Source organism: Osmerus eperlanus, chromosome 10 (assembly GCF_963692335.1).
Source record: "Osmerus eperlanus chromosome 10, fOsmEpe2.1, whole genome shotgun sequence".
In the NCBI taxonomy this organism is placed as follows: Eukaryota; Metazoa; Chordata; class Actinopteri; order Osmeriformes; family Osmeridae; genus Osmerus; species Osmerus eperlanus.
Window position 1 is genome coordinate 13,559,822 of NC_085027.1, and position 144,179 is coordinate 13,704,000.

Consider the following 144,179-nt stretch of genomic DNA (forward strand, 5'->3'; position numbering starts at 1 on the left):
TCCGTCTGCCGGTGCTGCGCTTGCTTGACTCCCCTGGATATTGCTGAGGAACCTGCACACCTGCCCAGCCTGTCAGGCACCAGTAGGCTTTAGTGATTTGGTTTAAGGTAAATTTAGCACAGGACACTGGGGATTTTACATCCAATTCATTCATTTTTTTCGGTAACACAATAGACCTCAGAGACAGGGGGGAAAAGCTCCCAAAAAGTACTTGCAGTTGGGTCCCCAGTTACAGACTTTGTAAAATTAAATAGTTTGTGATTTCCAGGTTGTTCTTTCCTGTGTATTAAGTTTGTGGGTCTGTGGAGGGTGTTTCAAACAAAGGTTAAGGGTGATGATGTAGATTTTCACTCAGGTGGGACACAATTCCATTGCAATGAATGAAGTGCACATTTCAGCCCATAAAAATCACACAATGTTTGGTATGTAACTGCTTATTCTTGGACTGTGAACTGTAGACCAACATTAGTCTTAAAAGGCACACATCTACAAAATGTTGCATTATGTTTCTGCATGACCTTGCACTAAAGAAATAAGGTCAAAGAGTATGTGCTATGCTGAATGTGTTGTAATCCTCCAAACAACGTGGGGAACTGTAACGGTGCAGGGAGGACCCAGGCGCAAGGACACAAAAGGCTTTACAAGCAACCGTCTAGACAGCAGAGATACTCACAGGGACTAGGACACATCTATTGACCAAGACTGACCACAAAACAGGGACTTAAATACGGAACCAAACAAGACACAGGGGAAAGCAACAACACTACCGAGAACATTGACAGACATTCAACAAGACACAGGTGAACCTAATGAGACAGAACACAGGGACACTCTAGGACAGGCTGGGGCAAGGTCGTGACAAGAACCTGGGTTTGTCCATATCTGCATGTTTCCCTGATGTCATACTGATAACATCTCCATTGACCTCCACTGAGTCACCTCCTGATCATTTACACCCACCGTTATTTGCAGTTATTGTTTTTCTTGCTCAATGTCTTTTTGTGTTGCATCACCAGGCATTATTGCTGTTGTGTGTAAAGTAGGGGGGTTTGAGGTAGGGAGGGGTCAATACTCAAGTACCTCTTTCGGTATTCTATCTGCCTAGTACTATCCATTGGCTTGTCCAATCAGGCCCTAGAGAGAAGGGAGTAAACCAGTCCGTGCCAGAGGCACGTTCCCTTTCCCTCTCAAATGGGGCCTTAATGATTTATAGATGTTTGCTTTAAAAAGTCATTGACATTAATCCCATGGCTCATTAACTGTTTAATTAAAATTAAATTCTATGTTAGGAGTTAAGCAGATTTAGAGTATTTCGTCCTGGTGGGCGGCTGGTGAATCACCTCCTTTTAGGAAACGCTCCATGGAGAAACGGATGTGTAATAACACGACTAACACAGTGAATATAACACAATCGCAGAGAAATTAAATACCAATTGACCAGCACAGCTTCTTCAGTTTCCATGTTGGTAAACATGGTGGATTGCTCGATCTGGAGGAATTAATTTTTTCATTCACAAAAATGTAGAAGAAACAACCGAGCCAGGGGTTTTAGGAATAAAACATGTAACTATGTCTACAGACAGCATGAATTATTATTTTACTGATGTTTAATGGTCCCCCACATGTTAACATCAGAATGTGTTCAAGTTCCGCCTATTAAATTAGTAAGCTGGTATATGTCAATCGAGACTTTGAATTGACAGACCTATCTTTAGCTCTCTCATTGCACTGCAATACTGATAGTATGACTCCATTCAGGTACTGACTGGCACCATAGCCTTACTGTTTGAGAGCTTTACAATTCAACACTGATATGGGATAATTAAGAGACAATACCACCCCACCAGGCTCAATGGAGGCAGCGGAGTTCTTTAAATTGCTTTCTAAATGGGTCTGTGTTACCTAATATGTGGTTTTCTCTGCGTGTTACAACAAACTGAGACTATGATGAAGTATGGAGACATAGGAAAGGGAGGATTGATCGTGACGCTACTCACAGTAACACAACCCCAGTCCTGGTCCTCAGCAGGTTTTAATAGCATTTAAAATAGCAACGCGGTAATGGTGCACACAAGCACTTTGCAGGATAAGATGTGGTCTGAAAGTGCTGGGAAATGATGTAGGGTCAAAGAGATTAATTCAAGTCTCTAAAAATAGTCTTAAGAAGCAGTATTTGTTTGCCACTTACGTAAACCGAGACACATTTTGAATTGTCCATTTCTGAACAGGAATATGATCAGGTTCTTCAGATGTTAATACATTCAAGTTAGACATTTTCTACCGCTGTGTTTATGCTGAAGACTTAGTAGTGAAAACAACAGTTTCTAGACGGTCAATGCTATCAGTACCTAATGTTCACACTGCACCATTCATTTGAAAGGTTCCTTTTTATGTTCCAGTTAAGTCTCAGTACTAATGTAAGACGTTGAGCCTGCATGTAGTTATTTAGGGTTAGGTATGCAGTACACTTCTCTGGTTGAGTTACAGGTTAGTTAGGGTTAGGTATGCAGTACACTTCTCTGGTTGAGTTACAGGTTAGTTAGGGTTAGGTATGCAGTACACTTCTCTGGTTGAGTTACAGGTTAGTTAGGGTTAGGTATGCAGTACACTTCTCTGGTTGAGTTACAGGTTAGTTAGGGTTAGGTATGCAGTACACATCTCTGGTTGAGTTACAGGTTAGTTAGGGTTAGGTATGCAGTACACTTCTCTGGTTGAGTTACAGGTTAGTTAGGGTTAGGTATGCAGTACACTTCTCTGGTTGAGTTACAGGTTAGTTAGGGTTAGGTATGCAGTACACTTCTCTGGTTGAGTTACAGGTTAGTTAGGGTTAGGTATGCAGTACACTTCTCTGGTTGAGTTACAGGTTAGTTAGGGTTAGGTATGCAGTACACTTCTCTGGTTGAGTTACAGGTTAGTTAGAGTTAGGTATGCAGTGCACTTCTCTGGTTGAGTTACAGATTAGTTAGGGGTTGGGTATGCAGTACACTTCTCTGGTTGGGTTACAAAAGAGCTAGGATTAGGTTAGTCTAACAAATCAGGCTTCTGGATTAATCAAAATAACTAGAGAGTGAGAATAAGATTATTTCTAAGATTCAAGTTAAGGGTTAGGGTTGCTCTGGCAACAAGGCCCAAATCAGCAAAAGGATTTTGTAGTAGATCAATCTACTGTACATCTGGTTGCAGCTTAACACGGACATTATGATCTATATTTCTACAATTTGGGCGCATTCTGTTGAAGCACCATGGGTCATTATGGAAAGTGAAACATCACCAATATTAGATGAGGAGATACCTCAACTAAATGTTAACGGTGTCATAAAATGTGTAATAATAATACCTCAGTGATCTCCAGCATCTCCAGGGAAATCATGAAATCATGGTTTAAGATATCAATATTTTTATATTTCCAAAGACTGTATTGAACGTTGAAGTACAATTGGTAACAATCTCACTTCTTTTTGCCACAAACATAGTCAGATCCAATACAGTTTACGTAAGCGGTTGAGCATTTCAAGGGAAATTACATCCACCACATGTTCATCATGTAGACACTATAAGCATGCACATTCACATGACAGGTGGGGCTCCTGAATAATTCAGAGAGTTTCTTATTGGCCTAAGGAGATAGTCTACACATCTCTGTTATAGTTTCACTTAGTACAAGTTAGGTAACACATAATTGCTATGCTGCTCCATACTCATAAACAAACTGTGCTAGTACACTTCAAAACGGCTGTGTCTTTTGGTATACAATGACAAAGTGACTTGAGGGTTATGACTTCTTCTACTAATGTCTTTGCTAAGTCTGGCTCGCGGCCAGAGGAAGAGACATCTTGGCAGACGGCTCCACATCGATATCTAAACTAGCCACCAGGGTCTGCAGAAATGATCTGGGACTTTAAGGATAGCAGCTGGTAAGTTGATGTGGGCTTTTCACGATCTTCTGAGGGTATTATATTCATTTAAATGATGAGGATTACTTTTTAAGAGCGACAAACATTAATTGATGTTGAGAGTTGGAATATGCTTAGGAATAACATAGTGGTATGTTAATGGGACATTATAGATTATATGTTTGAAGAGACCGGACATTGTATTCGTCTTGTGAAATAGAACCAAAGTCGACCTCAGAGTGTTAGCTGGACCACACTGTACGGATCTGCAGCTTGATACTGATTCTAAAGATTAAATTATTACTTCAATCACATTCAGAATCTAATTCCCAAGTGCCTCCAGTAGATGTTTTGCATGTTGATCACTCAGGGCATATGTACTGTAACTCTCCTCCACAAGGTTTAGGTCATATTTGCATTATGCCAAATCTTTCCGTCCGTTTCTGGGAACGGTAAGCTCTGCAGGTCTGCCTGGGCTCCGGTTCAGAGCGGAACATTAGGACCATGTCCTCAGGCATGTAGAGTGCAAGCTAGCCCTACTCAACTAGTTCTGTGTGGCCCAGATTAGACAAAATGGCTCACATGGTGTCAGCACCAAATTCGGAGCCTCTCCACAATATGTTGATGTGCCAGTGAACAAGGAAAAAGGGTTGATAGTGGACGTAATTTGTATAATCTCAGATAAATAATTTCCACCTGTACTGGATGATTTACTTTGTGATATTGCTGTTGTGTACACAAAATTATATTAGTAAATAGTTTCTTCCTAATCACACAAATGCCTTCGCTGTAAATCTGTTTTGAGTCTTTTCTCCAGTTCCTCCTTCCTTCATAGTGGTGCCAAGAAGGTGTCTGGGTGGTGTAGAAAACTTGGCTCCCACTCAGAGGCCTCATGAGCTGCCATGCCAACCGAGGTCCTTGTCCCCTGTGAACCCACACTACTATAGCTGTAGCAACGCTGGCCCAGACCCAGTGATTTAGAGCCTTTGGCTAGGGCACTCTCCAAGGAAGGGCAGGCTGGCAGGGATGTCATTTGTTTAGAACACATTTGGCAATGGCAGATTTTTGGCTCTCTTTATATTCATGGTCCAGAGACAAAGTAAATGAAAGGTATCAAAGACGTGTCAACTGTGTGTTTTTCTTGAAGGAAGATAATGGACAAATGTAATTGTGCCCATGCTGCTCAATACCACACACAGTAAAAAAAAAAAACTGCCTTGTTTGTGATAGGCCAGTCACCCTGTCTATGATGACATGGTTGAGGTGTCGTAATCACCCAAAAAGAGATACTTCTGACAATCTCTCTTCTCACCACCATGTACTAACAGCCCAATGTTTTTCTATTTTTGCTCTGATCAGGCACACATCAAGAATACTGTGCTTCATCTGTCAAAAGCAAGTGTTAGTATGATGTTGTGTTCGAGAGTACACCGTTTTTTTTCTCTCTCCAAACTTTGTCTACTGGGCACTCTAAGACATCTCAAGCCTTTCTTAGCTGTCTGACTGTGACACAGGCTTCTAGGTGCACTTTCAATCTTGATACTTATAGACAGGGGAAAACGGAAAACTACACTTGAGTGGCAGTATTTTGTTTTGCATTTGTCTCCAAACAGATGCATAGCTGTCATTCTTGGTCCCATTGAATACTTCTATCAAATGCAATCTCTACAAAGCCTATTCCCATGGATGCATGTTTACTGACACAGCTTTTTCAGGTGTCTGTCAAAAATATGCTGCAGGAAGGCATTAAAATATCACTAAAATATTGGAATTGAAATAAAGTCAGGCCTGAAGAATTACAATTCTTGTCATGTTTTTCTCAACCAAAACAATACAGGACGGTGCTTTTGCCATTTCTCTGTTTGTTGATTTTCTATTGCTTAGTTTTTGTGCATTTGTTCAGCAAAATGCCCCTGAAAATCTATTTAATCTGACCCTGAGTTCCCCTTTTTAATATTTAGAATCAATCAGCTCATGGCTTAGTATGGATTTGCAATACTACACCTTCCTCCCTCTTAGGAGCAATCAAAACCTTTCAGTCAAAGCCTTCAGCCACCTCAGGCTAGAAACATGTTGGATGGGAAAGAGAGAGGCATCTGTCAGTTTCTCTTTAATGGGAATGATGTGAGATTTCCAATTGAATATAAATTGTGTGTATATCTTAACATGAAATAGCAACATTCATTCAACATTCATTTGAGCAACATAAGTCTCCATGTATAGTCTGTAGTATTTGGAAGATGCTGCACCCTACCCTCACATTTAAGCAGGGTCCACTGTTTGCAGAATGTGCAAATGCACATTCTGTATTTGACCAGCAAATTATGTTCCGGTCAGTGACAGTGTCTCAATGTACAATTTACGTCATCACTCCGTGTCATAATGTTGCAATCATGTGCAATCTGTACAGTCAAACAATATTTTCCTCTCCAAAAGTCAATATACTGTTAAGGGAAAATGTGTATACAACTGACTATTGGTCCAATGACCAACATAATCTTAGCATATTATAGTGCATAGTCCATGTTAACAACCATTGGGGAACATGTTTGGTGAAGCAACATTTATCTTATTTTACGATACAATTACTACCGTATAGATCCAAACGTAGTTTCCTTATCCAGTGCATTCTATCTGTTAGTATAAGTACATGCTATACAGTATATTTGTAGTATTTACTTTTTTGTATTAAAATCTTACTGGTCATGACAGTGTGGTGGCTGAAAATTGAATATTCTTTCTGAAAATTGTCTGTAAGATGCTAAAATGAATCATGTATAATATACTGTATACAGCCCGACTGCATTTTCTTTTTACTTAATGACATAAACACACTTCCAAAGAAGAACTGAAATACATGAATCATATTCGTTTTTTTAATACTAATTGTTTTCTGTAGAAATAGTTTATTGAGTTGTTCTTATTTGTTCTTTATGCTTGAAGAGAAGCGAACAGATGCGCATGCAGCAGCGTGCCTCCTCTCTCTCTAACCCTCATTCTCAAGTTTGGAAGTTTATGCTACCTTGACCATTTGAACTTCAGACAAGAGGGGTGTGGGATGGAGAACATTGGTTTGTCTGAGGTCAGCTATGATGGCACCATGAAAGAGAGAAGAGGGTGCCAGATCATTGTTATCCAGGCTGAGATGAAAGGCCATCTAGCTAATGAACATCTGCCAGGCCACATCACGACCCTGCTAGACACAGCAGCCTGGAACTGACCATCGAAGAGAGCAGCTGCTCTGATCACAAAGGTTTTAAGGATGATGCAAATACAAACTGATGAAGCACGGAAGCCTCACTTTAATAACCACAGACTTGGATTTAGGAGTGTGGATACAGAATTTCCTTTTATACGCGTCTAAAACGGCAACATTCATAAACTTGACCTATTTCAAACTAGCATTCCAATCAATCAGTAATTATGTAAATGTGTTACATTCACAGTGTGTATATTGGTATGTTATTTTTTTATAAAAGGTCTGACATTGTTTCTTTACAAAAGACTAGAAGCCTTTTCTCTGTTATATAGTGCAATCTTTCATTTATTGGTTAAAAGGGATGTTATTAAGATATCCCCCACAGTGAAGTCATTTACATAATGCAATAATTCAAACCCTAAAATGCAATTACATTGCTCACACCAAAATGCATCAGGAAATTATTCTCCTAACTGCAGTGTCAAACTGCACATAGGACAAATCAAAATCAGAAACAGAATATTGTGAAGACACTAGAAAATTAGCTTAGAAGTACTTTCCAACACAGTCTAGAGGGTCTCATTTCCCTTTTCAAGTCATCATTCCTCTTTTGGCTGTAAAATAAATGTAGTCCTATTTTTACATTATTAAGACACATTTACTAATAATCTTCACAATTTTCAGTTTCATTACAGAGTAAATCCAGCCCTGCCATAATAGACCATAACATGTTCAGCTTCATACTTTTCAATATACATTGTGGCCACCCAGGGGTGCAGCACCATGGACAGCGTCCCAGTAGACACCACAGGCAGCACCATGGACAGCGTCCCAGTAGACACCACAGGCAGCACCTTGGACAGCGTCCCAGTAGACACCACAGGCAGCACCATGGACAGCGTCCCAGTAGACACCACAGGCAGCACCTTGGGCAACGGCACCAGCAAGCCCGGGGTCAGGTGATCAGGGGCAGGTATGTCCGGGTGCCCCCTCGCTAGAAGTAGGAGCTGGAGTAGGAGTAGAAGAGTAGGAGCTGGACTCCAACACACATTTATGGCTGTAATCTAACCCTACTGTGTGTTTTTCCAGTGAGGAGTGGGGGGGTCGAGACAGCCCAGTCCAGACAGTTCCCTCGACCGAGGAAGAATCACATTTCTTTGTCGTTTACTTTAATAAACGCCTGCTGTTGCATATTACAAACTGTGCTTTTGAGTGGTGTTGTGCTGTTTGCTCCTGGCTACGCCCCTTGGTTGCAACAACATCTTACATTAGGTAAAAATAATAATTTACGAGGAATCAATGTCTGTCAAGATATATCAAAACTGCATGAATGAAACATCATTGTTGCATTTGTAGAAACATCAGATTAAAAGGTTTATGGTGTACTATATTGGCTTAAACATTGCTGTACTGTAATTACCCATCTTGAAACTCTATGAGTGGGGCAATATTATATTTGTAACTGTAACTTGCTCATGGTCAACATTTCACTAGAAAATAAAACCCATAATTCAATATACAACCTGAGGTCTGGTGGAACATCAACTAATCGGGGGTGGTCAACCTACATAAGCGTTTGCAGTTCCACGCGTGTATGTAAATAGAGGCTTACCCTGCAAGATAGGGAAGGACTTGAAGGTAATTGTTGAGGTCCTTTCATTCTGTTGCAGAGAAGGGCTCTGAGGGTTTGAGGAAGACTTGAGGGATTAGACACCTCAGACGGACAGGGTGACTGGGTCACAGTCTGCAGCTCCCAAGTGTTGTGTGTCTGGTGTCTGTGTGTGTGTGTGTGTGTCTGTGTGTGTGTGAATAGTGTCTGTGTCCTCGGCTGGAGGGGGTGATTGGCATTAGTTCTGAAGCACCATCTTTCAGACAGTGAGGTTATCACCTGGTGTTCCATGCTAATCTCCCCGAGTACCTGAGTATCTCTCTCTCTCCAGCTCCAACTACGATGGAGTCAGACCAGGGGAGGCCTTTGTAGGAGAAATCATGGATTTATCATGTGCTTCTCATAATAACAATCAGTAGATAAGGGATTGCCTTACTATATGTTCATGCAACCTGTACTGTGTACTAATGAAAGTCACAGGTCCATGATGTAGTATCCACCATAACAAAACATATCTTGGCTGTGTGTCGTATTTGTTTTTCCTTCTTTCTATCTTCTATCTTCCTTTCTACTATCTGTCTTCTGACCTTCATGGCTCAGAGATACTTTGCTAGGACCGCTGTGTGTCTAAACAAGTTGTTTTTATGTTGGGGTGTTTGATACTCTCTCTCTCTCTCTCTCTCTCTCTCTCTCTCTCTCTCTCTCTCTCTCTCTCTCTCTCTCTGCAATCAGATGGTTGTCTAAAATGTATAAACCCTGAACCTATGTAACCTGGCCGTTCCAGTGGAGGCAGGCATCCCTTTCTTCCTCACCCTTCTTCCTTTAACCGCAGCCTGGTCTAGTAAGCAGTTTACCAGCCTGGGGTAGAGCCAAAGCTCAGCACGTCTGTGTGTGAGGCTGGATGATTACACTGAAGAGAGGATTTAAAACAATATCTAGTTCTAATTCTGAAACTTTAACATGCCGTATGTGTTTTTGGGGTAATTAATTCATGTTCCTTTTGACCACAAAAGACCATGAAGTACCTTTGGCTGCTCTGTGTACCTGCTTGTTTATTCAATGCGTGTGTTTGATAATATGTATGTCAAATGTCAGTTGCTTTTAAACATTATGTCCATGCATGTATGTGTGTGTTTGCGTGAGTGTTTGTGTGTGTCTCTGTGTTTATCTGCTTGTGTGTGTGCTTGCTGATGTTATACATATATATATATATATCAGCAAGCACACACATGTGTGTGCCTGTGTGTGCCTGTGTGTGTGTGTGTGTCTGGGTGTGCCTGTGTGTGGTCTGTAACAAAAGGGGGGCTACATGGTGGGGATCCTCCAGGCGTGACAGACACTTTCAAACCATGGGAGGGAGAGAGGGGGTGAAGGGAGGGAAGGAAGGAGGGAGAGAGGGGATGAAGGGAGGGAAGGAGAGATGGGATGGAGGGAGGGAAGGAGGGAGGGAGGGAGAGAGGGGATGGAGGGAAGGAGGGAGGGATAAAGGGAATGGAGGGAGGGAAGGAGGGAGGGATAGAGGGGATGGAGGGAGGGAGGGATAGAGGGGATGGAGGGAGGGAGGGATAGAGGGGATGGAGGGAGGGAGGGATAGAGGGGATGAAGGGAAGGATGGAAGGAGAGAGAGAGGGGGAGAATGGCTGTTCACAGCCTGAGGTATTGAGCTCCAGCACAAGCGTGTAAGCACCTTTCAGCTCTAGCTCTCAGGCTTGGCCCCTTTCTACTCTCAGCCCAGGACACAATGGCTGGAACTGGGAGAGCAAGAGCAAACAAGGTGCTGTCGTAGGCTAAGTGAAGCAAGCTTTCATTTATTGATATCATATTAAAACCCAAATGTGTATAATTGTACATTGTCAATATAACAATGGGTAGGTTAAGATGAGGTAAAGGTAAATATGAATGTAAAGCACATAGGGTTTTTTTTGCTATGCATGTGGTACTAAAATTGAGATGATAGAAATCAGCCTTGGAGAATATGACAAACCAGTCTTTGTCTGCAGAAATCAGGGCTTGGGGCAGATTCGTGGCTGCAGCACACAGGGCTTGGGGCGGATCCGTGGCACCAGAGGTCTAGTGCTACAGTAGCACTGTGGTACACTGGCAGCATTGTGTGGAAGTGTAAAGGGAGAGGGCTGCAGCTCACAACAGCACCTCAAAGTGACTGGTGTGCCTGCTTACCTGCTTTGATCAGCAGCTGGGATGTCGTCACCTACAGCAGTACAGACCGACTGAGGGGCTCAGACCCAAATCCTATTGCATGACAACAAATTATGCCAATTTTCCTTTGCTGTCCTTCATGTTGAAGGGAGAGAGAGAGAGAGAGAAAGAAAGAAAGAAAGAGACAGAGATTTTATTACAGAGGGATGGTGATGGTGATTAAAATTGAAATGTTGCCCCTCTTATCATCATAAACTGTGAAGACTGGGATTCAATCACATCAGAATTTGGAATTATCATATTTTTCCATCACTATTATTTGAATAGACAATCATGCGTGTATACGCTGTTTACCATCAGAGGATACACATACTTCTGTACCTCTCGAAAGGTTATAATTGTGCCTATGAATGGAGCTGCAACTAATAAAGCTGGTCTGAAGAACTACTTAAACTCATAATAAGCCTTGTGCATTGTGGGTGCAGTGTTGCAACTCTAAATAAATCCATGTTCTTGTTACCTGGAGATCAGTCTTCTGTGTTTCAAAGCTAGTAACCAAACTCCAAATGAATTATTTTTGGTCTTTCTCTGCTTGATTAAAATAAAGGAAGAATTTTCTGCTGACGTATTCCCAAACCTTGTAAAACACTTCTCATTTGCACACCTATAGATTTTCATTGCAGTGGAAAAGGAAGTCTACACAGCACAAATCCTGCTTGTTACACACCCCAGAGACACTCACACTCTGAGGTGTTGTTGTGGGGCGTCCCACACTACACCAAGACACACTCGCACACACACACACACACACACACAGGTGCTTGGCTTCACATCAGCAGTTAGTCGGAGACTCCCTGTGTCTGACCAACTACTGAGCAACACGGGAGACAGAGGAGGTAGAGTAAGGAGAGGAAGGAGAAAGGAAGACTCTTCACACAGTCAGGGAGCCTTGATGGGGGGCGGATTATGCCACCCCCCTCCTCACCCTAAAAAGCCGATTCCTCAAAGCAAGTTACAGCATTCCTAGAGACTGGTTAGTCCATTGAGTGTGCAGAGAGGTTGTAGGAATTATGACATTCCATTGAATTATCCTTTTTTTTGGTCTGAAAGATATTCAAGACTATTTGTTATAATAAGTTTACAATTGCCTGAACTACCGCAAAATGTGATTCTATTGAGTATGATTATTTACTTTAAAAATGGATATCCATTATCTAAGTCATTAGTAAGCTGAACATATTTGTGTCTGAGAAATGATCCATTATAAAATGTATATATTGAATTTACATATACATAGAACCTTTCGTTATCTGTCATATATACTTGCAAAGAGGGGTTGTGTGCCAAGGTTGTCTGGGACTATGTTTAAATAACCAAAGTGACAGGAAAATTATTCAATTTCAGCCTCCATCTACCCTGGGCAGTGTCTATCTGTAACATCATAACTATCCTCTGCAAAACAAAATTATTTTCCAAGTTAGTAAATAACTCACACCCAATTTGATTTGATGCCATATCTTATGAAATATCATTGCACATTAATCACATATTACTTCAGCAACAATAACAGTTATGAGGGATATGTCTAGAGGACCTGAATTGACAATATTTTTTTTTTGTCAACTTATTTATTTAAATAATGTATTTAGATAGCAGTGTGAGCTCTCTGCCAATGCATTTGAAATAATGACGATGATAAATATGCGGTAACAAACACTATCTCACCAAAGCTGAGTCTATAGACTCATGAACCACTGCAACACACCACTGTGTTACAGGATTGGGAAACTGAGAGAAATACCATACCCTTAGGTACATTGTTGCTTTGTTGCTCATTAAACTTGCATTGTTTAAAGCGTTTAGCTTCTGTGCATTGACATTGTGATGTCGTGCGATGATGCATATGAGGCAAACAAGTTTCACTGCCAACTCCAAGCTGCCGTATTGGAGCAATAATGAGCCTGGTGGAAATTTAAAGCAGGGGAGATGAAAACGGAAATTGGCATGTCAGCGTGGAATGGCAAGTCCCTGATGCACAGAAGCCTCTCACTTCGAGACATTTTCTATGAAACGTTTTCTGTGGATTTGTGATCCATCAGGGTTTTGATGCATTTGATTTCTATGAAACACTGACTGAGAATTCAAAATCTGGTGGTTGAATAGAGAAAGAGGTGGGTGAGAAGGGATTTGGAGTGTGGTTGTGTATCCTATGGTTCCAACATTTAAGTGCACCGAACGGAGATGTCCAATTTAGCCCTAATCAACTATTACCCTTTGAAGCTTTATTAAATGTTCTACAGTAAATACTGTTACCTACAGTTCTATATTTTGTTGAAATTTCAGTTTGTTCGTTTTCTTGTTGTTGACTGTGACTGGAGTTTTCTCAGGAGAGCAGCCCAGAGAATTGATTTCTGACAATCTAAGATTCACCTTCTCACGTCCTCACTTTCTCTGGCGTTCCTACAAATCAACTTAAAGGTGGCGTCTGACAGCTCCTCACATGCTGCTTCGTATAAACAGACATTATTTCTTCAGAAAGCTCTTTTTGTCTTGCAGTGGGTTCAAAGCATGCACATCCCTCTAAAGATGATTTCCAGTTTAAAAGCGAACAGAGTGGAACTTTGGAGCAGGAGGAAGTGGGTGACAGGGGGAGATAGGGGGAGATAGGGGGAGATAGGGGGAGATAGGGGGAGATAGGGGGTGATAGGGGGAGATAGGGGGAGATAGGGGGTGATAGGGGGAGATAGGGGGAGATAGGGGGTGATAGGGGGAGATAGGGGGAGATAGGGGGTGATAGGGGGAGATAGGGGGAGATAGGGGGTGATAGGGGGAGATAGGGGGAGATAGGGGGTGATAGGGGGAGATAGGGGGAGATAGGGGGTGACAGGGGGTGATAGGGGGAGATAGGGAGTTGGAGTGGGAGGTGGTTTGTGTATAAGGGATTCATTTTAATAGCTTAGAATTTTGGAGACTGTTGTTCAGGGTTACCACTTAATGTGATGTTTGAAAGTCTTTTGTATCAATTCAGACAAATAGTACAGCAAATTGTATGAAACATCAAAGCATGAGTAACATTGATAAATGAAGGAATGGGGAGATGATGCACACTATATTTCAGTTCGATTTTTATAATAAAAACTGCGATTTTGAGAGCTTCTCTTTGTAAATGTTTACAGTACAATGCAGTACATGACTTTGCTATACCTACATTACCATATTCAGCAGACGCTCTTATCCAGAGCCTTACAGTAAGTACAGGGACATTCCCCCCGTGACAAGTAGGGTGAAGTGCCTTGCCCAAGGACACAACGTCATTTTGCACGGCTGGGAATTGAACTGGCAACCTTCAGATTACTAGCCCGACTCCCTCACCGCTCAGCCATCTGATTCCCACATTATTCTACAATGCTTCAACACACATATTACAATGGCAGTCTGACAGTCATATTTACAGGAATGGTGTGAACTGCAGATGGAATGACATAGACACGCTGACAAATAAATGGTACAAAAATGGCCACGACAAGTCAGTCTTCTAGATTTTTGACATTGCCATTCCACTCTGGAGTGTTTGAAAAATGAGCTCCACGGGGGCGAGTAGGGCTTGGTGAGATTGCACTTCATAAAGGGAACAACACACTGGGGTGAAATTCCACTGTAGGGTTATGGATTTTCCAGTACATCACTGATAGATTGCACTAATATAACCTCAATAAAGAAGTTGAGAACAACTTCATGGACATTTTCCTTCTTCTGACATCGTTTTTTATTTTTTTCTCCCTGTGCTTTGATAGGTGTATTTTCCTTGTGCTATCGTAGCTGTCAGATCCTTAGACGTAATCACCACATGTGTACATGCTATCTTGCTTATGAAGTTACACTGTATTAGTAACTAAGGGTGTGTAGTACATTATTATACAATGCATATAATATAATGATGACATAATTGCCTGTCCAAAACCCATTGCATTGCATTGTTACACTTGAGTGTCACCCAGTGCAATGAGGCCTTACATACATACTTAATTGCTGACATGTGGTACCTAACAGTATTAGTGTTTGGGTGAACAAGTAAACATGAAAAGGAATCAGAAGCCAAACAGAACAGCTCCTCACGATGCATATGTATGAAGGATGACATTAGGGTCCATCTTAGATGCTGCCTGCCAAGCCCTTGTAGGTGTTCCCCTCACCTCCCATCACTCGACAGTCTAGCAATTTCAGTCGACTCAGCAGGGCCCCATTGCTCCAACAGACTCCCAGAGAACCACACAGCATGTCCTCTGCTCCTCCCCCTCCTCTCTGTGAACCCCCTCCGACCGGACCCACGCCTATCGGTTCTCTGACTCTCAGACTCAGCTGCACTCATCCCGGCTCTAATGATAACTGGTGCCCATTAAGAAACCTAACACCTCTTTTTAAACTGAAAGGAGTATGTTTTAGTGTGTGTGTGTGTGTTCCAATCACCTGCAGGTTTCCCCTGATCCCTCTCTTTGGAGGCATTGGCCAATTTTCAGTTTGTTTATGCATGCACCTTGTGTGAGTCCAGGGGAGGCACACCATTTGCCAGGAAAAACATATGGTACTGCTGGGATATGGGCACCTGCTGTTGGGCCACTGAGGGCAATTTTGAAATCATTAGGAATTAAAGTAATTTAATGACTTCACAAACAATGCAGATTCATTTCCTGTGTGGATCCCTTTGCCCCTCTTTGGCAACCCTGTTTTATTCAGCATGATGAGGAGCGGAAACAGTGTGTGTGTGTCAGCTAATGAGTTCTCTAAGCGTTAGACCGGGGAACATGAGAAAATAACTTTCAGTTGACTAACTTCTTGAAGACAGAATTCACATCTATAAAACTAGAGGTAAAGAACGCAGTTAAGTACTGAGAATATTTCAGAAAAAGGATAGGCTTTGTCTGCAGGTAGGGCCCTAATCATCTGTTCTTTACAGGTGGCGGTGTCTGCGGGAGTGTGTGTGTGTGTGTACCAGCTGGTCAGGAGATTCCTTGGTAGGGGGGTTGCTTGGCCCCCTTTGCTCAGAGCTTCTGCTGATCAGATGCTGAATGTTCCGGAGAAGATGATTGGAAAACGCAGGGCTCCTGCGCCTTAGCATTCAGCTTCTGCTGCCACTGCTCAGAAATCCATCACCAACCACAAATATCAGGGGTCCTTTAATTTCCAGCCCAACAACCTCCCTCGCCTATGTCACAAGCTGTCAAAGATGGAGAGAATGGGAGGGAAAGGAGAGAGAGAGAGACAGCAAAATGAAAGTCTAAATAAATAGTGATATCTCCAGTTTGTCACATTACCTATCGTCTGTTGTTCCTCTTGTGTTCTTGAATCAGCTCTATGTGTCAGTATATATTTGAAAGACACACTTTTGTGTCTACAGTATATGCTGTAAATACTGTCATCATAATTATAAATGACTCAGACGTACTGTGCAGCAAACCAAAATCACTACGAGATGATACGCGATAATGCTCTAAACTCTTGTTTTTCCTCAATCACAAGATGTTATCTCTTCATGTATGCATCATGTTTATGCATGGGAAACAGAAAGGGTGGCACCAGATGTGCATGCTGACTTACACCTAACAGGCATATGGGTGAGTCACATGGTGACATTAATAATTCCAGCCATCCACAGCACATCCTCACCACATCTCCCTCCAGCTCCTGTTGTCTACACCCTTGGCTTTGTGATGTAAAGCACGAGAAGCAAGATGTGTATCTGTTTATCTGTGTGTGTGTGTGTTCACGTGTGTATGCATTGTAAAGTGTATCAATTAAAAACGGAATGACCATGCTGCATGTCAGCATGTGATCTTGAACAACAGAAAGCATTCTGCAGAGAGATTGAGTGCTCAAGCAAAATGGTTTCTGTTGATTTCAGGTTGCATCAAAATGATATGTTGACAGTGAACGCAATCACGTTTTTCAAAATAGTTTGATAACGACAAAATGACTGGGAGACTGAGCTCATTTATACAAAGTAATGATCTTTGGGTCGCTGTCGCTATTCCAGACCATAGCTCAAAAACACTTTTAGGGCTCTCAACTGTATCACCAGTGTTTAGTAGCAAAAGTCCTTATTACCAAACCTATAAATAGTGGAGCAGAACTTATTTAAACTTCACCAAGTATTCCGTATGGCTAGAGTGAAACACAATGATTGATGGAGCATGCCTCTCCTGTTAAGTGTTCTTTCTTGGAGTGCATTGAATTAGATCTTGATTTACAATTGTAATCAATTCAGCCACTATTTTCCTCAAGCTCCTCTTGTGAGCCAATAAGGGCCAGTGAATATCTCAGCAAATCCCTCGCATGCTTTCCAAATCACAGACCACGTATGAATCACATGAGGCCCTGCCGTGAATCCTGACAATCTGCAGAAGGAATAACAATCAGGGGATGTTGACAAGCTATGCTTCCTTTCATAAGAGTCAGGCAACACAGTTTAGTAAAGGTTAATGTAATATGCCTAGTTTTTGATATTAAAGGATTTTCAATGTCATTACCTTATTCAACTTTACCTTGACGGAAAGTAGGGTTCTATTTTGGGTTTGCCCATGAATCCAACTACAAACAATGTGGTTGGCTAATTATGCCCAGATTTAGGATGGTGTGCTAAAACATACACCTACAATCCTTTGCATCCTCAAATATTTGAGGATGATTGTGTTTGTTTGGTATGTGGCCATTGATTGGCTGTGCAAACACGTGTCTTGAGCTGGACCAAAATAGCACGTTCCACCTCACTTGCCGATCCACATTAAAGGAATGACTGAGACAAGATGTTGACAGGGCATAATGCAATATCTCAAAGAGTGTACAGCGTGCAGAATACTAAGTGCTGGGAAGTTAAATACAAATTTCTCTCAAAATCCCATTGAAAGGAACACAGGCAATTATTTCAACAACATTTAAAGTCCGACCACCAGTTCATCACTGTTAGCAAATGCTTTAAAAAATTAATGGCACATTTGCGGTAATTTCATCGTTTCACTCAGGGAATTAAGTCATTGAACTGATCCACCTTCTATCAATGAGAGGATATAATACAATGAGATGGCCACATATACAGTATCTTACTGTATATTGTTTTCTCATTTTATACTAGTCTATGATGAAAAAAAATATCAATCAACAAATGCTCTTATCACTCTTGACAGTGGAGGGTTATTTCCTCTCTGTCTCCTTTACTTTCATCTGGATGCAAATGTGGTCCATTTGACCGTAAATGTGGACAAATGTGAGTACATTTGCAGCTGAGGCCCGCTGACTCTGCTGATCTCCACTGTGCATACTAAGTGTGTCCTGGATGAAGACTCTGTCCCCCATCTCTCGCTTTCTGTCCCCCCCCCCTCCCCCTCCCGCCGCTTTCTCCCCCTCACTCCGTGCCCTTCTCCCCCCTCTTTTCTCTCTCTTTTCCTATCCCCTACTTTCCTCACACATCTCCCATTCTCTCTCTCTCCTTCCATCACGTTCTCTTTCCTTCTATCTTTCTCTTTCTTTCTTTCTGTCTTTCTCTCTCTCTCTCTCCTTCCCTCTCTCTATGCAAAAGCCATCACAGAGCCCTTTAAGATTTCACTCACATGTTTTGGAGGCATCACAAAGGGAGAAGGTGAAAATCATGTTAATAATAGCTGCATATGGGGACAGAGGCCAGTGTATATTTATTCATTTATTTTATAGCATAATAGAATGGGATTCAAGGACTTCCTACTGTCCCAGAAGGGAAACACGTTCACACTGCGATGCCCTTGGGGTTGATGTCACAATAAACATTAGGTGTGTTGCTGTATTGAATTTGACAAGACAACACATGAATTATAGGGATCTACAAATTTGAGGGGCCCAAACATATTACGCTAATAATAGGCCTCTGGCACTTTTCATAATAACATGTTTAATTGGGCTAACATGAGAAGATATATAGTTGCACCACACCATGTATACTGTATCAATATAAATCTTTACGGCACTAATAAAACAAGCATAACATTGTAGCACATTACTGAAACATTTTCAAAACATGTCAATATGTCACATAAACATAACAGTGGAGCGGTTTGGATTGGTAATGGTGGTGATACATTGGACTGCATTCAATTTTGGTTACTGAGTTACTGTTGTTATGTTATTGTGGTGAAAAGGCAATGTTAATTTGAATGATCCCTTCTAGAGGGTAGACCAGAAATTGCAAGCAACATTTCACAAACACATTCTGTTTATGGGCTTTTGTCAGAATAGGCAATGTAAATGTATACTGTTGGGAATGGTGTGTTTTGATTTAGGAGTTGTCATTACAGGCAAAATGCTAACAGGCATTATAATACTACATATTGAAATGGCAACATGTTGACAAAAACAGATATCTGAAACAACATAACATATCACAATAAACATAAAGAACAGATTGTAATAATAAAGCACAGACCGCAATAAGTTGGGATAAACGGTTATCATTGCACAGGCCCCTCCACATACAGTAGGCTCATGAAATAACACAACTACGAAACTATTAGGTATCGCTGCAACTATCAATAACAATAAACACCTAGCATCCCAGTGGCTTTGAAGCACTGAGATGATGGACCATCTCTCATCCACAGCCCACAGTGCCCTAATGCTGCAAAGCTCTCAGGACCACACACCCTCACAATATGATCAGCCATGTCCAATGCTGAACCTCTCCAGCAGTTCTACACCAGATCTGGGGCTCAGGTGCCACATAGGTTTGTAATTCAACAAGACAATTACTGCCTGGGCCAAACCCAGGCTCCCTGGGCCTGCAAACACATTTCCGCTATTATTTCACTCCTGGCCAAAACCTGTAATAACTCCCACTTCTTGGAACATATTACTTATACCTGTATACTTAACAGCATACAGGTACCACAATGTGAATTAATTAGTATGGCCTGAATCCAGTTTAAATGTTTTATCGTTATTTTTGTGTTCTTACTAGGTATTACATCTTCAATGTGATGTTTAAAAAAAGAAGAATCACAATGTCGTTACTGTTCTGTTAGGGAGATGGAGAAGATTGACAGGCCATGCGGGTTTTATCAAAGTAACACCATTGGAGAAAAGTGAACGGCAGGTTTTTCATGGAGTGGCAGTACAGCGTTGTGCTGGAATACAAACATAAAACTGAAAGCATCGGTGTGTGTCCACATACTATTCTAAACTCATGAAAAAAGGAAAAACTTAATTACAAGTGACCCTGTAAGAATCCTTAAACTTAACGATCTACAGAAGCTGGTTTTAACCATCAAACATACTGAAATCTTTTGAACGTACTGTATTCAGAGTAGTGGTGTCTACACTGCTGTCTTTACAAAAAAGGCTCTTTGCAGAGAGAAAGCATAATTTTATATTCAGTGTGTGTCCCCATGCCTGTGACCTTTTAAAATAGACACTATTTGGCTAAGGTGAAGTTCAGTCTTCCAGGGTCTGCATGGACCACAATCATTTTAGCCGATAGTTCAGAGTATACACAAGGACACAAAGATAGTTCAGAGAATACAAAAGGAAACAATGAAAGGCAAACCAAGAGACCGCTATTCAATTTCACATCACAAATACTGAGACACCATACAAAACAGCAAAAATACTCAGAAGATCCTGTTTGTGTAAAATAACAAAGGATATTGGCCACCTCTGAAAGCTCTCATCCTTTCAGAGCAATCCAGATGACGAACATTGTATCAGTATCAACAGTATATGTTGCAAACACAAAAGCACTAAGGTGCATTTAGGTGCAAAATAAAAACACAGACCTTTGTTCTATCTCCATTATTTCCCATCAATCAGAGTTTAGGAATTAATTAATCAATGTACTTGGAGCCCTGTGGCATGTCTCAGGGCTATGCACCAAATAGGATGCAAAGCTGTGATCCTCAAAGAATTTCCATGGCAGGAATAATACTGTCCCAGGGCACTGCTAAAAACGCTTGCCCCAAGCATAAGGCACAGATAATTTAAACACATAAGCAGGTTCTCATCACACCTTAATCAATGCCAATGGTGTCATTTAGTTGAGAGGTAAGGCAAGGTAATGAAGAGATAACACTGGTATAACCCGGGGACTTGCTGCAGAAGAAATATGTAGCGTTGCACCCCTGTGGGTAATGAGAAACAAAACTCCTGACAAAGACTTCTCCTCCTGGAGTTTCTTTACCGTCGCAAAGTCACATAATGAGCAAGATCCTATTACATTCCTTTCTCAAATTCATATATTGTAGCTCCTCAGTACCGTAGAGGCTTCAGCATCAGAAAATAAACAATAGATGGTATCTAAATGAGAACAGGACAGTCGTTGAGGGGGGAGGAGATGAAGAGGACTACTATATGGGGTTAGTCAGCCATGCTTTGCAATGAGTGTTGTATTCTTCTAATATTGTCTTGTTTCAACAATACCCAAGCACATGTATGGTTGACAGAACTGCTGTGGAATTTGACCAGAACGGTTATGAGGATGACAAGAGTGGGGCAGCGGTATCAAAACCATCTAAAAATAGAAAGTTGTAAAGTTACACTCTGCATCTTCAGCAGTGAATCAACAACCCAGCCTGTGTGGTACAAGCTGTGTGGTGAGTCCAGTTGGAATGGCGTGTCCCCACCTGAAATACTGCGGCACAGCGATTCCTATAACTAGGCATCAGCATCGACAGCTCTCCCAGCTCCCGTGAAACTGATATATGAAACCATTTCGCCAAACCAAACATGCCTCAAAACATTATTAGTGCCATTTCCTCCTCCTATGAAGGTAAGAAGTGCTGAAGGCAGATAGGAGAGGGCCTTTCCTCATGATGAAGTGCCGTCCTCTTCAGGTCTCTCTCACATCAAGGGGGAAATGTGAGAGATTTATCAGTGTTGGCCCTCTCAAGAGCATTCTCGCAGAGACAGAGACAGAGAGAGAAAGAGGGAGCAACACAGAGAGAGCGAGAGATAGAGAGAGACAGAGACAGACAGTCAAGAGAGAGAGAGAGAGAGAGAGAGAGAGAGAGAGAGAGAGAGAGAGAGAGAGAGAGAGAGAGAGAGAGAGAGAGAGAGAGAGAGAGAGAGAGAGAGAGGGGAATGCCTCGGCGTTCTGTAGTAGAGCGAGTAGAAGGTTTTTTGAACATATACGTTTGTTTTAAGAATTAATGCAAGCCCCTACTGTATATTAAAAGACTACATTGTTTGTGTATATACAGTATACAAAGTACATTCTATTGTATTATATTGCAGTCTAGAATTACTAGACTTCAAATGTTGCTGAAGAAATCTTGAATTTCGCTCTCATCCGTGTCCCTGAGGCCAGCCCCTATGACCCCTCAGGTTTTTTTTATATGTTTGCACTAGCATACAGATCTATGTTTAATTTCATATGTATTTTGAGCTTTTAATCTTAAAAAAATGCCTTGCAGTGCTTTTTTTTTTTTTGGGGGGGGGGGTGGTGACCTTTGTGGTTCCTTAGCAATAGTGCTGCCCTTGCATGTAGCAGACAGACTTGCACGTCAGCTCCTGCACTTTAATGATTACAGCGGGGTCACAGCCTTTGCCCACTCTAACAGTAATTAGGATAGAAGCTCCTTTCCGACAGGAAAAAACACACCTGTGGGGTGCAAATAGAAATAGGACTGCACCCACGACACCTTGGCAGTCACACTGAAGGCATGCAGGGCAGTGAGGGGGGCTTTGAGCAGATCTAGGTGGCAAAGCTCTGAAAGTTAACAATCAGAGTTGAAAATAACAAGTTCAGGTCACACTCCTCATGATTAGTCTGTGAAAATAATCTCTTGCTTGCTTTTCGTGTTGCTTTTGTTGGCATGTGGGGGAATTGTTACTTCTTAATAAGGTGGATCAAGTTGAAGCAGGGCTGGTGAACTACTGTAGCTGTTGTACCCTGTGTTCCCTTTGAGGACCTGGTATCAGGAATGTCACACTCACAAGACATACTTAGAATGTCCAGAGCTATAGTAATTCAGTAATCCTCCGACCGTGTTGTACAGCATACTGTTTATACTATACACACCATACTCCATTTCGACATGTCGCAGGCCACCAACACCATTAGATGCATGGGTAAGTCACTAGAAACAAGTCTAATCCATCCCAGACTGCTCTCAGATGTTTTAATAATTGACACATACTGAGGGTATACTTGATTTAAACCCTTTCAGAACAATACAAATATTGATAAATCCCAGAAGCCTATCGTGGATGTGGTCAAGTCCAGACAAGACCAACCACCACAAGTTTACCCAGAGTCTCGCTAAAGCTCCAGACACAAGCAGGGAAGCACGCGTCCCTAACTGAGTCTCTGCACAGCCCCGTGTCGTTGCCACCGCCATCGTTCCTCCTACCAGGAACCATTTAATTCATCCTTTCGACACAGTGACACTGCAATCTTTTCTCTGTAATTACACATTATTAATGTTATGTAATTTGTACCAGGGCAAAGAGAACCTTGCATCCTGCGACACAATTATTGACATTAGCTGGAGAAGCTTGTTCCTATGGCTTTGATGAAAAAAGGCTGTGCCTAATTATGGTTCAATTAGTGTCTTAATCTCAGAGTCAGTGTGCAGTACTATCCTCACCACTAGGCTTCCACTCACAGTTTTAACTGCACTGTTAGACAATTCAAAACAAACTAGTAGGTATTGGTTTCAAATTAAATTATAAACCAGCTTTAATTCATGACTTAACTTACTTTGAAAGGTACCATTATCCTTTTACTTAAGTAGAAGGTTTACAGACAGGAAGGAAAAGATGGAGACAACTGTCAATAGAGCCTGTGTGAGAGATACCCAGCTAGTCATTCTCTAAGCAGAAGATCATTGATGCACAATAATCGATCAATTATTTTAAAGTAATTGAGGTACTGTTGCTACCTTATTTATCCTATTCGAAAAATGAGAAAGCAAAATTGCCGACTATAGTGTGAATCTGTAGACTATTTTGGTGTAATTGAAAACTGCAAGAGATTCTTAAGGACTTTTATGTCTGCTGCTTTTCTTGACAAATCAAATCAAATTTCATTGCTTCTATTGACCATTTGTCCTGATAGTTTTTAGAAACCAAAAGAGCATTTCAACACGTTTTGCTATCGTCATACAATACATTTTATTGTTCATGATTTTGTAACTGTGAACATGAAGGACCTCTGCACAATCCATAATCATTCTTAAAAGATAATATATTGAAGAGCACAATAACTTAACGTGTATACAGTACTCACAAAGTGTGTGTGTGTGTGGTCATCTTCACAACAGAAGCAATGTTGCCATTTCAATCCCAAGTGAATTCTAAAGAAACTGAAAACACTTTAAAAGAGAGAGAGAGGAGAGATTGAACATTTAACCATACACCTACCTTCCAGGGCAGCATGAAATCTGCCACTCTATGTGTAAATGGACGTTAGTACACTTGGTGAAGGCCGGACAGCGCTGGGCTGTCTGTCTGGACCCCATGAAGCCCCTCTCTGGTTCTACTCGCTTGACTGGCACACTTATAAAGCTTTGTTTGAACAAGATTTTTCAATTTCACATCCTCGTACTACGTCCATGCCTCTCTCAATACAGAACACAGTAGTATTGTGACGCTCTGTGATGATTTGTTGTTGCGGTGTCTCCATAAGCAGATAACCACAAGCTGACCCATACTCCAAGACACTGCATCCACAGAATGTTTAGGACTATATACTTGCCCTTTTCGCATTTCTTTTAGTTTTTTGATTGTCTGTTCTTGAAACCGCAAACCCAACCCAATCTGTGGACTCAATATTGATGACTGTAATGTGAACACACATTCCTATACAGCATTTAATTGTGTGTCAACGAACATAACCCTGACCATTAGCTTATATAGGGCTCAAAACACCTACATCAATTGCTGTTCAGTTAAGCAATCCCCATTTTAACGCCTACCTATTTCCCTTCCTGAACGGAAACAAAGATGATGAAGATACATAGAAATTAGAGTTTTATATCAAATTGATATTGACAGGATAGAGGAATGTTAAAACATCTGGTGCCCATTCCGTACTTACCAAGTTGACATTGCCCAGGGCATCTTCACATTTTAAAATTTAAAACAGACAAGAATTTACTCTAAATTATATTGGACTGCTAAAGGTGTTGTGGGTGCCTTGTGTGTGACTTTGTATTATTGCTTTGGTACTTGTGTGTAAGCATAAATAATCATGAACAGAGATTGCAAATAGAGACAATATATTTTTTTGTCCAATTGGCCTTGCCGAGATTAAAGTCAGTCTATTTCATAATTCCAGGACTTATTTGTGTCATAGCAGTGTTCAAAGTGGTGCGTCCTCACCTTTCAAAGTTTCCCCTTGTAACCTAACAACCAGGTCCTCACTGCCAAAGTCTGTCAGTCATATGTTAAGCATGTCTTCACACTTGCACCGGAGGGGAGACTCATATCCCCATTGGCTTGACTTTGTAATTACAGAGCATATCCCAAGAAAATTTGAATAATTAAAAAAACTAAATGAGTACGTTTTTTTGCGCTCGGGGAAGGAATGGCTGCATTGAATATTCAGCACCTGTGCTTCAGGACTGAGACATAGGAAGTTGCACATACTGTACAGTATCTTTGCCACATTGCAACAATATGTTGATATCCAAATTCAATTAGAGTTAGGGTTAGTTAAAAGTGATGCAGCATGTTTAGAAGCTTCATGGAGCCCATGTTGGGCAACTGTATAATATCAGTACACCTGATGAAGGACAGCCCGACTGCATTGTTTATGTGAGTTTTTGTTTTACCCTAGTTATCCTCACCATGGAGTCAAAGATTCAAAAATATTCAAATCCAGAATACCTAGTCTGGATGTCAATAAAATTATTTGGAAAATGTGTTTACTTTGAAATGTGTTCGCTTAGAATGGATTTAAGTGTGAAAACATTAGTTGTATTCAATGATGAAATGACAGCATGGCTATGAAAGGTCCAGATCTCATTCCCTTAAAGTTTTAGAACAGTTATTTTTTTACCAGTGACAACATGTTAATATATTAAATCTTACAGTAAAAACGATTACAGTAAAAAACCTCCAGTATTAAATTTGTATTTTATTTTAAAAGGGTACATTATAAATAGTTCTGCAGTGCTGTGTTTCAACACTGAATTGTGCGAAATGTAATATGTTAGCAGGGACATGTTTGTGCGGGAACACTGAGACATTAAAAGGAGGAAATTGATACAAGCTGTATATTGCTATTGAATTTCCACCCCTCTTAAATGGCAAGAAAAACAGTCCATCACATTACAGCTTTGTGTGTGGTCTCTGATATTTGCTGTACATTGACCACGCAATCAATAGTGCATTGCTTTAGCAAAGGGTGTAATATTGCTCAATTTTCACAGTTAGGTCACATTAGTTCCATAAGAGCCTACAGATATTGATCCACCTGCACCAAGGTCCCAATACTGTACGTTCCCTATGACCGCTGAGTTCTACAGTAGAACTGGCAACACGGCACTGACACGGCACAGTAAAGCAGTTTTGTGCAGATTACGTTGGTGGGTAAGAAAGTATCTTGAAAATGCAGTATTTGCAGGGCCAACAGTTTTTTCCCCAGTATCCTTACTAACACTAAGCATGTAAGACTGTAAGTTGCTCCCCCTCTCTTTCAGTCTCTCTCGCTATCGCTCCCCTACACACACACCCACACACACATACACACACTTTCCCTTTCTAGAACATAAGATTCAATAAAAAAATAAAGTGCCTTGGTGAAATATTGACAGGAGAAAACACGCTGCTGAATGTAGACTGACATGCTCCAGGTGTAGAGGGTGTAATGTCTTTTAGGAGACTACTTTACTGACTGACAGATAGATTCAGCAGGCTGCTGTTTTACTGAAGTGAGTCGTCAGGCCCACATGGGAAAAGGTGCTGCATGCTTAGATGCTTAGGAACAAACATACCAATGCAGATAGCAGATTGACACATGAACCGTAACATTGAATTGAAGTGAATTTTGTGGAAGTTGCATTCAATGGAAACCATGTCATCATCCCCCTATCACTGATCAAAGCTTCATGATAAAGCTCTACAGCATCACACACTATGTTTTTAAAATGCTATTTAAGTTGAATATCCTAAATTAAATATAGAATGTTATTTATTGACAGCTTTCACACTATATATTGTTGATACATTTACCTTGACATTGCTGTTAAGTTATTGCAAGGATCCACAGACTGGTGAATAGATCTAAGAGCAGAATGTATTGGAACAAGGTAGCAAACAAGGCAACGGAAGGTTATTCAAGAGAATAGTTGGTCATACTGTATATCAGAGAAACCCTCGGTCTGTACTTAACACAATACTAGACTTTGTCAAGACCATGGAGAAATGAGTGGTGTGAGTACTAACACAGGTGGAGGGGCACAGTAATCAACCAAATGAGACACAGGTGCCACAGTCCAACATCCGGAGAGCCAGAGCGCTGCCATGTCTCCGGCTGCTGACCGTGAGGGGGTGTGATATTCTGGAAGATTCCTGTCATACACACTCTCACAATATTGGGACACTTGCATTGGTCACTTAGTCCATCATATAGCTCTTATGTGCACCCTAACTTTTACTTAATGTCAATGAATTGCCATATCCAAAAATCCCTTTTACTTTGACATTAACCAGGTACTGTTACCTCTTCATGTCCATACTTCATACATCTTCATACTTGCTTCAAAGATGGTCACAGTTTATCTTCTCCATCACGCATTCTAAAGCTCTGAAAAGCTTTGACCTCACGGTGTTCTCATTAATGTTATCTACAGTAGGTAGCCTACAGGACCGTACAGTATGTCCGAACATGCTGATTCAGTTTGACACAACTGTGTCAGGGCTGCACTGTATTGATTGTCCGCTATTATAGAATTGAATTACATTTGAAGAGCTGCTTCTAATTTCTGCAGAGTATCTTCAGATTACCTGAATAAAACAAGATCCCTCAACCCGAGACAAAAGTTAATGAATAGAAGCATGCTATAGTATTAGATACGAATGAAGTGTGTACATCAACAATACACACAACTCTGTACATTGTTGCACCAAGCTCCCAAAGGTCTAAGTGCCTTGGAGGTATCATTCTTATAAAATACATTACACAATGAATCAACAGCCATATATCTCAATAGTGCTGTTTTCTGCTGTTCTCCTGTGTATCATATCCTGTCTACCGCGGTTGACAGATGATGTCCTTGGCATGAAAGTAAACACAATATCAGGATAAGAAAAATGGTAATGACATGTAATGATCCCATACAATTGAGCTGCCTGGTTTCGTCCCTCAGTGGAACTTGCATTGTGATGATGTTCATTCAGGACCAATTACTCAAAGCCATTCAATAATCTCCCTGTAGTTATAAAATACAGTTTGCAGTTTCTTTGTGTGTTAACTGGATAAGTTAGTTACAGGGAGAATTCATATCCACCTAACACAGGGCTGTTTGTGGTACAATCATGGTAGTGTAATAGTGGTAGTGTGTGGTAGTGTAAGGGTTTTGTGGTAGAATTCAAAGAGAATACATATTCTAGCAACTCAGCAGCACATTTAGTGTGACGTGCGGATCTTTATCCTGAAAGCCAAGCACATACCAATTGTGCCCGGTTTTAGTTACAGGAGACCTTCAATGCAGCCTCACAACAGAGAGGCCTTGGCTACAAGACAGGATGTCCAACTGACCTCCACCTGTCTCTGGAAAAAAAACTCTATGAATGTGATTCCCTAGTTAACAAAGCAAATCATCATGCATAATTAAAACAGAGTACAGTTAACAACGTGTTCTTTTCTCTGGCATCATAGAGGAACACACCAGCCTTTAGCACTGGAAAAATGACAGTGCTGTCTGGTTTTATACAGACTCCAGGTTTCAACAGGGTAGCACCCCTGTTGAGGTACCTATTATCTCCAGCTTATCTGTTTATTTCACTCTCTCTCTCAACCCTGTTTTTTTGGTTTGCTCTGACAGAATCCTGCGCTGGAGTGTTGGTTGTCAGGGTGCATCAGGAGTTTATGTCTCATTACAGATAAAGGATGAAAGGCAACACACGGATCAAAACAAACTGTTAATTGCTTAAAAGGAGACAAACAAGGGTATTTATTAGAGGAAGAAGCAGGTATCAGTGCCCTGCTCAATCTACATCAAAAGCTAACTGTCAGACAGCATATGCAAATCATGGAATGTTACTGATGCCTTAAAATATTCTAGATTTATGTCGTTGATGTGTTTTAACTTTTTATGTATCAAAGAGATCTTCTGCATTTGGGTCATCATGACCGAATGGGTTTATTTATCTCACCCTCTCTATATTTATCTACAATTTCTTACCTTCTCATCTCTGTCATACCCTCTCTATATTATTCTTGGTTCTTTCATTGTAAGCCATGCATAGAAGTTCACACACAACAGTTTTAAAGAGAATGTGGTCTATTTGAACTTTGCTGGCAAATGCCGGACAGGTCATCTAACAAATACAAATGGACAAGGACTTGTTTTTGTTGTTAAGATTGTCAAACTGAATGAACCCATGGCAAATACACTGGTGATGCCAGGCACAGAATGTCTGAAACTATGACAACCAGGGTCAATCACAGCCCTTATTTTGTCTGACTCATTGGCAAGGGGTTATGATGCTGATGTATAGTAATGTAATGTGTGTATAAATATTAATAACTATGCGTGCAAAATAATTCTGTGTGTTTGGCTGTGCATCACACTGTGTTATTTTCTTCAGTCAGGACACTTGAAGCAAGGCCCAGGGTGTCACCAAAGGACACTCTCATTTCTTATGCATTCATTTTCACTTTGATCACACAGTGGAAAATTGCTCCCATATTAACTACCCAACAGGAAATGTGTGCATTCTTTAAAATGCATTTACTCTTAGACTAAATCGCAGGACAAAAATACAAGAAATGATGGTTAATTACTAAGTGGCTAATTGGATTTAGTCACAAATTGCAAATCATGAACACAGGAAGTGTTTACAAATGTGTGTACAGGTATAACATTTAATTTAAATAATAATAGACATTTAAACAAGTTAAATTAATTAAATAAATCACTTCAAAGCAGAGATAGTTTCAAAGTAAATACATGAGCATAACTCAAGTGTATTAAGTGTTTAACTTATAGTACAATGTCATATGAAACATGGGTAAAGTAGATCTCATCCTTACGTTGACAGAGAACATGTAAAAGATGACAGAAACAGGTCCCAGTCCAGAGCTGTATGGATCAGACTCCTCTCTGCTGGGCCAGCATCATGGGGCTATGCTTAGCCATAGCATTGGGGACAGCTGGGTCATTTAGCAGCCACACAGCCATGACTCAGCCTGTCCTTGGGGACACATGGAGGTGGATCATGTCTGTACAGCTCTCCGCTGTGGCCCTGGATCCCAACCTACTCCTGGCTGTGGCCTGGTTTCCTTGTCAGCACAGAGACCCCCCCCCCCTGACAGACGGATTGTACCACCACATCTCTCAGTGCATCTTCTGTGACCTCTACGCTCTATCTGATCAGATTCAAATCATGTCTTGTCCCTCCATCCTTCCATCCATCCCTCCATCCATCCATCCATCCATCCATCCATCCATCCAACCAACCATTCAAGCATATACAACATTATTGTCTGTGCACTTGTTCAAAAATTAGATCTGAGGGTAACAGATTAGGCCTTCATTCAACAATGCGATGATATTCTAAAATGGCACATTTGTCTCATTGAGTATTTTTTATTTGTTATCTTTCTTTCTTTCTTTTTCTTTTGATCTATCCTCCACTTAGACACATAGAAACACATATCCAAAGATAATAATAGTAAAAAAAAAAGACTCATGTCAAAACTTTGCAAACCCCATCAAATACTTGGATGTAGGAAATCAATGGACTGGTCACATTGATTCAGAATTTAAGGTAAATAAAGTACATCTAAATGTTCTTTTTTTATGTGCATCAGTGTAGTCATCTCAGGTCTAACACACACACACACACACTCTCATAGAGGCTACTTCCCAGCTGCGTCTTCCCTTTCATAAATGTCATTGGCGCTGTGCTCAGTATGACTAATCCCAAGTTTATTTATCATTTGCATAATAAACATGCCCATACAGAGGTTAACAAATGTGACATGTCTCCTAATCTGCTTTGGGGAAAAGGAGGCTAATATAGTTAGAGCAGACATATTCTGTCAGACCCCATTTTGGTTAAACTACAGATGGTCCTGTTAACCGCATCACTCGGAATACTGTCCTGGAAATGTCAAGGTCTCCTTATAAAGGTGTCTTTCATATAGTATATTAATCGCTTTCTATACACATGAGTGTGGTTCAGTGATTAGTTACAGTAGGTCTAAGATAACAAGCTGACTGTGCACAGGCTGACAGGAAACCCATACCATTCAGGGGAAACACATGTTTAGTAATAGCTGGCATCTTTAAGTGTATGAACTGCTTTACTCTATGACAATACCTCCACCAAAAGGGTCCCACAGAGATGTCATCCCACACCTCATACAATAGACAGTCCAAAGCCAACCAAGCACGGCATCAAAAACAAAGCCAATCCATAATGTCCCCCTTCTCTATTTTCTTAGTGAAGGATCTAATTACATGTACACTCCATCCCAAAAGCTTTGTTGTGAGTACAGGGGACACAGCTGTAGGACTGTTAGCTAAATCATGTACTAAATATGTCACCTAGAATTAGGCCCAGTGGGGTAGGCCCTTTCTTCACCCTCCAAGTGGCCGGGCTGTGGCTTCCCACACAGGCCCAGTGGACGGGCTGAGACCCCCATGGGGATCCACCGAGATGGGCAAGATGCAGTAAGCCGTGCATGGCCCCTTCTGTGTCTTAAAGTTCAATTCAAAGACAGTCAAATTGAACTCACCCATGAACAGGGAGACAGTTTGTCAGATTGTTGTCACAGACGTGTCCGTGTGTAGATGTTTGCTTTGGCGATTGTGTTCTTGAGCCAGTTTAGGACACATTTTGTCAAGATTTCAAACCTTTGAAAATCAAATGAGTCAGTTCTGGAGTAGACTGCAGGAAACAGACCATTTAAAAGCTATGTTCTTCTTTGTAAGTGGGTTAGCATATTCATTTGCTGGCGAAGTAGGTTATACCTAGAAGCGTCCTTTACACTGATTAGTATGTCATCAACATGCAGTTTGTACTTGCAGAGGCCTCTAGACAATTTACATGTAGCAATGTGTTAGAACACAGAGAAGAAAGAAGTAAAGTCATTTTATATAAAGACATCAACTTAATCGTCACACTCCCTTGTAAAGATAAAATATTTTTTCACAATTCAAACTCACAATTGAATGAAACAACGGTACCGTTTCTTCAAGGACATAGTTTAAGTTTAAATAAGAAAAACATAAATTGATGTTTATGTGAAGGAACACAGCGATAGGGTTTCTTTCTGTTGGACACTAAATTGAAACAAATTATCATCCATTAGCAGTGTATAATTTGTCTTTGCCACAGCATGTTAGTGTATCATCATTGTTTTATGAGAGCCAAGTTGCACAAGTATTACATTAACATTAGACAAATATGCTAAGCATGACTACACCAATCTCATGAGTATCAGTATTGAGGAGCATCAAATAAAGATTCACGCAAATTCAGAACAACCACAATGTTGTCGCTCTGTGTTTGAAACATACTGCATCATTCAGTTTGTACTCTACGTTCAAACAAAAGTCACAGTCTAAGCCACAGGACACATGGCACAAGTAAGAAAAAAGAATGTGGTCCAGTTGTATTTCCGATGGAAGGTCAGAGGTCACAGCTGAGCTATTCTTTTTCTGGCGCCCATGTCACTTTGTCCTTCAAGACCACACCACCAAGGTGCATGTGCCACCACTGAAACTCTCACGCAGTTTAATGAATATGGCGGCCAGGTATTTTAAGACTTATAGGTCAAAACAGGTGTTCTTCACTTTTAGTTTCTGCAGTTTTAACTGATACAGTGACATGGTGTTCTGATGACTGAAATACTTTTCACTTCAGACCTCTCCAATGCACTCTTTCCTTTCACTGTTAGTACTCAATCCAGTTATCCTCTGTAAAATATAGTTTTTATAGCTACAAAGGAGACTTTGTGCAAGAGAAGAAAATGTGTTTAAACAGATAGAGATGAAAGAATGGAATGGAAGGAATAAAAATAGCTGAAAAGAGTCAGAAACACACGAGGTCGCAACAACAAGGAGGTACAGAGAGACAGGTGGATACAATTCCACCTAGAAGATATCGTTATGGCAAGGGGGCTTTGTAGAACATTGTCTTTGATGTGGAACACTGAACACTGTAGAGACTGTGCTCTTTAAATGAAATGCACTCAATTAAATAAAAACAATTATGCACATTTGATGTAAAATGAAAAACATCAGCACTCCCTTGACCAAATGGGTTTGCCAGGTTTCAAAACGCAAAGATAGATTATTGTAATTAGACAGTTGATATTCAAGTTTAATAAGAAAGGTGTATGAAAGTAAAATTGTTTCAAATTCACAAGTGAATATTGTCATTGCCCTCTATGTCGCATGTTGAGCTTATTTGGTCAATGCACATTGTTTATAAAATCAGCACAGCAAAAGAGACTGTATTTTAGCAAATAAATCTATCTCAGTGATACTGTGCCAGAGTAAATTATCGTGTATGTTGTACCTTAATGTAGAGACTTGTTACAATGAACAAGAAACTATTTAACAATACTGTGTTATAGAGGAAATGGTTGTGGAATAGAGCTGTTATCGATTTTATTGGTATTGACGGCATTGTGTAGAAGTGTAAAAGTAATAGGAGAATTCAGTTACAGGTTATCAAACAAACAGTATTGGCAAAACAACCATTATAAGAATATGTTTGAAGCTGTATACGTTATTTATTATTTTAATTATTTCATGTACACTTTGTACTGACTAAAATAGTAAGATTACAGTAGCCTACTAAAACAGGTGTCAATGTTGTGTTCTGGAAATTAACTGAATGAGTAGAATTATGGGTTACATTTACATTTAGTCATTTAGCAGACGCTCTTATCCAGAGCGACTTACAGTAAGTACAGGGACATTCCCCCGAGGCAAGCAGGGTGAAGTGCCTTGCCCAAGGACACAACGTAATTTGGCACAGCCGGGAATCGAACTGGCAACCTTCTGATTACTAGCCCGATTCCCTAACCGCTCAGCCACCTGATTTACCCTGTGGTGAAATCCGGGTTGTGGTGATTAGTGAAATCATTTGAAAAACTCAAAATTGTCACGTAAAATAATATGCAATTTAAACACAATGCACCCAAATGGGTTTACTGGAAAGATCTGCTTGAAAAAAATTGCCCAACAGCTGGCAAGGTCAGCTCAATACACACTCCAGACAGACCTGCAAAGACAGCTGTTGCGCACGAGTTGTTGAGTGGCATATCTATGGTGCCACGGTGGGTCATCCATGGTTCAATCTGCAAAATAGATTTTATGGAGGGAAGAGTAAGATTGTATATTACAAAGTCACAAGCGATTGACTGGCCGCCATCCCAACATTGAGAGCAGAGAAAGAGAATCACTCCTCTTAGCTTCCATCATTCTGTCCACACTGCTCAGCAGTTAGCTATTCATACCATCACTCCCCCTTTTTATATTGATGTTTCCCTTCTCAGAGCAGTTGTGGGACACATTCATTGCCTTCCTAGAGAAAACACAATGATTACCAGAGGGCAACAGGCATCAACCAGTAGGAGACATCAGTCCAGTCAAGCATAGTGAGCTATCAGTAGTTTACTGGTGAAACCTCTAATGGAGGCTTTAGACTATAGCTACTTTATGTCCCTAGCAACCAGGTCAGATTAGAGAGTGGATTATTCAGCGGGTGTGTTTATCCCACCATTTTACATACTCTGTGGTCACTATCATGCAATTGTGTTGCAAATAAAAGTCATTGTCTGTGAAGGTATGACCACATCAAAGTCACAGACAACACACAAGGAAACACAATCTTGCTGAAAAAAAAAATATATATTTTCAGTGAGAACAAACTCCCTTATACGAATAGTTTTATGTTCTCCTATACCCTCCAAAAAGGCTTTTAAGGTTTAGATACACACATTGTGTTACTTAAGTAAATGCTAATGTAACCAATGCGTTACATTACACAGTGGCTACCATTGCATTTGCTCAGTTATGGGTGCAATAATTGTCAAATAAAAGCTATAAACTGGCTCAAGTAATGTACTGTTTTGTGTTTTCCCAAACCACCACTGTTACACACATACAATGGAAACACTCATTCTAAAAGCTGCATAATTTACCTCCTCTCACACAGTCATCATTAATATGATCTACAGAATGTCAGAGAGGCTTGTGGGAGTTCCACAGTCTGCTCCAAATCTCTCAGCCAATTAATTCCTAATTATATCCCTTGTTTATTTCAGCAAAGGGGTATATTCTTCAAAGAGCTAGCACGCTTGTGTTCCTCTCCACATTTGAGACATATATGTGTTCATGAGAAGAATATGTATGTCTGCGTGTTTTTTGTACAAGACAGTGTATCTTTGAATCATGTTGGGTCATTGTGTTTACGAACAGTTTTTACTTTTCACATAAATATTCATTAGTATTGTTGATTTAGTATGACATTCTGTATGTAATAATAAATACTGATAACAAATGTTGACCAAACCTGTGTGTTTATATCAACGGCGGTCAACTAATGTATGTCTAGGTTTGCCAAAGTTAGTTACTTTTTGTCTCAGCTTATTATAGTTTAGAGTACCTTACTACTTTAATTCACCAACTAAAACTGTTGCTATAGAACATACTATTGCTCTTATTATTTGGGCTATGCACTTTTGTCAAACTTCTACAGAGACAGAAGTGCTGTGTAATGTGGAAAGTTATTATAGCTATCACACACTTTAATGATCACCCCTAGCAGCACAGGTATAAGAACAATTATTCATCAGTGTGTGCTGGATTGCCGGGTTGAAATCCATTAAATATCTTTGGAGTGATATAGAGTTGTGAATCCATGGTGTCATGCTGTTCTTTAAACAGCCTCATGAATCATGTTCAACAATATTTTTATCTTTAAAGACGGAATATCAGACTTACAATTTAAGGTTGAAAGAAAATGACTAATATTGACATGTTTCAGGATTTAGAGTGCGTACATTAATGTGTAGCAGCAACAGCTGCAGTACAATAAGCTTGTCTCTCTCAATCCCTCGTTCATTTATGACTTCTCACCGCCACGTGGCTGGATGAACAAAATTCTCTTGCAGATTGACACGTCGTGTGTGGGGGAGTGATGTGTGGAGGCCCACCCTCCTCCCTGAGAGTTCTGGGGTGACAGGTCATAAATCCCTACAGACACAGGAGGGTTGGGGAGAGAGAAACACAAACCTGAAGGAGATTTCTCCTCATGCATAGAAATACGTTTCCCCCTCACCGACAATGTATCCCTGGGGGACTGACTGCCATCTTACTGCATGCAAAGCAGACTCTCTCTCTCTCTCTCTCTCTCTCTCTCTCTCTCTCTCTCTCTCTCTCTCTCTCTCTCTCTCTAAATGGGGAGTGGGCTGACTGAGGGAACTTTATGGCACAGGATAAAAGATGTAGGCCCGCCCAATGTCTCCATCGGAATCCACCACCCTCGCTATCACCCAGACGATCCTGAATGCCAATTACCCTCTGTTCTGTGGGGAGCGGCCTGTCACTCAGGATGGGGCTGGCGTGTGACGGGCACGGGGGGAGGCGAGGCGCCGCGCCCATGGTGCACAGCACCACAGTGTAAAGCTGCAATTTAATACACTGCTGGTGACTGACAATGGGACATTACAACCTGTAATGCAGTACACAACCCCACCGTAACAGCCTGAGACGGTATCTACGCAGCTTCGGATGGTTGGGCAACCTTTTTTGGTACAGTGTTGCCAACCTTATCTTGGAGATTGCAGTTAAACACTTATTTGACCTCAAATATAAATCATAATAATTACTTATGACCAACATAAATCATTGTTTGACACTAGTACTGTTTTGCATTAAAATACTAAGGCAGAGTATGTGTGCAACAACAATCCATGACATGCAGAATTTACAGAAATCAAGTCTGAGAGTCGTTCATTTGAAAGCCAATTCAAGCATTGCGCTGACATTTCGCACCATGGAACGACTTTGACAGGCAATATCTATTCCCCTCATCAGTTCATCCATTTTTTGATGATTCAAATTGCATTCTGCATCAGGCGTTCTTGTGCGCTGATGCTGTGGAGATTTGTCTACATATTGCCATCTTGTCCACATGGCCATTCGGCTTATCCAGCTTTGATGGAATTGTTAAAAAGGAGATACGAGCAGAATGCAGGAGCACCTGCCTTTGTTTGACACTGTTTCTCCAATCAGATGTGAGCATACTGATAAGAATCAGAGCTGTGCCTGCAGGTCGCGTCACTCCATACATAACAAGCCATGACTGTGTGCCTCGGAGAGAGGTACCGTGGGATTTTTTTTGCATGTTATTGAATGTTCTTATAGGTGGTGAAGGACATACACTGTTGGCTTATTGATCAAAAAGTTGAAATCATCATGGTCTTGTGAAATAGCACAATCATAGAGAATAGCACCATATTTGTCTCCAAATCAGAACAAAACACTTGTTGATATCAACAGTGGACAGCAAAAATAACATGGGAAACAGGAAATTAATGACAGTATTAGATCAGTTAACAAGAATGTCTATTCATGTTTATTATTAATGCTATTGTGTGACTGGAGATCATTCAATCTCAGAATGGCCAGATGATGGTGTTCCATTGCATTGATGGTGTTCCAACAGTCGCCCCTTTCTATTTTGAAAATGTCAGCAATACACAATTGGATTTGACCTTTGGTGCAAGTTGCAGTAGCCGTCTTCCTCTGTACTTGAAGGTAACTTCTCAGTAAAGACAATGAGAGTTGGCAGGCTGGACAGCGGGCAGTGGAGGAACTGACTGGACAGATGTATCAATACAGACAGGCTGGTGTAGAGGGCCATTGGTTTACACAGAACACGCGTATGTCAACTCCCAACCCCTGGACAGTCTCCAGTCAAATGCTTTACATGTCTGTGTGACACTAGGTGAGGAAACATCTAAATGAGGGCTGAGTGGCTGGGGGATGCTTCCTCGTTTAGACTGGGCCTGCAGGACAACCAGAGGCTGGCATGGCTGGGAAATGAAGACAAGATTGATTACTTTGACTTTGACACACCTCCAGGGGAAACTATGTCTCCCTCAGCAAGGAGGGCAGCCAACTGGTGCTCCCGCTATGTCACGACTGTTAGCAGCTGATTTACAGTGTAGGGAAGGAGGATTTAGACTCTACCACAGAGGAAGTGAAATGAGAGCATGTTATTGACAATGCCCTGGATGACTGTAGATTCTCATTGTGACGATACAGCGCGTGATGACCTTTGTTCAAACATGGTCTTTGATTTAACTGTGGGCTTCTGTTGTCCCTGTATGTTACCTCAAGGTCATCGTGGCACCGTTCCACTGCAGTCTGTCACAGGAAGACATGGGGCAATCCTGTAAGCTGCCCAGCCAATCGCTTGCCTGATGTTCAAACTCGTCGATATGTGGATGCAGACACAGAGGTCTTCTGCGGTGTGCATTTTGTTTAAACGTTTATTTCTCTCCTTCCTCATGTGCGGCCCTGTGTGCTACAAGGTGCGATGCTGCAGGCAAAGCAGGAAGGAGGGCGGGCGGACGGATTGGGGGCCCTGTGTGTTTCAAACATGGCAGTGCCACACACAGGTTAATATGATAGTCCCCTGCCTTATCTAATGTGACTAGGGGGCCTTTCTTGGCCGTGGCACAAAGCCGCTTTGAAGCATCTGTCAATGCCCTCCCCTGGATAAATGTCATGTGCGGAATATCTCAGGTGGCAGCTGGGCTAGTGCAATGGCAGAGTCAGGCAGCCAGAAAACAGCCGAGAGCATTCCACTCCTACAGAAGGAAGTGGAGGTGGGGGAGAGTTCTACATAGGGAAGCTGGAATCTGACGTGCTGATGCCACACATCAGCTGAAGAAATCCCCAAACTGATTTTCCACTTGAAATTAGAAACGCATAGGTGTTATTTTGCTCTCTCCATGCTTCCCTTTTGGCAGTCACCTGGACTTCACTCCTGCTTCTAAGTGCAGTCTGTCCATGGATCGGTGCTCCTTATGGAGTTTGAGTTCAGAAGCCATCAGAAGTGCTTTACTATTTTATTTGTGATGGATTTTTGGAGGGATGTAGCTGGATGGAATGGTTTTATCAGTTCTCTGTGCCTGCAGTAGTTTGAACTGATTTCCATTCACATTGAAGCTCATTGAGCCTCTGTGATCGCTGTCCCTTGTCACACACTGGTGGAGTAAAGCCCAGCTAAAATCCCCCAAAGATTGTAATCTGTCACTATTATTCTATTCCACCCAAATATAGTCTTATTTATAATCACAGTAAATTAAATCCCTTTTTCTTGTTTTTTCAGTTTTTACATTTACATGGTGTATTCAGGATTCTAAAAGATGACACAATGTTACTAAGTGTTACTAAGTTACTCAAAAAACATTACGGTTACATTATAGATGTAAACTCATGACAGAATAATAGTTGAAAAAGAAGAGTGTTCCACGCAAAATAAATACATATATTCTCAGTGTAGCAAAAACTGAATCTGATATTTCACCTAATTTATTGTGGATTTTTTGGCAGGTCCATTGAAACTACAGAAAATCCTGTTCTTTCTACTTCAGTAAAGAATGGATAATTGGAGTTTTATATTAAGATTGACAGTAGATGAAAGTCAGTTATTAACAAAGGGTGAAGTGTGGCAGATTGTTTATTAGGCTGCTGTCACTATTTACAACCAGGGACGGCACCACCTTGACATTGAGAGTTATTTTTATAGTGAGATATTGAATTTACTGTGAAGCATTCTTGTGCATTGCGCTCTAACCCTCAATCACAAAGTCCTCAACTTGAATGTCAGAAATGTTTTATTAAAAATGTCAATTGGGTGCTCTTTGTAGTCCGCATGACAAATCAGAAGGTATTGTTATATTGTAATTGGTCAGTTCCACCGACATCCTGGAATTCTGTTTCTATGAGTGATATTTGTTTATTTTTTTCACTGATTCCTACATTTTGTTTGTTCTACGTGTTAGTGTACATTATCCAAGGAGAAATGTGAGAGAGCACAATGCAGCATGATTCAATGTGTTCTTGAAGGCAGATAATCTGCCCTTTAAGAGAGTGGCAACATACCTTCAAGGTAAAAAGTCACAGATTTTAAGTCTACAGGTTTTTTTTTCCGTATTTATTTTCCTTCTTTGCTCTTTACTTTCATTCATCTATCAAGCTCTATAGTCTTAAGATGTTGTTGAATGTCAGAGAGAGACCGACAACAATAAGAGCAGGAGAGTGAAAGACAGAGATGGAGAGAGACGGAGAGAGAGTAAGCTTTGGAGATGGCCCCCATGGGGATATTGAATGATGTCTCGGTGAAAGAGTAGTCTCTGGTGCCTGAGTTGGTCGGGGTGGTCTGGGCCCTGGAGGTTGGTCAGACCATGCAGAGAGAGGCAGCTGCCAGCTACGGTCTCACTCAGAGGAGCATCCGCCTGGCTTCCTGTTGCATCTTCTTGCTTCTGCCACACTCCCACCCTGCTTCACTTCACACCACTGCCTCCCGGCCACTCTACCTCCCTGACTCTTCCTTCCTGCCTGCTTCTACTCTAGAGGACCAGTGGGTGTCTGACCACCACAATTCCTCCATAAAGCCAATGTGCATATATGGTCAGTTAACACAGATTTCACTTTGGAGTTCACACACTCTTTCACACACAGGCACCTACAGACATGCATATCGTAAACCATCCTCACACTGTGAACACGTGTTCATACCTTGGGGCCAACATACATAAGCTACACAACACTTCCAGTCTGCAACATATAAAACCGTCTAAATGTCTTAAGGCAAGCTAATTTATAGATGTTTGCAATTTGAACGTAAAATTGCCAAGGGCAGTTTACAACAATGCCCTTTGAACACTTTCTTCTATTTATTGATAGTTTGTAAGAAGTGCTATGCCCTACCTCTCTCCCTCAAACACACTCACTGCCCGCCCCCCCTCATTCACACACACACACTCACTGCCCGCCCCCATCATTCACACAAGCACACTCATTGCCCGCCCCCCACTCACACACACACACACACACCAGTCAGTGTCCTCCACTAGATTGGCGTGTAGTAATGGAAGCTCTATTAAATTATGCACAATGGGGATATCTATTTTCCTGTTTTCTTGCAAGATAACGGCTTGTTGTTCTATCCTTTGTTATCGGCGGTGTTTGCCCATGGGATGATTAGTATAACAAAGGATTGGAGAATGCAAACCTGCATGTAGTTCAAAACAAGTTCTCCATCCCTTTGAAGATACTCACTCACTCCAGGCAAAGTGGGCTCGGAAATGAAGATCGTGACATGCACAGACACAAACAGAAACAAACACACAGACAAACACACCACACCACAGCACAAGACGCCTGTTATGACCTGTGACCGTTTTGATCCGCAACATGTATCTGTGCGGCACACACGCAATTAAAGGACCCGCTTGGAAGAAGAAGAAACCATATCCTCAAGGTAAAGGTTATGGGAACACTGCTTAGCAAAGATATTTGATCCATTATACATTGTCGGTGTCTGTGCCAGCAACAATGAGCATGATAAATATTGTATTAGCCCAGGGTTCTGGTATCTCTGTGTCTGAGACAAGTTCATAACGTTCACAACAGGGGAGCTGAGGAGTTCCTGTGGCTTCCTCTCCTACACCTCTGCTCTTGTTTCAATTTCTCCTCGTCACAGAGATCATGCAGAGAAACCCCTCCTCCTAACAGGCGCCATATGCACTATGGTTAGGCTACCTCTGAATCTTTCATACCGCCAACCAGGAAAGAGGGAAACGATTTGAAGTTTGACTCCTCTAATGCAGCCGATTACTTTGTCACATCTCTGAATTCAGATTGTGCTTCCATTAGATATGGAGACAGAGGCACTTCTATGCTTGCAATGTTTAGCTTGAACTCCTACATTCCTGCATTCCAAGTTAACTAAATGCCAATAGGAATATTTGCCAACGTGTTTGCTCATAATTATCTATCGTTTTATGGACTTTCTGTATACTGGAACCCTATCATATTGTTTAAACTTATGTTCTCGGGTCAAATGTTGGTAAATAACCAATTAGTCCTAACTGATTTTCTTTATTTGTCACATGGCTGTTTATGACTTACTAAATGGCCCAGTATGGTCATGTTTCATTCTCAATATCCAAGAAGGAATCCAGAAACTTGGTATTTACCCAGGATCCTTGACTGCATAAGATAAGTCAAATGTAATTTTCCTGTGCAAATATGTGTGAAATTAAATCACAAAAATGACAGCTCTACAGGCCTGGAGTTTATCTTTACCATATTTACCTACTATATGATTGCATGTTCAGTTTGGGAGTGAGAAAAATATCGCAAATTGGTTTATGACATTCCATGTCTGGCTGGTTAACGCAGTTGTGTTCTGAAAGGGTCTCCTAGACAGACAGCCCATAAGTCCATAGGCAGTGGAAAACTGCTTTCAAATCGAGACTATCTGTGATTTCAGTTTCTTGTGATCAGTTGAAAGATGAAGATGGAGGGATACACTTGCCTGGATACTGGGAGTGGGTGGCAAGGCTGACTTAGGTGGTCTGCTGTTTATTTACTTTGTGTTGAGCCCTTACTTGATGGTGGTGCTTTCAATATATGTTTGACACAAGAATTAAGTGACCTCTTTACTCATGTATCACTCCATTTGTAATTGTGTGACAAATACGTCACTTTCAACACTTTTACTGTTTGCGTCATTTGCAGGGACAAGTCAAAGTCACACCCACAGCTGTGCCCTTGTTTGAGTTCATTTGTTTTGCCCCACCCTGGTGTTTCCGTATGTTCACTGTGACTCCTGGCACCTGTGTCTTTTGAGTGTCTGCTTTGATAGCTTGTCTGTGATCTGTTTCACCTGCGTCTAGTGTGGTCTGGTGTGTATGTATGTCTGCTCCTTATGTCAGTCTTTGTTGGGTCCTTGTGACTCCCCTATGTGTGAGTATAACCTGCAAGCTTTCTGAGACAAAAATACGTTTTGATCTCTGCAATCCTGCCTGTATGCCTCTCCCTGTGTTTTTTCATCAGTCCTTACTACTGTATTTGGTTCATGCTGCTGGTTTTTATGCTTCTAATTAGCAAAAAACTAAACAAAACCCCCGCAAAATATGGGGTGGCACAGTGGATAAAATCAATACATTCAGAAGTTTTCTGACAAGTCTTATATGTCATCTGATACTTCTTCTACTAGATGTTGTCCAGTCGGAGGTGGAGGACAAGCTTTTACAGAAGACTAATTATCTTTCCTCAGTAAAAGCTCCACTTGCCCATGAGATTGCAGGGGGACTCACCTAAAAGGGCAAGCACAGTTTGAGGGAAGGATGGAGAAAAAAGAGAAGGATAGCAACAGTCAAAGTAAAAATGAAACAAAGTGAAAGAGTGTGAGGAAATTCAGAAACAGAAGGACAAAGACAGATGCAAGGAAATGTTGTTATAAAGTGTTTTTATAATTGTTGCCAACCTCGATAATATACTATGTATATTTTGTTGCCTGCAAATGTATGCCAAATAATAAAATATATGGGTAGGCTCTTGATTATAAATGCACTGTGGTGCAATAGTCTTTAAATGACCAATGTCTTTTGGGACCTTTTCAGAAACTGTACTGTATACACATTTACTTGAATTAGCAGTCTAACCAAACAAATGTAAATACTTTACTACACTAAAAATAAATGCAACCACTGCTTGTCTTTTATTGTTTATACTCTAATACTCTACGTGTTGTGCTGGGAATTAACATTAAATATTCACACAAAGTCTTAAGTCCTGGACTACTTCAATATTCCATGATGCAATTATGGGTTACTGTGATGTATTGTTCACAATATGATCTAAATAAACTCGCAACAAACTAACCAGTATCTGTTAGACATCATCAGATCAGGCTATACAGGACCCATACATACATTATGTTTGCGTGAAAGGACAAAATTCGCACCGCACGTCCCTGGTGGTACTGTGAGGGTCAAGGGATGACCAGTCCAGCTGCATCTGGGCAGCGTTTTCAGTGTGTTTGTGTAGCAGGTGTGTATCGGTTTAAACTCACTCCTCAAGTATGTCAACAGGCCACCTGCGTCAACGAATAGCTAGCTTTTCGTTGGTGTAGCTGGTAGTGGTCGGGCTTGGCAAGTCAGTCAGTGAGGGTCGAACATCGGCCTGTATACCTCTGACGGAGCAAGACCACGTCTGTTACATTTGCACCTGTTTAATCAGAGGGTGAGTGAATCCTCACTCCCCTCAGGCTTCCAGTTATAGGCCAACACATGCATTCACACTTTCACATTTTCACACCCCCTCCCCCAACCTGCCACACACACACATACATGCACATCCACACACACACACACCTGCACACAGGTCCAGGGGCAGGGTGAGAATGGAAGTCCAGGGTAATAAAGATGATTTATTGAGTAAAGGTTATTCTGTCTTTAAAATGCTAATTGTTCCGTCAACAGTATTCATTTGCCATGGCTCCCAAAGGGCATGCATCTATTTTGTTTGTTTCTAGCGGGGTTAGATTTGTGGACTGTGTGTGTGTCTGTGTGTGCATCTATGTTTGCACACACACTGCAAGTGTGGTTTTTATTAAAAGAAACACGTTGTTTATTGTCAAAAGTGCCAACCAAATTTACAGTGCGGAAGGGCAGCATAAACAGCTCTCACACAGAACAATGGTGCAGTCCTTGCACCACAACAAAGCTGTCAGTTTGCAAAGGCTCGCTTTGTCTGCAGCGTGGCAGTAATGAGGCCTACCACCGCCACTGAGTCCTGCTCTGTACATTTTTAAGGTTAAATGACATGACAGCATTTAAGTCGTTCTGCCTGAAAGGTCAAATGAATATTTTATCTGTGACCAAGCCTTATTTATTGAAATGTTAATGTAAATACCAGCAGAGCCTGAGCTCCTGGACAGGATCAGTCAAGGGGGGGGGGGGGGGGGGGAAAGGTCACCCAGTTACCCACCCACCAGTTCTTCCTGTCTGTCCCATGGGCCCTTGAGTCTCTCAGCGCTGGTACGAGGGGAATCCAAGCACAGACGAATGTGAAGGCCCTAACAAGGCCTCCTTTTTAGACTTCTGAGCGTTGAGTTCTGGACTACCATATTCAAGATGTGTGCTTTTTTATTATGTTTCTACTTTCACAAATAACATAACAGCCTTTGGAGCAATATATCAGTGTTTATCCATAGCATCTATTCTACGCCCTATTGTGATATTGACGCTATACAGTATTTGATGCAACCTAAGCTGTTTCAGTTTAAATACCTTTGCCAACCACTAATGTTATTAGTGTTGTTATGGGAATAAACTTGCTATTGCTTTTTAGACTTCCAAAGATGTGCAAAGAGGAAATATTCAAGGGAAGTAAATGATCTTTGATTTGGCTTTGAGACAGCATTCAAAACCTAACAAAGGCTGCATCTATATATCTACCTTTCTACCACTAAACCCCCCATCCTACCCCTCCTTCTACATCCACCCCTCCCCCCAACTTCTGTCTCTTTTTCCTGTTTCCTTCCTCCCTCTCATTCTGACTGGGGTCAGCTCTCTTCCTCATGGATGCATTCCAGGCTGAGGCTCCACATATGCTAGGTGGAAGAAAGATGCTGACAGAGGGCTAAAAGCATGGAGCCCTGCAGACCACATCTGTGATTCCAGACCTCTCTGAGACCCACGCTACACTGCAGAATCTACCCACTCACAGACAGCCGGGACATTTCCCAACAAGTATGCCTTTTTTCCAGAACACTGGTCCTGAAATCATGTTACAATCGTGCCTGGACTTCAACTTTTCATGTTCTTCCCTGTAGAGACACAACAAGGCCAACGGTACAGTATTTGATATTTTAGGTTATGTAAAACTAAACAGCAGCAAATATCCATCGACTCAGACTTCAGCCATGCTGAGATGTTGGTGCAACTGACCCTGCATCTAGACTTGCTGAAAAAAGAGAGACACAACCATCTCTCCACCTGTCCTTCTTATGGATGCGTTGGCCACACATATTCAGATCAATAAGACAAATAGGGACGGTCTGACAACAAAGAGTGTGCTGCCCAAGAACTCTATGAGCCTATTTATAACCCTGGGTACGTCCATCGGAATAATGATCCTGCTGCAAGGCTGAGGCATTCCTCCAGGTCAGGATCTATGTGTCCACTAATACCAGCACCGCTGGAGTCAAGACTGGGACAAATAACTTCTAGGAATCATAGGAGCAGCATACGATTTACACATTATTCACTTGTGCATCTAGGGTGTCATTAATCTCAAAGTGGCCGGTTGTATGGTTTTTAGAAGTATTGGTCGGACAAATATTGTTTGTGTTTCATGTTTTCAGGGTACATGGTATCTGTTAAATGTCTCTTTGTCTGAATATTGCATTAGATGCCTCCTTCACATAGCCTATAAATACATGAACGATGTGTGTAGAGTACAGAATGTAATGGCAATGATAGCTGCATCTAAGCCCACAGTTATACACTGTACTGTTCACTGGCTTAGAGCAATCGTTGTTGGCATTCTGTATTAGAACAATTTGCTAAGAATTTCATTAGGAAGAAGGCAGGTAGCTGGGGGTGATGGAGGGCTTTAAAGAACTTTGCTTGTAACCAAAGGATCCTGAGTTAATTCTGGCAGTGTCACGGCGAGTGGTGGGGTAGGACCCAAATGCAGGAGAGTCGGCCAGCGTTGTCGAACAAAGGGTTTTATTTTTTTGAAACAGGAACACAGGGTAATGACAAGACAAAGTCTGGACACAAAACAGGAACCTAAATACACAGAACCAAACAAGACACAGGTGGACACAATGAAACTAACGAGACAAGCCACTGAACGAGACACAGGTGAAGACAATAGGGCAGGGAAAATCTGTTAGTGTAAACGTAAAGTCAATGGGTTGATGAAAAATAAAGCACAGACCATGGAAAGGTTTGTGCCAGTAAGAGATTTTTTTACTATACAAATGGATTTGTTAAAGCATCATGTTAAACCACAAATGTCATGCATGGTGACACTGTCCTGTAGGTTGGGGACAGCAGACATTTTAAAAGGGCATGGATTTTAATTCATGGGAAGCCTAATTACAAGCCTTATTGTTGTACCTTCGTGCTGTTATATAAATGTGGTATACTCCAGTAGTAGCTCCAGCCCTAACTCCAACCATTACCCTAACCATCACTTTCTGAGTTTAATCATTGCAGAATTTCACAAATGGAAAAATGTGCCTGTGTAAGGAAAACCTACTGATCAATGTGCATTAGCTTTGGAAACACTGATTGGAATGATATCTTAGATTTTACTTTGGAGTATCTTATTCATGCAAAATCACTGGAGTAAAACCTTTTCAGATGTAAGGTTTAATGCAATAATACATTTATGTGAACAGTAATTTGGTTTTCAGTGAAGACTTAGAACTTAGATATTAGAAAATGGAATATGTTATTTTTCTCCCACTCTACGACGAACTAAGTACAGACAATTAAATTACACATTGTAAGTTTTTGTCTTTATTTCAATAATATAGGGTTTTAATGGAATTGCTCAGCTAAGAGTAAGATTTATATTTACATCTTTCATTTGAATTCAGATGGGTGCGTTGGGAACTTGCTGACAACATTGAAACACATAAAAACTGCAACACAAGGCCGTTTCACCTCATTAAATTAGAAAGGGAGCAGACAGAGAGTAACATAGACATAAAGAGTTGGTTCACATAAAAAGAAAAACTGTCATGATTAGCTGTTTCTTTCCTTTAGAAAATTAAAACCGACAGACAGCTTTATCTCTATTATGTCATATCATCATTTAAGCTGGAGTAAACATTCCAGCTTAGTCACAACACTGCTGTTTCTAATCCATTCTCCTAAAACACTTGTATTGTTTGATCATCAAGCATGAAGGGGAAACAATCTTATTCTTGCTGTCCATGCTGTCGTATTTACAATGGCTGTGCACATGGACTGAACACTGTGGGAGTTTACATAGTGTGACATTATTCAGGTAATTAATCAAATAGCATTTGTCTGCTTTGCTAGACAGGTTTTTGGGAACTTGGCAGACTAGTTCCCCAAAATACAAATTCTAGAGCTTTTACAATGATTGTGTTGTTTAATAATGAGGCATCGGACATGCTGGGAATTTCTGACAAGTCACCAACCTCTAAATTAAATTGTGGGTGCTTGGGTTTGAATTATTTTCATCCGTTGAACCCTTTCTTTCCTTCCCCAAGACAAGTGGTCCTGCACTGAGAGGGCACTAAAGCACAGCACATGTCAGAGACAGACAAGCACTTTGCATACTTATCTAATCAGGGACGTGCACTTCAGTTCTGCTCCACTGCCTAGCGCTCCAATGTCAATTTATAGCACAGTCTAAATCCATCCAAGTAATCAGTTAGTATCCAGCTACACATGGAGCTACGCTATTTAAGAGTGAGCAATTTGAGGGCCACCAGGAATACAATTAAAAAGAGACAAAGCTCAGTCTATATGGGTTTTCTGGAACTGTGTCTGCAAACGCATGTTGTGAGAGAAGGTTTTACTCCTGTTTCAAGAGAATGATTTTAGGGGTGATTTCTGAGGTGAGATACACCAACCAGACCAAGGAGGTCTGACGGCTTTGGTTCACACTGGTACTGACAGTCAGCTCCTTGGAGGAGGGGTCTTCCGGTTTACGAAGCAAGCATGGACTCCCAAAAAGCTTCTTGATCTCTCTTTGTTGTCTTTCCTCTTTTCTCGTTCTCGACTCTGATTTGGCATGTTCTTTTTCTGTGTTTTATATCTACAGTCCACGGGATCAATCGCTCGAGTTTATCTATTTTTGTAAAGAAAATTATATAGGTATTACAATTCTGAACACTTTGTAAGTTAAGGGATGTGGTTAGGGTGAAATGTAGGTTTAGGGTGATTCTGTAGGTCAAATGCAAACAACTGCATAGAAAGCATGAATGAAATCCTTGTTAGGAATTTGTGCACAGGTTAGTCACCAAGCTTGAAAGCAAAAGCCTGTTATCTCTAATCATAAAATGTCAAATTGAGTTACATTTTAAAGGAACATGATGGAATGGAGGTGAGCTGCAGGCCAGGAGTGATTCTTCCTGAGCCTCAGTCCATCACCACAGCTGAACACAACATCATTAATTCCTTATCTACCTAGATCTGTAAAACTTTAATGTTGTTGGTAAACACTCTGACTCAGTAAGATAAAGTTTTAACCCGCCCCTTTCTTTAACCTTTTCATGTTCCTGTTAAATTTGCCTGAAAACGCCTAAACAGCATACCCAAAGTAAATTGGAAGCTGTTCTTGAACCATTTGGAGTACATGCATGTAAATGATCTCTTTTGAAAGCTGACACTCTGAAGTTATGTCCCCTGTTGTCAGGACCCCTGTCAGTCCTTCTAGTGTTGAGTAATAGAAGCTTGAACACAAGGAAAGTGAAAATTTCTATTTCCGCCTAGATTTTGTTTTGAAAACAGAGGCCTGAAGAGGCCTAGAGGTGGTAGGTATTATCTGGAAGACTAAATTGGACCACAGGTTGAAGCCTTACCCAATTCAAATCAAAAGTCAAACATAATACCACAATATATTCATATTTGACACATGTTTTTATAAGAGTACATCCAGGAATTTTCTAAAAGGGTCTTTTGGAGACTCCAAAATGACCCTTTGTAACCAAGGTCAAGGTCAAATAAAAAGGTATTATTTTTCATAATTGTTATCTCTGGCCCATCTCTGGTACTTAGAAATATCATATATAATAGCTAAATCCCTAATTAGTAATACTGAAACACAAAAACTGAAGCATGAACACATTGGAGTGCTTTATCTGATTCCAAGGATTGGCGCACAAAGAACACTGATTCTGTCAACCATATTGCGCAATCGACTGTTATTTTGAAGGCTCCACAGACGCATACAAATGAGGTATTGGCATTTTCAGCTAGCTGTCAGCTACAAGGCTAACGAGCTAATTTCAGAGCCAGTCGAAGCCAGTTCGAGAAATTTGTTTAGAACGAGTGTGGGGGGGGGGGGCGGGGGGGGGCAGGACGCACAGACCTAGTTGGCTTTAGAGGGCTGTCAACGGGGCATGGAAGCTCCTATTGGGTCGAACAAGGTGTCAATCAAAAGGGGAGGGTTCAACGGACATTTTGAGACCTTCATTTTGTAAATACTCCGTTGATAAATCGGAGAAAATAACACTTTTATGTGAACAAGTTGTTTCTTCCGTCGGCTAACTTGCATAATGAAACAAAGGATAATGGCTATTCATGAACGTAAAACATTGTATTTGGACGAATTACTTTACATGGTTAGATACTTTGAACCCTTGGGACTTACGCAGATCAAGTTTTGATGGCATGATTTGCACACCTGGACCTATTTGAACAACTTAGGGTGAGTACAACTTTTTTCTTTGGCATTGTTGAAGGAATGTTCACCGGAAAAAGACGTTGACTTTGCTTGCTATTGCGACTTGATCTTGAATTGGTTTATTTCAATGGAAGCACAAGAATCGTAGCTTTCCAACGATGTATAACATGTGTAGCGTCTAAAAAATATATTTTTTAGAATTTAGTGCGTCGTAACTGAGGAAGGGGGAGGCAGCATTTTTGTCTCGCGGGCGAAACAGGAGCGTAAACAGGTTAAAGAACACCTAACATCCAGGCAGACATTACCTTAACCCTTGTGTTATCTTCGGGTCATTCTGACCCATCAGTCATTGTGACCCACCGTCGTATTGCGACAAATTTACCGCATACAAAGACAAAGTGAAGCATTTTCTTTTAACAGCTAGGCTGTCTCAGACCCCCCACATTGCAAAGGTTAAAAGAAAATTATTTGTTTTTGTATTGGGTAAAATTGGGTAAACACAACGATGGTTCGTTATGAACCTTTGGGTCATGTGACCCGAAGGCAGCACGAGGGTTAAGGAAGGAACATCATCCAACCATCTCCACCTTTGCAAATAATCTCTACAGGATCTTCCCCCTTGCTGTTTTTTATAGAAAGACATATAAATAAGTGAGAAATTGAGAGGCTCCCTACCTTCTCAGCCATGGCATCAAAAGAATGAACTCTATATTATTCAAATTTAAGACTGAGGTGAAATCAAGCTGCTTTAACTTCCATCTGCACCTCAGAGATAGGCAAGGACTGATGCACAATCAAGGGAGAAAAGCATCAACGTAGTGGAAACTATCCCTCTCTTATTTCAGTTTTTCACACAGTCACACACACACACACACACTCAATCTCCCACTTATGCACACATATACACACACACTGCTAGATTGTGAATGAGAAAGTGAGAGCAGAGGAGAGGAGAGTGGAGGGAAGGAAGGAAAAAAGAGAAGAGAAGATGAGATCAGAGCATAGGAGAGGAGAGAAGAGAAGATTAGAGGAAAGGAGAGGATAGGAGAGGAGAGTTTGGGGTCCCATGGGACATAATTAGTTCTCAAAAGGCTAATGATCAGATGTAAAATACAACCTTTCTTCCTGTAATGCTATAATACCTCCCTCTCGCTGCAGGGGTACAAGGAGCCAATAATCATCTATCCTGTGTCGCACCAACTCAAAAGGGAGCACTAGGACATAGTGATTTGCAGACAAAATACACAAAGTCACGACGATTGTAGGACTTTGACGATTAGTGAAGTGATAATGTCACCGGGGTGTCCTTTCTATCAAAGCTCTAACACACTAACAAATATGTGACAAAACAGAGAGACAAATATAGAGAGGTAGAGATCTCTGTTTAAAGTGGTGCAGGAGGACCCTTTCACTGGTTTTAGCTGACTTGTGTGTGTGTGGGTGTGTTTGTCTGTGTGTGTGTGTGGGGGGGGTGAGTGGGGGTGAGTGTGGGTGTGTGTGGATGGGTGGTTGGGCGGTAGGGGTGGACTTGGTTTAGTCCTGCTGTCCCATATAATTTATATTTTAAGAGGATGTTATATATGGCGTTTGAGATATCCAATTGACTATGCACAATGTATATTGTCTAAAAAGCTTTAGGAGTGGTAGAGGATGGGATATAAACGAACAAATGTTTTTATTTATCCTGTCACCACCTAGAATTCCATTCGTGGAAAACACGAGAAACATCTTCAAATGTCACAATTCATTCTCAGATGCTGTTTTCCGTTCTTGTCTTTGAAAATGCAACATTTATCCCACACTGTTTGAGATCACTCGCCTGTTCATTGGCCTGGCTCTCTAGTGGATTTGTATAGGACCTCATTGACTTTACATTGATCATGAAATATTCATGACACTATCTGAATCCAGGGAGATAGATCAGCTAACCTCCAAACCTGGAGTTGGAGCAACTCATTAAATAATAAAGAACTCAACATGCAGCTATATAGCTCACACTGTGTTGTTGAAAGATAACACTGATTTTTAGGTTTCAGGTTTATTTGTTATTTTTGCAACAAATACCTGAACGTTCTATAATGATTGTATTGTGGTATGTATGTCATAGTACTGTGGTATGTATGTCATAGTACTGTGGTATGTGTGTCATAATATTGTAGTATGTATGTCATAGTATTATGTATGTCATAGTACTGTGGTTTGTATGTCATAGTATTGTGGTATGTGTGTCATAATATTGTAGTATGTATGTCATAGTATTATGTATGTCATAGTACTGTGGTATGTATGTCATAATATTGAACTGTACTGCTTACTTCATTGTATTTTCTGTAGTATTTACTTTTGCAAGAGAGTAGTTATTACATAGTATAGCTTTCAGTTATACACTTTACTGTAGATCAACTTTAATTCCACAAATATAAGGCACATCATGTCCTTCCAGTGAAGGTAATGTAGTGAGCATGATAACCTGGCGTCTCAACAACAGGAATGTCCTGTGGTTATTGGCCATGTTCCTACAGTACACTCAGGGTTTTACCAGGCCTGCAGACAGGGAGTAAGTGCTGCGGTATGAAGCACTCTGACCAGATATTATTGATTCCAACCAGGCCACCTTCAGGTTGAAGCTAAGACACTCCATCAGGATAACAAAGTACTATTTTAAAGACACCCTGTCAAAGTATCATCAGGAATCTGAGAAGACAAAAATAAATACAAATCTTGTGCTTTCTACACAGCAAGGGTTTTGTCACACACTGTAGTTTGGTGGGAGGACTGTTACCATTGCTTGTTATGTTTCTGTGATTCCACCATATTCATTGCGAAGTTGCCATAGTGATCCCAGAGGTATATCAGGAACTTCTTGCTGTATTTTACGTCAACAACAGTTGACAGGGATAATCAGGGACTGGGTAATGTGTCTAAACTGCTTATTATTGGTGGTAAGAAGTATACCCTTTCACAATACCTGGAGAAATTGGATTCTCTGACAATTTCCAATATCTTGCTTATCCTTGCCATTTTACAAAATGGCAGGTGAAAACTATTGAATAAATAGTATGATCAAACTGTCATCTCTACAGTTTACAATACATCTATTGTAAGTGCTTGAAGAGATCATAATTCAAATGTTTATTTCTGAACTCATAACACCAAACTTCCAACCCCTAGTAGAGTGGTGTATGGTTCAGAGATATACAGAATCATTTTTACAGTGACAGAAGTGAGTAGTCAGGGAGGTATAGTAGGTGCATAGGAAATGGTACATATGTTTTAAACTACAGTAGCGACTGTAGCTACAACATTGTGACAATATACAGTCAACATTGAGTCAGAACATCTGGGAGTTGCCATGGAAGTGACAACTTAAATGTACTTTTTTTCCATTTAATTTAACAGACTTTCATCCAAAGCGATGTAAAAATAATGCATTTAGTAAGTGCCACAACAAATCTAACACTATAAGTCAACAGTTAAGGCCAAGTGATGTTCTACACACTATCTGTACACTATTGTATAATTCAATAAAAGTGCAAATGAAGGCTAATTACAGGAGCAGGTCAATTAACACTCCCCAGTACATGGACCAGTACCACCATGTTAGTAAACTATTTATCACAACAAACAACCTCAACCTTCCATCACCTGAGAATGTAACATTGTAAAACACATAATTATGCAATGTCAAATGAAACAATGGGTCAGTTGTTTTGCTACTACTGAATGGTTGATTTGTTTCCACAGCAACCTCTTATTGTTTGATAGTCCAGTTACTCATTTACAAATGGTATACAAAATATTGTACAAATCAACACACATATCATATTTTTTCTATAGTACGTGCTTCAACTCTATTAATGTTTTCTCTATTGTTTGCCAAATCAAACGATCAAAGTAATCTAAAATAACTTCAATGCATTGTTTGATGGACTTTCATGAGACATCAATAGAATCACATTTTAAGTTTAATCATAACTGATGAACGATTTGATGAAACAAAGATAGCTTATCAGACAATGACAAAGTGTGGTGATTTGGAGTCAAACAGATGTTTTGGATGTTGTGATTTAATAAGGTGTGAAAAGTGTGTGGGCCCTTGGACATCATGTACAGTGGGAAACTTGAATATTACTTTATCACCCTGTTATTGTCTGGAGAGGGGATTACTATTAAATAGGATCAGATGCAAATACATCTGTGTGTTTGTGTGTGTTTGTGTGTTCATGCATATTTGTGAAGAAACTATAGATATTCACTCAACCGCAGTAAGTAATTGACAAGATCAAAAGCTTTTGTTATTTATTATGAAAGGACTGATGATAAGATTGAAGTAAAGTATAATCTTTCAATGGGATTAGCTGTCTCCAAGAAATAAATATATATTTTAAGAAGATTCATGAAAGAACAGAAAAACTGACATGCCTCTAATCCTCTCTTTTGTTTGGTAACACAATGAGGGGTAGATGATTCTTAGTGCATAACACACAAGCAGACAATGGATCCAAGTTTACTTTATGTAATCAAGTCCTTCCCCATGATAAACTTTTTTTTCCAAATCTCTAGAGATGTAATAAAACAATATGAAACACAAAGCACTGGCAAGGTTGTTATTTTCCACTTTTGATGAGACTTGAATGGTTACCAATTATTGATGTACAGAATTGTGTTGAACATTCCGCAATGTTTTAACCAATAGGAGACTGTAAGGAGACACAGGGTTTGGGAAAGGGTTTGGAATTTGCAGACCACAAGTAGACTAACGACACAGCATCAAAGGTTACCATTTCACAACTTCAATATTTTGATGACATCATTTGACTTGAAGGTGTATTTGTTCATTTTCAAACTATCCAATAATGAAACTGTTGTAGCCACTCAAACATTAAACCTACAGCTGAAATTCTTCTTAATCACTCTGTTTGTCAGTGCTTCTTACTGTGCAAAACTAATGCCTACGCTATATGTTATTTTGGCCATCTATACACCTGCTGTTCCTCTTACAGTAATGTGTATGCTGGTCATTTTTCATTCTGCATTTGTACAAATACTAAAGTATTCTGGACTACAACAAGCAGGGTTGTACAGTTACAGCTAAGCTTTATGGTTGTAGAAAGGATGTTTTTACATTTACTTAGAAGATATTCATGTATTGTATTGTCAAATAACTGTAACAAATAACTGAAGAGATCAAACCGAGTGAGTTTTCTCTTAAACGGTCTTAGACGTTAAAAACCTGTCTCGGTCAAACATGCACACCTGTGTGCATACCAGTATTTGTCGAAAATGTTTGAACTTAAGGAAAACAATATCCATTCAGCAATATTTATAAAAATATATTTCACAAAGTAGGAAACAATACAGGGTATCTTAGATTACAGTACAGGGAGTAAATAATTAAACATACACGTTTATAAGCATTAAAGCACAGTAGAAAATATGATCTGCATGTAAGACTATTTCATATATATTGTAAGTCTACTGAGAACTGCCATAATACTGTATCAGTACAAATTGAGTATGCACGCAGCTGTAGTGCCATTTTTGATTCTCATCATGTGCAAGAGCTAACGTGCATAGACAAAACCTACCACGTCAATGAAAGCTAAGGACGTCAGCAGTAACTCTATATACAGAACAAGTCATCTTTTATCTACTATCATACAGTGTAAGCACAATACACAAGTATCTGAATTTGTATCATCATTTTCATGGGCTAAAGAAATCAGGGTTTATTAAATAAATGCAACACTGAGAAGGGTCCAATATCCATAACGCTTAAATCATCCTAGCTATTGTGCTTAAATGGCCATTAGTAACTGTATACTGAATATAGATACATTATACAGTTTACACACTGTAGGTATGTATAACATTTTCCTCTCCCACAAAGCTATTATGATCTGTGTGTCAAGGTTAAATGTACAGTAATTAGTTCTCTTTAAATGCTGAAATCATTAAATACAATATCTGAAGATTTGTTTTGGCTGTATTCACGGCAGGAAGAACAGTTGCATGAAAGGATGGTTAAAAACACTCAAGAGGTTTAGCACAGGAGATAAATTATATCAGAACAGGTATACAAAGAAAAAATCATAGAACAATTATGAGAATCAACACGTTCATTGTCAAAAAACAGAGTACAACAGTATATAATGCTTGCTTCTGTAAAAAGAAGGCCTCAAAGTTTCTACATTATTCTTTTTTTGTCTTTGCTTCAGTCATTTTTAGGCTAACAACACTTGCGACCCACACCCGGAGCGTGTAAATACAAATAGTTGTAGAAAGCAAGCCTTTCGGCTCAGATAGTTTATAAACGCAGCCACCTGTTACCATATCAAATGATATCTAAACAAATTCTTAAAGCCAATATTTTTGTGGTTGTCTTTTTGCTTTCTCAAATCAGACATACATTCAACATTGTAACTTAGACCAAGTATTGCTTTTTTTTTCATTTCCTAATATTTTTTTCTTCGATTGACTGGGTATTGTGTAGAGATAAGAGACATGAGCCAATCACAAGTAGCTGTTGTTGCTCCAGTTGCCAATCAGAAGTAGTTGTTCTTGCTCAGAGATCAATCAGAATAAACTGTTGTTACTCCAGATGCCAATCAGAAGTAGCTGTTCTTGCTCTGAGACCAATCAGAAGAATCTGTTCTTGCTCAGAGACCAATTGGAAGTAGCTGTTCTCGTTCGGTGGCCTCAGTGGTCCATCTTCCAGTGTGTCCGATTGGCTGTCAAACATCTCTAAATTACCTTGCTCTACTTCTCTTTGTCACGTCTCATCAAACGACTACCAGAATTCCAGGATCTTTATGCCTCTGGCAGTCACAGCAAATGACAAAACACCCAAAAAACTGCAAGACACTCCACGACGGAATCTAAGTTACACTCCACAAGAATCATAGATCTTTTAATATAAACATTGTTAAGTTTGTCTCAACAATTACAATGCGCTTGATGTGGTAGATGACTGCTATTACTTCACCCTAAGAAGAATACAAAAAGGTGGCCCCCTTTTTTAAACAGCTGTTTCTATAAGCCGGCACATCTCCTAGCATTAATACACAAGTACGTGGACAAAAAATCAAAGGGGTCTCTTAAGATCGCAAGGTCAAGTCTCTCGGTCGCTTTCCCCTACGGAGTAGAGTTCCCCAAGTCTTCTGAAACGTGGACCCCATTCTCTGAGGTAGTCATAGTTCTGGTCCGAGTCAGACGAAGCCGTCTCCAAGGAGCTTAGCGACCCGGCGATGGAGCCCCTTCCCTCGTAGCCATAGATTTGGATGGAGTCATAAGGCGGGGCTGTGGGGTCATTGTCGGCCTCGTGAAGTCGAACGTTGATGAACTCGTCCACGTCTACACCATTAGGGCCGGAATGTTGGCCCTGTCGAGGCATGAACTGCAGGTCTGGCTTGATGTCCTTGCGTGGAAGGTATCCGTTGATGCCGTCGGGGTTCTGCAGCGTGGCAATGTCGAAGGCCTCCGTGTCCTCCTCGCCGCCACCCTCATCATCGTAGCGGATTATGTTCTCCCTCACATCCTCGTCATCTTTGATGATTAAAGGCTCATTCTTGTGTCGCCTCAGTGTCACAAACAGCACCACGATCACTGTCAAACAGAGTAATACAATATGTAATTTGTAAAGTCTAACAGACAATGTTACCTTTGTTGTAGTCTAGAAAGCAGACGGTACAAGTCAGATATTCAAAATAAGTGAATATGAGTATGTGAAGTGAATAAGTGAATATGAGTGACATAATAAGCATGTGACCTGGATCAGCTTTATACCGTATCTATAAACTGTACATCCCATGGGTGTAAACTTTTGTCTTACAGGTCAGACAAAGTGAATAAATCTGCATTGAACTGGCATACCTAAAAGCAATATTATGCAGGCCAGAATGGCGATGAGAGCTCCCATGCTGAGACCAATAGGCAGGACGTAGGCCTCAACGTTGCATGACTGGACAATTCCCTCCTTGCTGCATCCACAGACTCGGATGATCAAAGTGTTGGTGCTGCTCATTGGTGGGTTCCCGTTGTCCGTCACAATGATAGGTAGAAGGTACATTTCCTGTTTCTGTCGTCGGAAATTGTCATGCTTGGCCAAGACGCTGACGGTATTGTCTGCGTAGATGAGAGACAACAATAAGACCGTGAATGAAATAAGTTCATTAAACTGAAATCTGTGTTCATTAGCTGTATTTCCAGATGCAACTGGCATTTGATCCCTTCTTGAATGTCGTGGCAACTCTATTCAGATTCCGGCTCTAACATGCTGCATGGTCCATTGATTGTCTACAGAAGGCGGAGGAGCAATTTCCTAAGTACTTTAACTAACACAGAAATAGAATGGCTAGGGTCCTTAACATCCTGTGTGCTGTTGGTCAGGTTCTTCTGCGGCTACTGCCTAACCCCTGTTCCCTTGTGGGAGTGGACTACTTTCCATCCAGAGCACAGTTACAATTAGACACATCATCACAAAACACACACGCATACAGATTCACAGGGGCCGTGACTCTTCCCTGGAGTGCCTCTGCTTCTTGTGCTGCGCACAGATGGAAATAGCCACACGAGAGGTGGAGGATTCACTTCTCTCTTGTGAAGTATTGACACTTCAGAAAGGCTTTGAATAGTCATGTATGGGCTCCAAATACACCACTGCTACTTGACTCAACTGTTCTGGTTTACATCCAATACACCATTCCACCGAGAGCTGTTTATACCTGAGACAGTAGTGTGTACATGTTTACACCAAGAACCAGGGTTTAACACAATATACTTGGGTCTTGCTCCTTCAAACTAGACATGTGTCACAGGTAATTACTGTTTTATTTTTAGGAACTTGGATTAGAAAGAGTTTTCCATTGTCTTCTATGAGGATTTGGGTCCTGGGGGTCTATGGGAGAAGCATTTATACAAATAAAAAAGTTATACATAAATAATATAGTATAGTATAATCAACAGGCAATATCATATCAAGAAGAATGTTGCCTGTTTTCTCTTTCGCGAAGAGGTTGACCCAAGGTAAGTTTCCAGCGTCTTATCGTGTTGGTTGCTTAATATACCTGTTTCCATGGTGGCAGGTTTCTATTTAGATAACAAATAAATAAAAAAGGTTGATCCATTTGATGTCCCAGTTTTATCATATACGTGCGTTCCTTCTGCTAAGAACTACACACAGTAGTTCCTCCTGCCTACAGCCTCCAGCCTTTGCATCCAAACAGACGGGCAGTACCAGATGAAGACTTGTTGCCTCGAGCTCTTTGAAAATACTAAGCAACATCAGGGTGAAGCTCTTCACACAAAGTAATGGAGAGGAGGCAGGGGATTGAGGGAGGGAATCGGGGGAGGGGTAAGAGAAGAAGTCCAGCAAGTCTGCTGTTAAACCAATCACAGTATTTAGCAAACTAATTTAGCGCCATCTGCTAAACTACAGCAGCTCTCAGGAAGTCACCCTACATTGAGCCTCAAGACTTTTCCAGAACACCATTTGGATGCCACTCATTTGCTTTCTTTCAAAATGCACTGGGGAGTAAAGAATATCTGGTGTCCAGACAATTGCACATCTGCTAACTACAGGGTACACTAATCCACCAGATTTTGTCTTCGTTTGGACTAACCATGCCCGAGGATGTGTACAAAATAGGAAAATAAGTTTTAAGAATGTTGTATGTTTTTGTCGCTTTCTCCTCACCTCCGTTGTTTTTGATGGTGAAGTTTGGGTTGTTCAGCATCTCCGGGATGAGGCGGTATTCAAAGTAATGTCCCTGCACAGGGTCGTCTCTGTCGATGGCAGTAAGAACTTGAATAACCTAAAGAAACACAGAAGGAACCGAATAGGGTTTGGGGGCAAAGCCAAGTAATTCAATACTCAGTTATTTTTTCTCCATCACAACATGTCTGACTGTAACACTGGCACGGATGAGATAAAAAATATGGCTCATTCATTCCAAAAGTTTGAGAGGATCATATATGAGAACCTGTCTCATCTGGCACACTTTCAGCATCTTGGATCTATCTATTTATCTGTCATGGGTCTTTTTAAGCTGTATGTCTTTGTGATTGATTGTAAATTATAATTCAGCCCTACTGGTCCTCTCTTTTTTCTTCAATTCCCATTGTACGTGAGCGAGCCCTCTGTATGAAATAGGATTGATGCGAAGGAGATTACTAAGCACTTGTCCAGGAATTTTGGCTGGAGATGCATTGTGCCATCTGGAGGAGGACATGAAAGACAGCCCTGAATTATGATCCACTCTGATCACTTCTGACTGCTCTCATTCCCCATGGTCCCACACATTGTGTCTGGGGAGGACTGTTTCAAAAGAAGGCCACGCTTCCTTCTCTATACTTTCCCAGTGAAATAAATAGGCTATAATTCACTGTGGCTGATCATTACTGGGGGGTGTGGGGGTGGTGGAGGGGAGTGGGGGGTGGGGGATACGCCACTGGCAGCCTTGATAAATTCTCCTTACCTGGCCAGGTTTGCTGTTTTCACACACGAAGGCCTCATATTCTGCAGCAAACTCTGGGGCATTGTCATTGATGTCCTGTACCCGGATGGCTACGATGGCCCTAGATATCTGACTGTGGTTTCCTGATAGAGAAAGAGAGCGAGAGAGAAAGAGAGAGAGTATAATACAGATGATAAGTGGAAAACAATTGGACAGTGCACATCAGCAGCAAATTAAATCCCAGGTAAATTCCATGACCTAGATTTCACTTTTTTGTTTCTTTATTTCATTCCCGGAGACAGTTGAGACACCACATCAATCTGAGTTTTATCTGGTATCAAGAATGCAAAACAGGATTCTGGGGACCAGAAAAAATCACATTCAAAGTGCTTTGAAATCCCCTGTAAGCGCTCATGTTTTATACATGAGGGTTAAAACATGCATTTTAATGTTTCAATGGCAGCTAAAGTCTAAAAAGACAATAAAGGGCTATTTAATTAGATTAGATTTTTATTGGAATTATTCATAGCCGGTAATTGACAGTCCCTTTTGAGAGACCCTGTAAATGATTGTATTTAATCAGTGTTGCAACCACTAACTTTTACAGCAATTATCTTTTAATTTGGTCCTCAGAGTGATCCATGTCAACCATTCTGATGGCACTGGAGGTAAACTATAGAACTTGGTCTTGCCAGCTAGTTGGCACACTATAGCTGTAAGGACATGCTGTGCAGTTATTACGGTGTATTTGCATTCAGACAATTTGGAACAATCACATAAATTGAATATTTTGATTGAAACATTTAGATGCTTCAAGAAACATGGTTGTACACATAATTAGTTTACGTACTACAGTACTAATGTGACTCTCTGGGAGAGGGACACCATGAAGTTCAACACTCCTCACTTTTCTGACAACTCCAATCCCATCCAGTATACAGCATATGGCTAGCAGCTAGCAGCTTATCGCACAGGAGAGGAACCAAGGCAAGGAAACAGAGAAGAAAAGTGTAAAAGACAGTTTGATGGACAGTGACAGATGGACAGAGTAGGCAGGAGAGAGAGGGGAAGGGCCTTTTCTGTGTACCCTGCTTAAGTGACTTTCGTTCGGCGACAGAGGGGAAATAGAATCTGATTAGTCAGATGTCAACTGGTGCAAGATGCAGAACGTCCCGACGTTTGGGTGGCAAATGGTGGTGAAATAGGACTGGGAACACATCTCTTCCGCTTCACGCCAGAGCAGACACCATCGCCATGCGCCATCATGAAGAATAGCAAACAGCCTTATTTATTTGGGATATTTCCTATGAGTCAAGTGCAGCAATAGTGCTATCTTGAGTCACAGCCACTTTGCCAAAGGGCATGGAAGACAGTTAAATATGCAGAGAAAAGACAAACTTGTTACATGTGAAGAAAGATTGACATCACTAACAGTTTTCTATAAATATGCTTGCTTTACAAATAGCAGATTTGATTTATCCAAAAAGAAGAACAAATATATATATGTTTGCTTTTTTTGTGTGTGACAATTCAAACATGAATAATAATAAAAACAATAATAATACAACATTTGTAAACATTACTTTCAATAGTGTAAACATCTCATATGGTTTTATCTTAATGTACAGCCCCATGAAACAATGTGCTTGCAATGTTTTGAGTTGTTTGTGGTGGTTTTGCCTGGGAGATTTTGTATCGTTTCCTGGATCACGGACGTTCTTTTTTTCTGTAATGGATGCTGGCATTGGAACAAGCCAATCTGTTCTCGACTTGAAAAGGCTTATTTGAAATGTCTTAAGGTACTTGCTCAAACAAACTGACTGCTGAGCAACTTGATTCAGTTAAATCATATCAGACTAACTTTTTTTGACTACTTTGCTAATAGTTTGCACTTTACTCTGCAGCCATGAAAAGAGATGTTTACTCCCTCTTTTGGTACAATAAGATGTTTTGAGAGTGAACACCTAGTTTTTCTCATCTGTTCTTTGTTTTCTGACTGGTTATCATGTTATTATAATGCTACCGATTACAAAACAGAGTAAAGATTTCCACTTGAAATATTACTTACGGACTTCAGTAGCAGTTACTGTGATGTTGTGCCACATATCTGTCTCTCGGTCCAATGGTTTAGCCAATGTTATTTTTCCATCATCCACGTTGATATTGAACTGCCTCTCCAGATCTGTGTGTCGATCGATGAAGTACCTGAAAATAGAGAGAAAATCATCAAGAATTGCACACACTCAGCCTTTCAACCCAACACACACACACACAGACAAATACACACTCTCTGAAGCACACAGACACTCACACACAGTATGTGTGCATGCTGTACACAGCTAACCCTACTAAACAATCCCGAGGGTCTCTGGATAAGCGGATCCATCAAGAGGTTCCAGTCGACAAACACAGTGAGAAGCAGGAGGAAGTCGATAATTATTATCTAAGGATTAATTAAAGCCTTCAGATGAGCAGGGGAAGGCAAAAAGTGCTATTGGGTCTAATAGGCCGGTTGTTTTTAAGAAAAACTGGATATCTGTCTGCCTTTATGTGTCTCTTGTGTTGAGGTCATTCATGAGCTGTTTTGAACTCTTGAGTTCACCATACCCATCATCTACCACGTCGTCCTAATAGGTTTATTAAGGAACCATTTAGATCAACACCGCACACAGTCTCACTTTTCTTTGTTATATTTTCTGTGCCTGAATTGTGACAGGATAGTGTTCGAAGGCTACCCAACCATTCTTGCCAGTCAAAAATGTAAACATATTTTATCAGTGATTGTATCTAGGACACCATAATTGCTACCTCACAAAATGTCATGCACAAAATACAATTTTTTTAACATGGATGCCAAATCTGCTTCATCTCGTTGATCCTTTCCACTTCATCTGTTACTTACAGGATGTCCCTTCCCCCTGACCTATGCTCCTCCTCTTCTATGGTTTATCCCTTTCAGACCAAACAGTGTTAACACACCCATGTGCTTTCAAGATGACAAAACGAAAATCCCCAATTGCAATATTAACAACAAGTGCAAGAGCTTTTAACAAGGAATTTATTAAATAATCCATTGCCCCAGATTCCAATTGTGAGGAAAACGTATTGAGCCATGACATTTCCATTTTTTAGATGAAATGGTGTAAAACCCTCAGACGACGGGCAGGAGGGGTCCAGGAGGACTCTTTCAGCAGACGCAGAGCACTTTCAAGACAGGCAGACAGGCACCAAACCACCTGGGAGTCTGAGCCTGCTCCTGCAGACTGAGTGTATCCCAGTCAAACTCTGACAGCTTCACGTGGAGCAAGGGAGACAGACCCTGAAATGTTCTGCCACCTGCCAATCAAACTGACAATGTGATGTGAAAAGAATTAAAAACAAATAAACAGATATTGTATGCTGCTTGTAGATAGAGCATCCAAGTGTATGTGTGTGTGTTTGCCTAAGTATATTTGCCTAATACTTATGTGCAATGTGGGTGTCGTGTTTGTTGGATTTTGAAGCAATCCATGGTGCAATCTATTTCTTACTATTCTCAGAGTGAGATCTGTAAAATGACATTGAAATGACCTTTATTGAACATATTCACTACCATCAAATTGGTGTACAAACTAACAACAGTGTCCTAATACAAGGTCTGGGGGACTGACAATGTAGGAATATCATAAGTATGATATAAATAGAACAAACTTCACTGAATTAAACATGCCAACCTCCTCATTCTTGAAGAATCTCTGAGACTTCTAACTATATGCCATACAGTCAGTGATAGTCACTAGGGGTCTATAGGATTCTGGTGTTTTCTTACATATGTGTTGTTTTGTCTGAATGAGAATGTGTGTGTGTGTGTAAAAATAGGGAGAGCAGAACAAGAACAAACATTTTTTTTTCTTAAAAGAGAACCAATGCATCCATGACATTCTGCTTGTTATTAGGTCAGAAATTCCCCTAGGACTGTCACAGATGTAGAACTAAATTTGCTATCTTCTATAGCGCTGACCAGTTGCTTATGTGGCTAAATTTATTTCAAGAAATGTATAGAAAAAAATGTAAGCATATCCAAGACACACAAAGTGGTACTCTTACACAACATCTACTTAACATTGCCTTTGCATCCAACTTAAAACCTCTCTTTTGCATGACTCCTTGTATAGCCATATGCTACATGTCGGCTGTCAAATACAGAAAACAGCAGTGCAGCGAAGCTTGAAGAAAAGCGAGCAATCTGATCCACAATACCTGGGACACACTGGCAACAACCTTTCTGGCACAATGATCTCCTCAACGCCTACATGAACAGCAATTACAGTCAAAGTGTCCAAAGATTGAATCTAGTAAACCTTCGCAAACTTTACTCTACTACTATACCATGAAGACAATTAAAGATTAAATCACATGCATGCAAAACATGCACATGAGACTGAAAGTCATTTTGTCATACCTTACTTCCAGCACACATATTTAATCTGTTAAACTAATATCAGGTAAAATTAATATAAACAAATATCTGGGAAATAATATCAAAGCAAACCAAACATGATGGAGATTTACAGGTGAAAATATCAAATTTTGCAATAAATGTCATGTTCTGTTTGAAAAGTAAGGGAGTTTTTATAAAGGATGCCCTACATTAATAATAAATGTATTCATCAATTCATTTGTGGGACCTTTAGGTATGTATGGAGGTCGCACATGCATCTCTTTACATATTTTTCATTATTTTTAATATGACTTCCTATGACCCCATTGAAAAGTTAATGAGTGTTACAGTATATCCACAACTGGAAAACTAAGTTCTCATGCCTCAAAAGACAATGATGAGGAGAATCATATTCAAACATACTACAAGAGTAAAGGCTGGAAGAGTATTACTGGAGTCAACCAGAATGGTGTTTAGTAGAAGGCATTAGACCTAGCTGAGGGATTGTTCATCTCAGAGAAGAAAGGCTCAAAGTCACACTGGGTAGAGGAAATTGGAGTGTAAGACAATTTACCCAGCATCATGCTGTAACACTGCAGATAGTATATAAAGTAAACAATGAAATATAATGTAAAGGTAAAGCTATTACTTCAGTGTCTAAGAAATGCAATGTAATTTTAAGCACCATGTGTTCAGATCATTTATGAGAATACAGAACTTGACATTGTTGATGAACCATCATCATGTCTGGAGAAAATGTATGTTTTGACATTTGTATTGAGGGTGAGAAATCAGTGTTGGGAAACGAATGGCAGGGAAATGTCAGGCCATTTTATTCCTGTATCATAAGTGGAGTTGCACGTGTTTTCTGAGACTTCAGTCCAGTTGACAGACTGGGAACGTAATGTCACATTAACCACTTATATGTTAAAAAAGAAAACAGAAAAATGGGCCAGTTTTCTGTCCAGCTGAAAAAATAAAAATAAATAAATGTTCTAAAAAGAACCTGTTTAAATACAGAATTTGCTATCAAAAACATTTCCGCCGCTATGGTTGAACACTGATTGCTTGAAAGCTTTTTGGCGCAAGACTTCTTCATAATGGCATGATGTCCTAAAGCTTCAATTCACTTCTGAAAATGTGCCATTTCCCTCGCAATATGCTAAGTATATAAAATACAGTTTAGTTTTCATACCAGGTTAGCATTGAGGGATACAGGAAACTATTTTCAAAAAGACAAAAGCTGAAACTAATATTTCCATCATCAAGAGAACATACAATGTTGTAATATGTGCGCACAAAAACAAACCAAAAAATGGGCATGATCAAAACCTTTGGGACGGCACTGTTTTTCACACAACAGTGCTACTCAAGGGACTGTGCTTTAATACAACCAGTTAAAACTAGACCAATGAGAAAACACAGAGGAAGTATGAACAAATTTGGGTCACCGAATAGTGTGGTGAAAGAAACACACGGAATGTATTCCCCTCTAAAGGGGACACGGGACCCTAAGGGTAAACTCTGTATTCTCATCTCTCATCGGAAAGATGCAGCACACGATGAACTCCCCTGCACTTTGCAAAACCCAATCTAGGATTCCCAGCCTGCACTCGATGCCACATGCAATTACACAACCTGTTGAGTGTTGTCCTGGGAATGCGGTCCTTGAGTCACTGGAGAATTAATGAAACGCGAAGGTGGACGGACAGAAATTGCCTATATAACCTGTACTCAAGGTGCCCTTGTGGTATTTCCAAGAATAAGTCACACAACTGGAATGCAGCAGTCAAAGTCATAAACCAAGACATGTCTGGCTATGGTTATGACGTCACTGCTTTATCCTGATCCACAGTCAGTTGGATCTTCTAACTCACTTCTTAAGGAACCAACACCGTCACACCAGAAAATACGACCACATTATACTACTTTCGCCTCCCTACACTGGCTCCCAGTCCAAGCCAGAGCAGTCCTACTCCTAACCTAAAAATCTATCATCCAATAAGGACTACAATCCCAAGATGCCGGCTATCTGGTGGTTCCCAAAATCAACAAAACAAAACGCTGTGGGCAGGATGTTCTCATATAGAGCACCTATGCTCTGGAACAAACTCCCTGTTTCAATTAAGGAGGCTGACACAGTTTCGACAAAACTATATTAAAAACCTTTCTGTTTAATCAGTTTTACGGCTGCTGAACTTTGTGTGTGTGCTTGTATGTTCAGTTTAAAATGTCATTACAAACCAAGCATTTTTATGTCTGCATGGGTATCATATAACTTGAATTTACAAATAAAGTCAACTTGATTGTTACTGGTATTGTTTCTGTTGCTGGTTGGAGACTACGGAGGACATGGCAGTCTTATTTCGAGCTTCCCTTCCCTGGAACAGATTTAATGTTACAATGTTGTGGGGCTGGCGCTGTCTTGGTGTCTAGGGCTAAGGCAATTACCCTTTCTTGTCTGCTAAACTGCTGCATTAGTTCACACTTGACCGGTGGGGACATCACCCTTACTGTTTTTGTAACTGTTAGTTGCTCCTTTGCATTCTCTAATTCCTTCTTTCTCTGTCCCCCCTCCATGCCACCCTCCACATATCCCCTGTGGTGTGGGGTGTTGAGCTGTCAACATCTGCCTGGTCGCCGGTCTGCCAATGTTGGAACTGGTGGCCAGTGGACATCAGTCTATGACGGTCTGCCAACATTGGACTTAGTTGCCAAGTGGACATCGGTCTCCATTGACGGACGACAGGGAGTTCCTGGTCCCTTCGCTTCCTGTCCCTCTACCTGGCTGTCCTGCGATGCAGCGCTGTTCTCAGGACCCCAGCCCTGTGGCTACCACTGTTTAAACTGACATTCGCCAACTCTGACCTGAGTGGAACTTTATATTTGTGTGTATCAACACCCATTGGCCCTTTTCTTGATGTATGACTATGTTTATCCTCTGTTCTGCATCTCTCATTCACCAACCGTCTCTGGAGGAGGGGATCCCTAACCGAATTGCTCCTCCCAAGGTTTCTTCCATTTTTACTGAAATTCGTTTTTTGGGAGAGTTTTTCCTTGTCTTCCTTGAGGGTTTAGGTTGGTTGAGGGGCAGTTCTATGGGCGCATGTGAAGCCCTCTGTGACATTTTTTGTAAAAAGGGCTATACAAATACATTTGATTTGAACACTGGCTAAGTTGTAATTTAGAAACTGGTTTCCACAGTTATTTCAAAAGCAACACAACTGCAAATACCTTTCTGTGAGATGGTTTTCACATTTCTTGTATAATCAACGTATACATTAATTAAAAACTTGTTTGTGCCAAATAGACTATTAAATTTAATATGCAAGTTGATGATGAACTGGAGCTTGTGGTGGATAGAAACTACAGCCAGAAAAAACTCACAACCAGCAAAACTCACAACCTCCGAAGGTGCCGAATGACAAACATGATGAGTTCAAATGACACGCGACATGGGAGCTAGAGTGTGTTGGGGCTCATTCAGGCTGACCTTCTTGTAGCCCGTAGAAAGAGAACAAAAATGTCATTTGTAAAATTTCTTAGAAAATGGTGGTCGTTTACAAAACAGGTTGTGAGGTCATGTTGTCCTTTTTACAATATGTCTAGCCTTCCTCAGCCATTTGTGACACACACTAGTAATGGATGAGATGGTGAGCACTGTGTTGTAAAATATCACCTCCATCTTATAAAGAACACATTACCACACATTGTTACGCTCCTTACCTGACAAGGCTGGCAGTGACATCAGGGTCTCGGGCCGTGACTGTTCCTATGACAGTGTTGATGGGCGCGTTCTCGTCCACTTCCAGCACATATGTAGCCTTGGAGAAGATAGGAGGCTCGTCTGAATCCTCCACCGCTATCTTCACTGTGGCTGTGTCCTTGAAGGGCCCTCCACTACTGGGTTCAAATCTAACATTGGCAGCCTCAACCTTCAGTGTATAAGATCTTTTGGTCTCGAAGTCCAGGGGCTGTGTAGAGGGACATATCCCAATCACTAACAAGCATGACAAAAACATCTTAATGTAGATGAATGAACATTTGGACCATGATGACGTTGGATGCAATAGGAGGCTTGCTTGTATTCTTTCAGAATCTATGGGAAGAGAATCCAAGCACCGAATCTTAGGTGAAAGACAAAAATGAATTATTTGCAATAACTGCAATCTTACCTCAAGCAATCAGCGAGTTAGTATAGCAATCTGTATAAGGTTATGGCATCTGTTGTGTATACCGATATGGCTCTAAACAAGGTTAATCTAATGGAATCACACATGTTCTATTCCGATGTGTTAAGCAATAATGAAAAATTTGATTTGCGAAATTGTGCTACCTGAAAATATTATTTTGTGACCCTGTTGCATGGCGATAATGATTTTACTTGATTTTCACTGGCAATAACCTCAAGAATGGCACATAATGGAAGCACCCCATGTCATCTCTTTCACTATCCACATTAAAGGACCAGCAGTGCATGCTCACTACACGCTATGTGTCCAACCAAAAAGGCTTTCTGCTTTTCCAAAGGTAAATCTGGAACAATTGTTCTGGTGAGACAAGGGATTGCCTTTTGATTGCAATTAGGCCACATTGTCATTCTGCAGCATGCTACTGCTTTGACACAGCTCAACTTTGAATATTGCAACATGTCACAATTCTACTATCTGGCATCTCCACGGACATCCCAGACTGTCACAGTTTTATTCAGAATCACCTCTGGCCGCTCTTATACTACTAGAATAATGGGATCAAGTCACTTCCTCGCTCCATAACCAGGATTTATAGGGAAATCAAAAGTGGGCCTTGCCGCTTGAGGGGACTAGAGTTGGCTTGGGGAATGAGAGAGGTTATAGGAGAGGGATAAAAAAGAGAAAGAAATGTATTCCAGCGTTTTCAGGGAGAACGAGAGGCTCTAGTGGTCCCTGAGGCAGGGTCGGGCCAGCGGAGGGCCAGCGCCAGCCGGCTGGAGGGAGGGGCCACAGCTGTGAGGGAATATCAACCGGGGAGCTGGACCGACAGGGGGCTTTGAAGTCCACACGCCTGGCGTTAGGGCCCTAGTACGAAGGCCGTGCAGACCCCCCCCCCCCCCCCCCCCCCCGGTCTGAGGAGAAGCTATTTGGAGTTCTTTCATTATTAACCCTCCCTCCAGTTCCCTCATTCCTTCCCTCCTTCCTTCCCTCCATTCTCTTCTCCTTGCTCTGCTGAAGGAAGTAGTGAACAGCTGGACCCAGGGCACAAGTTGGATTCAAAGAATTCCAATTTTACATCAAGGGGTTGTACATTAGGGATATCAGGCCAAGATGTGGTTATGGATTGATGGAACCAATCTTATATTGCAACGAGGATCATCAGACTGCCATTTGAATTGAAACACGATCTGGTTGGATGACGTATGCAAATCCATTGTTTTTCAAAATACAAACATCTCTGTTTGAAACATTTCAAAGTCTTTGTTGTGATGATTCCATATAGAATATTGTATTTAATTTTTATTTGGACAATATGTTGCTATATTGAACTCTATTTAGGTCTGTTTATTAGTTTATTTGATATATTTAATTAAAAAAATTCAACAATTCAACAGTATACACTTGTTCCTTCCTACCGTATGTTCAAAGATATTGCTCGTCAGCAATATTTGGAATTTATATATAAATATCTCATGGGTTTTGACAGAGTAAAAATAAATAAATAAAACGTCTGCCTAGATGTTTTCCCTTGAAACTTCAAGACACCATTATTATTCTCAACCTCTCAAATAACCAGGCCTGACACTCGGAGGTTCATGACACCTCCTCACTGAGTCAGCCATATTGGAATAGTCCTCTGTGGCCTTCTGTCACTGCCTATTGTTTTGTGGGAGGTAAATTCATATAGCACTTGACTCTCTATAATCCAACAAGCTGCACTGTGGGTTTTCAATTTATGCTCAGTGTTCTCAATGTCTGAACACAGCTAGTGCTGCTATGTAAGGATGCAAATGGGGGTGCCTCCTACTAGGATGCTCTTTGTGTTGATCTTGAGAAGTTGTTTTAGAAACCACTCTCTGATAGCATTTCCGTTATTCACTGTGGAAAGCAAGAATATCCAGAAAGAGAAATACAAAATGGTTCAGTGGTGAAGTAAAGTCAATGCATCTCTTCATCATTTCCTCTACATCATTTCTTCCACATATGCATAACTTCCCTGTGTCATCCCTCCTCCTCTTGATGCCTCCCACACCAAAGACACCATTTCACGTTGGTGGCGATGAAACTTCATCTGTTTGTTCTTGCCAATGGTACAGAAATAATGACAGTTGTCGAACACTTTTTTTAACTCTTCTCTAAAGTTGTGAATTCTCAAGTAAACTTGAGTGACTATCTGTTTGGAGGGTGGGCAGCTAGCGTCCTGTCGTAATGCCATATTGTCCATCTCACCATTAGCGATGCGCCAATGCACTGAGTAGGAAGGCGTAGGGTGGAGGAGGTACGGCAGTTTTCTCACGAGTGTTTGCATTGCAGAAGGAGGATGCCTGAGTAGGCAGTGAAAGATTAACGCATGTGACATTTTCTCTCTCAACAGTTTGTGGTCCTTTAGTTCCAAGTTTTATAACATTGTTTTCTCTGCTGTAGTTTCCGTGTAATCGTGTGTGTTTGACTACTGTGACAACGGAGAGAAACAAATCATGCAGTATGTTTCAGGCTGCTCATCAGGTTATAAACTCTTCTGAAGTTATCCATCAAGCAAAATGATTATGGCTCTATCTTGAGGATGTGGTTACAGACATTGTTTAGGTTGTGCAGTTAGGTGGAAGAGGAAATCTCACCTTCTTCAACCTAAGGATTCCCTCCTGAGTCTGAGCATCTGTTGTGATCTCAAACATATTCCTATCGTCCCCATCAATGATGCTGTAGGTGGATTTTGCATTCTCGCCAATGTCGCGATCATTGGCCTTCACCTTGCCCCCTGGCTTCCCCACACTGAGGTCCTCTGGGATTACAAACTCGTACAGACCTGGAGGGTAGATACATGACCACTGAGTTGAGTAGTAGAAAATTTCATACAATGACTGAAGTATTAGAGGATATAACAATTACTGACAATGTTCAGAATAAAACTTTCAGTTTAGCAATGTTAAGCATTCTGTGTTCTTCTGTCTTTAACTATGTGTTGTTGTGTTGCTGCCTGTCTTGGCCCGGTCTCCCTTGAAAAATAGATTTTTAATCTCAATGGGACCTTCTTGGTTAAATAAAGGTTAATAAAAATAAAATAAAAAGTGTGATTATTCAGGAACAACCACACTGATGTTATAGGGTACTCTTACTTTTAGAAAACTTTGGCGGGTTGTCATTGATGTCTGTCAGAGTCACAGTGACTGTTGTAGTTCCTGACAATCCTCCCATGTGACCACCCATGTCCTTGGCTTGGATGACAACAAGGTACTCCTCCCTCATCTCTCTGTCCATTGCTTGCAGAGCAATTTTAATAGTTGCTGAAAAGGGGTGGAAAGGAAAACAACATGAGCATTGTAGCTTGTGACATGACGAGAACAAAAAAGGGTAGTCGGGTTTGCAATTGTCGTATTCAAAACTGTGATCTGCGACTTGCTGTAACGCCATGCCTGAGCAGTGAGCTGGCATAGCAAATTAGCCTGTTTGTTTGCTGTTCAGTGTTGTACCTCTGTCTGCCACCATTTGTATTCTGATTGAGTGTGAATTATACTGTCTGTCTTGTATAATCTTGAATATTCTATGCAGAGCGGACCTTATTGACTGAGCCACCGTGCGAAATATAAAAAGCTCAGTGCGGGCGCAGTGGATAATCCACTCTAAAAACAGAGACCCACAGACTCATCAAATGAAAAAAAAAACCTTCATAAAGGCATTCTTTGGCATGACACCCTGCCTTGGTCACATCCAGGCTTTCATAATGACTGTGGGCTTGGGGGTTGATGGCTGAGCTGGCAGAGGTTAGCATATTTGGCAGTATTTCTGTAGAGAATACACTGTAGGCTACACCACTTTCTTTAGATGCTTTGAAGTATTGTTTTGTTACTGGTGACAATGGGGTTGAGGGGTAGTAGCAGAACAATAAATACCTTGACTATTTCTTCTTTTTTAATTGTATAATTTGAGTAATAACCAATTTTATAACTTACATTATTCTGTCTTGGGAATTTAGGTAACAGCACCTGTCCCCAAATAATAATGTAATACACACATACCAACAAACACACACACAAACGTACATGTACACACACACTGTCATCAGTCATCCTCTGTTAGTCACTGCACTCTCATCTCTGTTGATCATCGTTAGCTATTCAAATTAATTCCTAATCATTGAAAAAGGAGGAAAGACAAACACTCATTTCCATAGATATTTGCTACTATTTTTTTTATGGTCCATTAACCAAGTGATGAATTGGGGCATGATGTTTATTTATTTATTCACTGCATTTCATTTCCTACATAGTGGAAGTGTCAGATGGATTCTAATAGTTGTTTTCCCTTACCTTTTATTTTTCATTAACATTCATTAAAACATCTGGCTCTTATGAATGTGCCATCTGCATGTGTTCAGTAATCATGCAAAACAAGAATGCTAATCCTTAAATTGTTCTTTCAAACGTTTGCTATACACACCTCTGTGTTTATGTCACAAGACTGACAGTAATTGAAATGCTAAAATGAAGACAATAACTAAAGTCTACGTATGAAAAAAAAAAAGTTTATTTTGAACGCAGGTTTCTACCTCTCCCTCTCAAAGCTTGTTTATTGTGTTTTTTTCCAAATTGTGAGCTGTCGATTTCCATCTCATTGCTTATTAATGTAATTTCACCATTATTTAATCATGTTGCTTACAGACACACTGTTAACAAGTCGGCTGAAAATGCAATTAAGGAAAAAAAAAAACTGTCAAGGTTGAACAAGAAACAGACAGCAGATGGAATTTAAAGATAGCACTGTCAGTAAATAAATAAATAAAAATAGCAGTCCTTGAATGTCATTTTGTACTTACCTTTACATCTTCCTATAACCTGTGCTGTATAGTATCTGTGTCATTCAAATGAATCATATCTATATCAATGCATCATACTATACGTAGTATATGGGCTTGATTCCACCAATATGCCTGAGCTAAGATGATGGAGGAAAACCCCAATTGTAGAATCACAAAGACTGCTCACCGGTGTTGGGGTCTATTGAGAAGTAAGGCTGTCCATCCAGAATGCTGTACACCAGCTTAGCACTGTTCCCATAGACTGGATCGTCAGCGTCTGTGGCCGTCACCCTCGTCACAGGTGTACCTATGGGTGACAGAGGTCAAATTGACAGTTAGTATGACTCTGTCAAAATATAGGCAGAATGGAATCACAAATCCATATATATACATATCCATTTTGTACAGTCTAATCTTATTAAATATAACCAGAAACAGCTAGTGTAGGTAAGAATGTGATACCAGCTAGAAAACAAATGGATTTATGTGGAGAGAGCCATATACTGTGAATTATGGCTATGAATTATGTGAAATTTGTATGTTGAGGAGCACAAGTAAGTTGCTGCTTGCTGCTTTCATGTGTCTACATTTTACACCTTTTAGATCTAGTCGGCTTTTCCATGATGCTTCAAGTCAATGAAAGTCAGCTGAAGGTAAATAGTATTGTTGTCCCTCTATCACCAAGATAATAAGATTTAACACTGCTTAGACAATTTGTGTAGATTCCAGTTGTTTTCTCAGCCACGAAGGAGCATAATTAAGCTATAATATCACCAGCAAGAAATATAAAACAAAAACTGGGAAAGTGTAATCTTTGAAAGATAAAAAGTGTCACTATAACGAGCCACACCCGTGGCCTACATATTCATGAGCACAAGGCTCAGGTGGGAGGAAATGATGAAAGAGGGAAAAAAAGAAAAAGGGCGATGCCACGCAGTGACAGTGCAGATGGCATAGTAATTGTTTCTGTAAAATCTGTAGTGAGGTGTTCTGACACAACACAGGTAAATGCTTTATGGTTAGACAAGGCATCAGGCCAAGCCACAGGTGTCTCAGCCTAGCTACAGCAGGAGATAGAGTGGCTGATCGTGGGGAGAATGCTCCAGTTAGCCACCACTGGGTCTGACATAAGGCAGGCAACACAGTGATGACATGAGCTCTAGTAATTAGACTTGAAGGCAGGCGTAACACTAGTTGTATAGTTAATATAAAAATGTGCTCAGAAAGTGTTAAACTAAGCATCGCTAGGTTAAGAACAAGGTGTTACATTATGCTAGGTTAAGACCCACTGATAAGAAGTCTCTTGCTGACTTTTTGCTAGCCTTTCTTATTAAAATAAACAAATACCTTAATTTTGTCAATAATAACAACATAAATGTCCAGTGCCCATGTGATATAAATTATAGTAAATTGTATCCCAGTAGCGTAGCCTCGAGGGGACCTGGGGGGGCCTAGGCCTCCTCATCTGTCCGGCCCCTCCAGATGATTACAATAAAAAAATAAGGAATTGTCGATTTGTTTTTTGTTTTTGTGGCCCCTTCATTTTAAGATGTGACTCCTCAAAAATTGCATTCTGGCGACGTTGCTGCTGTATGCAATAACGTGTGTATTGAAAGGTATAAAAAATGCATAAAGTATACTTCCAAATTTCAAACATACTTACATGTATTCAAGTTGTCAATAAGTATGCGAACATACAAACTCAGTACATTTTAGTACACTTTCATGTGTGTAGAAAAATACAAATATAATAAAAATGTCGTCTTCACATTTCAATTAGATTTAAGTTACTATTCACACTGTCACTTTCAGCTCAATATTGCACTATTGCACTAACTGTACCCCACTTGTCTTGTTTTAGGTTAGTATTGGTCTATAAGGTTAGTATAGGTCATTATATGTATTAGTGTATAATGTGTATTATTGTATATTGCATAATTTTTTTTGTACATTAGCATGTTTATTACTATTATTTTAATGTTAGCTTATATAATCTTATATGTTATGTTATGCTAGGTTGCTTGCGTTGTCTTGTCAGTGCCCAGTCTGACCTTGTGTTGTTCTGTGCACCTGAAAATAAAACTTGAAACTATTTTTCTGCTTAGGTCATGACAATGTATTGCAGAGAAATCCCTGCCTCCTCCTCTTCCTCTTGAAGATTGGCCTCTTGGTTGGGCATTTAATGGTGAACAGTTGCTTTACTTTCATGTAATAGCATATGATGCATCTTGCTAGTATCCAAAGTTGACCCCTGGGCATTCTAAAAGATGCATTACACAGCTGTGATCAACCACAAATACTGCAATAATCACTATTCACAAAGTCACATTTAAACAATTGAAAAAAAGCCTATAGATATTGTTGACCCTTTACAAACCATATTCCTGCTTATTTTGCCACTAGATACATACTATATGTCAAACAATGATTAACCCCTAATGCTAGCCCCCTCACAACAACAGAACAAAACATAAAGCCGCCATTGCACTTTGACTGGAAACCCGGGTTCAGTGCTGCAACCCAATTATTTCACAGTGAGAGAGCCTCAAGTGGCCCTTGGAGATGTGCGCTTGTTAGTAATTCATAGGCTTGTGATGACCCTTGTTGTTGCCAGGGAGCACCTCTTAAATTTCCCACCATAAGTTTAACTGTTTCTTAGGTTCATGGTCATGTTTTCATTGCCGAGAATAACTGCAAGGACCCTATCTTTTTCTAACATCAATTTTTGGGGTTTCCCTGACAAGATGGTGACTGACTGCCTGGAAAACTAACAAAGAAGCTTACCTCAACATAAAGTTATGTAATCCCTCGCATAGAGCCCCATTCTAAGACCTTTTGAAGATTTGAAGTGTACACAAGATTTTACGGAAATGTAATTAACATGTTAATCAAATAAAGCAAACACAACTGTGTGTGTGTGAACGTAACGAAACATAATTATAGGAACTGTTTGCCAATGATGTGTGCAATAATCCAAATTACTCTAGTCATGACAAATTGTCTGAACGTAAATTAAATCCTTTGTGTCACAGGTATTTATCAGTTTCAAATATAATGAAAATAGAAAATTGCACTCCATTTTTCAAAGATTGCGAGTTTGTCTGCCTAAAAAAGTTAACTGTGTAAACATTGCAAAAGAAGAAAATAACATTAAACATATTGAGAATTATAAAAGACACCTCGTACAGTTATTTTACAACGTCAATGGTGTGTCTGGTGCAAATACTGAGTAGAAAATGGGTTACAATGCATATGAATGGATGAAGCTGAAGAAGAAACTCCTCATAGAAAAACAGTGGAAGCGGTGAAGTGTGAAATAGCTCCCTCTTCCTCTTCCTTCACAGAGGGGCAAACTCTTCTCTGCTCCTCCAATAAAAAAAATGAAGGATTCGATAAGCTTCTGTTTGGCACTGTTTCAAATCAGTACAGATTAGCTTGTCCTTCCTCAATATTGTGGAGAGAATCCAGGAACACTCTTGACTGTCGAGTCGGCTGCACCTCTGGGCCTTGGGATGGTCGAGGAAACTCAATTGTGAGAATATTGTCTCTGGTTTTATTTGACGCCTGTAGCACGGGTGCAATCACAATGGTGAAACACCTATAAACTCCAGCAGATGAAAGAGCACAATCGCTTTTAAAGAATGAAAGCAGAAGCTGATTTGAGTGTGTGACAAACCTTCTACCAGATGGTTAAAAGCCGAAATCAATTGATGTGTGCCATGACAGTGCTGAAATGTTACTAATGTGACGGTCGCGCCATCCAGCAGTAGGGTTATGTGTGAAAGTGTGGTGTGGCGGTAACACTTCATGCTAGCAGACACATACGCCTCCCCCGCAGTACTTTCAAACGTGGCCTCTACTCCCAGTCTGTTTCCTCTCTGCTCTCTTTCTTCATTCCTCCAGACTACCATGATACTCCTGTCGAGAATTTTCTCAAGACTGTTTGACCCTTTACTCTTTCTGAAACGCCCTCTCACATGCAAACACCTTTGAGACTCTTAATTGCTACACCATGTATTTAAATTCTAGTGTGTGTGATCTTACAGTACAGTAACAACCTTATTAATGGAAATACAGCAAGGGGATGTTTATGTTTTTGTACGCTTGGTAATCTCATTAATCACATGCTGGAGTACCAGGGATTCACGGCCACAGCCATCATTTGCACAGAAGTTTTACCCACAGGATATTGTTATCAGGCAATTAGGTAATGACAGTTCAGTGATCTTAATGTTATGGGGGCCTGTTTCTCTGTGGGCTTAGGGTAGGATAAAGACGTAAGGTTATAGCCCTCTATTTCATCAGCTTAAAAAAATTGCTTGGGGTAGACTTCCCATTTACAGTGTACACTGCCTGGTTGATAGAAAATCAATAGGAATCTTCCATGAAAACTGGAGAGGGGATGAATTGAGAGGCTCTCGGATGTCAGAGGTGGTGCATTTGCAGAGAAGGCAGAGCGTTTTTTTTGCACTTTATTTGACAATGCCTGCTAGAATCTACGTGGTATTTACTTGATGATGCAAACAGGACAAGCTTTTAGCTGCGGATAACAGCTGAGTGACTATGGAGGTAAAGTAAACCAACTAACAAAGCCTGTCTGAGTGCAGTGTTATTACATCTGTGTATTTTCCCAATATAGAAAGACGCTGGCCTTTATGACACAGTTGAATCACATTCCCCAGTTTTCTGTTTGGCTCTCAGAGAATTGTGGAGACATGAATAAGGCCTCAGATATGCTACACACCCACCTGGCTGGCAGTCAGGCTGGCTAGCTGTCCACTGACAGGAGGTGGGGTGCCGAGGTGCCCATGCATATGTATAGAGTGACTGAGGCATAGATCCCATTCAGTCATAGGGAGAGAACATGGCTGTTCTAGCTACAACGAAAGCATGGGGCTAGCAGTACCCTGCTGTATACTACTGGGGTAAAACAACACTGTTTCCATCTGACTGTGTGTGCACTGTGGGGGACAAAGAGAGATCTGCTTCTGCATGAAAAGAGAAAAAACAAATCCATGTTTTTGTTTCAGGTTTACTGCATGGACCAAGTGTGCTGCACATTTCAAGCCCATTCAATTGTCTGTTAATATTTCTACGTGCATGAAGCCAGGGTCTCCAAAGGATCTGCTATGGAGGGCTGAGAGAATCCACCTGATTCAAACCTTTCAGCAAAGTGTATTATTACATACATAAAGTGTGTGTGTGTGTGTGTGTGTGTGTGTGTGTGTGGGGGGGGGTTAATCATTTCGTTTTTGGTTCCCCTACCTTATTCGTGGATCAGACACTAAATAAGCTAATGGAGAGAGAGGACATATTGAATACTGCAATGTGTTTTCAGTACCATCGATTGTTTATATGAGAGTTTGGCCAGTCAATGCTCTTCTCAGCTTTCTAGGTCAGACTCGACGGGTGCCAGCCTCTAAAATGGCTGACCGGGTGGTGAGTAACATTACGCTTTTGACAGGAGAATGATTATGTATTGATTATCATCACATAGACACTAGTGTTGCTAGCTTCCCTGGCTGTGGAAAGATTGGATAATAGCTCATGATCTGAGTGAAAGAGTGATGGCATGTCTGGTTTGTTATTCTATGGCTGTAGCTGGACAGCCCATCTGATAGAAATCCACAGACTGGAAAATAAGATAAAAAACATTGAAAAACATTTGGTGCTGCCTTGACTGTTGTTTAGTAAAATAGGCTGGCCTGAGCTTCTGAAGTACAAATGTGATGAACAGTGTCGAAAGAGCTAGAGGCATCTGTGTTCTGAAGGTGATTACGACATCAAAACAACTTTAATGATGCTACAGACAGCTTTACAATTGAGGTGTTTTGTGTAAAAATTCAAACCAACAGTATGAAAAGGAAAGGTGTGAACTTCATTTGTGGCTCTGGGAAGAGAAATTTGACCAACATATCCATTCGTATACAAAATGATTAACATTTCTGGACTTGAAAACGAGGGTTACCTTGCTCTCACTTTTTATTCTGTGTCATGAACATTTCATTTAAAACATTGAATATAAATTTGGATGAGCCTGCTGAAAAAAATATGAATTTTCTCCTTCGGCACATCGCTCTTTCTCTAGCTCAGCTAATACACACTCGGTTATACAGTAGGTATACTAAACACAGATGAGTGAGAGAGATGATGCATAATGAAAAACACCTGACAAGATCAAAATCCATGTGTTTACGAGCTCAACATTTTTTAATGTTATGGGCATACTGTAAAGGACTGTAGATGAATAACAGCAGGGGAAAAAAATCTTGAAGATAAGATATGGTTGTCAGCATCGCAAAAAATTGCTCCCCTGAGTCAGTGATGGATAAGGGACGTCAGCCTGGTGAAGAGTAAGGGACCGTCACACTTAAGTTCTTACATTGTCGTTGTTGTCGTACAATTAATAGTCTTTTAGAACACAGAGTGGAAGCCTTCACTGAGAAACCAGGGAGTCTGTGTATGTGTGTGTGTGTGTGCGTGTGTGTGTGTGTGATGACAAGCAAGCCTTACATAAGTAGCAGGCGGAGAGTGTGGGGCCTTGACAAGCCATTTACAGGAACCACAGGAACAAAACAATTAAGAGTGTCCTTTGTTCACCGTTGATGGCTCTGACATATGCTGCCATTTTAAAGTGTTGTGTCATTGATTCACTTTAATTAGTTCTTTCAAGATGTGTGCAACATGCAGATAGAGTTCAGAGAAGGAAGTTGAGGAGAAAGATGGGCCACTTCACATGTTTAATTTCTCCCATGGCACTTCTAATAACAAGTAATGACAGAGTATATTAAAACTAACATCTTCATCACATGTAATTAACCTGGTTGTTGCATTTGCAAAATATTTTTTGGGGGGGTTGTCAGAATGCATTTGCTTGAGGTTTTTAACCTAACCTGTATTCACAAGCTTCCCCACATCTTGTTCCATGTAACACACTTGTTATAATCCATGCAAATCTCTTTTTGACATACCGATTATATGCCAATATAGCCTTGAAAATGTCCCATATAATACCTGTAATACAAGTTACAAATTGGCCTTCTGTATTGGGAAAATATGCAGTGCTGATAGACACTGTTTAGTAGTTCCAGAGCAAAGGACACACCTTTCATAACAGTAGTGAAGCCAGGCTGATCTTGTGGCATCAGAAGGGTTAAATTAAATACCAGAGGAATCTGAAAGGTAAGAGTAAATTCGCAGGAGTTATGTGACTGGTGACTTAATGTATCAGTCAGCCACAGAGAGTTCTCCTAGAACTGTCTGACAAGTAATCCATCATTCGGAACACACAGAAGCCTGCACGCACATAAACTGTCTCTCTGACATACAGAGCAGACATAGCCTTGCATATAATGTCCATGCACATGCACATGCACGCACACACATCAGACACACATTGGAGAACGTTCTCTGTCTTTGTCTCTCTCTTTCTTTTTCTCTCTCTTTAACTGTCTCTCTCTCTCTCTGACACGAACACAGCACTCGCACACACAAATACAGTCTCTGATCACATTAGTTGGATCCCAAGAAGAGAAGAGCAATTGGAGAGTGATTTTAAAATGTGAGTAATCTCCAGCTTTGTTTCTACTCTCTGAAGTGAGGTGGAAGGATAAAGGGTCATCTCGGCAGTGTGCCTCCGAGCACATTCACCCAATTACCCTGAAGCCCCTGATATGACACACTGAACCTCTGCTCACTGACTGGCTGCAACCAGAGTGACTGACTACGGTGTATGGACACCGCTCAGTGACTGTGGAGAAACCACAGACTGATTCAATCCATACTAGCATGCTCGGGGCAATGTTGCTGCCAATATTTCACTAACAGTGAAACAGGAATAAGGCACTGTGCTGCAGCTGCAGAAAGAAAGCCTTTATAGATACCAAAACAGCCGGAGAAAAGACAGCCGGAAACAAATACCTGTGTGGGTGACTTTGAGGCCTGACCTCGGAGGCAACCCTATGGTGAGCATCAAGGTTCTGTTTAACTACAGTAACAACAGTCTGGCATGTTGAGCTACCTGAGTTCCTGCTTCTGCAGGGGACCAACATCAAACAGTTCCTGCATTTCATCTTAGTATTGCTACATTACAAATGAATACTTATGAAGTCTGTTTGGGAAATCTCTGCCCGTCAAGCATTACATGATTCAGTAATACTGTAGTGTCAGTAATGCATTCTTGGTTTGAGAAAACCAAAAACAATTTAGCATACTGTAGGATACTGAGTATGCGACGGCGATCGTTATTTAACCAGGCCCAGGTTGATGGTTTTGTTCAATCCTAAGCAGCAGCAGAGTCCAGGCTTTGTGCTAATGGACTAGGCATCTACGAGGATGACAAGAGAGGGCTTCTCATTGCAAAGATTTACCACTTGATTCTGTCTTCTTATCGGTTTCTTTTTCAAACGACCTTGCTGAGCGGACTTTTATACCTCTCCCCTTTATTCCAGCTCTGGTGATTGGATGAGCCTCTCAGCTCCGGTCTCTGCCACTGTTGATGAATGGCTTTCCCTCCCATTTATGTAGCTGTGTCCAATTCCCCGCCACCAGCATCGCCACATGAATCTTCCCCTCTTGCCCCTGGCTGGCGTGCCATGCTCACACAACACGAACAAACAAACCCCCAAAAAGTCTGGATTTCTGTGTTTACTCAAGTGCTAGTCACTCGCTGAGATAACTGAGTTGTTTCGCGTTCCCTCACTGGTCATCCTACACACTGAGAATTCGACACCATGCTGATTCGGTTCATTGGCCTTTTTTGAGAACAGACATTGTTCAAAACATGGTAAATGGTATGGAATTCCGTGGGATGTGGTCAGCAATATTTAAGTTTGAGATAGAGGCTTGGCTGTCTGTGGGGACAAAACAACTGTGGTTGCTACATCAGACAATTACAAATTCAGAGATGGGGGCAGTGGCAAGGCATGTGATCCTGATCTCACTGTCTCACTGCTGAGTACTGCTCAACATCTGGCCCAGGATGAGGAGGCGCATGAACGAGTCCTCTGCACACACACACACACAAACAGATATTCCACATTGAAGTCAATGTTTGTGGGGTGAAAGAGAAAGCAAGAGAAACACATGGGAAATCGAGTCAAACAATGCTAAAGGGTTGGCTAGGTAGACATAGAGCGAGAGAGAGAAAACCCTACAACACGGCATTCAATATCCACAGCTCCTCTCCTGCATAATTAATCAGCGGGGCTAGATTCCGAACTGACTGAAAGATTTCAGTGAGAAAGCATTCTGGCATCCAGACAGATATGAATAAGCGTTTGCCAAGTCTGGGGTGAGAATTAGAACACTTCAGCATTCTCGGAACACTCCCCCGCCTGGCGGTGTGATGGTGGTGGTGATGATCCAGAGACGACCTCCCACTCACCACACACACATTCTAGACTTCCCTTCTCACCTCATTTAATTCATAATAAGCCTGATAGAGTAGGCTAAGCTGGTGCTACCCAGCACCCTCAACAGTAATAGCCAGCTCTCAAGAAGGGATGTGGCTCAGCAGAGTCGCAAGCTTGTAGACTCAAACTTGCAGCTCAAGGCATGGCACATTGAGAATGTCCAATATCATTAATCGGAACAAACAAAAGGTACAGCATGCAGGCTTATTGAAAGCGAAATACAAAAAGGATAGAACCATCACTTGGTTCAGGACTGGATGGTAAACAACAGAACTGTAAAAAGGCAAACAGGATTTAATTGACATTCTTTGGGATGCAGACATACAAGTACATTAGGGTGACAATGAGGATTATGCAAGTGTCTCACACTGATTACCATGTTACAGAAGGTCAGCCCCTCCGACAGAATTATGCGATAGCCCCATTTGCAACAAGCTAGGGTTTTTACACAACCATCTCCAAAACACACTTCAACTAATATGTTAACTTCCCTTTCATCCCTTCTGCTTTCTATCCCTCCTTGACGTTCTCCATGAAAGGGGTGAGCCGTGAAAAGCAGTGGACGCTCATGTTTTTTGTCCCTTGTCTCATTCAGCTGTTTCACCGTATTACGATTCATCCACAGAGGAAGCACTCAGGTAGACAGAGAGAGACAGAGAAAGAGAGAAAGAAAGAGAGGCAGAGAGAGAGAGAGAGGCAGAGAGGCAATCTTATGCAGAACACATTGAAGGGCCTCATTACCTGGAGCCTGTAGTTTTTGTTCTCCCTCTGGGGAAGACCAGGGTGGGGTATTACAGAGAAATAGAAAGCAAGAGGGATAAAGACAGGAAGAGAGAGAATGAGAGAGAGAGAGAGAGAGAGAGAGAGAGAGAGAGAGAGAGAGAGAGAGAGAGAGAGAGAGAGAGAGAGAGAGAGAGAGAGAGAGAGAGAGAGAGAGAGAGAGAGAGAGAGAGAGAGAGAGAGAGAAGACAAAGAAATATGACTCAGCTGGAGAGAGAGAGAGATAGAGCTTAAGAAAGAGAAAGCGGGAGAGGAAGGGAGCAAAGAAATAGGACTCAGCTACCCTAAGCAGTGGGACAAATTACACCCAACCAATAGCATATTTACAACTGCAGGCTAGGGGTGTGTTAATGCAGAGCTAAAGCAGGTGTGGGACATCTGACGTGCATGTGTGTTTGTGTGCGTTGGTGTGTGTGTGTGCCACAGGGGTGTATGCCTGTGAATGGCTGTCTACATTTGCTACAAAGAACAAATGGCTCAGGAGGCATTGAGGAGGCTTTCATTGGTTTCTTTGAACCAGAGACTGATCATATTACATGCATAATTCAAGGTACATTGGATAATAAATAACACTGGATGAATAAGTAATGTTTGTGTGCGTGTGTATGTATACATGTGTGTGTATAAGGTGGATGGAGCTGATATAGGGTGTCAGGTAACTGATTGATAGCAGCACTAACATAGTATGGTAGACCTTATAGGGGGGGGGTGGGGACATAAAATAGCCAGAGGTATTGATGCAGCCCATGCGTATACACACTCACACAAACATATTCACACGTAACACACACAAACAAACACCCCATTAAGTGAAGCAACCAATAGATACTGGGCAGGTTATTTACAGAAAGGCCCAGCTTGTCCACCCAGCCTGTCCTTTCCTGTCCCTATTTAACACTCCAGAATGGCCTGGCTGGCCTGGAAGAATGGCTACATTGGCCTGGTTCATTGCTCAGACCCCCTGCTCCAGCTGAGGCCCTGGGTCAACCCCAGCCCAGCCTAGCCAATTCCAAGCTGGCCCAGGCAGGCTCAGTGCCTGGACCTCAGATGTGGCCCTGCTCTGTCCCAGCTGCACATTGTGTTAAAGGCCTGGAGCCCCCTGCCTCTTGGTCCATCTGCCTGTTCTGGAGACCTGAACCCAGGACCAGAGGAGACACAAACACACACACTCATACACGCACGCACACACGCATTCACACACACACACATACTCTTTCTATCTCTTGCTCTCTCTTTATCTATCTATCTTCCTCCAACTACCAAAGCTCAACAAAGAGAGACTGGATTAAGGTTAAACCTTGGTCTGAATATGTTCCTCTCTTAATTGTGGGGGCATGACCTCTCTAATAAACCTCTTCATATTAAACTTCATCTGTCCATCAAAGAGCAGGCTTATTTCTGGATTTACAAGAAGATCAGTGTTATGTAACAGATACTTATTATTTTTCGTATAATATAAAGAAAGGGAAGTTTATTGCACATCTGCTCCAAATGAAGCGTGAAATGTTTCCAAAATGGCACAGCTGTCCTGTTATTGATCTGAACAAGTGTGATGTACTGAGAGGGCATGAGGGATAGGCAGCAGTCTTAGCTTTCAACGAATGACTAATGTGCCACAGAATATTCTTTCACCTGTGTCAGTTTGACTTCCTCACTCGCAATTGATGTTTTTTTCCCCCCCGCATAAGCTTTGATAGGAAAGTTGTTATGCTGTGTGTTGTGTATGTATCATTTATGAAGTTGTGTTAGCATTGAATCATCTGGGATCAAAACGAGCGTTCGGATTCACGTGGGAGTAGATGACAATCCGACCAATAGAAGTCTCGGTTGTCTCATTAGCATACGTCCCTCCTTGATCAAGTCAGCTCATTCATCGTCAAAATTCATGATGACAAGTCTTTTCTTATTTTGGGAGCTGGCATCAGTGATGAAAGTATAATCAGAAACATCATTAGGCCTATGTAGCAGTGGCGGCTGTTAGCCTGTTACCGCGCCCATAATAACTCTCCAAATGCAAATCAACTCCAGGTAATCTATTAACGTCACTTCAATTTTATGTCTGCACTCCAATTTAGCGGATCCTGACACGTTCCTGGGCCCGCTTGCTGCCGTACACAGATTCATTTTGCAGGGGGCTGAGTCGGCCATGAGGGGAGACATGCCATCTGCTTCTCCACTGGCTTATTAATCGCCTTGATAATGAAGCACAGGCATAGGCAGCACTCCTGAGGCCTCTAGCCCGAGTTGGAGACAGCAAAACAACTTTCCATGTTTATTTGGCTGTGTAGCAATTATTGTCACTCACACCCCCTTTCTCTGGCTGGGAGGAGGGTCGGATGACCTCATTCTAATTACCTGAATCGTCACTTCAAGCAGACTCTGTAATTTCAACTACATCACAACCTTCTTGTCTGCTCCAGAAGGCTCAGAGTGGCTCATCATTCCAGCATATGGTTGGAAGACCTTGGAGGGGAACATGTTTGCTTGTCTCGGCCTTAGAGTTGCGGACCCCATTAATAGGAAAATGGATCTGCTAATCCAATGAGATTTATTCAATCCTTGCAAATGTTTCATAATTAGCCTCACGGATGGACCTACACAAATAAGTAACAAACTCAACATTAATTGAAGTGGAATTTCAATATAATTATCTCATAAATATAGACTCAGATTTCCGCGGTTCTCGGTATGAAAGAAATGAACCGATGAGTACAGTGTATTAAAAATTAACGCTGGATAATGTAGAACTGTAAAAGCTTTGACGGGATATTAGACTCTAGGTTCTGGTTCTATAGTTAATGTGGCTGCACTCTGCACGTCTGATGGGAAGATCTGAGATGTATTAGCCGACACACCCTATTATCCCCTTGAGACAATTTTGAGCCATATGTGATGGGCATAGAAACTCCTTCCTTGGCGTCACACCCTGCTATCATCCGAGTGAAAACATGAGAATGATCTGTTTGTTCAAAGCACATTACTTCATTATTTATCAATCCCAAACCATGGTTGCATTTTTAAGTGGTTGAGGAGAGAAGATGCCGCGGTTACTACAGATTGTTCCGGAGAGAGAACAGATCAGAGAAACCCCTCTTATGGTGTGTCTTCTCCAGGTCACCTCTGGCAAGAACAAAGGCCCTCTTCTCCTTCACATCCTATTAACCTCGGGGTTCACCTTCTCACAGGAAACACTGAGACCTTATCCACCCATGTCACATATATTTCCTGGCTGTGGTAAGTACTTTCCAGGGTGGTGGTGACATTTAACGTTCGGAGGGTTGGGAGTTGGAGGTCTCCATCTCTGGTCATGGTGATATAGTGACTGTGTGGAGGTGGTGGGTCTGACCATGTATTATCAGACATGATTCAACTGATGGCCTCCCAGAGTACACACTGTGGTTAGAGGATATTACATATGTTATGTGGGTGGGTTAGTCTAGGACTGAAACCGACAAGCACACACAAACATACACACACACACACACACAGTAGCCATTCTCGAGTCCAACCTTGATCTCCCCTTTCTCATAATGCACAACAAACCGTTGCATTTTTGAGTTCACCTTTTTTAATACTTTTCAGTTCCCTGTTATTGTCAAAAATTCATATCCCAGACACTATTGTTTTTATTTTTTCACGACTGACTTTATTGGAATTTCAAAGCACAACAAAATGAGAGCAAACTATCAGTGAGTTCTATATAAAATCTAATTTAGCTGTGATAGAAACAAAACTTTATTGTAAAATACTGTGATTTATGAATCTAAGAAGAACAACTGAGAAGAAAGACTTATTGTTTGTTTGTCCGAAGCTTTTGATTCCTTCAGTTAATGCCACAACGCATAAAAACTTAACTAGATGAAAAAAATATGGAAAAAGCCTTTCAAACAAACAACAGAAAGTGTTGTGAATGTTTAATTAATCAGTTGTGACAAAAATGGAACAACAATCAACAAAGAGACTGACTTCCATCTTTTATGTTATGCATTTCCCTAAGGCAAATCACATGACTCCATCAAGCAACTTTTCTCCCTACCCTCATGCTAGCTACCCCCCTCCATGCCCTTAAATCCCTCAGAGAAACAGAAGTACTAAAGCTCAGAGCCAAAACAGCACAAGAAAACACAGCAGTTACAGCTAGTTTGTTCATATAAATAACAGTAGGAAAAAATCACAAGGTATAAGGAAGATCACTCATCACGCTAACAAACCACCATCCACGATGGTGCATTTAAAAATGCCATCATTCCTGCATAAAAGTGGTGAGGTTTCAGTTAAGCCATTCCATTGAATGTTTACAGTTCTGGTTTATGTGAAGGTTAGGGCCACCAGTAGCCTGGGTGCCAGCCAAACTTAGCCCGCCAACAAAAAAATGTGGTCGGGAAGTTGGGTCTGGGGTTGTTCGGTTGGAGAACAAGAGCTGTTCGGACCAATCAAATTGTCAGGGCGGGCTTTATACGATGATGGACAGATGATCAACAGTAACGTAATCAACCACATCACCAAGCAGCGCTTGGGTTGAATTTGCGTTCAACAACATACTACGTTGCTCTGATTGGTTGTAGGTCTATCCAATTGAGTGAAGAGGCATTTTTTTCCGGGTTCGGTTGAAACACGCCCATACTCACAGCCCAACGGAGCGGTATCAGACTCATATTCTGACTATGAGTATGACAACTTCAGGCTAGGCCACTAGCAAAAAAAGAAACTAACCTTTGTTGTTGCTCCTATAAATCATGTCCCAATAAAAAGTGTAGCAATCTCTTCAAAGCAGTGTATAACACCTACAATTGTATTTGCATAGTACACTTTTTTCCCCATGGCACAGGCCTTTTTCTTAATTTGTAAGTGGAGAACTGTCTTGTTTACGTAATCATATCTCAACTTTTCAATTTGATGAGGATACCAAATACAGCCTATCATGATAATTGCTGTAACAAGCAACGTCAAACAGAAGCAGACTTCTTTCTCTAGTCAGAATGGCAGAGCAGTGAAAGGATGCATTGCTCTCAATCTAGCTGTTTTAGTAGTGGACCCTCTCTACAAGACTCCCACAGTGCCAAAGTCAGTATAGGGAACCCTTGAAAACAAACTACTTCATTTGTTTCTGAGTGTGGTACAGTGTGTGTGTGTGTGTGCGTGTGTGTGTGTGTGTGCGTTCCTATGTGTGCAAGCTGCTTTTGAAACATAGGATCAAACAGTGGGCCATGTTTATGAATTCTTGAATATATTACCATACTCTTAGTATGCTATGAACATTTGTAGTTGTTTCATTCCATATTGTTGCTGATTTCACTCTACATGTATTTGCGATTTTCTCTGCAGCAGTTATCTTTGGCTAACACATACAGTAGGGACAAAATGCAAACCACAAAGGTTGCACACATTCTTATTACTAGTGTAAACTAGACTAAATTGTGTTTACACTTCATGACTTGAATAGTAAACTCAGGTAACTTAGAAAACATTGTCTGCAGGCAGTGAATAAAAAGCTAAGGTTGTTATTCTACTTACCAACTGCTGACATCTCCGGGACTGAGGCCCTGTAGGGCCCTTCAATGAACTGTGGCGGGTTGTCATTGATATCCTGAACCTTGATAATGAACTCAGAAGGTGGCTCCAGGGGTTGGTCCGTTTCAGCGTTGATGACCTGCGCCGTGAGAGTATACTCGGCCTTCTCCTCGCGGTCCAGCCTCTTCATGGCGTGGATGTCGCCTGTCATCTCGTTGATGGCGAAGATGGTGCCCGCCCCCTCGCCTGCGAGGACGTACTTTATGCTCTTGCCACCGACATCCAGATCCGTGTGGAGCTGTAAACGACAGGGAGAGGTGGAGTTTAGGGTGTGGCTCTGGTGTGGCTCTTCTGCGGGAGAATCGGTAAGACCACCACAACCCTAACACTGTCAACGCAGAAACAAGGACTATGGAGGGTAATTTAGAATTTGGTGAATTCAAACTATTCAAACAGTGTCTGCGTACGTTGAGTCATGGTTGTGGTGGTGATCTGAATTTCATCTGAGGCTTTTCACACACCATAACTCCCCACAAGATATACAGCATACTTTGTGTTTAATACTACCGTAGTAAAATGTGTGGTTTCACTTTAGATACTGCTGAGGGTGGTGAACAACTGGAACAGCTACTTATTGAATTTCAATCCCAGATACACAAACTGCTGTTTGTGATTTACCTGTTTAGTAGAAGGTTGTCATACAACTTCAAAACGGCTTCTTAGTATTCCATGATGTACATTAGCACTTAGCTGTGACTGCTGTAACAAGCCTCAAGGAACAAACGTTTTCCAAGCACACTTTTAAAAAATGAAGCCCGCAGAGAACAAAGGAAACATGGACAACTGCTTTTATAAGTGGGTCATATTCTGTGCGTCTTCATCTCTTTCCAAACAGGTATGAATGTAAAAAAAGAAAAGAATAGCTGCGTATGCTAAAAGGTGAATTGATTCTGTTTAAACCTGTTTTTACTTTTTTATTCTTAACTCACAATATGGTATGCTTGTAACTTGACGTTTCCCTTGATAATGGTGTGAACCTATTTTGGTGTGACAGGATGCAAGTGCATGTTTGGAAGACTGAAACTTATATATATATATATATATATATATATATATATAGAGAGAGAGAGAGAGAGAGATAGAGAGGTAGGGAGAGAGAGAGATACAAAGAGAAAAGCTCAGAAAGAACAAGAAAGAGCTAGACAGGAAGAAAGACAGAAAGAGAGAGAGATTTCAAAGGTGGAAGAGCACATTTATTTTCTAAATACAGTTAATACAGGAAGTGCATAAGTTATTCTATCCCTAGTTTCTTGATCCCCAAGGTAGGGGATTGGGTGTTGCAGAATGGGAAAGGAAGAGAGAGTAAAGTAGAACATTTGGAAATGTGACAAAGTTGCCATTAGTGTAAAAACACAGCTGGAAGTAGAGCTCTTAACAATGAGTATTTTTTTGCTTTCATTAAGATCTTTCCATCTTTGTCTCACTCTCTTTATCACATGCACACACTCAAACATATACTGGAACATCCCTATTCAGCAGCTTCAATTCCATTTCCTTCAATAGAATTTTCCAGAGGCATTCTCCTGAGACTGTGTTTGGGGACAGAATAACAAGGTAAAATGTGTGTACGAAAATCCCGACCTCTAAAGCCTTGGCGATTGTTTTATAAGCCTGCTTTTATGCATATGCTGTCTCTGAGGTGTTGTTCATAGACACTGACAAAGCACATTCGCTTAAATTGTCACACCTTGCACTTTTGTTTTCCTAATTGTGCCATCATTTCACATGAAAGATGTAGCTCATTAACACAAACGCCTCACAACATCCTGCACACTGAGAAACCCTTTAAATGAGCCCAAATTGATGATGGTCTGTCATTTTTCTGTGTGTGTTTGTGTGGAATAGGAAGAGAGTTTGCGTGTGTGTCCGTGGATGAGAGTGATTGTGTGTGTACAAGTGAGAAGTAGAGAGAGAGATTGGAAAAAAGAAAGAGAAAAATATTAAAAGAAAATATAGAGGGAAAGAAATATAGAGGTGGAGATTTCGAGGCACATATAGAGCAAGGTGAACTGGGAATACAACAGATTTTAGACTAGATACAAATGTTCAAGTAGTCATCATTACAAAATGTCACTCTGATCCCTATCTTGTCTCTGAAAGGATGCTAAATGTCAGATGTGTGGAGTGATCTTTACTCATCCATGCAGAAGAAGTGAAGTGTAGTGTAGTTTGGGGGCAGTGACCACCACCTATTGCTCATTATCCATGTTGCTAGGGTAACTGGAGGAACAAACTCTCCTATAACAACATCCTCCAGTACTGTAAACATAACCATGTGTGAATGCTTGAAGCTGTAGCCTCATCAAAAATTATTTTTATTTTTTTTACACATGGGTATGATGTCTGTCAAAGCAAGAACAAATCACCTATAGGATACTGACCATATATTAATATGACAGCTGTGCAGAAGGAACACAATGGAATGATGAGATGTAGTCCCGCACTAGTATATCTTTAAAAGAAACAAAACAGCTCCACATGTCAATTAAACATCTAACCATGACGCCCTTCATCACACAACCCCTATAGCTATCTTTCTTTCTGCAGCAGATCATTGATGTACATTTCCTGAACCTTGCCTCCTGACGATTACAGTGCTCCAATCACCTCCGTGCAGCCTTGCTCTTACTGTCAGGCCGCCCCAGAGGAAATATGTCACTCGCTGCCTGAGATGTGCTTTTACAGCAATCGCTGGAACAATCAGTGTGTCCTAATGAGCAGTGTCCCCCCCACCCAGCAGCACTACCAGCACCACCACCCCCTCCCCTGGCTGCAGGCTCCACACTCAAGTGTAGCGTTAAGCTCTACACGGAGAATTAATGATTCTACTCCTTGTCAGGGCAAGCACAAGATAGGGCATGTGCTCCTCCTATCTGAAGAAAGCATGAGTGAAGGGGGAGAGAGTCAGACAGAGAGAGAGAGAGTGAGAGAGCGAGAGAGATAGAGAGAGTGAGAGAGGAGAGAGCGAGAGAGAGAGAGAGAGAGAGAGAGAGAGAGAGAGAGAGAGAGAGAGAGAGAGAGAGAGAGAGAGAGAGAGAGAGAGAGAGAGAGGAGAGAGAGAGAGGCCCTGTCACGGCGTGAGGCAAGGTGTCATCTGGTGTCTGCCATGCTGGAGTAGTTTCTCATCTGAATCCCATCTCAGGGTTCAATTAGCCCAGGGTTGGAGTCAGAGAGTTTCCACCTAGCACACCGCACCCCTGGAAGTTCTGTCAAACAGACAGGCCCTATTAGAGCCCAGGATTCTCACACATGCAGATGTGTGTGTCTGTGGGGAAAAACCTTAACCTGGTGACAGTATTCTAAATTAATCCCCATGGAAGACTTTGGGCCTTGTCCTTCTGCTCTCAACCAGGAGCATGTACTTAACACCATCCATATTTGTTAAATACATGTGTGCATTGAAAACAATGAATACATGTAATCACAAATAAACTGTATCTGCAGTTTAAACTGTATCAAACATATCTGCTTCAGTTATTTTCCAAGGAAGTGGTTTCATTTTTTGAGTCTGTGAAAGCTACTTGGACACAACAATATTTCACAAATCTTACCTTCAGAGTTTCTCACATTTACCTTCTTGCCAACAGAGTGGAGTGAACACTGAATGGACAGAGACAGCGTGAAAACAAGCACAAAACTCAAGACTTTTTGAGTCACAAGACAAACAAAAATGGAGCTCAACAGCAAACAGCAGCTGGATGCACTGGACGAACAATATATTTTTTTAAACAAGGAGGCAGCAATACACTGAATATGGTTTGACACTGGTCTGGGAAACCCAGCCAACAGAAGGCGATGAGAAAAACAACTAACCAGATAAAGTGCTTTAGGAAATACAATTGATTGAACCTAAGGAAAATACCCAATTCACCTGGTTTACCAGAGTAGCTTTCATTGGCATTTACTGATTACTTTCTTGGCCTAGCTCACACTACAGATTTTTATTTTTATTTTATTTAACCTTTATTTACCCAGGCAAGATCATTAAGAACAAATTCTTATTTACAATGATGGCCTGACCTCTCAGATCACAGTACAGATCACACTACAGAGTTTATAGAAGATATCTATATTTGGATGGCTCTCTGCAGTCCTCAAATGTTATCTCTGACCTGCTCGTGGTTCACGAGCACCAATGACAAGCTCTAACCCCAAATAGGCCACACCCTGGGGGGGATGTTGTCTCTGATCTCTAAAATACATCTGCAATGGTTAATTCAGGGCACAACTACATACTCATCTGCCAGAGCAATTGCAATATAAACACACTGGAGTGATAACATGTTGAGGTAGCCAGTCAATGTTGGTGTAATGGGACACATCTATTACTCTCTAGGATGCCAGTTCATCCTGTAACTTGCTGTGATTGTAACAGAAGCTAATTCTGTGAAATCTGACTACAATCTGTCCTAAACTAGGCATCGACCACGATGGTGCTCTCAGACCTCTCAGTTCAACATGAGAGGGGTATGCCATGACATACCGTATGTCGCAAAAGTAGGCTACGCTGAACTAGGCTAAAAGCTAGAAGTGGTTTCTTTCGATAGATTTAAAGTAAATCAAGCAGTCTGGGTCATGGTTGATCCATCTAATTCTCATTTTGGTGACTTAATTTGTTAATTACACGTACATGAATGATATTTAATTCTAAATATTGCAATAACATTTTGAATGTAAGGAACAGATGGCTCCATGCATGATGTATGATACACTTAGCTATTCTTGGGAACAATTTTCCCCCTAGTCTGTCTCATGAAAGCACCATTTTATCAAATCAGACAGAAAGTCTGGAAACTCAGCAAAGTCACACTCCGCTGGGGACAGGTGTAATAATCACCGTCCTAAAATGTCTATAATTCCATCATGGAGAACTACAGGGTATGAAGAGTGGGTGGAGTAGGTCATGTGGATTTACCAAGCAAAAGAAAGAAAGACCAGGAGCAAAGGGGTTGCTTGGGATTTAAACCTCAGTCAATAAGGGTGCATGTTGTTTTAAGTGGTGGTAGGCTGCCTCCGACCTATCTCTGCCACTGCCATCACATTTACTATTGTTCAAAACAAAAGCCTCTCCAGATTAATTCAAAGTCTTAAAGTATTACAAAGTGGATAGCTGTAGTTTAAGAGGCGAATGCAATTAAATGTAGTCACTGATGAGAAAAATATTGTTGGTGTTAATGATTCCTCGCGAAGCACACACAAAAGCTAGGTACGAAGGAGAGGTATTAAAGAGTAGGACAACAGTCACCGACCACCGCCCCTTGGTTCTCATGAGAGTGTGAAAGGAGCCTGCAATTAGTCTACATGCTACACCTGCTGGTGAAACCCCTATGAATAGAAAACGGAATTCTCTTCAGACACGGAATGTCATTTGGGTGCCTTAAAAAAACAAACATCTATTGTATTTAATCAGTTTAAAGATTTCAGAAGCCACTACCCTTCTTTATTACATGCGTAATGTATGTCATAATTACTCAATATGACATGATCAATCTACTATTGATGCCGGCACACCGCTGCACTCTGCTTCGTCAAAGAAATAGAAAATAGGAAAACAAAGAAAAAAAAATACTGTACTGTTCTCTTGACACCATAATTATATCAATTTATCTCCTGGCATGTGCATTCTGCGAGGAGTGGTTTAACCAGCAGCGAGCCAAAGCCAAGAAACCCCAGCATTATGTAAAATGCAGAGAAAAATGGGAGCGTAACAGGGAAAATTTGTTTGGAGATGGGGAGCCGTGTGCAGTACAGAAGGAGGCCTGGATTTGAGATTTCACCTCCTCCTCCACTGTGTGATTAGGCAACCTGCGAGCCCTGTTCATGCCCCTGCCTGCTGAGAGGAGAAGCCAAACACAACAGGCATAATCAAGAAACACAATAGTTTGTCTCTCTTTTGTATATTCCTGACCTAATCAAATCATAGTTAGATTGATTTCACAAGCCGCAGATGGAACCTGCAGCATATCTAATTTGACACAAGATTTTGTGTATGATGGAGGGTTTTCTCTGTCCAGATGGCACAGCCTGGGTTTTTGTAATTCATATTTCAACGTGTAGTTTTTTTATTTATTATCATTGAGTACCTTAATGAATTAATGCAGAAATGAGACGAGAGAGGATCTAACTACCACAGTCTGTTTGGGAAAACATGCATTGTGATATTGTTAAATGTTTGGAACACATGAAAGTGCTTGAGTAGGTCCAAGGAGATGGTGTCTGTTTAGACACAGTCTGCTCTCATCAAAAATGAAAACATGCAAAGCATTGTAGGACACTATCAATATTAAAAAGGCTGTTAAGTGACATTTTCCATGATGGGACCATGCTTTATATTTTATAAGCAGTAGCATAGTCGCTTTTGCAACAGATTGTCCTCAAAATAGGTCTGATAGTAACCAGTTCAATTCCAAATTCATTTGATAATGTCCGCCAAAACTAAAATAAGAATCAATATTATTGGGAGGGTGTTGCAGCTGGAGTGGTGTTCGAGGCTCCGGTTCATTTCAGCAGCAGAGCATTCCACGGGTAAATAGCTTCCATGTTACAGCAAAGTACAATGTATAAATTAGCATAATTGGGAGACACACACAGAGCATGATTCTTTCTTTGGGGCTTATTCTTCATGCAGATGTGCTCCATGGTGCCTGATCAGCTGTCAGAGTCATTGTTTTCAACCTGAGACCTCACAAATGAACCAATTTTAGAGACAATTGTCGCAGTTGGACAGGTTCTTGGTGCTAAAAAGAACTTCTGTGTGAGCTATGTTAGACAATTGTGTTTCCGTTGCCCTATGGACAGTTAAATCAATCATTCTGGGTATTTTCATGTCCAAAGTGAAATTGTAAGACGATATCTAATAATTTCATTGAGCTCTTCTCTGAACATTTAGGCTGGATATTTTTTTATTTATTATTTATCAAATGGATGGTGTTTCATTAGCTACATAATTCCCGTCTTTCCTCACATTCTACCTTACTAAGAGATTTGGTGTTCCTGAGTATCATTAGACAAGCAAATAACAGCCCAATCTCATTTTTCTTGGGATTAGAAAATATGTGGCTGCAGCAGTGACAATTACAGCTCTTCACATCGTCGCCTGGCAGCTCCCTGCAGATGGCCAGGAGGCCGAGGAGGCCCCTGAGTCAGGCAGCATCGTTGACGCAGATGTCTTGTCGAATGTAAAATTACACAAGGCCGTGTGTTAAGATGTCACATCACCTCACGCTGGACAGCAACTACAAGTTGAAGTGCTGGCTGTGTTTGTCATGCCTGTGTGTGTGTGTGTGTGTGAGTGTGTGTGTGTGTGTGTGTGTGTGTGTGTGTGTGTGTGTGTGAGTGTGTGGTGAGTGTGTTTTACACTGCTGAAAACACAGAAATAAGGAGGAATTGGAGAAAAGAGAGTCATCACCCTCGCTTTCTTCTGAAGACAGCACAGGTATTCTGTTTTTCCTCCAAGCCCCCTTATTCCAGGCCCAGTCATCGCAGTGCATTAGCGTTGTACTTCTAAGACACAGTACAGCACAGTAAGACAATAACACCATACAGTATGGAGCTCTCAGGATTACATAACATTACCCTTTAGTGAAATGGGTGAACTTTTGTAACTCAGTGCACAACTCAAACAACTATCGTACAGACAGGGTCCTGAAAAGACAAATAAAATGCTCTATTTTGGGGGGCAACACAGCAGTCAATATTAAGTTCAATTAAATATGTTCATAATGCTCGGAGTTGGAGTCATTTATTTCCCCCCAAGGAACAAGAGGCGATGAACATGGAAATTGCTTCTTATAACCCATTTCCCTGGTTACCATCTGCTCATTTTAAAGTTACCCCGCATGGTTCATCTTTCCTATCAAAATCTATAAGAAAAAAAATGTAATCATATTTGTCTGTTAAAAGGTTACAGAACAGAAAGTCTGAAAACAGGTTAGGCCTTTGGGGTATTGTAAATGTAAGAACCAGCAGGTGAATTAGGAGTTCTTTTTTTAACCATGCAAACCAGCTACATCTGTGTCAAAAAAAGGAACTGGATCCTCAATGCGGCAAACATGACAATGAAAGCCAGAGTGGATGTGGGTGGAGTGTGTGTGTGTGTGTGTGTGTGTGTGTGTGTGTGTGTGTGTGAGAGAGAGACAGTAGTAGTCTTTAACCATCTTACTGCAGCAATCTGTCAGGTAGGTGAGTAGGATACAGGGACAGTGACTTTCAGAAATGTTCCGTGTCTCCTGTCTGCTGTTTCACCTGTCCTTTCCTGGGATCGTCCATCGCTAGTGTCAATAGAGATTTCACGGCACAGTGCCGGTGAGTCAGCCAGCCTCAAATCCCCCCCCACCTGTGATTTACATCAGAGCAGAGGCTCATGGGGGATTTTCCATGCCAGTGAGGCCCTGAAACCCATGGCTCCACAGTAACAACGCTCAACGTGGCTCTGCAGCACACACTGCTGACTCTGGTACATTGGTGACTACAGCATGACTGCATTTAGCTGCTCCCTCTGAAATGGCAACAAATGAACATACTACTAAATAAGTCATATGCTACTGATAAAAGAGGATGAGATTCAGGCCCTGTTTTATCATGCTAATATTTGACCAAAAAATGCAGGAATGATAGATGGCCCAGATGTGCTATGGGAAGAGTGGTGGTGTGTATTTAAACAACAAGAGTTTTGCAATCGTGGTGCGGCCACTTTCCCAGCCAGGTGCAAGGCAAACAAATGTGGAATTCAGACAAGCCATTTGTCTTTCACAATCAGACAAAAAGACAAGCACAGGTTGCCATCCAAGCAAGTATTGACAGTGTGCATCTAGCCATGTGTGTGTGTGCATACATGTGTTTGTGTGTGTGTGCTTTTGTGTGAGTGCTGGAGGATGAGTGCTGGAGGAAAGGATGGAGGGTGAGGGGGTAGGGGGGTATTGGGCGTGTATGGGTGCCCCCTCCCTATTACCCCTGACTAGGAGATGGATGCTGGCTGTCACACCTGCCTGACTTTGTTCCCACCAGATGTGGAGGGGTCACAGGGAAAGCACCCAAACACTCATCAATCTCCACCACTGTCCAACATTGCTTGGGCCCCAACAACAGCCTCCAATATCCATTTAGTCACTCCAGATGCTTCGAAAAGTGCTTACATACACAGAAGCAGGGTGGCACAATCTAATGACCTGGAATACCGACATGGATGGATACATTCTTCACTAGGCGTTAGGAGGTGATGATTTTGCAGTTTATCTAAGAAAATATTTTGCATTTAAAAGCATGTCAATTATGTCGTGTAGATGGACATAACCCCCCCGAAAACGTGTCAGAGAATATGAATACATTTCTGAATGCAAGCCAGAGTTCTGGTCCAAGATCCTCTTTGTTTGAGGTGTCCTGTAATCATATAACAGGAAGATGTTTGTTGAGGAGGTGCTTCACTTGCCCGACGCTGTAAATGCTGGCGCTAAAAAGACTCCCCAACAATAATTGTGTGAAAATACATCTCCTTTTTCGCTCCACCCTTCAGCTCCCACTCGTCCTTTTTAATTCTCTCCCCGGGCCCTCCTGGGGCCCGGGAAGAATGTACACAAACTCAACAGACGCATCTAGAAGGGGTTATGTTGTTTGCATCTTGCCAAAGAAATCATCACAGCATGTGTTTCTTCCCTCCACACACACTTAATTGCAGGGAATCTGAAAGTTGGAGCGTTCCCTCCCGTATACTACATCTGCTTTGATGCTGTCACTCACACCCTGGGCCCTTTTGAGTAGCGCTTGTTTAACACCGCCTGTTCATGACCAGGGTAACTAGACACCATTACGAGTGCAGTTCCTGTCCGCCCAACTGGGTCACCGTGCACTAGACTTCCAGTAAGAGTCGAGTTGTACTGTTGGGAACCAGCGAGCTCTAATGTTGCTTTAAAGACACTGTGGGGAGGAAGAATGATGTTAGCAAGTGAGGGGGTGAGTGACTGAGTGAGGGAGTGTGCAGGTGAGTAAGTGAAAAAAAGAAAGAAAGAAAGAAAGAACAGACAGACAGAGGGTAAGGAGGCTGGATACAGGGAGACAACCAGGCAGACAGGCAGACCTGGAGAAAGAAACGATGGCAGAAGAAAGGGCATGACACCGCCGCAACTAACACCATCTCACTCCAGCTCTGAGAGAAAGCTGCTGCCGGAGGACATTTTCTACAGTGTCAATGTCAAACAGACAGATGACTAGTTCTACAGTGGCTTCCTGCTCCTCTCTGAGACAGTTCAGTCATATTGTCTGGCAGGAAAGGAGAGGAACACAGAAAGGAGAAGAAAAGAAATGAAAAGGGGTGTGGAGGAGAGGACAGGGGTGGGGAAGAGAGGAACACAACGGCGGAGAGGAGAAAAGTAAAAGAGACAAAAGGGAGGAGCAAGTTGAAGAGAAAAGACAATAGTAGAAACGCAGAGAGAGTTTCCGAGATTAAAGGAGGAGATACTCCCTCAGTTAGTAATAAATCGTTTTGTTTTTCCCCAACACAAAACACAAATGCTTATTAATGCATATGCAGTGCAGTCACTTATGTTAGGTTAGGCTCAGGCTTTGCAGTTGCGTGGTCAGGGTCAGTGTTTCTTTCTCCAAAAAGCCAAGAGCACAACACAAGTGTTGCACTTTGTTGAAAATTAACTTTGAATTACACTTTAATGCCTCCTTCCCTTTGTGTGTGTGTGTGTGTGTGTGTGTGTGTGTGTGTTTGTGTATATTTTGTGCATTGGCCATAAGAACTGAAGTATAAAGGAAAACAAAATCAGACTTTAAACAAATGCCAGCCCCAAGACAGTACACGCAACAAACAGAATATTCAGGGGGAGGGAAAGAGAACCAAAAAATGGATGGAGATAAAAATATCTTGCCTGCGAGAATTCTCCATTTGCCAATATACAACACCCGCTCACACAAATCAAAGTTTGCCACCAATTTGCTCTTGTTGAGATATCTGGAGGGAGAATATTGTTTGTCTCCCTGCAAGCGTGGCGGTTAACCACTCTGAAATTAAGCCTGTGACAAAACGCATAGAGTTATTGTATTGGAGAGGAGGCATGCCTGCTCCAAAGAGCTCTATTTATACTTATCAATACTCATACATTAGGTTTCATTTACAAACCGCATTAACGCCTCTAGCTAAATCCCCCCCTTAACTGTCATCCCAACCCTCATAAATCTAGAGAGTATCCCCCTGTTCTCATCCCTGCAGTGTATAACAGGCCCACTGTTTTCAATTTCTGTGGCGAGAAAAAGACAGGGGGTAAAAGGCTCTTCGACTATTACATCTATTCTACTTTATTACCAGTCTTTTGGGACAGTAGTGGGCAGCTTTGTTGCCTGGCTATCTGTTTACATTTTCTCTACAAGACTATATTGGAATCATAATTGTGTTCTGTGGTGCCTTCTTTAGGTGTCTAGTTCTGTTCATAGGTCCTATGGTCCCACAGAGATGAAGAAAAATGGAACCTTGTTTGAGCTATTCGATTACTGGGGAAGAAAATGCAGCTTCATGCGGTTTCTCCTCTACTGCTCCTCCTCCTCCTCTAGGTGCCACACTCATGGGATAGGTGATATTAAAGGAGGGCAGGATGGAAGCTGACGCAAACATAAAGAAAATATGTTTTGGCAATTAGGTGCTGTTGCAGACATAGGGAATAGTTCTCCGGTGGATAATTATGAATAAGATAGACCTAATTATGGAATGACCCTGGCGTGTCCCATTCATACAGCATAGGGACGGGGTTAAGGGGTATTAATTGCTTATTGACTTTTGTGACTCTCAAGGTTAAAGGGGTTGCAGTGCTGTTGGGATGGATGGTTTGAGTTTCCTTGGATGAGAGCCATCATTGCACACTATGTAGGCTCCAAAATGAAATAGCCTTTAGCACGATGGACAAAACCCTACCCATTCCCAAAGGCATTGCAAACAGGTGTAAATCTGTCGCAATTACAACTATTTCGCCGACATGCTGCCCAGTAGGTTGCTACACAGAATTTGGTTGGGACAAACATCCCACTGGGAATTCCAGTGAAAAAAAAAGAAAAAATTGGTTGGGTGTGCTGTATATCATTAGGCTCTACAATTTAATTATACTTGAAAATCAAATGCATTAAAAGGGAGTCAAATCATATTCACCGCACGGTTTGTGAGTCATTAAAATGCACTCTTGCCAACCCACACAGCAACTAAACAGGGAGGTGGAGGGAGCACTAACTGGCGTGATCACCAGGAGCGTGTGAACTTCCATGAAATAACACAGAGCTGAATGACAGAGCTCTCTTTACATTCACCATTACCATGCCATGAAAGGGGAAACATTTTTTTAGACACTGTTGGTTTCCAGCTCATAATATTCAAATTTCTCTCAATAATATCCCTCTGTCAATAAGTAATTACTTGCTTGGCAATTTGCTGTGCAAAATGTTTATTGGAGAGAGAGAGAAGGGGAGAGATCCATATCGGTTTGTTCATCTGCATATGCAAATTATTTCAGAGAGAATAGAAACCAACATTGGTGCCATCAGCATTTCAGATGCAGAAAACAGTAACACAAAAGTCCAGACTGTGAATTTGAAGGAAAGTCTTGGTCTAAAGGCCTGAGGCATTTATCTTTTTTTTTTATTCTTTTTTTTTGGGGGGGGTGTAATTTCAGAAGCAAAAGTGAAGGGAATTTAAGTTGTAAGCCTTTCCATATGTGCAGGAGGATGGAGGTGGGGGGAGGAAGGGGGGGGGGAGCATTATGGCTGAAATGGACTCTAAGCTAGCTGCATCATTAGCCCTTCCCCTGGTATTCCAACACGTTTTAGACCCCCGTTTACTTAACATGCAGGATCCGGCCCCTCGATTTGCCTCTAATCAGCTGATAAGACGAAAGGCCTTTTCTGTAGCCCCCCGAGGGTGAAAACCAAACTCCTAATGGTCATTAGTAGCAATTATGTTAAGTAACTGGCACACCCAGGCCCTGGGCTCTCTGTGTTGGCCGTGTGGGCGCTCGCTCGTCTCTCTGACCAGAGGGACCCTGAGAGCTGCTCTTCCAGTGCACTCCAGGATACGCTATTGTTATCAGCTGGGGCCGGGCACGGCGTTCAGACGATAAGGGAGAAAGAACTTAGTTTCCTGTGTGATGAGCCGTTCAGATTCGGACGCACTCTGATGGGCCGGTGTTATTTGAGCCACATTACGGTTATCGGCCGAGGATCTGTAGCGTTCCCATCCTGTTGCTTGGGTTTTTGTGTGTGTGTGTGGGTGTGTGTGTGTGTGTGTGGGGGGGGGGGGGGGGGGGGTGTGTGTGTTTGTGTGTGTGGGGGAGGAGTACACGCTTGTGAGTGTGCTTGTGTGGTTTTCATCATTTTGGATCCATACAGCTGTTGTCACTATCCTACATTGTGATAGTGAACAACAATTCCTGCCCCCTAAGGACACATTGTACCTCCAGTGACTCCTGCAGAGGCATGTGACTCCTGCAGAGTGACACTACCTCTAAGCAGCTGACACAGCCCTTCTCAATTGGATTCTGTGGGGTTGAGATTTTTATGCAAAACCCAGTTTCCCCTCTCTCCGTTTCTCGGATCAAACGCCTCTGCCCTAATCCCAGTAGGCCAACCTGCAGAGCGTGATCCTTATCGACAAGTGCAAAGCTAGTGCATAGAAAGTGGGATCCTATTACATATGCACCAAAAAAAACCTTTGGCATGCAACACCCTCACAGCCAGTGATGCAACAAAGGATGGAATCCCTTCTCCCCTGCATTGTAAATGTTAGCAAGTAGTGTAGGATAATCCAACTATGGAGATCTACCCCCATTCTTTCCTGATCCGGAGTGACATACACTAAGTCCCCCCACCCCCTTCCCACCTAAGAAATATTATCATTGAGTTGTTGGGTTGAACATAATCCATTTAGAAGTACCTTGTGGTGATTTGTACATGCATCCTCAAGCATTTCTCTGAGAATGGTATTTTCGGTAAGAAGTGTCAGATTAGATTGGATAAACATTATTACCAAGAGGAAGTCAAAGGAAAAGCAGCCGCGATGAATAATTCAGTAGAAATTGTAGGTAGTCATAACCTCTGTTAATTGCCTTTGCTTCTATCCTATCCACTGTACAATCAGATGTTGTCAGCCAGTCTTATTATCCAGTACAAGGTAGGATGCATGTACCTACAAAGCCTCGGCTGATTCCTAACCTGATAAAGTTGCACATGGAACTCAACAAGCTGGGAGTGGGACTCAGCAGACAGAGGCGTTTGTGATGATACTTGCTTTGAATGGGAAGAATATTGTCTGAAGTCTTTATCAAACACTGGGAGAAGTGTGGAGGAGCAGAAGATATTGTGACAGGTATCAGAGCAAACCAAACACAGACACAACTGGAGTTAGCCGCCCCCCCCTCCCAGCCCTACCATCTCCAGGTGGGTAGGAGGCTTGACCATTGTCTGAAAACAAAGGAAAAGGCTGTGTGTTGCTGTAGCAGCATAATTACACATCCTAGGATATCAGTAGGGTATTTATGAAAACGGCGCACATCAACAAAAGGAAAAGGTCATTGGAACAGATACAAGCTCTGACATTAACATTTTCACTGAGCACACTGTCAGTCTCCATGAATACAGTGATAAGACAACATGAGATGATCTCATTTTTGTGTGTATGCGTGTGCGCACAAGTGTATTAAAGAAATATTGTATAAACATAGCCTTTCTTAGCATTGGTGATATAGCATAAAGAGGGACCATGAGAAGATTCTCAAAAAGAAAAAAAATAGACAATGACAGAGAGCGAGTGAGAGAGAGAGAGAGAGAATAAGAGGCACAAGCGCAAGACAGAACTGAAGAGAGAGGCCCACGTCACTCCATCGATCCGGCTGTAGTTTACAGTCAGTTTGTGGTTTGTCTTGCTGTGATCTTTATAAAGATACTGAGTCATGCAGTACCAATCCCACCACAACTGAAAGGTACATGTTTCCTGAGGTACCTGTGACATGCAGTTTAGCTACACATCCACAGTTCATCTTACCATGGTACAATGAGACTATTCAAGGGGTATATTCTCGGAAAAAGTTGCAAGGAAGTGGTCCGTAAATATAGCCAAGGTTGTCTTGCTTGAAAATATGGTTGTATTTAAGTTCTAGAAACCAAGGTTCAATACTTCGCCATCTGCTCCCTCTTCGACTCAATTTCATGTTAGCTAAAAGACAGTAAGTCGACTCAGGTGTACAGGGTTTCAGACTACTTCAGGATACTGTAGTGTAGTATGATGTTACAAAATCCTAAATCAGACCGTTAATCTTAGTAACTTTGGAAAATGTTTAGCTTTTTAGACTATTATTTACAATTTTAAACAACCAAAATATCTATTTCACTAAAACATGGAGGGGCAGTATTATTTATAATTGTACTAGATATTTCTGCATTTCCACATCTTTCAATGAAAATAATAACATATAAATCACACTGTTAGAACTTGGATAATATTGTATTTCCTTCACAAAGCATTTTGATTGTTTTTTGCTCATTGGCGTTCCTGTAATCCATCTCATTTTGGTTTCATGTGTCTTAAAACAGAGATGCTGACTTTACGCATACAACTGATAGATTACAAAGATAATATTGTTCTTGGATAGCAATTTCAACCTACTTGCTCAGTCCAGATTTCATTTAAGCATTCATGATTCATCAGGATTTTATATTACAACTTCTGAATTTTTCATGGACACCCCTCCACTGGAAGAAAAGAATAGATTAAATATCTGAACAAATCTAGCAATCGGTTTCACACATATCAGCTGTGTTACTGTTTGTGGCCGCCAGGATGTAGATTCATTCCATTTGTTTACAGTTAATCTTCATTTTAGGAGATTTAGTGTTGGAATCCTGTGTGTGCCGTGGTGATGCAAATATGTTTTGGATCTGTTTTTGAATATGTTGTCCTCAGATAGGAGTTTGTGCAAGAAAAGGGCTAATGACTAAAGCCTGCGTAGAGTTTAGTGTCGGGTGCTGATGCCCTTTGAGGTTAGCCGTGCTCAGCCAATATTTTGCTGAGATTTCTTTTTATACTTTTTGCACACAAAAAAAGAAAAAGGATTATTGAACAGAAATAATTAATTAGCGATAAAGTTCAGAGCCCCAGCCTGTTGGAAGCTGAGTGCTTTCTGGGATGGTGGCATGAGACAACACGGCCCATTGATTGTTTATGGACTCTTTCTCCCTCCCTTTTTCCTACTTTAATAGCCCACCATGGCAGCATAACATAGATTAAGGTTAGCACACTCCCCTCTTTCCATCCACCACGATTACTATCATCTCCAATACTAGAGACTGGTGTAGACAAGGCTCTTCAAGCAAATGTCACCTCAACGGTTTATGTCTCCTACTTTGTTGTTATTTTGGTGCGAAAGGTTGAGCGTGGGGGGGGGGGGGGGTGTTGAAGAAGGGGGAGAGAAGAAGGGCTGAGGACTGTCATCTTTTAAGTCCCAGAAATAGGTTTTCCTGTCCTCCCACCCCCTGCCTCTATTGTCTTCTGTCCCCAGCCCACGTGTGCTCCTTGCTAACCGTGAAGCCAAATGCACATCAAGTCACACAATAACAACATCCATTCTTAACAAGATTACTCTGCAGTCCCCGTTTGGCTTCTGGGAGAAGTATGGGAAGAGAGGCGTGGGGATAAGCCTCCTGCTGGAGCCTGGAGCTCTACACAGTTTCCACACAGACACAGGCTGCTAGGCCATCCGTAGGAGAGGAAGAGGGGAGAGGAGAGCCAAACATCTACTGTAGCTACCCTACCAAATACTGGCTCTGTTAGGAGGGGATACAGCCTGTCGTGATGAACTGTGACAGAGACATAGGCCAATTAGTAGGTTTTAGCTCATTATAATCTCAGATTTGAATAATCAGATTTGAATAATTGTAACCTCATTGAGGGATAAGTGGTGGTGTGTGCCCAGTGTTGTTGTACATGGCCTCTGTATTCATGCACATTAATCCATAGAGGTCTGAAACCACGATCACGTCGCTATTTATATGCCACAAAGAGACGTTGAAGAACAAATGTGGATGTTTAGAGCATTGAAAATGTAAAGGACTCTAGATCCAAGAAAATATTGGGAAACAAATCAGAAACGATTGAAACGTCAATGAAAAGAGTGTGAGATTACAGAGCAGCAAGCCCATTCAAATTCAGTAAGCGGTTGGCTATGTTGCTTGTATGTAGAGCAAACCAACCCTAAAAAAGGACAAAATTACCCAAAGCAATTCTCAAGCCAAGCATTAGAGGTGAACTGCTTAATTCCAATGATTAGTTGGAGCGTTAGTTTGGGGCAGCAAGCCAGGCAGCCCCGCTTGGCGGTTAAACCCTCCACCTCCGCAGAGTAGCCAGGCCAGGCAGGAAGTTCCAGCTCAGCCACTAAAGAACAGGTTTACCATGGCTACCAGCTCACAGACACTGATGAGGGAAAGCTAATCACAACCAGATATATAGAAACACAGAGACTGACATAGTGAGACGCACACATTTACACACAAACACGGGCGCACTCACGAGAAGAGTTTGTAATAGAACAAATGTAGACTGGGGTGCCAGAGGGTGTAACATAAAGTGGATTGTCATCCATGGATCCCAAGTTTTGCTTGCAGCCAAGAGCAACCTTTAAATGTTTTTTTAAAGCTTAAATTATCTATTTGCAAAAGAGTAAACACTGGCGTATGAATCATGCAGTCCTAACGCACAGGAACTCCATCAAGTTCATGTAATGGTTCTACTGCTAAAACAGTAAACATCTAATTGATATCTGGTGCATGCAGAGTGATTATTTGCTTCATTGCCCTGCTGTAATTCTCAGAGCCTCCTGTATTTTGAAGACTTCCTCCTGTTTCTAGTAGCCTGTCTGGTGGGTACACACACTGTGGCCATTGTGCAAGGGTAACAATGAAAGGATAGATTGTTGATTCCATGGCCAAGCCTTGTGTGTGAATGTGTGTGGGTGTATCTGTGTGCACTTGTAAATGCAAGTGTGTGTGTGTGTGTCATTTCCCAAGAGTGCCCATAAAGGTAACACCTCAGGGTCATTGTTGTACAGCAAAGGTGCGCTGGCTCCTAGTCTTGTCTGCGAGCATGCTGTTTTAGTGTGTGTGTGTGTGTGTAAGAAAGAGGAGCAGAGAGAGACAGAGAAGGGGAGAGACTGAGACACTGAGACACACAGAGAGAGAGGTGCGGAGAGAGAGAGAAATCCTGCATTCGTTCAATGTGATCCTGCCTTGTATACATTTTTTATGACACAACAGGACATGTGGTAAACAGCAAGACTGAGTGTCTGTGTCTTCACTGCTTACCTAAGTCTACAGTGTACCACTGAAAGCCTAGCGTACACAGCACAGTTAGTGCTATTTAGGTTACGTGTATGCAAGAATGCAAGAAGATGCAAGAATCTCCTGGAGGAAATCTCCAACCAGCAGTTCCCTTCAAGAGCTCTCAGTTTTTTTTACATTGGTTGTGATGTGTAGTGGTTAGGGTTAATCGTCTAAGGCTTGGACGATCCATACTGCATTTTTTTTCCAAATTGCTGTCATTGATTGTGGGCTATGTCGGGTGCATGCAGCATACACTTTCCACATACTCACTCCATGAATGGAGTGCAGAGCCTGGAAAACTCCAAACACAACTTGTGTACCTGAACTCATATCATTACCCTGGTGCTGTTCTAAGATCTGCTTCAAGATCATTTTAGTCTATGTTCCTCCAAGTCCACCAAACACACACACACACACACACATACACACGTACACACAAACCTTGTTAATGGGAAGCAAGACAACAACATAGGGCCATAGACAACCTGTCAAGGTCTTCCAAGGAAGCACTAATGTGATCCCACAGCTCAATCAGGGCTCCCTGCTCTGGCCCAGTGTTTTATTACAGCCACTGCAGCTACCAAGAGAGAGAGAGAGGGACAGCGGCCATGGTCCAGTGATATAAAGACCTTGTGATATATACTACCAGCAGAAGGTATACGGAATGTTTCACAAAGTAAAGAGAGAGAAAGAGGGGTAAATAGAGAGAGAGAGAGAGAGTTTCCGGGGCAGTAGGCACCATTCTGTTGTCGTAATCAGGGTACGTTTGCGTCATTTTAGGACTTTCCGCTCCGCCTCTGTGTAAAATGTCCATCTCATTGCTGCTATCAATCCTTAGTGAGAAGTCAACTAATACTCTGGTTTACGCTCCTTCCCCATCCATCAATCAACACTCGATATCCACTCCAGCCTGCCCCTGCCCCGTCCTCCTAACCTAAGAAAATGCAGATTAACGCGTGCGATCGTCTCAGATCAGAGCCTTCATTGACAAGGCTAAATTGTGGGGGGATCGGGAGAGACATCTTTGATCTGTTAAACCCCCCTGTCGTCAGGAAGCTCCTGCCTGGATGAAGCTGTCGGCCTCGGCACCGAGCTCCCAGAGCAGGCCAGTCTCGCCGCCACGCATTGCTGAAGTCAAACGCACCGCGGAACTTTAACACCGCCAACCCCCACTCTATTGTCCCTGAGGGCAGGATTTCCAAGGCTCAAGAGTCCCACTCACTTTAATCACCCCATCACACACTGAAAGGAAGCCAATCCACCACGACTGACAAGTACACAGTACCTTATGGCACTTGTATTGAGGCTAATATCTCTACACTGTACTGATGTATACTTTCAGATGAATACCAGAATATCTCGAGCTTCCAAAAGGTTTTCATGGAAGTTTGAGTCCGACGTGCTGGTCAAGACAGTTTGGTAGCTATGGCTATGGAGTCTCTATTCTGCAGAATGAAAAACAACTGTGAGAATCAGTAGGAACCAGAGTGTAGGAAATCTAGACCCACACTTTTAATGTGTAACGGAAATCTACTATAGTATTCATACCATATCCAGCAGCTCATTCTCACACTGTCAAAGGGCTGTTTGGAGCATTATCACAGTTGTCTTCCTCACACACATGCAAGAGTATATATTTCTAAAGACATACCCATTTTCCTTTGCTGAATAAATAATCAAAGCTGTCGTCCATCTGAATTACTGTCAGCCTGTACAATTGCGTACTTCAGTGTGAATTGTTGAATATGAATAGAGTATTATCAATTCTCTTTGTCAAAAAACACATACAACAGTATCGATGATAAAAGCCTCGGACAATAAGACAAGGGATCAGTCAGAGACTCATCTCGTTTCTGTGCATCTGCACGACAATGAGAAGAAAGAGCTCTGTCATCACCCATTCTCCCACACGTACACCAAATTATATCCTAGAATCAGGGAAAGACAAGCAACAGCTTCAGAGACATAGGCCTACTGTACATTCTGACATCATCATAAATCGGATTCCCTTTAAAGTAAACACAATCTAATTTCCCTTCACTGGGAAGAGCAGCGATTTGTTCAATTAATGTTCATTCTATAAAGGCTACACATTGTGAAAGTTAATAAGGCAGCTGGGCTTGCAAAAAAAACAACATCCAGATCCTGATTAAATGTAATCCCACCAATGTACATACCAAAACAAAACATTTAGATCATTTTAGTGGCATCCTGTATGAAATATTCTGGCAAACACAATTTGCCAAAAGAAGTGGGGAAAAGACAGGACTAGCAAACACAAGCTGTACACATCCCTGTCTCACTTTACTGCAACATCAGTGTGCAACATGAACAAGATGTTCCGCTATTTTAAATATAACCCCGCACCTGCCTTCACTCATTACACTTAATGATCCGTTAGCCGCGTTCATGATGAGTGATCCTAAAATCCCTCCAACACGGCGCTGGTCTACAGTACATCCCAGCAACAAGCTTTTCACAGCTGTCTCCTCAGCTCCACTTTAACAGGTAGTGCATTACACTCCAACAGGACTGACAGCCACCGACGCAGATCCGGCTCACTGAATCACTGTGTCAGAATGAGGCGCTATAAAGAACAGCAAAGGAGCGCACTGTCACGCCGGGTGACCATCTTTAACACACACACACATCCGGGTGCACGTGCACGCGGAACAATGCACACACACTGACACACACCAACACACCCTTGCCCCTCCTGAGATCGCGCCTGGGTGTATGCTAATGTTCTCCTCCCAGTGGCAGCCGGATGTGCAGGGTAACTCCACTGCTGACAAGACAGGAGATAAATGTATAATTAAACATGTGTGCCAAGCAATAAAACCTAAAGGATGGAATGAGTGTAATCTTGGCTTGAGGTTTTTCAACCCACAACCACAGGCACCACCGCAGAAAAAAAATGAATGTGAATGACCCATTTGAATCACACCTCCCACTCCCTTTTGATTCATTTTTTAATTAAGCATAAGGGAGGAGAGAGAGAGAGAGAGAGAGAGAGAGAGAGAGAGAGAGAGAGAGAGAGAGAGAGAGAGAGAAAGAGAGAGAGGTGGGGGTGAGAGAGAGGTGGGGGTGAGAGAGAGAGACCAACACTGTGCCATCATGCTGTAACACAAACTTATCTGTGATTTGCCAGGCATGCTTGAGAGTACTTAACCTTGTAGAAAATGCAGTTCATCAACATTGTGTCTCAAATACAAGACATATCCTCCCTCAACCTATAACTCTCCTCCTTGGAACCATTCCCTAACCTTCACAAGCTAATTAATGTTCTTCAATTACACATTTTACTTGTATCAAGTGAAAACGTTTAAAAAAGGCAACAGTCCTTTAATCACAAATTAAAGCTTAAATTAAACTTTCTTTGTGAATACAGCAAGGGCCATTGTAGTCATATCGCCTACTGAAGCTAACTGGAGCACTGTCTCCAACTGTGAATCCAATGGAGCGGGCTATGCACTAGCCAAAAGCTGCATCAATCTCATTTGGAGCTACAAATATACCTAGGAGAAGATCACACCGGTACAATATCTGTTTGTCTCTGCCTCCAGATGAGAAGCCATTGTAGCACCTGACAGAGACTTCTTGATTAAGACTCTTGAAATAATAATGATGCACTTAACATTTCTGTGTTTTTATGGTATTGGGAAAACACAGGTGTAAATACCGCATGAGAATGTATGTTTAATTAATAAGACTCTATGCCATTTTGCACTGAAACAAAGTGATTATGTTTGGGGACATGCTGCCAAACTGAGAGCCATCTGACCCAAATTGCATGTCAACACTATCATTACCAACTCCTAGGATTGCAATATTCAAAAGATGTATCTTCCGTGAAAGCTTCAGTAAACAGTGCATGAAACATTGAACTGATGTGCTTAGGTTAGGTAAAGCTTTGGCATAACACACCTCTGGTTAGGGTAAGGCTTGGGTAATGTTTACCCAGAATCTTTATCAAATAGTGGCATTTGGTATCTGATCACACAGTATATATCTGAACTAGAAATGTAAAAAGGTTTTCTTTGTTAAGGCATCACTAAATCGAACAGGCGGCTCCTACTGCATGCATTTTGAAGAGAAAAGGCTGCATGTGTATCAAGGAACCTACAATAAGAAATGGTGTGATACAACAATACAAAAAGACCTGTACATGGCCTCTGTCACATTTTAATGGAGTTGTCAATGTGTATTGGGACAGGGAATAATATATGTACCCAGACCAGTCAAATAAAAATTCTGCCCTATCACACCAACTCCTCTTGAATGAGTAGCAGTAAATACCTATAAACATCAAAATACTCTAGGGAACAATAAATAATGGGAACCATAAATAAAGACGTCATAAACCTAGACAGACAACTACAAAGCAATATTTGTGAATCACATTACTGCAGTGTCAAATATTATCTTTGCTGGCCTATTCTCTTGCCTATGGTGTTGCCAGAATGGTTGGGTAACGGAAAACGGCTGCCAGGTTTGTGCTCCCCAGGTGCGTCCTTGCAATGAGCTGTGAACAAGCTGCCTTGGCTGAGCTGGCCAGCGAGCCTCCCTGGATTCTGACTCGTCTACGCAGGCCAGGTACCAGGTGGCCTGCAGCCTCCGGATTAGACTGCAAGCCTCTTTTAACTGGACAACAATGGAAAATTATTCCAAAATATCTCTTTAATCCGTGTCTGTTCCCTATGAAAACAATAAGAATGTCCTGACCTCCTCAAATTCACAGTAAATGGTAGATTTCAAATATAAAATGTGTCAGAATTATTTATTCTGTTTCAATTTAAGGCATCACTGGTTAACCATAGTGTGCTGTGTGTATGTTTCAAGGACACAAGGGTTAACAGAATGTCTTACAAGTGTATTTAGTAGCTGTGGACTTATACACCACATGATCCATCTAGTTTATCCCCTCGTTTCCTCCACTATGCCTACTCCCTCCCAAGCCCCCTTCAAAAAAAAAAATGGAAAGAGCATTCAAATAGCTGAATTAATGTTTCCACATGATAAGCAAGCTTAATATACAGCTGACAATTGCAGTACTCACCCTGCCAACTAAAATTGGATCTGGTCCAGAGAATTCCTCCAACACAAACATTTGATTCCAAACCCATCCTCTCTTGGCTCGACTCAGTATTCTTTGTCCTTCGACGAGGCCACGCGCTGTTGCCGTGGAACCAGCTATCTGTAAACTTTTAGACTGGCCGATTATGGGTGTCATGGAGGTGTAGGGAACACAAGTAATCCACACAAGCAGCAGAGATGTCCACAGCTCAGCCAGCATCTCCTCTGAACGTTTTGGCATCTTTTTCTTTTCTTTCTTTTTCTTTTATTAGACTTTGTTTCCTCTGCACAATGTCAACAGCACTCTTCCTTAGGTAATGAACAGAGGTTACTTCTTCCTTCTCTGAGCGTTAGGGATCGCATTCATGGTGTGATAGAAAGGTCACTCACGAAGCTTGGCATGTCTCCATAGCCGATGGTAAGGGGTTGAGCTACTCAGTAGACCATCCATTTGGTTTTTAGTCCGTGTGAAAGACCTGGAAAGGGAAAAATCAGAGATTGTCTAGTTTCAATCATGTAAATCAGGAGAAAAATGCATAATTCAAAGAGAGGGGAACATCAGGATTTCCATGTATGAAAATCAATGGTTTGCTACACCGCACATTTGAAAAGAACAAAAATATAAGAAAAACCTCACCATCTTTTGGGGATTTTGATTTCAGGATTAGCGGATATGTCAGTTACTTGTTACAAGACACACCAGCAAGTGTGTTCCCTGCTTTGACTATCTGTTTTTATCAGACAATTGCAACTGCAAAGGCAAATGAGTGTGCCTCTGGTCTTGATATGAGCCAGTCTGTAGCATCAGATTGCTTATCTTTAATCTGATGTTATGGAGATTACCCTAAAAAGCTTTTTTTCCGCAATTACATGTTTTTTTCTTACGATTTTTGTGTTCATAGTACATTGACTAAAATTATGCTTTTCAGCAAATACCCTAGCCATATGACTTCAGTGTTCCACATGTCAGTGTAATTGAAGCTTGATAAGACACTCAAGTCTAGTTGGGCTGTAGTTTGTATCTTTAATTCTCCAAGAGCTGCTCATTGTGATCATGATTGATCATGACATATTTTCAACAATACCTGTGATAACCATACTGAGAAATCTTAAAGTTAACCGATTGGCCAGTTCAAATAAGACTCTCAAGGTTAATGAGCAACATTTCTCCTATACAGATAGGTTGTCTACACTTTTGCCTATTTAGTTTTACGTGGTAGGATCTTCTATAACAAAAAAAACATCACGTTTTGGTTCCTGACTGAATGAACCATCTTGAGATCTACAGGAAAGGCCATGCAGCATAACCATGTCATCCTGCAGTAATTACGAACTAGCCTACACCTATAACTTGGTATGCTTGGGACAATTTCAAAAGGTTTCTGAATACCACCTGCCATCACAAATCCAGCTTTAAAAACATACTATTCATATGGTAGCCTAAACCACGCAAATGCAAATGTCAAAACGGCTCGGGCACGTAACAAAGTTGATCTTTAGAATGCCAAGCAGGGATCGAATAGAAAATCAAATAGACGGGTTCTTATGAAGATTTCAGAAAGTATATCTGACAATAGCTTTTTGGAATAAGTTAAGTAGGTTACACAGATATAGATAATGTGTAGACAAAATGCTGCTTGGTCGACTTTTACGTTAATGTCAGAACGAGAGATTTATAAATCTATAGTCTATCGAAATGCATAACCATTTACTGAATCAATAACGCAAAAAGAAGTCCATGGTTGACCGCTGTGCCCACAGTAAAAAAAAATCGAAAGTACTCGACATTGCTTTGAACATTGTCCATTTGGTATTACAATTTTGTCTAGGCAGGTATCATGTCATTCGTGTATGTGAGACTGGAATAGCATATTTTATCGAAGAGCTGTGCATTTACTAACGGTCAGTTGAAGCTGAATTTCCTTCGCATTCGCTCAGAGACAGGTGCCTTTAACAACTAAGCACAACGCGTGACTCACCGACTGGTTTCAGCACCACTCAGAGTGGACAGATCCCTGCACGAGACGCAGCATCACAGAGCCTGCTCTATACGCGAGATATCGGCTACAGTCAAGCAAGTCAGCTCGAAGAGCGATGCAAAATGACGGATGACAAATGCAAAAGAAAATACTACAAATAATAATCCGAAAGTGATATGAATATGACTTAATATCTGCTGCACAAACCAAAAAATTGACTTAGTCTACAAAGTTTTGATTAAGTAATTTAAGTAGGCTCATCTCACAGAATCCTCATTGTCACCATCGTCATAAAGTTAACCATTTAACTAATAAAACAAAAACACACGGGAAAAGGCATACAGAGTGCAATATGAGACAGGGTTCTTATTGTTCATCAGTTTCCTGCTATAGACAGTAGCAGGTAACTTGCTGATATCCCTCTACATTAATTCACAGACAATTGCAGACTATTTCCTCTGGATCCTTTGGATGTATAGTGAAAGGGCAATGTAGCGTAAATAACATGCAACATAACTCAGTCCTCTCACATCCATGCACCTGTTAATACATCTCAGAGGTACTTACTACAGTCTCTTGCATCCTTATGCCTGCAGCATTTCACGTTTTCAAAAATTGTGTTGAATGTCTTACAATTGCATTGCCTATTCGAAAATGGAGGCTTATAAATCGGATGCAAAGGAACAAAATAAATGTTGAGTAGAGGAGTAGAAATCCTTACAGTTTATCAACAGCAGGAGTGGCAGTACTTCTTGAGGCTCCGACAGGCTTGCTTGCCGACTAGAAAAGTGAGGCGGAGACGAAGGAGAAATGTGCGGCGCTAAGAGCCTCCCCTTTGCCGCGCTCATCAAGAGGCAGGTCAATAGCCTCTGAAATTAATGCACGCGCGCCAAGATAGCGCTCAAACAGTCGCGTGTTTCAAACGTGTACTATAGGCTGTTTAGCTGCATACATTCGCAAACAAATGCAAACGTATTTGTTATCAAACCGAATAGCGACATACGTACTTTAATTAGTTTGTTCATACTCTACGTTACTCTGATGGCAAAATAGTCTACAGCACAATTGTCCATGGGTTTCTCCCTCGTCCACTTCATTTGAGTAATGACGCCAACTCCTTCACACCGTAATTTGATATCCACGTCTTTGAAAAGGCAGAGTAAATGAATGCACCGGGTCTACAATGTTCCTTGTAAATTAAACAAGGGACGATTGCCCCCAAAATACAGTAGCCTACGCACACAAATTGACCATTTGATCAGAGATCGCTAACTGTCTACTACACATGTCTAGGCTACATTATAAGAAATACTCAAAAAATACTCATACTTACTTACAATCAAATGAATAGGCTACTGATAAGCCCATCTGAAAAACAAGAACCAATGGAAAATACATTACCTGAACTTAAACCAAAAGGGCTGTTTGGAAACTAAAGAATGAAATGGCTTATCTAGAAGACCATGCGGTGTCTTGTGTCACTGACAAGGACACAATGACAAAAGGTAAATACAGTATACAAAACGTATTGTATTTATGCTATATCAACTGACTTTCTCATCACCCATTGGATTATTACCAGAATAGGTACTAGTGATGATTACAAAAATAAAATATGTATATAGCAGAGAAAGAGAGAGAGTGGAGTGGAGTGCAGTAGAATAATAGGTCTGTCAATTCCATGCAGTGTGGTGTTTTCCATAGTGAGACAGACAGAGAGCTAGAGAGAGCAAGACAGAGGGATAGCGTGTGTGTGTGTTTGAGAGAGAGAGAGAGAGAGAGAGAGAGAGAGAGAGAGAGAGAGAGAGAGAGAGAGATGGGGAGAGCATGACTGCAGTGCAGATAAGGCGAGAGCCCTCTAGTGTTCAACGCCATAGGAGACTCTTGCCTTGACGAGGACGAGCACATTTGCCAGTAATGCCTGGGGGAACAGACTTTATTAGGCAGAGAGGATGGTCAGCTCCAATACATTCTGAGGCACACACATCCCTGTTTTTCAATTGTGAAAGAGAACCTCTTTATGAAAAATCAATGGCTTCCATAATGTATTAGTGCAGCCCTAGGTCCACTGTTACTCCAATATTAGTGTCATGACTGCACGACTGAAGTCACATTAGCACTAGCCCCCTAGTGTTCCTAATGATCATTTATCAAAGTAATTGTCGAGTAATTGATAGAAATAGAAATAATGATAAAAATTGATATGTTTGCCCAACATCTCTCATTAGATTTAGAAAAAAAAAAAATTCCCGTACAGTGAAAGACTCTCACAAATGGGATAGATCGCAATTAGTGATGATATGAACTGTACTCAATTAAGTTGTGGTAACTTCTTAAGAGTTCTTAAAAGCTTTGAAGATTCTGATATTTACTCCATCCTCTGCCAATTCATGTGTATTTGCTGTTGCTGATGCAGTTCAAGCATCAATATAAATGACTAAATGACTAAATGACTAAATGCAAATATTGAGCAAATGTCCCAAAGCTTATGTTAAATTATTGTTTAGTGTTTCTCTTCTATTGCAGCCTTTATTATAAACAGATGAATGGAAAGGCCTACAGGGTTAAGAGGAAATGTGAAAGGTTATATGTTCCATAAGCTAAGACTTGTGTAGAACTATATCCAAGAGTCTCTCTTTCTATTTTTGTGGAAATTGTTGTTTGTCTCCACTAGAAAAGTGTGGCTATTAGTTCAGGTTCTGGGTTTATAAGTATTTGACCATCAGCTGATTGGAGAGAGTCAATGTACACCTCGACAAGAACAAAGGCACTGGCAGTTGAAAAGTCTCTCCAAGGCATGAAAGTCAAAGGATTGTATTTATAGTGAATGGGGAAAGGCAAAGATAATATACTTCCATTAGCTGTTCATGGATACTGCATCATAGACCCTTGACTGTCATTAGCACACAGTATAGGTTACAGTAGGAACACATATGAATGATTAACAAGACAGAATTCATGAACAGATAAGACAACAGCTGACTTACTTAGTGTGATTGTCATAAGCATGTAAGAAATCAATGATTTCATCACACTCTTTCCCTCTTTTTTAATGTTTCTCTCTCTCATTATCTGCTTTTATTTCTCTTTCTCTCTCACTTGCTGTAGAGCAAGTAACACTTGATATATTAAGGTTCTGATATAATATTTCCATTGTAATATAAATGAGTAACCCTAAATATAATATGCAGTGTTCTTCACATATAAAGTTAACCATGACTGTGAATTGTTTTCTTCTGAAATATTGTGAAATACTAATTATTACAAAACATTTAAATGTACCTCAACAAATTGCTGAAGTGTTTAGATTGTTGAGAGTTTTGAGCAAATGAGGATCGGCTGTTAATCCGCTTTAAATCTGTGATTAATTCCACTGACACAGCCCTTGCCAGTGATCCAAATATCAGATGGCTTTGAAAAAGGCAAAGTAAGTGAAGGGGAAATGGTCTTTAGAGCCCAGGCATCCTCAATCGATCATTAGTTACTGCTTTGTCAGTGAAATTAATCACAGAACCATTGCACTGTGCTCTGCAGCCATCGTAGCCTGGGACTAAAACATGTCACTGTGGCCCTAATGGTGAGAGCACAGGGAACCAACCTTTGTTATCATTCACTGTGTTCCAATAAAGTATTGTCCAATCAATGTGCAAATGTTTTTACATTAGAGTATCAAGAAGTGTGTACATGTAACAAATGGCTTAAAGCACAAAGTGAATGTGATTTCCTATTCAGAATATTCAGAACTATGGAAGCCTACGTGTATTTTAAGGTTTGCTATACAGTACAATTACAGCTGCAGTGACAACTAAATGAATTTGATATTGTAGTACTATCCAGAGAAGAACTGAGGACACCCAAAAATACGATATCCTAATCAAGTACTTAGGGTATCACCTGTGTAAAAAAACGGAACTAAAAACAAAAGGAGCATACTTGTAGGTATAATATTAGCATTCCTAAAAGTCACATTTTAATTGGAAGCAAATTAAAGTTAATTGCTTTTTATGGTGATGTTTAAAGCTCCACAGATAATTAAGTGTGGTGTTGAGAATTCTGATATGTTGACATTTTCAGAATGAACAACCTGTATCGCGAATAGCCTCGAAAAAGACAACCAACATCTTAATCATGAAAATTGAAAAACATGGCAGATTTAATTATCACTAGTTTAAATGTTGGTCCTCATTAATTACATTTCGCTTATGTATTCATACTCACGTAAAGTATCTGCTCTATACCTTCTCAATTATACAGGACCAGTTGGTCCTGTACTGATGTAAACAACATAGACTCCATATGCTCCATATACCATATGCTTCATTATCAAGGTGTATTATGGCAATCTAAAGAAATATACAGTTTGTTCGGATCTTAAGTAACTGCACTGTAACTCAAGTGTTAAAGATTGACCTTTTCTAGGGAAATTCTAGAGGAAATACTTTTGTACGTTACTTTTAAACTAAATCTAGACAGAGCTGCTCCAGCTTAGATTGAGGTCCGTAGCTTTTGACAATGAGGATGTATGATTAGAGCAGGATGCAGTGATGAAACTTACATTTTAAAACTAAGTAATTGAACATTGATAGATGTTAATGGAGTTTTATAGGGCGCTGAGTGTTGAGGCCTGCTTTTACATTGACGTTGATGGGTGTAATAAATAGACAAAGTGCTGCAGTAATGAATTGTTACCTTTAATAGTGATCATTTATGGCGAGAACCACTTATGGAGGACATGAGAGAAGACTTCTCCCCTCTCAAGATGTGGACAATTGTTAAATATTTGTGGTAAATAAGGTGTGGTTAAAATAAATGGAAAAATGGTGTCCTGATGTTGAGCTGTTAGTTTAAATATTGGTCAAAGGGGATAATTGAGGAAAAAAAGTTTACAGTGATTTACAGTAACTGATACTGGTATGCATACTAGTATAACCTGTGTAAGCATTGTGTCAGAAATGTGTAAGCATTAATTGTATACATTCAGCTGGAAGCATAATGTGTATGACATAAACTGTTCAGTATGGTTCAACTAAATTAACTGAATGTTTTTACTCATTTATCCACAATCATGAGAAAGGTTCTGCTTTTTTTATATACACTCATCTAAATTGTACACTTTGTAGATTTTAATTGAGAGGATAGATACATAAATTGGCTACAAACATTCTTAGAACCTTGTTGGTGACTTGTTCAACCGCAAAACCTTGATGGTATATTGTACTTGTATTATGCTTAATATTCAATGTTGCATTAAAGATTGAGGTAAAAGTGCAGTTGGCCCTGTAGCAAAGGAGTTGCCTATTCTCAGCGGAATTCCACATCTCTAATTAATAATTGGTGTATGTGTCTGACACCACATACGATTATTTGAAAAGTCATTATAAAATGTCCCCCTTCTGTTTCATCTAGTGACTATAAAGGTCCAGTGGGATTGCATTATGGTACCAAAAGTGTTTTGTTCTAGAAATTTAATTGCGCAATCTACAAACTTGTTCCTGAGAGTATTACAATATAATGACTCTGTTCCAACATGAAATTAAAAGGAGAATCATTTTCTTAAGGCTAAGATCATTTTAATGGAACAATATTACAGCTGAAGACAAGCTTTAACCTGAGTCTCAAACCAATTTTTTGATGATAAAAATGCCACAAGCCTGGACTTGCCCTCTAATACCCACAGCGTGTCTGATTTATAATCTAAAATCTTCACCTTTCGAGTTATGTACTTTTTCAACTTCCCATTTGTTGAAAAATAAATTATTTTACAAACAGAATGTCCTTTTAAGGAAAGGTGGCTGAGCGGTTAGAGAATCGGGCTAGTAATCAGAAGGTCACTGGTTCGATTCCCGGTTGTGCAAAATGACGTTGTGTCCTTGGGCAAGGCACTTCACCCTACTTGCCTCAGGGGGAATGTCCTGTACTTACTGTAAGTCGCTCTGGATAAGAGCGTCTGCTAAATGACTACATGTAAATGTAAACATTCATACTGTGATCATAAAATGGTGACCTGTAAGTGAAATGCAAATCTTTAAAAAACAACAACAACAAACATGGAAAGAATCAATACCATCCATGGATTCTCACAACATGCCATAACAGCCCTTTTCAACACTATCTGTAAATAAAAGTCACACAAACATACAAAGAGATTGACAATTACCCACAGTGAGATAAATAGTGTTCTGTTTAAAATGTGTACACACTGAGAGAACTGGAGAAGAATAGAAAAGAGCTAGGACAAACAAATCTGCACTATTGATTTATTGGGGGGTATAGTCTTAGTGACGGGAGCAAGATTGATCAAATGGAAGGTTATCCTTACTCACAGAGGCAAGCTGTTTGCCAATAGCCATCACCGGAAATTCAAAATGGCTAGAATAGCCCTTGACATTCCGGAACACTGCAGATCAAATAGTGGTCATATAGGGATGTATAGAAACTATATACGGATAGTAGTAGCATAGTAAACTTCAGTCCCAGAGATATTTAGTTCAAAAGGCTATAAGCAGAACAATATAGAAGCCTCAAGTCACATCTAGGGTATTGCCACAAGATCTGACTTTGCAGACCATGAGAAGAACTGAATCACAGAGCATGTACAGGTTTTAAATTGACACATGAAGTCTGGGTTTGACTTGTCAAAGTGTGGAGTATCAGTGCATGTGTGCTTTTTGCTCCTCAACAGAGGTGTAATATATTTGTTTTTGATTGAGAATCCACAATCAGTGTATAGTGTATATTTGCTGTATCATCCAGAAGCAGAGGCCAAGCTCCAACCAATAGCCCATGCCTAGGGCATCTGGGGGCATGTATTGCTTCAGGGCAGCATCAGGCAGCTAGCATATACATACTGTCACAGGCTGTAAAAAATTAATAAATCCAAACACAAGTTGGAAAATCCATAGATACTATATCACTTAGCTGAAATAGACCATGTTCTATTCCAAACCATCTCTTTCCTCAGCCGAAGTCCCAAGATATCTCTGCGGAAGAAGGCGGCCTGTTGGAAGTCTATTAATTTCCCTCTGTCTATGTTGACAAAAAGTGGCCACTAGGTTTACGGCTGTGAATATCTAATCTGTTAGGAGAGAGCAGTAAAACAAGACACAATTAATCCCTGTGAACCAAAATGTAGTGTGTCCATTAATCTTTTATTGTAACTGCATAACATAATTGAGGCAGTGGCAGGTTGTCAAGGTGGAGGGTGTATGTGTGTATGTGTGTGTGTGTGTGTGTGTGTGGAGGGGGGGGTAGCTGAGGGCATCTGTTCCAGAGGCAACAATACTCAGCCACTCAGTGATTGAGATGAACAGTGAAATATCCTCCATAATGGCTTCCCTACCTTTCTTACCTTTACCTTCTCTTAACCATCTCCACAGGACCCTATCTGAATATTAAATGACAGTTGACATTAAACATTTGAATGCAACAAAATTGGCTTCGTGCAAAAGCGTGAATAGAGATATTGTCTGGCACTGTATCATTCTCAAATTCAAATTCATTGTCTATTAGACTGATATTAGCTATTTTTGCTATGCAAAACTGTTTTACTTAAAAAATGCATTGAAAAACATGTCAATGCGAGTGTCCAAGCATTTGTACACCGGTTAAGCACTGTAAGCGTACATACTACACTTAAGTGATTAGGTTGGGGTTAAATTAAAAACTGGGTCTGGGCTTTACTCCAACTAAAAGACAAAGACGCTTCAAGGCAATGTCATCAATGCACAGTTGTTTAACTTTTCTTATCTGAAGTGGATGCCTTAAAATTTATTCTTTAAAATGTCTACATTGCAATATACATGTTGTTCATCTCAAATGAATTGTAAGTGATTGTATTATCCTAAATTATTTCACAACTGTTTAATTTAATTGAGACTCTCAGAAAGAGAGTGTAGTAGTGTCAGAGCACCCTAAAGCACCTTTGCAATATAATGTTCACTAGTTCTCCAAAGATTGCATTAGGAAGTGATGTAGATGACAATTACCATGCTGTACTAAGATGGGAGTCTCATAATTCATAAATTTGAGTAAATATGGCACATGGAAAGCTGAGCTGGAAATTTGATAAAAAGAAGAAACATCTATCACATTTGAATTTTTCATTTCATATTTCACCATTGTGAGGTAAATACATAATGTGAATAAGATAATGGATTATGTTTGTATTTTTGCAATTTTAAAAGTACTACTTCTACAACTTGTGGAGATGCCTCTTGAGCCACATGATGAAGGATGGCACTGTTTAAACATGAAGCTGGTAATAGTCTATACCTTCCATGTTAATGCTATAAAAGTGTAATCCCATTACACTGGGAGCCACTCCTCTCCTTACAATACTGTTGGTAAACAATGTAATCAATATACTTGTTTGAAACATGCCAAGTATTGCTTCTAGCTTTAATATGTTGTCTTTTTAATATAAATCCACTGAGTATCGGTCACAATTTGGAAATGTTTAAGGCGATTTCAACATAACTTTGATTAGAGGTCATTTTTATTTAGGATATTGAGGATTTTGCTGTACTTGAAGTTGGCTGAGACCACATGGACAGGACAGGAAGGTCATAAGAGGCTTTGGGGGTCCACGCGGTCTTATTTCTTCACACTTTAGTGCAAACCTTGGCATTTCTGAGATTTATAAATAGTATTGAGCCTTTGCTAGGCTCTACTCCCTATGTTTGGATTTATGACTCTGTTTGACTGGCGGTTGTCAGAAGCAATTTAAATCAAACTGTCATATAAAGAGGATACATGAATCAGAATGAAAACAAGTGAGGAAAAAGAAACTTCAAGTTGATCAAGCGTTTAGTTGTTTCATAACCGACACTCTGCATGACTTTTAACTGAAATAAACTTTCATCTGTCTATAGAAAGGAAAACTTGTTTCATGACGATTGCTATACTGCATAATACCCACGCACAACACTGTGATGTACTGTATGATAATGGTCATGCATGCATACTGTCGTACAAGATTGTTTGAGAATGATTGCATAATGCTCAACATATTATATTATCAGCCCTTATAACATAGAAACTCCACCCCCAGTGTGTAGAATCATTCCTTTTAGTGGGGCTTATCAATAATATATGTTTTTGTTGAACATTTATGGACTTAATTGCAACAGCAGAGAAACAGACCATAAACAATGCTGTTATGTATATTTCAATGGCCCTGGATGGTTTTATGAAAACTTTCCACACAATCTGACAGGCATCACTGACTCTCAGTACACAAAGCAAATCCCTCTGGACAAAGATTTTGTAGGAATAAATGATGTAATTGTCAGAAAATATCTTAGTTTTCTGGCCCTGATTGTTTTCATCACCCTCCAATCCCTTCACATGCAAAACAACACAACACTGTAACAACTTTGCAATAGCTGTTTTTGAGTGAGGAAATTGTTCTTGATCCTATTTCCCTTGCAAGTAGGTGCCTTGAGATAGTCTGTACCAAACCCTGCAGACATCTGCCTTTGCCCTGAAGCCAGCTCCTTCTCAACTTTACTCTGCGTGACAAACCCATCCCCTACCCTACTCACACGCTGATCAGAGCCTAGGGTGTAACCGTCCAATTTGATATTCCATCAAATAAATTAACCCTCCTGTTATGTTAGAAACTGCGTTCTGGATAAGGGAGTCGGTACAGTCAGTTTTCGTTTCAGAAGTTCTTGACCCAGATTATTCAAGGTAAAGAAATGGTCACATGTGACCATGTGCCCACTGAGACCTTGGGTCAAATCTAGTATAACTCTCATATTCTGGTTCCTCCCAGGGGACCGCCTTCTGGCTTTGCTGAGTAGACCTGCATATTCAAGGAGTGACTGGTTCTCGCTTCACACAACCCATATTCTTATTCCATCTTTTGCTGGCTTGTTGGGCATATATTGAGGGAAAGGGCAATGACCTCTAAAGGGACCAGCCATTGGTCAGGAGTACCTTCAGGACCAGGATTATACAGATAGAGCACATATATATTCCACAAATCTCTACAAACTGAAAGTTTGTTCCTCTCATGGGCTGCTGTGGAAGAAATTGGGATTTCCTGTGTGCTTACACTAATCACTAATCAATAGAACTAGTCATTGGATACTAGTTAGTACGTTTATCATGTAAGCTTGCTATTAATAACAGTATATTGTGTCTATGTGTCAGGTTAATAGATGTTCGGGGTCAGGAGAAAGTACTGGCTAAACGGTCCTTGTCATGACTACAAGGAGAGCTCCAACTATGAACTCTCTAGTGTGAGAGTTGTCATGTGTTGGGAGCAGTGAATCTTTATCTCTGAGACTGTTGTAACGTCATTCCTGCCTGACTGTCACAATCTATGTTTACATTCTTGTGCCCTATTAAAGATGGTCCTTCGGCTTTCGGAGCGGAGAGAGACCTGGTTGAGACCTAAGCTTGGGGTTGTGTTGTCATTTATGGTCAGAAGACTGGTTTTCTCTCCCAATCTGCAGATTGATAAATACTTAGTAAAATCCAGAACTCAACTGAACTTAGTCACTCCGTTTATGAAGAGACGGACAAAACACTTTCTTCATCACTGCGGAGGTGTTATTTACATTTACATTTATTCATTTAGCAGACGCTTTTATCCAAAGCGACTTCCAAGAGAGAGCTTTACAAAGTGCATAGGTCACTGATCATAACAACGAGATAGCCACAAAACATTGCGAGTAGCCAAAACATGAAGCACACATTTTGAACAACCAAAATAAGTGTCAAAGGGAAGAACCATAAGAGCATGTAGTTAAACAAGTTACAATTAAACAACATGAACTGCTATAAGTGCAAGTGTACCTGTGGAAAAAAGCAAGCAACAATAATAAAAACAATATATCACAGCGAGTACAAAAATTTAAGTCAGTTACCACTAACCACAAGAGCAACAAGTCTCTAAGCAAGCGTCATTGTGATCCTTGAGGAAACTAACATCGGGTCAAGCGAACCATTCCTAAGTACCGTTGTACTCCCGGCGTCTTGAGCCTTTTCTTGAAGGTGGAGAGACAATCAGTGTCTCTGATGGAGGTGGGGAGTTGATTCCACCACTGGGGGGCCAGACAGGAGAAGAGCTTGTGTTGGGACCGGGCGGTCTTGAGCGGTGGGACCACCAGGCGGTTGTCTGAAGAAGACCGTAGGTGATGGGTGGGGGTGTAAGGCTGCAGGAGAGACTTGATGTAGACGGATGCAGTCCCGTTCACTGCTCGGAAGGTCAATACCAGGGTCTTGAATCTGATACGGGCCATGATAGGTAGCCAGTGGAGAGAGATGAGGAGCGGGGTAACATGGGAGCGTCTGGGTAGATTGTAGACCAGGCGGGCCGCTGCGTTCTGAATCCTCTGAAGAGGGCGGGTTGCACATGCTGGGAGACCAGCGAGCAGCGAGTTGCAATAGTCCAACTTGGAGATGGTAATGGTTAACTACTCTGGGAAATGTATATGAAATGTATATCTTCTTCCATTTGGCTTCTTGTATGTGTGTGTTTATGTTCAGGTGTAGTGAGTAACTCTCCACTCTGTACCTGTACTCGATAAGTCGAAATTGACCCTTAACATTTTAAAATGAACAATTATACGTCAGGTTCATTTAACCAATGTTGAGGATATCATGACGTGTCATGCTGACAACATGGTAAATGTTATTTCAGAATTGTCAAAGTCTGATTAGGGTCAAAATAGACCCTAAAATAATCAAATGGGTAAGTGATGAAAATGGCCATTGAGTTCAAAGTTAAGATTCATCTTTACCTGTCTCAACCTTTGCAGTAAGCATGTACATGAAACACAATCCTTACCCATGCAGGTAACTCAAACAGGACAAAGCTTTACAAAGATTTACAAAGGATTATTTTTGTAAATCTACCCTTTATCTCCCTGACTCCTCAGTATCAAGGCTCTGTCCTCAAGCCCTGCATATTCACCTCTGCGCAGCCTCAGAGAGCCTGACCCCTTACATTGGGAGCACTTGCTCCTTGTTAAGAGGACTCAGCCCAGGAGGGTGGCAGGGTGATGATGCCACTAATGAAGATGAATATTCAGCCGCTTTAGAGAGGTTCCTGGAACACTTCCCAGTCTGCACTTGGTGTCCCAGTCAAATTGGTGGTGTGATGAGGGGAGGGTTAGGACAGGGGGGAGGGGGGAGGGGGGAGGCAGGCACCATCATCAACATTCACAACATGCACGCACACACATACACACACGAGCACGCATGCATGTATTTACACACACACACACCCAAACACACGCACACCCAAACACAAACACAATCATACAAGCATGCACGCACACACGTACACACAAACACATACAGCTCATGGGCATTCTCCATTTGATGAGGAGTTGGCTTGAGTGACCCCTCATCTCTTGATGGGGGATCAGCATGATTTTATGCAAATGAGTCAGATGGGTGAAGTCTCACCAGAGCTGTTGGAGGGATGAAATAGGACGAATGAAAATCAACAATACCATGAAAAAGTGTGATGTTCAGAAGTGTCAGTGCTTGGAGTGCTTCATGTCCCTTCATACCATGTGTGTGTCCAGGATCCCACCTTTGGACAGAAGTGTGAGTTATGGATGCCAGGCAAGGAAAGGAAAGAAATCTATTGCTCATTAGAAGTGTGGACCTTTGGAGGTGAGAAGAGGAGGCATGAGGGGTGGCTCCACCACACTATCGAAGGGGGCTTGTGTGAGAGAGCTTGTGTGTGAAGTGCAAACCCAACGTGTTGGTTTACACGCGTATCCTTTCGCGTCCTGGACTCGGATGACCCGGGAAGCTGAGTTGATTCAGCTCTAACAACTCTAACCATCGCTATCTGATAACAAACAGAGCACAGCCATTATAATCTGAACCCAGAAAACAAGCAAGGAGTTTAGCTGGAACAGAAGACCAGACACTATCATTGTTTCTCACAGCAGTTTCAATATTGTGCAAATGATTGCAGGGAAAGAAAATGGGTCTTTGACAACACAAAACCCAGATATCTCCCCTGCTGCACCAAATATATCAGAATAATCCATATATCCTCTTATTTAGCCAATGTAAAGACATATATTGGAATAACAACACTTTGAGTAGTTGTCTAAGTTAATTATCTTTGGAAAGCATGAATGTATTGAGAGTTAATGCAATTTGCTCTAAAATGAGAAGTGATTTGAAGAGATGAACTTTCCCTGAGGAACACATTTTAAAAGATGCATTACAGACGCTGTTTGAGCGACCTATAGTATTTGCTCTGCACTTCTATTACCCTCCTCTCAAAGTCATCGTCTCGTACAGAGTACAGAGTACAGAGTACAGAGTACAGAGTACAGAGTACAGAGTACAGAGTACAGAGTACAGAGTACAGAGAGTACAGAGTACAGAGTACAGAGTACAGAGTACAGAGTACAGAGTACAGAGTACAGAGTACAGAGTACAGAGTACAGAGTACAGAGTACAGAGTACAGAGTACAGCTGCTGAAGCAGCTCTTGGGGATGAGAGGTTGGGAGACTTAAGCGGATTCTGCTGGCTGTGCATTTCTGCAGAGGGAATTGGCAGATTATTTGGTCAACCTCGATCAGTTCCACCACAGCTTATGAGGGATACATGCTTTCTGGGTAATATTACCCATAAATCCATCAAAGTCAGAGGGCTTGTCCCCTCTGAAAATTCTTGGGACCCACCCAGCACTTGAAAATGATCACAAGTTAGGAGGACCTCACTCCATAGTGGCAGAGGGCATATTTGGGCTAAAACACTGTCTCTATACAATGTAGTGTAAACTTCACAAATGTCCACCACAGTAAGTGGTAACTGATGGCTTAAATCTGACTCAGACGCTTGGTTCCAATAAAACATGAGAAACTTGTAATGCTCTTGGTGCATGCAGCTCTGCTCTAATTCTTTTACCTGTGGCCTGTGACACTAAATATAACAGACTAGTTTAAAGCAGCATACTATCTCTGCCTAATTAAAAATAAAGAATATACAGTGTTATCTTCCTATATTTTGACTCCTAAACCTGCCAAGAACCTGCCAAGTAAAAATTGTGTGTCCATTGTACCCATGTGCATACTCAGTATAAATCAATAAATCAAAGGCAATAAAGTATGTCTGCTTTTGTTCAGTTATGGCCTCCTGACCCCCCTCACCCCCCCTTCTTTGTGAAAGACTGTGTAGAGAAAAACAGTTATTTGGCACAGCTCCCACGGGCTGTCTAACTGCTCATTCGTTAATGCCAACCATTTGGCTAACCATCGATATCCTCTGGCACTAATTAAGACTACACTCATTAAAACATCTGCAATACATCCTGTGTTAACTTTCAGGTTGTTTTTCTCCTCAACACTTTGATCGTTATTTATATGGCTATTCTCAACGTGATTAGTTTAAGCTCTGGTTTTCTGATCACAGTGAACAACAAGAGAATAATTGTATAATTTAACCACCTATAGTTACTACTCTCATGCCCACAGGGACTGTTAATATTCCTCATTAATGATGTTAGTCAAACTGTAGAATTATTAAATATGTTAAGAAGTATTCAATAAATTATTGGCAACCCTTTACATAAGATTACATTCGCTATCATGTAATTGCATAGCTTACCTATGGTAAAAATATTGTAGCTACTGTAGATATTGCTATGTAGTTACATGGTTGTTACTGAAACCATATTGTATACTGTTACCCAGTTATCCAGTAAACAATGATAATGCTAACAAAAGCCTAAGAATTTGTCAATGTCTCAATGAGGCATAATTACTAAGCAAATTTGAACAATTCCAGAAGCTTATAAATAGATAAATAAAAAAATACTTCCACTAAAGGACAAGTGTTTTAATTACAGTAAACAGGGCGCATTTATAAACAAACAGAAACACTTTACACTGTTTTGTTGGAAAACATGTCTGCCCCAATGGGCTTGGCGGTAGGGTTTCAGATAAGTGAGCTAATGAGAGGGGTTCTGGCCCCAACCTCAGCCAAACTGACTATCACAAAGAGGAATTTGAGCAGGTGCTCACATCCGTTTAGGAAAGCAATCAGTATTGAAGCCACCGGTTCTTATTCCTGCCCAACATATTGATCCAGCCAACGCTCTGCATTCTTCCTCTCTTTACCTTCAGTGCCAGGATGAATATCTGTTACCAGGTGACTGGGCAGCATCATCTAAAAGCATTAAGACTACACAGTGCCCCTCAATATAAAGGCTTATCCAATGTTAACACACGGATGAAGAGGACGGTTTTCCCATACAAAAGCAAACCATTAACTGTTGAAACTGTGCATGCTTTACCGAGCCTGTAGATTTCTAATTTGCCTTATTAGTGGTTAAAGTTAACAGTTGAACTTTATAAATCACTGTTGTAAAAGGTTTTCGAAAGGCTGTTTGGCAAGGCTTTATGTGGCAAGATGCTCCTGCTGTGTTGCTTTGCACACACACACACACACACACACACACACATTGGCTGTGTGTATTCCCAATGCTAACACACACACACACACACACACATGCTTACACATTCGCACACTTTAAAGTTGTTTAAAGCCTTGGTGAGTTTTTCAGGTGCTGTGATTTCTCATTATGAGGCTGTTTACTGTGTGGTGGGTAAATAAACCCAGTCCTCCCCTATCTGATGGTGTCGCCACGTACTGAACTGGTGCCCTGCTAACCGCTCTTACTGTAATACTGCCGCTCCACACAGGGGCGGAGGAGGGATACTCTTATGTGGTGAAGAGGCACATGAGTGAATGCTATTGTTTGTGTTCTACATCGAAAGGAAAGCTTGTTTTATTGTACAAACTGTTTGTTTAGAAAGATGCCAGGTTGGGGAGGATGCAGGATCTACAGAAAGAGTGTGCAACCTTTGTTTTGCTCTGCTGCGGCTTTGTGTAAGAGTCTAAATCTGAGTGTGTAATAAATAACTTTAACCCTAATTTACCCGACCACAACTGACGCCCACAGATTGTTTAGTGCTGTACAAATGTATAATTGTGCACGCTCGGTAATGCATGGACACGTGTGTAGTAGTTAATGGTTTCACTCTGTATCCAAGTAAAAACATGACCAGCTAACCTGTCCACAATGACAAATTGCACAGTACTCATGCATGGAAATCAATTAATGGACTCTACAAACCCTGTTAGACAAAGGTTTTTGCTCAAATAGCAGAGGATTTCTGTCGAGCTTTCCTCTCCTCTGCTCAGCCAAAGGATGGCATGGAGCGAGGCAGAGACAACAGCCTGCAAGGATACCAAGTGTTAACAGCCATCCCAACAGAAAGCTAATGAAGCACCACTAACAGCTTGTGGGGCGTAGCAGGCACAATAAGTTGCTTCAAAAGCCCTCTGTTGAATGCAGCATCTCGCTCAAATGAACAAACTGTATCCTAAGGCTGGCATAAAATAGACAAATTCCATTGGTGGGAATGTGAGTCCAATGTGCGCCTCTGAGAGAGTAGGCTGGAAAAGAATGGGGGGATGATGTGAGATTTCCAAAGGAGGGGGATTTCTGTTTAGATCGCTTGTGTTACTTAACTCGTGGTGCACGTGAATGTGTACATAAGCGCCGACTCTACCGTATTGCATGGCTGTCAAGGGGTAGCCTTACTGGATGTGTTGATGTTGATCTCATCTACGGTGCAAGTATTAGACAATGTAAACTTGTCGACAGAGACACACACTCAAGACACACATGCGTATACAGCAGACACACACTCAAGACACACATGCGTATACAGCAGACACACACTCAAGACACACATGCGTATACAGCAGACACACACTCAAGACACACATGCGTATACAGCAGACACACAATCAAGACACACATGCGTATACAGCAGACACACAATCAAGACACACATGCGTATACAGCAGACACACAATCAAGACACACATGCGTATACAGCAGACACACACTCAAGACACACATGCGTATACAGCAGACACACACTCAGACATTCTTTTTAACTGACGGAGCAGGAATGGAGAGTCTCCGACAATAGTGTTAATTAGAACCCATGTCCTCTGAGCTTTCCTGAGAGCATCCCAGACTCACCTTGCCTTTGTTTTTTGATCCCCCCCCCCCCGCCCGTTCTTCCTTCCACCATTGCAAATGTCTTCCCCGTTTCCCATGCAGGTGCTGGACTTACAATCTGAATGGCCCATGAATGCTAATACATGGTTGTAATAAGGTCTTTGAAGTATGCAACACACTGTTTCGGAATCATAATGTGAAAATCCCCCTTTGAGTCTGAGCTAGACTCAGCCCTGGCTGACACAACGGCAGCATCACCACTGCTCCTCTCTGTCATCGTCCCCCCCCCCCACCACCACCACCACCACCCCCCCTCCACACACCTCCACTCCCCCCTTCCTCTGTCTTTCTCATTCTGCAGCTAGTGCTTCCCCTACTGCTTCCCCCCTCCTCCTTTCTCCCCCGTGTACGTCTTTTTAATATTCATTTCTCGCTGGAAGACTCGCCTTGCTCCAGCAGGCCTTAGATGACGAGCAAGGTTTCCAAATACCAACATGTGGGATGTGGTGATCCGTGGGAACCGGGAGGAAGTGAAGCCAGCGGGAGGGGGCAGGATTATTGGTTTAGGGCAGGGAGAAGGGGAGGGTGTGGGTGAGAATGATCAGAGGATGCAAAACACCTATGAAAGCTGAGAGGTCCTAGAAACTATTTAAGCTTAAATCATTTGAATTTAAATTACAACTGGAGCTGCATATGCAAAAGCCAACTGTGGTTTTGGTGCACCATGAAAGAGGACACAAAGGTGGAACCGTTTTAATACTGCTCCACCTTCTGCCCATCTATTTCAGGGACAAACCCTCCAGTGTCATGAGCATCTGGGGGAAAATGAGGATTTGTTGGCAGCTCACTTACATCGTGGTTCATTGAAATGTCACTTTTTAGAGGAAAGTTAGTTAGACCTGCTCTGAGCACTGATCCCTGTTCTCTAGAATGCACTGGTCATCATGTGCAAAACTGAATATGATTACATCTCCAACCTTCTCTCTCCCCCGCTCTCTCTTTCTCCCTCCATTTCGCTCTTGTATTCAAGCTAGTATTTTTGTCCTTCTTTCTTCTTACTTCCCTTCACACCATTTCTTCACCTTTTGTCTATCTTCCATCTCTGGGTGACTCAGTGCGTGACTTTCTTTGTCGATCACACAGCGCTTGTAAATGGGTCTGTTATGAGGTGCTTGTATTTGAAAAGAGCACCACTGGGTCAATAACCGGTACAGATGCCTGTCACAAGGTGACAGTGTGTGTATGTGTGTGTGTGTGTGTGTGTGTTTGTCTATGTTAATGACAGCTGCAGTCTGACTGATGTGCTGTGATACAGGTGTCACCAGGGCGAGTCATGAGTGGTTGACCTTTGCTTCCTAACCATCCTGCTGGCCTCCATTCCACCATTCAGCCTAATGTGCTCTGAAGGATATGCTTCTCATTATCACTCTCTCTCCCTCCATTGGTCCAGGTGACCACCTATCGAGCTCATCAGCCCTGAATGAACTATTTCACCCTCGGCTGATGATGCTGTGAAAGAGGCTGACAGCTTGTTCCTGTGAGTAAATATTAATGGCTCTTCCTTAAGACTCAAATGTTACATGCGCCACTTTTCTATGCTCCCACTGCACTGATACTCGGCGCTCTTTGCTGGGATTTCTTAAATGCCAATGTCAGTCATGAATAGGTCACGACAACAAGCTCTTAAGTAAGGCTTTGTCACTGATTAATGGGAGGTTGTGCAGATGGAAGGAGGATTTAGGAGGTTTCAGACTGCCGTGCCAGAGGAAAACAATGACTGTTTTGTCAACAGCCATGGGTGCTCCCTTCACTTCTCTAGGGGAGAACCTTCACATCAGAGAACTGACAGGTCCTCCAGGGAAGGGGAGAAACACATGCTCACATCCACAGGGGGAAGCCAATCGGATCGCATGGTGCCAGTCTTGATCAATCTCGCCGTGGCCAATCACAGAGTGAGTTCTTTCGACATTTTATCATGTTCAGATGTGTTGGTGTTTTTTCCTGGTATGAAGTTTGATTATGTCACTGTATTACTCAGGTGTGAAACTAATTGAGTGATTGGAGCAATTAGAGTGCCTTAAAGCAGATTTGGAGACTTCCTTTTCGCTTTTCTTTAACATGAATCTAATCAGTGATGGATGTCACTGCATTACTGTGTAGTTACCATGATGGATTTGGAGAATATTACATCGTATCATTGTGGAAATGATCAAAATACTATGACACATTTTCCGTTCAAAGAGATGGTTTGATAACGATTTTGAAATGAAGTAAAATCTGCTATGCCAGAAGAACTTACTAGAAATGATAAATACCTGTTGAGAATATTTACGGCAGCAGCAAAGAAAGCAATCACACGTAAATGGTTACAGACCGACTCACCTACTGTGGATAATTGGTTGGATATTATTAGGGAGATCCATGAGATGGAAAGACTAACCTTTCTACTGCGTTTGAGAAATGACGTGTATATCGGAAGATGGACAAAATGGAATCTGTATAAGTTTAAGTAGGGTTGTGATTATTGATTGACTTTTGATGTCTTATGCCATTTCATTTTCCACTCTGCTGCTGTATATTATGTCAATATATGTATGGGAATGCTGTAGTGCATGTCACAATAATATGATGTACAAAATGAATGTTGTCGTGCCGACACTTAACCTTGTACTTGTCTGGTTGTTCAGTACCATTGTCTTTCACAGAAAAACTCAATAAAATCTAAGTAACAAAAAAAAAGAAGTAAAATCTGCTATTCAAGATTATTATTTATTTTATGTTTGGAAATCAACCACATTTTGGTGTTGATATTTCTTACAGAAGCCAGCCATGAAAAGTATTGTCCCACCCTCCTGCTAGTTCTAACCTGGCTTCACAACACTGAGCAGGTGCTTCAGAGGTTCATGCGTCTAAAAATGTCCATTGTAATTAACTTGTGGAAAGGATTTACCCTTGAATGGTTGTCAGATCGATTACTCATTGGAGGTCTTTGTAAGAAACCAAGGGCAGGAAGCCTGGCAGATCACAGACATGAGGAACATCGGGTCACACATGAGGTACTTCAGACCATGACAACTCTCAGACCAATCAAACTTTGCAACAATGATCGTTGCTCTCAGAGACCTAGAGACCAGTTTGATGTAAATATTACAGGTGTATAGGGAAGTAGTGTCATGAGTCTGTGAGAGAGAGAGAGATGGAGGGAGAGATAGAGAGATAGAGGGAGAGAGAGGAGTTAGCATAGGAGGGTGGGAGAGAGAGAGGAACAGAGTGAAGAGCAGAGACAAAGAGAGCAATGCTCCCTCCTCCGGTGAGATCCTGTGTAAGTGTGCACAGGCGTCTGCGCGACTGTGTATGCGCGCCTGTCTCGAGAGTGTGTGTGTGTGTGTGCCTGTGCGTGTTTGTTATAAGCGGAGTGATATAGTGTGGCGTTGAAGCATTAAAATGATACTTCCTGCCCTCCTACCAGCCTTCCCGGCAGCTTCCCAAGGACAGGCGGCAGAAAGCAATTGCTATTAGTGCGCATATAGAGAGCTTGCAGGATAAATATAGGCTGCTTTTAGCAGATGAGTCACAGCACCATCAATTAAGATTAGGGCAAGTGCTATCACAGTGTCATAAAGAACAAGATGATGGTGCTTCCTCAATGTCAAAGGTAAGATGAACATGCACAGCCTGTAGGGGAAAACCAAACAAACCCCACAGCTCGTATGCATAATGCTCAAAACCAACAAACAACTCTGCATCACAAGATCCGCAGCCAAATCACCTCATTTCCATATAGGGACTGAGTGCTCTTTGGGGTCAGGAGGACACATTCTGATTGGTTGATTATAATGGAGTCATACTATGTCAAACTATCTCAGTGGTCAACATTTTCTTTACTTGATGATTCAGGTTGTTAACTCATTATAATTGTATGAAATAAAGGAATTCCTCGCTTCGATCCTTGTTCCAGCTGGTGGCCATTGTTCTTGTCCTGTTTTCTCTGCCCTGCTTGGAGAGTCATGGTTGTTTTCCCCCATGCCAGGCCAGAGAGACCGAAGGAAACACCAAGGGGACCAGAACAATGTGCATGCCCTCGCCAATCTCTGGTGGATACCAAGTAAAGGCCATCACTCTCCTTAATTAGCTGCTCTCTTTTGGACTGTGACTAAAATCACCTCTGTGGCTCCTTCCTCTCTTGGATCACACCTAATTTTAATTAGGCCCCTTGGAATATTAGTCGGGCTTTTGTTCTGCTTCCTCTCATTAAGGAACCAGACAAATGAGTCTTTAACTTCTCTTATACATCCTCTCTACCTCTCTACTCATTCTTCCTCTCTCGCTCTCTCTCTCTCGCTCTCTCTTTCTTTCTCTGTTTCTCTCTCTGTTTCTCTCTCTGTTTCTCTCACTCACGTTGTCTCATGCTTTTCTGTCTCACATCATCCTTCGTCACCCTCACAAATGTTCTCTTCCTCCTCTATTTTAATATCTCGTTCCCTTTCTTTCGCCCTCTTCACCTCCCCCTCAACCTCCCCAGTCCTCCCCCAGTCCTCCCCCATTTTATCTTAACCATTCCCCAACTGTTGGTGAGGTGAAAAAGGGGAGGATTCGGTGGAGCACCAAAGGAGTCTGAGGAGAGCGTGTGATATATTATCCTCCTTGGTTCCCTTGAACCCAGGCTAATTAGGCATGTCATCACTGATCATACAGTACCTTTCCAAGTTGCTCGTACTGAAGCCAGGTCCAAAAGCATGCCAGGACCTCACTCAGTTCCCTCTCACACACAAGCCCTTGGATGCCACTGAACCTTGTCTCCCCAGTCAGCTCGCTTGTAGGATAAGTCATCAGTTTCAAAGTGCAAGCATAAAGAAATTACAATCTCTATACATAATGGGTGCATATAGTCTGACATAAAGAATTCAAAGAGGGCAATTATTTTCCCACTCATGTTACAAATGATTTCACCCTTATATATTTTATAAATGAAAGAAGTCCATTGTTTATGTCTGTTGTGTGTGTGATTCTGACTGTGTACATGTTTGTGTGTATGTGTATTCTCTTGTGTGTGCGTGTTCTCTCATGTGTGTGCATTAGGGTACAAGAAGAGTGTCTTTGAGTAATAGAGGCTGGTCCAGTGCCAGCGCTGCACACTGGTGTTCATGAATTATAAAACTAGGAGCAATTACAGCTTTTACACAAATTAACCAAAGCAAACTGGATGTAGAAGGTAATTGGGTCAGTGGTTATTTCCTGCAACACACCTGGGCTAACAGAAAGCATTGGGCGTCAATAATTAATGACTCCTGTCCTGAAGAGCTTGTGTGGAAACCATGCCCTAGCACAGCAGATCTGAGCACACCCATGATGATAGTCATAAACTCAATGATGATAGTGCCTGAATGCTACTTAGCCTCCTAGCCTCACTCCCTTCACTCTGGATTAAGGGGTCAAGTAGGATAAGACACACACCTTCTAATCTCTTTATTTATTCATTTTGTATCGGTCTTACAAGTAGTTGTGATTCCCTGGTATTCCAGGCAATCTGTAGAATGTTGAAGATGAACATCTGTATTTATGTAATTCACAATTCTAAATCAATAAATACATATTGTTATGGTTTTACAGGTAAGAAATATCTATCTTGTTTATATTGCAATAAAATATAAATTGGCATTGCTGTAGAAAGATGCTGTTTTTCTGAGACTGGTAATAAAGCACTATCTTATAGATCTATGTCTATAAGTCTATTCAAATAATGGATGGCTGTCCTATAGCATCTAGAAAGGAATAATGTTTGAAGAACATGAGACTTTGTTGTTCTTTGTGACCGGTAACTGAGATGTGGTTACTTTGCGGCTATAGGGAATACAGACTTCTCCTTAACTATGAATGCCAAAATCCTGCAGAACTATGCACTTTATCCTTGAACCTTTTACATTTACATTTACATTTATCAGACGCTCTTATCCAGAGCGACTTACAGTAAGTACAGGGAAATTCCCCCCGAGGCAAGTAGGGTGAAGTGCCTTGCCCAAGGACACAACGTCATTTTGCACAGCCGGGAATCGAACTGGTAACCTTCAGATTACTAGCCCGACTCCCTCACCGCTCAGCCACCTGACTCCCTTTTACTGATTTTTCTAAATGCACTATGTGTACGTCATTTTTGCTAAAAGCGTCTGGTAAGTGAATACAATGTAAAATGTAAATGTGTGTAATGTGATCAAATCATCGCTGTGAACAGCAGGGTGCCTCGAGGTTGAAGACTGGAGGTTCTGGCAGGAAGACTCTGAAGTAAGTTAATAATCATTTAAAGTTAACACTTCATTTACAACACAATACTTTGTCTCGGTGTATATGGTTCCCTGACACTGTCTCGACTTCCGTGACAGAAAGCTATGATTCACATTTCCCTTCACATAGAGAGACAGAACCAAGGGTGGAGGCCAGGCTGGTAGAGGCAAAGAGAAGGAAGGGCTGAACATCCGATGTTGCACTTATGCAATATCGGAATGTGGGTGAATTCCTGGTCTCAAATCGAGCGCCCTGGCTGTAAGTAGGAGTGTCAAGACTGTTCGATATGACAATGGTGCTGACGGACAGCACGCGTGTCTCGGAGTCTCCTTCAAGAACCTGCTCTTCCCGATTTTATTTCTTCTTTATTTGAATCCAATTCTGAATTGGAAGTACATGAGAACTGACATTTTGAAGTCCAAGCCAATCTGCTCATCATACAGTGTCTGCTGACGAACAGCTGATAATGAAATGAAGAAATGTGTACTCTGTTGTATTTTTATTTTCTCTCTGAAGCTTAACTGTAAATTAACTAGGGACACCATTACACCCACAAGTTACGCTTTTCCATAGCTTTTAAAATATCACAATGAAACTATCATGATATACTATGATTGTTTACAATGGATAGAAGCTGGAAGGTATCTGAAGTCTTGAGAATGTTGAGTGAGTATATAGGACATAACTGTCTTAGAAAACATATTCATGCAGTAATTTCAAGACCCTACTTGGCAGATATCTTAGTAACTTCATCCAGCACTATCCGTCTTTGTTTTACTTCTTTTGTCAGGAGAAAAACTCACCTTGTGCTGTTTCTATGGTGATGTTTCCTTAGAGGGTTCTCATGGTTGTTGGTGAACATCAGGTGGGTTAAAGAACCCGAGGCACCATTTGATAAAAAGGTAGAATGGAGATGCCAAGAACGGCAGAAAAGACACACATTTAGTTTGATTATTAAAGTGATTCCTACTCCCCCACCCCAGTGGAAGAAATGGGAGTTAGGTAATGATAGTTCATTAGATTATTTAACTTACTTAGAGCTCCTGTGGTGAAAATGATTCACATCATGATTTCCAGCCTTTGTTGTAATCAGACAATAGGGAAGACGGAATCAAAAGTTGCCCTTCCTATTATCAAGAAGGAAACACAGTAGTCTCCTCAATCACAAGATGATTATGAGGTCAGCCAGACTATTCTGCTTTGTTAACATCAAGTCAGTACATATATTCACAGAGTATGTAGATGAAATTGTTCTACTACATGTTTTATGACAGAAAACATCACAGAATTTGGATGAGGAAAATGTCTTGATGATGTGGGTGTCAGAATAATACCTTATTTAATCATGACATTTTCACCTCTCAATGAAAACAACAGCAATCATCCTCACAGATGTATTTTCAATACAGTTCTTCTACAGAATGTTTTGTCCATTTAAAAAAGCAGGATGACCTACTAAGACATTTGTTAAATTGTTTTAGATTTTTTTAGATTACATTTTGTTTTCATTGCATGAAGTGCCCTCTCTTTTAGTAAGAGAGGTTTGGTCATTACATTCATTTGCTGGTCCTCCTTGGAGGACATTGTCTTGTGTCTCCCATCAAACAAGCTCAGACACTCCATCAATCACAAACCACAAACAACGAGGTTGCATGCATTACAGACAGTAGGGGCAAAGGACTTAGGAGGACACACATGGCAGGCCTGGCTCCACTACATTACAGCCACAATGACATTAGTCTGAAAGCTGCATTGTGGGCTCTACCTTAAATCCTTGAGAAGAGCAAAAATAGTTTCTAGAGTTGAAAAAAATCTGAATGCTACAGTAATTGAAAAAAAAGAAGAAAAAAAAAGCATTGTGCCGAATGTTTTCTTTGAGTGCATAAAATGTCCAAACTCAGTGGGAACTGCCAAGCCTCTAGCAACATTTCAGACCTATTTACGGCAATACTTTTACCACTCTTACATCAGGCAGGGTTTAGCTGATTATACACCCCGAAAAGTTATGCAGAAGTTAGAAAAATACATACAATACATACTGCTACATTATATTTACTTCATGCCACTGTCATAGTTCATTGCCTTGCATCACAGTAAAACCATACAAGTATTACATAGTAGGACGTTTTTTAAGGTTGGATCCAAGATGAAGTTTTACCAGCTGGTAGTTCAAGTTCTCCCCTCTGGTGCGGTCCTCAATGTATCCTGTATGTTCTTATAGCACAACACTCTCCATAACAACATGCAATTCAGGATAATGAAGGACAAGCAGCAAAGTCATTGAGTCACAATTTAGCTTCTTTCTCCCTCAGCTTTCAAATGTAACATAGCCCATGAATACTCCCCAACCAGAATAATACATCTTTGGAGAGCCAATCTCCAGGGAGAGGCACAACTCGAATGAATCAATACTCTCGGACTTCTAACTGACAAAAGGCAAGACCTTGCCAACCCTTGAAGCACATTTCTGGGGGACACACATGCCATCCTTGGTGTCTATGATAGAGCTGGATAGTTGGAAGTCAGTATTGACTAACATAGACTGTGCATAGATATAATGTTGGAGAACAGTTTTTAGTTAATGTGGATCACACACGTGTTCAAAAAAAAAAACTATGCAGTTGCTCTTTTGGTTTAAAGGCAATATATTTCAAAGAGAACGAAAAGTGGAATAAGGGGAGAGGCGAGTCGAGTGGGGGAGAGAGAGAAAGACAGATATGAGAGAGAGAGGCAGAGAGACAAAGAGACAGAGAAAGAACGAGAGACAGCAGGCCCAGAAATCCTGGGTCGGCTGATGAGTTTGTTTGGACCCCAGCTGTGTGTTTGCTGGTGACTCCTGAAATCCATTAGAAATCAGCTGGGGGTCAGGGCTCCACTTCAGCTAGAATGGATCTGTGTTACAGACTGGCCCACCTCAACCTCATTTTCTCCCCAAAGAGGGAGCTGCGAGGCAATCAGACTCCACAGGCCCAATGCCTAGAGAGCCCTAAAGCACCACAGCGCCACATCACCATGCTGTCCACAAGTCCCCTGAGAAGCTGACAGGGACCCGCTGGAAAAGAGGGATAGGGGCTGGGAGGTGTGTTTCTCTGCACTTGGTGCTGATGATGTTGTGCTGTATTTCTTATCTCGCTGTGTCGTTATTTTCAACGTGTCTCCCACCTTTAAAGTAATATATGTTTCACACAGCAGCTGTAATGGAATGCTAAAAGTGTATTCTTAAGGAGAATACAGGATCCCGGTTTGGTACATGGTGAAAAACAAAAGACTGGGATTCATTAGTAACACCGTTCCTACTAAGGTTGTCCTTCAGAGAGAGCGGCTCACGGGCATGGAGATGCATCATGCAAAACAGAATCACTCTTGCAGTAGACATTAAGCATGATTTTCAATGGCCCCTTTGTCTTAACAGTTTCCTCTGCTTATTGGCAGTCATAGTGGCTAATGCCAGGTTTCCTTGGGCAGTCCTTGAGCCATCAGAGCTGTGGCTGACAACTGAGAGATGTGTTGGGGAGCCAATCACTGACACCTGCTGTGCTGGACAGGCTTGAACACACCTGGAGGGCTATTAGTGTGTGTGTGTGTGTGTGTGAGTGAGGGTTTGTGTGCGTTTGTATGTGTGAGTGTTATGGGGTGAGGGATTTAGTGCGCCCCCCCCAAACTCCCCCACCCCCCTACTGTTTAGAGAGCACTGAGAGCGACCAGGCAGGACAAGACGAGACTCTGGTTCATGGGTCATAGAATGTGTCAGAGGACTGGCAGGAGGATGAGGTGTGCGCTTAGGTTGACAGGTGCTTCTAATGCTTCTGTCCTCCGTACCGGCTTTTTGATATGCACTACACATACCACCCGAGAGAATAAATGACTTGGATGCACAAGCAGAAATAAAAGGTACTGATTTGAATGCTTAGTTTGAAAGACTGTCTGCAATGTTAAATACATGAAAAATCTCAATAATGATTTTTGCCATTGAGAGTCTATTCTGTTTTCAGAAGTCTTCCGAATGGCTCATTTTAAATATTGGATCCATATTGCTTCATTTCAAAGACAAAAACTTGCTTGAAGTAAGAGATAAAGTTTACTGATCTTTTACGTGTTTTGAGGGTCTTCTTTTCACGGCTGCCCACTTATTGTAATCAATAGTTATCCAGAAGGAGGAGACAGGGAACGATTTTCCTCTCATTTACAGACCTTTCAAAGGTGACTTCATCACTGGTGCCTGAAAGACACCCTGCCCTCAGTAACAAATGATTACCTCTAAATGAATCCCAGAGGTCTTCTGCTAATGCTGAACAATAGGGAGAAAGAATGGGGAGGCAGCGCTAGCTTCAAGATCCATTTTTTTACACCGGCATCATTTTTTGCTTCACTGATCTATCACTAAACAACAGCTGCTGAGCAGGAACCAGAAAGACGCACTGCAGGGAAGACGAGCACAAAGAGAGAGAGAGAGAGAGAGAGAGGGAGAGGGAGGGAGGGAGGGAGAGAGGGAGAGAGGGAGAGAGGGAGAGAGGGAGAGAGAGGGAGACAGAGAGAGACGGGCAGGCTAAATAGGAGACAGAAGTTTTAAGTGGCGAGGTCACATGTGATGGCCTGAAGCTCTCAGACGTGATGGCACACTGAGAGGAAAGTGAGAAGAGGAGCTCCAGACAGGTCTGTGTCTCACGTGACAGATAACAAGTCACCTGTAATGGCTTCCCGGCCACACCAGCTGCATTATACAGACAATTTGCAATCATCTCCGGTGATTCCATTTCTCTTTCTCTCACACCTTTATTCCCCCCCCCCTCTCTCTCTCTCTCTCTCTCTCTCTCTTTCTCTCTTTCCTCCATCACAATGTCTCCCCACATCCTTCCCTCCACACTTTCCTACTCAATCACGCTCTCTTCCTCCCTCTCTCTCTCTCTCTGTCTCTCTCTCTCTCTCTCTCTAACTTTTGCTTGAGTGACAGAGACTTAACAAGTTGGGTCACATAAACGTAAGAGAAGGGAGCGGGAGGCAATTTCATTTCATCGCACATACAACAAATAACCCCTTGACCTAACCCCAGATAAGATTAGCATATTCTGTCTCACACCGTTGGTCACACATGTCTCATGGGCATTTTGACATATAAAACTACATTAGGAATACTGCTGGTCCTTTAGTAACATTTACATATTGAAAGGATTACATATCAATAATAACTATAGCCCTGGTTATGTTGACCTTGAAACTAAAGATTTAAATAGCTGCATTCAGCTATTATGACAACATGGTCTGTTCAGGTACTGTGGGAGCCATATCTGTATAATGTGGAATTTCTAGAAAGAATAACTGGGATATGGCTTATTTATGGGTTTTGACAAATGAAAAGCATCTCTTCA

General features: G+C 41.2%; 1 protein-coding gene across 2 annotated transcripts; it reads right to left on the minus strand.

The window, feature by feature from the left end:
- Nucleotides 1-55,805: 55,805 nt before the first annotated feature.
- On the minus strand, nt 55,806-116,316 carry cdh8 (cadherin 8). Of its 2 annotated transcripts, none has more exons than XM_062471532.1 (12): nt 116,081-116,316; nt 113,518-114,010; nt 90,057-90,351; nt 74,537-74,656; nt 72,671-72,838; nt 72,173-72,360; nt 69,088-69,335; nt 63,010-63,146; nt 60,963-61,084; nt 60,182-60,299; nt 58,360-58,611; nt 55,806-58,092 (listed from the first exon to the last, which is right to left on the minus strand). In XM_062471532.1, the coding sequence occupies exons 2-12, from the start codon at nt 113,773-113,775 to the stop codon at nt 57,599-57,601; spliced, it is 2,400 nt and encodes a 799-aa protein (XP_062327516.1). In that variant the 5' UTR covers nt 113,776-114,010; nt 116,081-116,316; the 3' UTR covers nt 55,806-57,598. The 2 variants fall into 2 exon arrangements, with proteins under 2 accessions (XP_062327516.1, XP_062327517.1); XM_062471533.1 differs by lacking the exon at nt 116,081-116,316 and adding an exon at nt 114,172-114,265.
- Between the last annotated feature and the right edge of the window lie 27,863 nt (nt 116,317-144,179).

What these genes read in the sequence shown, in the direction of transcription:
- cdh8 (XM_062471532.1), bottom strand. Translation starts at nt 113,775, where the DNA reads ATGCCAAAACGTTCAGAGGAGATGCTGGCTGAGCTGTGGACATCTCTG. An exon ending in CTCAATAGACCCCAACACCG is followed by an intron (nt 72,839 to 74,536) that starts GTGAGCAGTCTT and finishes ACCCCTTTTCAG; the next exon opens with CAACTATTAAAATTGCTCTG. An exon ending in AGTAACTGCTACTGAAGTCC is followed by an intron (nt 61,085 to 63,009) that starts GTAAGTAATATT and finishes TTTCTCTATCAG; the next exon opens with GAAACCACAGTCAGATATCT.